This window comes from Muscardinus avellanarius (assembly GCF_963383645.1).
Source record: "Muscardinus avellanarius genome assembly, chromosome: 1".
In the NCBI taxonomy this organism is placed as follows: domain Eukaryota; kingdom Metazoa; phylum Chordata; class Mammalia; order Rodentia; family Gliridae; genus Muscardinus; species Muscardinus avellanarius.
In genome coordinates, this window is record NC_137786.1 from 88,976,528 (window position 1) to 89,120,706 (window position 144,179).

The window sequence follows — 144,179 nt, forward strand, 5'->3', positions numbered from 1 at the left end:
GGCTATTTAAATAGGAAGAGTTTTAAAAAGGTAAAAAGAAACCTAAGAATGTTTGCCATTTGTTACAAAAGAGAGCTGACACTAATTTATCCACTGTCATCAGGTTTTTTAGCCATTGCAAACATTTTTTTTTTTATCAGCAAACATTTAAAAATGTTAAGCAGTGCAGAAAGAATATACACAAAAAGCTGTGTGCATGGTACTGGAGATTAAGTCCAGGGTCATGCTACTACTGAGCTAGCTGTATGGCCAGCTCTTCATTATTTGAGGCAAAATCTTGGTAAGTTATCCAGACTAGCCTCAATATGCAATCCTATTGCCTCAGCTTCTCCAATAGCTGAGGAAAAGCATTTTTAAGTAAAGTAAATTAGTTCTTCTTTGAAAACTTTGTTCAGTCACAAACAAATTTCACAACACTGTGTACTTTCAAGATGTATGAAGTCAAAGCTGACTGAGTAAACTGATTGTAGTGTTTTATTAGGGAGTCACCAGTTAAACTGAAACTAGACTTGAATAAACATGGACTTTTAGGGCTATGCATTGCCAGTATATCTAGCATTTTGTTAAACTCTTAAGGATTATTTGATCAATTAATATCTTAATATCAAATGAAACATTTAGTATAGTTTCATCTTGCAGAGAGTTAATTTTAATATCACCAGGGTAAAACTACATATAGATGACTTTGATGAGGAATGCTTTCATATTGTTTCACTTACATGATAGTTTGTTAACTCATTTTTATGGATTTTTTATTATGTGGAAGAATTTGAATGTCACTGAATCACATAAAATTGCTTACAGAGTTTAGTGTACATGTACTTTTTTTTTTTTTTTTGGTGGTACCAGGAATTGAAACCATGGGCATTCTACCTCTGAGCTACACCCCATGCCATATATTTTTTTATTATTATTATTCTTTATTTTGAAACAGGGCCTCACCAAGTAGCTGAGGCTATCTGCGAATGGTGATCCTTATGTCTTAGCCTCCCAACTACTTGGATTACAATCATGAGCCACCACATCCAGCTACATGTAGATTTTTGAGAGAAGATATCTTGTCTTACATGCAGATATTAGAGTTCCGAAGAGTTTTTAAATTCTTCAAGTTTAGGAGTTGCCGCCGGGTGTGGTGGCTCATGCTTATAATCCCAGCCTTCGGGAGGCGGAGACTGGAGGATGGTGGTTTTAGGATAGACCCAGCTACTTAGTGAGGCCCTCTGCAACTCAGTGAGACCTGTTTCAAAATAAAGAATTTAAAAAAAAAAATAGGGCAGGGGGTGTAGCTTGGAGGTTGAATGCCCCTGGGTTTCATCTCCAGACCCCCCCACACACAAAAAGTTGCTATTGAAGTGAAATTTTATTTCACTCTAATTTTGTTGATTTATATATGAGTTAAGAATGCAGAATAAAATTATTCTAAAAAAAACTATTTTCAAAGTGACTTTTTACAAATCGATTTAATTTTCAAACTAATACTCAATTGTCAGTAGTTTATAAACCCACATTACTGTTTATTTTTTCCTGATACTATGTGCTGAGGGATATAACTTTTAATTTAATTTTGTTATAATTTGAATGATTTTCTTTTAATTTGTTAGATATTTTTGGACTGCAGAATTCAGTGTGTAGAATTTAGTGTGTAGTCTTATCAAATTTTATGATATATTTTGTTGAGACTATACTCTTAATTTCTTATTTTACAGAAGAAAAATTTTAAACTATTTATCGTTATTTCTATTGATTTACAAGGATCATTAAAATTATCTTCACACAAAATTTTTAGTGTGTACTCCTCAAATTAATTTTTTCGTGGCATTTCAGATAAAGATTGCTGTATCAACTCAGGAAAGCCATAGCCTCACTGTCTTTGTATTTTAAACTGCAGGAGCAACTTTGATATCTGCAATGAAGCAATGATATTTGAGAACAAAGGAGCATTTGCCAGTCAACTGTCATCATATTTTCAAGTGTTTGTATAAGCAGAAACAAACTGCAGCTGACCTATGTGTCTTTTGAAGAATGCTTTCTTCTGAAACTCTTTATTTAGAAGCAGTTTTAATATAGGTCATTTAAGTTATATCTGTATCAAATGAAATAAAAATGAGTGAAGCCCCTATTTTCTTTGTTGGGCCAGAAGATACAGAAATAAATCCTGGAAATTATCGACATTTCTTCCACCATGCAGATGAAGACGAAGATGAGGAAGATGACTCTGTAAGTCCTTTGTTTCTTTCTTTGGTGAGAGACTAATATAGTATGTTTATTACACACTCTTGTGAATTAATAATTAAAAATCTTAAGACTTCATGTACAAGTTTGTCAGAGTGATGTTTTTCAATGGTGAATTGATGGAAAATCAAGAGATAACAGTAAATATGGTTAGGGTTCAGATTTCTAAATTGTTTAATGATGCTTATTTTAGTTTCTTTCAGTGATGTGTATAGTTTAATTCAGGGTTGGGCACAGAAAATGCCTAAGAGGGACAGAAATACAGGATATGAATTAAAAGGGTTTCTTGTATATAACATACATAACAAATTGAGATAAGTTAGAAGGAAATAATTTTGAAAGGTACTAAAGAAGGTTCTGAGGACTGACTTAAAATGTAGACTTATAATCTTTATTTTTCTATTAATATTGGAAAGAATTTTATTTTAAAAGAAAAACCTTTTACACTTGGGAGAATAATAAAAACATTACAAAAATAGCGATAACGTGACTTTTTAAACCTTTTTCGTAATGAAAACATTTTATAGTGGAATCTTAGGTCTCTGAAATGCCAACTGAACTGTCATTTATTTAAAACTTTATGTGCAGAGCATCTTCCCCATAACCTCCCCCTGAAAAAATGATTTTTAATCTTCTCTCTTGTTAATCAAAACTTTACCTGAAGTCTTACCTAGAAATTTTCTATTGAAAACATAAAAGTAGAGCTTCTCTGGCTCTAGTAGACTAGAAAGCACTACTGACTCAGTTTCTACTATCCTTACCCTTTTTCTTTAGTGTTCTGAAAGGTATGAACACCACTGGTAGATCAAGTCCAGTCTTCTTACATATAAGGACTTTTATTTCTTGTCTCTGTCTACAGCTAGAAATCCCCCATCCTTCCTACTTTTTATGTCTTAATATAAAATTTTTATATTTATTATAAATAATAAATATAAATTTATATTTATTATTCATGGCACAAACACATTTGCTGTTAAGTGTGCTTTATTCACAACTCCTTACTTGGGGATATCTGATGAGTCACGTTTCAGTCTTCAGAACAAACCCTGGTAACATTTCATGTCTTTTGCTCTTCCCACTTTCCTTTTTCTTTTTCCCATTGCAATATGATTACTTCTCCCTTAGAACTGTTGGTAACCTGACATATATACTTGTATTCCACATGTTACCATGTACTACTTTATTATTATTGTGTTCCATGTCTAACTCATAGTACTTGGAGACCAACTTTCTGTGTATCTAATCTTCAGACATAGTATAGTTTTTGGAATATTGATGTTAAATAAACTGAGCTGGCATTCATGATGCACAATTAGGAGTGTTCTGTTAAGAGTTCAAAAAAGCGAACTTCAGTTTTGTTAGACATTAAATCGAATAAAATGTTATAGTTTTGATATGAAGTATTCCCCAAAGACTTAAGTGTTGAAGGCTTGGTCCCCGTTGCAGCAATGTTCAGAAGTGGGGATTTGGGGAGTGATCTGCTTAAGAGGACTCTCTCTGACCGCATCAGTGGATTAATAATCCATTGAGGGATTCATAATTTGATGGCATCATTTGGGTGTGGTGGAAATGGTAGGAGATGGGACCTAGTTAGTGAAAAAGGTCACTGGGGTCGTGCCCCTTCTGGGTATATCCTGCCCTGGCCCTTTCTTTCTCTCTCTTTCCCTGATTCCAGGCTGCCATGAGGCCAGCAGCTTTCCTTTACCTGCCTTTCTGCTATGGTGTTTTTGCCTTACCTCAGGCCCAAAGCAGTAGAATCTGCCAGAAATGGAAATTGAAAGCCAAAGTAAATTTACTTCCTCTAAGATGTTTTGCTTAGGTGTTTTGTTCCAGCAATGAAAAGCTGATTTACAGAAAAGAACTCAGATCTGTTTTGAAAAAATATTTTTGTACTTCGTAGGTTTTGCCTACTAGAAAAATTTGTCATTTTTCTTAAGAATGTAGGTTTATTTATTTATTCACATGTTTAATGTGAATGTTTCATATTCATCTTAATAAGCAAATATTTATTAAACAAATTTGTAATAGAATAAAGCAGCATATTAATTTTTTTTAACTAAAAGAGTATGAAATGTTAAGTTGAATGCTTTTGTTATTCTGAGAAATCTACCTTACAAATGTTGTAATGAACTATAGCCAGGCTTTTGATCAGGAAAAAAAATGAATAGGAAACATAAAAATGGATAATCAGAGGAAATAGAGTTCCCAGGAACACAGTTTATTATGTGCTTTCTCTTTCCTTTCTTTCTTTCTTTCTTTCTTTCTTTCTTTCTTTCTTTCTTTCTTTCTTTCTTTCTTGTAGTGGGGATTGAACCTAAAGGCATTTGTTCAGCTAAACCTTTATCCCTATTTTACTTTATTTTTATTATTATGAAACAGGGTCTCACTAAGTTGCTGAGGCTAGCTGCAAACCTGCAATCCTTTCATCTGATCTTCCCAAAGGTGTGCACAGCCACACCTGGCTATTTATGTGTTTGATTTATAATAAACTCCAATACTGACTTGAAATTAAATTTCATGATTAAAAGAGTCAATGTGAAAGTATAGTTCTATGCATAAAGAAGAACAATTTAAGTCTGATGCTATCCCTTTTTATTTTTAGCTTATAGTTGGAGAAAATTTAGTAAGCCACTTTTAAGTACAAGTATAATGTCACATGATATGTATAAAATCATGGAAAAGAGAAAATAATTATAAAATGTGGCATAGCTTTATATAGTTAATAAAACTCTTAAGCACCCAAATGCAAAACCCAAGAATAAAACTTGAGTTATGAATCCATGAACATATTATTTTTTATATATTCTGCCTTTTGAATTTGGATAGAATCATGGTCATTGAGCCATGATTCAGTCTAAAACTGGTATATGACTAGCAACACCATCAATGAGGAATATTGAGTATGCAGATTTGAGTGAGTCGAAAGTTCTTGCCATCTCTGTTGCCAGTGTTGCTTTCTTTAAAATTTCCTTCCAAGTTGTCATTGATGACTGACTCATATTCAGGCTCAATCTACAAAAATAGCTGAATACTGTATAGGCAAAAAAATAAATAAAATATTTATCTCATTACAGTTGCCTTCTCTGCTATCAGAAGGGTAAACAAACACTAGAGGCTATTAGAGAAGGGATATTTGTTTAAGTTGTAAATTTGACTGAAAATAATAACAATATTCTGAAAATTTTTGTTTTTGTTTAATTTTCAAATGCCTTTGTAGAAAACTATAAGGTATTTATTATAGCACTGATAGAATTTATTAAAAAGCTTTTGTTACTGTGTTACTTTTATTGATTCATCACAATACTTTTATGGTTTCCTTAAATGACTCATCTGCTTCTAAATAAAATTAAGATAATTGTGTTTTATGTTCATACTAAGGTAACCTGATTCTTTATTTTGTTTCTGTTTCAGCCACCAGAAAGGCAGATTGTGGTTGGAATATGTTCCATGGCAAAGAAATCCAAATCCAAGCCAATGAAAGAAATTCTGGAGAGGATTTCCTTATTTAAATATATCACTGTGGTAGTATTTGAAGAGGAAGTTATTTTGAATGAACCAGTAGAAAACTGGCCTTTATGCGATTGCCTTATTTCTTTCCATTCTAAAGGTATTAAAGAGGTTGGGGACTTAAGTTTAGTGTCATTTTGTATATGTAAGTTTACATGGAACTTTTTCACTATTCTGTAAGTAGGGTTTTTCCCCCTCCACATCATACTTTAATAGCCTGATTTTTAATGTAGCATAGCATATTATTGTATAAATTTACCAAACATTTAACTAATATCTCAATACTTAAAAGGTTGCCAGTTCTCACTATTAAAAATAAGGTTTTGATCACTTCTTTGAATTCTATTTTTGTATTTTTGTATGTTTGTTTTTTAGTTTTGTGGGATAAATTCTTGAATTATTAAATATTTTAAATGCCATTTTTTTGCCATATAGAAAAGTATAGAAAATTATCTCATATATATGAGAAAATTATCCCTCATATATATATGCTACTTTATTTCTTAAGAACTTAACATTTAAATTTTTAGATCTTGCTTTTATTAATCAAATATAAATTAAGCTAAAATATTACTTTATAGTAATTTTTCCTAGTCAAAATTATTGTTAAGCATATACCTGAAAATTTCTAAGCTAAAAATCTATAAATTAAGTGAATTTCTAAGAACTATAATTTAAAATATGTGCTCTTAGTTATAAATGTGTACCTATTTAATCATCACTTGTTGCCAAAATATATTATCCTGAGCTGTGTTAAAGTCTCACTTCAATACAAAGAAAATGCATCTTCACAGGGTAAATTGATATTATTTCATAGAGAGCCATAGCCCTGGTCTTTGTTTACTGAGGCCTCTCATTTCAGAGAACTTCAAAATTTGCTTACCCTCTGGATAAGATATTCTTCCTGTAAAAACTATTTCCCCCGGAAACTAGGTGTTATATGTGAGCTCATATGTCTTATGCCATTTCTTGATAAGAAAAAAGTTCCTCTTTAACAACAACATAAGCAGGGAACTGACTGTAGGTATTTTCTGTTGCTGAATTCTTTTGGGAGGCTTTAAGTTGTAGACATTGAGATATTTTTGTAATTGATGAATTCTGAGAGGCTTTATACGACTTGAAAAATGTGTGATTTTTGCAGAACTTATTCTTGGTGTAGACTACCTGTATTCAAAATTCAAAAATTAAGGAGATTTAGAAATAATACTTGTTTAAATATAGCTTTTTGTTGGTTCTTTTAAATTTAAGTATGATTGCTAACTTTTAATAATAACAGGTAGCATTTACTGAGTACTTACTTCGCCAAGTACTGTGTTAAGTAGTTTACATACACTTTAATTTCTCAAGAATACTACTAGATAAGACTGAAACAATGCTCATTTTTAACTGGGATCATAGGTTTAGAGATGTGTTCAAGATTACATAGCTAGTAAAAGATGAAGCGAGGATCTTACCACTGGTTTATGCTCTTAACCCCTATGATATAGGGCTCGTCTGTCTGTCTGTCTGTATGTATGTATGTATGTATGTATGTATGTATGTATGTCTCTTTTTGTTTGGGGGTTTCTCAGGCTGGTCCTGAGGTCCTGGGCTCAAGGGATCCTCCCATCTTAGTCTCCAAAGTACTGTAACCATGCCAGGCTGTACTACCTCTCAAGAATACGTATTGATAGATGAAATTGGTGACGTTAGTGTCAATATGAAGAGTAAAATTAATCATTAAAACTCTTTATTTTTTAATGCTTTTTTTTTTTACCATATCTACCATTTGGTTCATTTTAATCATAATTGATAATTTTACCAAAGTCTAGAGTTTGGGAGAATTAGTTTCCGATTTTCTAACATTGATCTAGCAATAGCATGACTCTGCTTATATATTTTAAAATTTGAGCATATGTTTTGTATGTGAATTAATTTCTCCTTTTGATGCTATTTTTAAAGGTACATAAGTTATTTGAATAACAGCTAATTTATGTGTATAGGCATCAAAATATCAAGTGAAAAGGAGTTGTATATGCCTATTTTTAAAATTCCTAGGTAACTTTCGTATACTTATGTCATTTACATACAGATTTCTCTTGTATAGGAGGTCCTTTTATCTTCGATCAGGTGACATTGAATAGTCAGGCATTGACTAATATGTCAGTGCTTTAATTTGGGTATAAAACCACTGACTTGATGTGCTTTATCAGTGACATTAACTAGGAAAAAATGAAATATAATAGTATAAGTTAAAGCCTATTTATATGTTATTCTGTACCTTTTATAGAAAGCAGTTATCTGCATAATGTAATTATTTTATGGGAGATGACATCAATTCAAGTTGATAAAGTTATAGATGTCAACTTATCTTGAGATTGTATAGAATATGTTAATGATATGTGTTCTTAGGATTTCCACTGGACAAAGCAGTTGCCTATGCAAAACTCAGGAATCCATTTGTAATCAATGACTTGAATATGCAGTATCTCATACAAGATAGGTGAGTGGTTAAGTTGGCTAAATTAAGGAAGGAAAATTAACATTTATTTAGTACCTACTATAGGCTGACATGGCATTAGGTGTTTTTACATACATTAACTATTGCATCCTTAAAATAATACTTATAAATAGGTGTTTATTAACAAATTTTCCAGGTGAGGAAACTTGAGAATCAAGGTCATCAATTAATTTCCCTAGAGTCACAAGTATTTTTTCAAATAGTGAGACAAGAACTTAAGCCACATTTTACTTCCAAAGCCTACTAAATTATGGAAAATTGTGAAAAATGTTTGTCTATTAAGTCACTGATAATGAAATTAGGAACCTAATCATTATAAACTTTTAAGTGAAATTATAAAATAGAATATATTTATATATTTCATTTAATTACTGTTTTGTTCTGATAACTACTCTTATAATTTCACTAGCATTGTTGGTGTTTTTTGTTTTTTTTTTATTCTTCCAGAGAGTAGCATTATTTATATCCAAAATTTTAAATATTTTATTCCGGGCTTCGTGGTACATGCTTATAATCCTAGTACTTGGGAGCCTGAGACAGGAAGATCACAGGTTTGTGGTCAGCCTCAGCTATTTAGTGAGGTCATCCACAAATTTGTGAGACTTTATTTAAAAATAAAAATAAAACAGTAGGGCTGAGGATGTAGCTCAGAGATATAGTGCCCCTGGGTTCAATTCCTAGTGCCACAAAAAAAACTTAGGTTTGAATAATAACGAAAGTTTATGTTCTTTTTTTTTTTTTCTTTTGGAAACAGAGTCTCACTAAGTTACAGAGGGCCTCACTAAGAAGCTGAGGCTGTCCACAAACCGCAATCCTCTGGTCTCAGCCTTCTGAATGCTAGGATTACAAGCGTGCACCACCATGCCTGGCTAATAATGAATATTTATATATAATATATAAAATGTACCCTTTAAGAAGTTTGAAAATGAAAGCATAAAGAAAGCTATTTATTCCTATCACTTTAGCATATTTTATATACAAAAGATATATATGTATATACACACACACATACATACACACTGTTTTTTATGTGTGTGGTACTGGGGTTTGAAATCAGGAGCATTCTACCTCTGAGCCACACCCCAGCACTATTTTATTTTTTATTTTGAAATAGGATCTCATTAACTTATGAAGAAGGTCTTCACTGAGTTGCTGAGGCTGACCTTCATCTGTGTTTCTCCTATCTCAGCCTCCCAAGTAAATACACCGACATTTTACAAAGATGGAATTATGTTAAGCATAAAGTTCTTACTGGTCAGGTTATATTCTATTATTGTGATATGTCAATAAAGTTGATATATCACATTTTTAACCATTTTTATACATTCACATTCTTGTTTTAAATATTAGTACCGCAAAAAAAATTAGTATTTTTTAACTTTTTTTTTTTTTTGGTACTGAGGATTAAACCCAGGAGCATTCTGCCACTGAGCTACACCCCCAGCCTTATTTCTTATTCTTTATTTTGAAACAAGGTCTCACTGTGTTACAGGGGGCCTCACTAAGTAGCTAAGGCTGGCACAAACTTGTGATCCCCCTGTTTCAACCTCTCAAGTACTAGGATTACAAGCGTGTAACACCATGCCCAGCTAAATATAGGTATTTTTGACAAGCTATATAAGTATTATGCATGAATTTTTATTCTCATTGCTGAATATTTTCATAGGAAATATTTTTTCAAAATTTAAATGACATGCTCATTTAAGAGAATAAAAAGTCTTGATATACATGTCTTTTAATAGTAGAGGCTAATAATATGGTTCTAGAACAGTACGTATATTTATTGCAAAATAGAGCAGTAAAACAATAAGGATATGTTTTTTTTTTTTCTTTAGGAGAGAGGTATATAGTATTCTTCAAGCAGAAGGTATCTTACTTCCTCGTTACGCAATTTTGAACCGTGATCCAAATAATCCCAAAGGTAAGAGATTTTAAACAAGTTGCCTTTGCTACTTGACATACTTTGCCACGTTTTTTTTTTTTTTCACCATAATTAAGGAGTGTAATTCATAGTATTGTATTTGCTGTTTTTTCCTTAATGATTTAAACAAATAAGCATGTATTATATTAAATTAAAATGTGACACTGAATTAAAAGGCTAATAATGTAGTCCTTTTGTCCTACTTTTCTTTGGTCTACATATGACAGAACTATCCTAAAAAGTAATTTTGAAATTACATAGTTAGCAAATTTGTATTGATTAGGGGAAAACAAGTAACTCATCTATGACTTAGAAACTTTGTGTTACAAGACACAACTAAATATCTTGTCTAGAAATTTTGAAATAATACTAATAATATTTTAAAGCACTTCCTTTTTTGTGGTAATCTAAATCATAGCATGTAAGTCTTAGATAGCTTAAAGGTCAGGATAAATTTTTACCCTAATAGTTAATATTTTGGTAACAATATTTCAGAAAATTTCAAAACTTATTTTACCTAAAATCAAATTCTATAAGAAACAAATATATCATATTTTATCTGAAACAGGAAACTTGTCATTTGTGTAGAGATGAAAAATTAACTTCCTAATTTGATTGTTTACTCTGCATATGGGTTACTTTTCTAATTTAAATAATTTCATGTATTGTCATAAGCGTAGTACGAATGATCCTATACATTTTCCTGAAGATAACAGTGTCAGTCTGGAGTTCCTTCTCAATCTATCTTGATGGCATCACTTTATTTCTGAGTTCTGTGCATGATAATATAAAATGGCAAGTCCATAAAATTGAGTAGTTATGGTTCTTAGTGCCATTTAATATCATGAATGGTGGCATATGCTATTTGCATAAATATCTATTAATTAAAATCAAATACATGATCAAAGTTTAATTTTCTTTGTGATCTTTCTTGTGGTAAAAAAATGTCTTCAGTAATAGTAAGGATTCTAAAGGAATCACTTTTAATGACATTGTGTACATATGTGAAAATACCAATGTCGATCTCATTATCTTATATGGAGAAGGGGGAAATGGGGAGGGAGCTGAGGGAAAGCCAACCAAGTGCTTTGTGCATGTGTGTCATTATCACTGTGAACTACATTGTGATGTGAGACTCTAATGCACCAATGAAAGTGTATAATAAAAGGAACTATTCATCTTTAATAAAACACTTAAAATCATAGTAATCTTGTCCAATAGTAGACCATGATGTTAAATAAAAACTGATGAAATCCTTCAGTTCATAATGTTAACTCTACTTCTGTACAGATTCTGTTCTAAGTATCTGCTTCTATAATCCATTTATTTATTTATTTATTTTTGCAGTACTGGGGGTTGAACCCAGGGGCATTCTACCTCTGAGCTATACCCCCAGCCCTATTTTTTTATTCTTTATTTTTGAAACAGGGTCTCATTGAGTTGTTAAGAGCCTCATTAAGTAGCTGAGGCTGTCTGCAAACCATGATCCTCCAGTCTCAGCCTCCCAAATGCTGGGATTATAAGTGTGCACCACCACGCCCAGCTAATCCTTTTATATTATTCCACTGCATTCAAGAATCTCATATCATACTATCTCAAGGCCTTTGTTAATATCTGGTCCCAGTATTACAGAATGATTTTTTTCTATAGCACAAACCATTATTACAAAAGAAACTTGCAAAGTAATACAGTTTTTCTAACTACTAGAACCAATTAACAAGAACAGAGCACTGTAAGCCAGGAGTGGTGGCTCCATGCCTGTAATTTCAGTACTTGGGAGGTTGAGACAGGAGGATCACAGTTTCAAGGGTAGCCTCAGCAATTTAACAAGGTCCTCAGCAATTTAGTGAAAGCCTGTTTCAAATGTATATATTAAGTAGTACTGAATGTATAGCTTAGAGATAGAGCACCTCTGGCTTCAATCTCCAGTACCACAGTGGGGAAAAAAGAGAGGAAGAGGGAGAGGGGGAGGGGGAGAAAAGAGAGGGAGAGGGGGAGGCGGGGAGGAGAGAGAGAGAGAGAGAGAGAGAGAGAGAGAGAGAGAGACAGAGAGACAGAGAGACAGAGAGAGAGAGAGAGAGACAGAGAGAGAGAGAGAGAGAAAGAGAACTTATTTCTAATCTATCTTACTTGGGACTATTATGTTGAAATGTGATTTCTTCCATTTCAAAAGCACTAGTAGCTAATGTAGATGAGCAAGAAGAAATGTCCTGATGGTGAAGATTGCTATGCTATGACATTAATCTTTGGAGGATTGAAAAGAATAGGAGTGTAATTCTATCTGCAAATAAGAATCACAAGAGGTTGTTTAGAAAATATCTATGCTAGACCTCAACCCCTGAAATTCTGTATCTTTTTTTGCAAAACCTTCTCAGGGTGGGGGATGATAACATATGTTATAGTTGAGAATACTGGTTGAAAAAAATTTTCTTCCTAAATGTCATTAAAGCAAGCAAGATAAATCCACTTTTGCTGGTAAGGCTTAACCGTAGTTTTACAGGATGTTAGAACACTACATTCCATTGCTTTTTAATTTAAAACAATGGTTTCTAAGTAATATAGTGCAATGTGTAATTTTTCTTGCTATTTCTTTGGTTATAGAATGCAATCTGATTGAAGGGGAAGATCATGTAGAAGTAAATGGGGAAGTTTTCCAAAAGCCATTTGTAGAAAAGCCGGTTAGTGCAGAAGATCACAATGTTTACATTTATTATCCAACGTCTGCTGGAGGTGGAAGTCAAAGACTCTTTAGAAAGGTAAACCTCTGTAACCTTTGTATGAATAATGTTCTTCATTGTTCTATAAATTTTAGTAAGAGGAAATGTGTTTTTAAAAAGCATATAATAATTTCATAAACCTATTATTAGATATTTTAAAAATGTATAAGCTAGAAATAAATCCATAAAACATATCATACTCTTAAAAATGCCAAGAGTCATTGTAGTTATTTAATGTTTTTAAGCAAAATTGCTGGGCATGGCGGCACATGCTTGTAATCCTAGCATTTGGGAGGCAGAGACAGGAAGATTGCAGTTCGCTGACAGCCTCAGCATGAGGCCCTTTGCAACTCAATGAGACCCTGTTTCAAAATAAAATAATTTTTAAAAAATGGGGCTGGGGGTGTAGCTCAGAGGTAGAATGCCCCTGGGTTCCATCTCCAGTACAAAAAAAAAAAAAAATCTTGCCTACTGAATACCAAGAGTTACTTGATTGTTTTTTTTTTAACCTTTCATTTGTATTTCTGTCAAACTAGAAATTCATTTAAAGATAAGCAGACTTTGAGAAAAATAGCCCAGAAAAAGAGTGCTTTGAAAATGTAATACTAATAGCTTTTATGTACATGAATATGTATTTTATTGATAAATACAAATCACATGTGAAATATATTACAAAGATTGGAAAGATTAAAAATATAAACAGTCATAGAAGTGCAAATTAGGAATGAGATAGCATTTTACTTTTTTTTTTTTTTTTTTTTGCGGATCTGGGGATGGAAACCTAGGAGCATTTGACCTCCAAGCTATACCCCTGTCCTATTTTTTTATTCTTTATTTTGAAACAGGGTCTCACCAAGTTGCAGAGGGTCTCGCTAAGTAGCTGAGGCTGTCCACACACTGCGTTACTCTGGTCTCAGCCTCCCAAATCTGGGATTACAAGCGAGCGCCACCATGCCCAGCGAGATACCATTTTAATATACATTATTGTGGGAAGTATTCAATAATCGAATAAAACCAAATATGAGCAGCAATGTAGAATAGCCAAAACTCTTAGATATTAATGGTGAGACTCTAAAATTGATAAAATAGCTTCTAAAAGATTTTGTCAGTATCTGCAAAGTGAGCGTATGTCACCTAGCCATGTCTTAGAAGCACGGTTGCATACATATGTATGGCATGATAAGAATTATAAGGATGTTTAAAGCATCGTTGTTGTAATAACCAAAGCTTTCAAAATAACCTAAACAGACATTAATAGGATAATAGATTAATTCTGGTTTATTTATACAGTAGAAAATTCTGTAGTACTACAAACGAACAAACTTGAGTGACATGTAGCAAAATGGATCAGTCTTAGAAACCTAACTCTTTATATTCATTATATTTTATGCTCTTTAACTTACGTATGAGTTACAGACAATAGAGAATAACATAGTGCCAAATACATAAAAATAATGTTAAATATTCATTTTAACCAATTTGAAAATTTTTAAGATGGGAACTAGCTGGTAAACAAAGATATTTATCAAAATGAGTAAAATAATTTGGTTTATATTTGATGAACATCTTTTTATTTTATTTTCAGATTGGCAGTAGGAGTAGTGTATATTCCCCAGAAAGCAATGTACGAAAAACAGGCTCATATATATATGAGGAATTTATGCCCACTGATGGTACTGATGTCAAGGTAGGATTGATTAAAGGATATTTTATTTTATTTATTATTATTATTGTTGTTGTTGTTATTACTTGGTGGCACCAGGGATTGAACCTAGGGGCATTCTACCTCTGATCTAAACCCCCAGCCCTATAACTTTTTTTTTTATTCTTTATTTTGGAACAGGTTCTCACTAAGTCTTGGAGGGCCTCCCTAAGTAATTGAAGCTGGCTGTGTACCTGTGATCCACCTGTCTCAGCCTCCCAAGTACTATAATTAAAAGCATATGCCATCATGCCCAGCTTGATTAAAGTATATTTTAACTTCACATTTAGGGTGGTACTGTTTTTAAGGAAGGATGGTTGGCTTAGAGGTACTTTTTGAAATACTAGGGGGTTATGACTTGATTTTATCTTTGTAAATTGAAAATACCCTAATTTGAAAATGCATTTAATTCACATAGTCTATCAAAAATTATACTTTAGTAACACAGTATATTATACAGTATCAGTTGTTTACACTCAAGAGTTCTTGGCAGACTAGGAGCTCTGGCTCACTGCTCCTGCCTAGTGCTGGAGGTAGTATGATACTGCATATCACTCATTCAGGAAAAGATCAAACTCCAAAATCTGAAGTATGACTTCTACTTAATGTGTATCATTTTTGCAACATCATAAGTCAAGCAGAACAGTTCTATGTCAGAAACTGTAGATTTTAATTGTGTATTTTGAATTTACCAAAAATCTCAGAAGAAAACATAACTCCATAGCTCCATCTAACTTCTGTTCTGGATATGTTTCTTTTTGATTAAAGATTACTATTCTGTTTTTTACAGTGAATACCTTTGACAGTTGGAAGCCTATGGACCCTTAATATTCTTAAATGCTTAAAATAAAACACACGGAATTACTAGGGAGATAATTTTTATTCAACTATATGTGATTTTTAAGGGGCATTTATTTTTTAATATAATTAATGAATTAATTTATTTTTTGGTGGTACTGAGGGTGAAACCCAGGGGCTTTTCTACCTCCGGGCTATACTCCCAGATCTATTTTATTCTTTATTTGGAAACGGTCTCACTAAGTTGCTGAGAGCCTCACCAAGTAGCTGAGGCTGGCTTTGAACCTGTGCGATTCTCCTGTCTCAGCCTCCCAAGCATTGGGATTGCAAGCATGTGTCACCACGCCCGGCAGGGGTATTTAAATAATAAAATATCAGGAGTGAAAATCTAGTAGCAACATATTTCAAGCAGTGATAAGTGTAAATGATGTTTTGAGGTCTGTGACCATTGTAATTTGATATAAAAATCTTTCTGATTCAATTGGTAACTGAGTTCTTAATAAGTTTACCTTTAGCCACTCTTTCTCTGAGCACAGTATGTTTTTCTAAAGTATAAATTTGGTCATTAGTCTATCTTTAAAAATTCTCTTTTGAATTCTCATTATCACAGGATAATAACCAGAATCATGAGCCTGACATACAAATATTTCATAGTCTGTTCTCTGTCTTACAAATCTCATTTTTTGTGGTAAAAACTATACTAAGTAACTTTTCTTATATATGTCACTCTATTTGTACTTCTGTCTTTTCTATTCTTTACCTATGCTTAGAATGCCTTTCGTTCTCTTATCTGCATTCTGATTGATTTCCCTACCCTTTTAAGAGTCACTCTTCTACCACTTTTGGCAGTCTTTCCTTCCATAATATTTTATAGTTATTTCTGTCTCTCTTTGTTAAAATTGAAGTAATTTGAGGAGTATAATGCTCAGTTTAATAGCTTTCTAGAGAGAATTAAACCTTGCTTTATCAGTTTTTCCATATAAGTAATCATACTTTTTCTTATGTATTAAAAATTTTGGCATGTAAAATAGAAAAATATGTATTATGGTTATACTTATTTATTTTAACATTTGTGAAAGGTTTATACAGTGGGTCCAGATTATGCTCATGCTGAAGCTCGCAAATCTCCAGCACTTGATGGCAAGGTAGAACGAGATAGTGAAGGAAAGGAAGTAAGATACCCTGTTATTCTCAACGCACGAGAGAAATTAATTGCTTGGAAAGTCTGTCTTGCTTTTAAGGTAAGATGTTATAAGCCATTCAGATCCATGAAAAAAGAATTACCATTTTCTGTTTTAACTCAGAGATATTATTTGGACTTAAAATTAGAGAAGTAAATTAAAAAATAATTAGTATGTTGAATAATTTGTATACTTTTTAAGAGTTTCTTATAGTGCTAATATATTGTATTCCTCTACTGCCAGTATTTTTCTATATTATATAAAAGGAAATTATATCTTATTTCAAATATTAAAATTATAGAAAGTAGCCAGATATGGTATCTCATTCCTGTAATCCTAGTATTTGGGAGGCTGACACAGAAAGATTGCATGTTCAAGGCCAGCTGCAGCAAGTTAGTAGAGCCCTCAGCAACTTAGTGAGATACTATTTCAAAGTAAAAACTAGAAAATAGAGCTAGGGATGCAGCTCAAAGGTAGACTGTCCCTCGGCTCAATTTCTAGTACCAAACACAAAAAGAATAATTACAGAGAATAACTAAGCTAACCAGTATTTAGGGGCATTGCCTAATAATCTATTTGTAAAAATTGGTTATAGGTATTACTTTCACAGAACTGACAACATTTTTTTATCATTGAGTAAAAATTGTCCTCTGTGTTCTAGCCTTGGCAATCTATCCTCTGATCCAGTGTATATAAATATGTTCATGAGAATGATATAAATATATTTCTTAAATCTTTTTACATCCTAACACTTGACTGCTTCAATTAATCTATATTGTTAGCCTTTTATATAATTATTGCATATTCAAGATTTAAATAAAAATAGTACAACCCACATTTAATAAAAGATAAATTTTATCTGTGTGAATCTTACTTTGGGTCATAAATATGACTAGTATATATTACTGATTATTAAATAATAATTATTTTGTGTGTTAGCAATAGTTTGAAGTCTCCTTCATGGAAAGAATGTTAGCTAAGAGTAAGTTTTAATAAATTTCTATAGATTGTTTTATTATGCCAGAATTTAAAAAACTATGCCTTCAAATCATATCATGCTAATAATACATGATGATTTGAACATAAAAAGATAAGAAAGTTCATAAAACCTGAGCGAGAAGCTTATACCTTTTAGCAATTATGTTCTTCTAAATAAAACAAGTTTATTCTTGGTGTGCACAAATATGTGGTTGTTAGGAATTGAAAGATTTATAGGGAATTGAACATTTCTCTTAGCATATGTCTTTAAAACGGTTTTCCCTCTTATTGGGGAAAATTTAAAATGACCTAATTTCTGGTAGTTGTAAAATATATCAGAACCTATAAGTGTTTGGATTTTTAAAAAATTTAAATTTAGATTTAAAAGTAGAGGTTTTTTTGACAAATATACTCTTGACTTCTGTAGTTCTTTTATGCATTACTGCTCTATGCTTACTTCATAAGGAACTTGAATAAACATATGAATACATAATGTATCTTTAGATTATTCAAATTACAAGTAATTTCACTTCTTACTATGAAGTAAACCAATGTATGATAATATACTTTTAGACATTTATAAAATATATGTTCTAATAAGACTAGAAAATTGAGTCACAACAATTTAAATGAAAATTTAAAGTTTATAATTTATTTTAACTAGCAAACAGTTTGTGGCTTTGATTTGTTACGGGCCAATGGACAATCCTATGTCTGTGATGTCAATGGCTTCAGTTTTGTGAAAAATTCCATGAAGTATTATGATGATTGTGCAAAAATACTTGGGTAAGAAATTGTTAATTTATTTCTTTGTCTTTACCTTTACATACTAGTTATCCAGAACCCAGATAACTGGTGACATTAAATGATGAGGGATTTTTAAGCATTTAGAATAAAAATCTGTTCATAAAATGATACTTCCAAAGACTATGCCAGGCCCTCAGTATTTTAGGTTATCAAAGAGAGATTAGTTTATGACCAGTATAGATGAAGGCCTAAAGATTTTAACCTCAAAGGTTTAGAAATGCTATGACATGGTGAATATTAAACATTCTTCAACTTTTTGTAATATAATTATAACTGAAAAGTTTCATTGTCTCATTTAATGGTACAAAATTAATGTTTATAAAATAAGGAATTTGAGTAAAATAGAAATTTTGGGAATTCAGAATTTTTTTGCATGACAGGTCTTTCTACCATATGTTACTTGAAGGTAATCTCAAAAGATTATTAACTGAATGTAAAAATTTATTTCTTGTAGAAATGCAGTTTTTATGTTCTTTGTCCCATTTTCTTTATGTCTTTATTCAGAAGACTAGCATGTCAAAAACTATTTTAAGACATTTTGAAGTATATATGACCAAAACTGTAAGAAACTCAATACTTTAAAATATTTAGTAATTGAGCCGGGCGTGGTGGCTCACGCTTGTAATCCCCGCGCTTGGGAGGCTGCGACAGGAGGATCACACGGGTTCGAAGCCAGCCTCAGCTACTTAGTGAGGCTTTCAGCAACTTAGTGAGACCCTGTTTCCAAATAAAAAATATTAAAAAAAAAAAAAAAAAGGTCTTTGAGTATAGCCCGGAGGTAGAAAGCCTCTGGGTTCCACCCCCAGTACCACCAAGAAATTAAAATAAAATAAAATAAAATATTTAGTAATTGTAGCCACATTTTATAGTATGTTTAAAATATTTGTGAATTTGTCTTTAAAGTGAGATTGAGAGGAGATCACTAAATTTTAGTATGAAAAAGTGCTAAATTTGAGCAAAGTAAACCATGTAATTACTCACACATTTTCATTATTACCTATACTAGTAAGATACTGTAGTGATTTGTCAAAAATGAGCAGGATATAACTATGTGGATAGTAAACTGGTGGTTTACCAATCCAAGAAACAATCTTGGATTTCAGGATGTATGGAATGAGAAATTATGTAATTGCAGTGATTTATTTGAATTCATATTGATTTATTTTAAAATTAATGTAAATTAGTAAATTTCATATTTATTGTGTTTCATTAGTGTTATGATATGCCACTTTAGAACTTCTGATACTATTTTTCTTGATCAGAGATGATTCTTTGGGTTCCTTTTTATGTTATACAATTCTTAGGCAGTTTGACATTGTGTCATTAAATTTTATTTATTTTTTTATTAATTTTGGTTACTTATATTTTCCTAGAAAACTATTTTATTTAAATCTCTAAATGTGCTAGCATAAACTTACAAATAGTGTCACCTTGTAATTTTTTATCTTCCGTAAAATGGTTCTGTGCCTCCTTTGCCTTCCTAATAGTGTTTATTTTTATTTTTATTTTTTTTAGTTTTATTGGTGCATTGTAGTCATACATCATGCTGTAGTTCTGGGTGAGGAGGGAGAAGGAGTGGAGTGGAAACTGAGAGAGGGCTCAAGGAGTGCTGTGTTCCCATCCCTTCCCCCTCCCTCCCCACCTTCCCATGTAGGACACTGTAATTGGCATTGATAAATTTGTATATGTACATCATATCCATTAAAGTGTTTCTCCCTTCAAGTCTTCCTACCCCACTCCTACTGCCCTCACTCCACTAAGGTTTTTCCTTTTTTTATCTAGAGTCCCTTCTGTATCCAGTTTCTCCCTGGCTTCTGTATATGAGGGAAAACATCCAACTTTTCACTTTTTATGACTGACTTAGCATAATATTTTCTGGTTCCATTCCTTTCCCTGCAAATGACTTAATTTTGTTCTTCTTTACAACTGAGTAGAAATCTATTTTGTACATATTTCATAGTTTTGTAATCCTTTCATCTGTTGATGAACATCTTGGCTGGTTTCATAGTTTGGCAGTTGTGAATGGTGCAGCTATAAACATATAAACATGCATTACTCTGGTAGTTAGGTTTCCGTTCTTTTGGGTAGATACCCAGAAATATTATTGCTGGGTTATATGGTAGGTTCATTCCCATTCTTCCGAGGATCCTCCACACTGTTTTTCAAAGTGGTTACACTAATTTGCAATCCCTTCAACAATGTATTAGAGTTCCTACTTCTCCATATCCTTGCCAGCATTTATTAATTATTGTTGTTGTTGTTGTTGTTGTTGTTTGCGGTACTGGGGATGGAACCCAGGAACATTCTTTCTCTGAGCTATACCCCCACCCCAATTTTTTTCTTTATTTTGAAACAGGGTCTCACTGAGTTGCAGAGGGCCTTACTAAGTAGCCGAGAACCCCGATCCTCTGATCTCAGCCTCCTGGATGCTGGGATTACAAGTGTGTGCCACCATGCTCAGCTTTTTTTTGTTGTTTTTAGTGATTGCCATTCTAATTGGGATTAGGTGAAATCTCAGTTTTGATTTTTATCTCTCTGCTTTTTATCACTCTGATTTCTAATCATGTTGAACATTTTTTATATACTTATTGGTTATTTGTACTTCTTTTGTTAAGTGTCTCTTTAGTTCACTTAAGTTTAAATAGCTAATTTTTTCTTGCTTTTTGTTTTAAAGCAATATTGTAATGCGAGAGCTTGCACCACAATTTCATATCCCCTGGTCAATACCCTTAGAAGCTGAAGATATTCCAATCGTACCAACTACATCTGGAACTATGTAAGCTTGATTTATTTTCACTAAGAAATTCCTTGGTTTTCCCTGTCAGTTTGTTATCACAATAAAAAATTAACTTTCTGAATAATTACCAGTTCCATTACTATGCATGTTTTCATGTGATTTACTTTGAAGTTGAATCCCTTTTACAAGAGTCCACTTTTATTGTTACAAATGAAATTATGAAACATATTTCAATAATTACAGAAATATATAATAAAGTCATGACAATTAAAGTATTTCCAATAAGTACATTACTCAAAGCTTCCTAGTGGTCTATACAACTTTGGCTCATTTAAGTTATAGGTTGAGGTAAATTAATTAGACCAATATTTTCAAAGTGTTTTTTTTAACATTTTTTAACATTTTATTATGGAAAATTAATCATTGAAAAGTCAGATAAGTTCAATAAATGTTTCATATTCATAGCATAGATACTTACTAGTATTTGAAATATTCTTAGAAGTCCTGATTGGGAGAAAATATTTAATTAGTTTTTAAGCCAGCATTTTCCAAAGTAAATTAAAATAATTTTTTCAGATAATATTACTAATATCCTACAGGGCTTTGTTTAGGGCTCACAGCTTAGCAAACACTAAACTATACGTCTTTTTTTTTTTTTTTGTGTGTGTGTGTGTGTGTGTGTGTGTGTGTGTGTGTGGTACTAGAGATGGAAGTGAGGGGCATTCTACCTCTGAGCTACATCCCAGCCCTATTTTTTATATTTTTTATTTTGAAACAGGGTCTCACTGAGTTGCAAAGGGCCTCATTAAATAGCTGAGGATGTCCGCAAACCATGATCCTCCTGTCTCAGCCTCCCAAATGCTGGGATTATAGGTGTGCACACCCGGCTATATCTTTTAACTCTAGAATGCTTTGAACTATCTTCCAGTAATTTGAGTTATAATACCATTCTCATTTAGGAAAAATATAACAAATAAATAATATAGCAGCCATTAGGCAAAGTTTTATTTTGTTTTGACTTAATGAACTCAATCTATAATGACTTAATGCTACCAGGCAAATAATAAAGTTTAGGAATCAGAGTACATTTACTTTTATTCCAGATATAACATCATCATCTCTTGAAAAGAAGTATTATGTATCTTAATATCTCCCCCTTCTCTAGCTTTTTAAATTCTTTTGATTTACTAAAATTAAGACTAGATTGTTACAAGTATTTTTCTTCATTAGGAAGATCTTGAATGGTAAAGATGGCTTTAAATAAATGATTGGATGTTATATTAATATGAATTATACAGCACAATCTTTGTTAGAGAATTGAGAGCCTATCTTTTTCTTCATTTTAGGATGGAACTTAGATGTGTCATAGCTGTCATACGTCATGGGGATCGAACACCAAAACAAAAAATGAAAATGGAAGTGAGGCATCAAAAGTATGTGTCAAGAGGAATAATTTAACACTCATTATATAATTCTAAGGTTCTGATGAATATTAAACTTCTGATTAATACATAGAAAAACTTCTACTTACTATTTCTTGGCCATGAGAATTTAACCACTGAATGTATTCAAATTTATTTAAAATGATTGTATATTATGCATAGCCATGTTTATAGCAGCACAAATAACAGTAGCCAAACTTTGGGACCAGCCTAGATATTTGTCAACAGATGAATGGATAAAGAAAAGTGGTGGATATACACATGGGATTTTATTCAGCTGTAAGGAAGAAAAAATTATGTCACTTGCAACAAAAGGGATGGAATTAGAGAATATTATGCTAAGTGAGATTAGCCAGTGGCAGAAAGTCAAGCTTTATATGTTTTCATTCATATGTGGAAGCTAGAGAATAAACAGGAAGCAAAAGGGGCTCTAAACTCAGGAGAGAGACCAGTAGAATAGTGGCAGGAGATTGGGGAAGGGGAAAAGGAAAACTAAAACAATTTGTGGGAACCCCAGTACTTGAGTGGCTGAGACAGGAAGATTAAGGTTCTCGGCCAGCTTCAGCTAATTAGTGAAGCCCTCCACAATTTAGTGAGACCCTGTTTCAAAATAAAGAGTTAAAAATAGGGCTAGGAATGTAGCTTGGAAGTAGAATATCCCTGGGTTCAGTATCTGGCACCACACACACAAACAAAAAAAAAAGCAATTTGTGTCCTTAAATGAAGGTATCACTACCAATCTCACTAATATGTGCAGGGAGGAGAAAGCAGGATGTGACGCCAAGGGAAACAAAGTGCTGTGTGATGTATGTTTATATCACTTGGAGCTTGACTCTGATTATAATTCACCAATAAAAGTATCAACAAATAAAATAACTGTGCTAACACCTAAAAATTATTTTTGGTATTATGTGTAAATATCAGGATTGCCTAGATTTTCTTTACTTATGTAATCATTTTCTATTTAATTTTTGGTTTACCATCTTTTTGAATTGTTTTCTAAGGACCATTAACCTTTTATCCTCTAGAAGAAAATTAGTAGAAAGCTTCTCATTTCTGTTCAGTGTCTGATAAAATTTGAGTTACTGAGCCATTAAAAATATGTTGACAAGTACACGCTTGTATTCTCAGCATTTGGGAGGCTTTACAACTCAGTGAGACCTTGTTTCAAAATAAAAGAATTAAAAAATAGGGCTGGGGGTGTAGCTCAGAGGTAGAGCCCCTGGATTCCATCCCCAGTATCCCCCCCCCCACACACACACACATTTTATTTAATATGCATGCACAGACTTCAAAAAATATATTAGTATTTTGCTAATTGTTCAGTTTCCATCGTGAGAAAAGTTTTAAAAGTAATATGGTGACTGTTAGTTTGATAACTCTTAGGAAAGTACTAGTTTTATCAGTAAATGTATAGCAGCAAAAGCATAGCAGAATGAAGCACAACTATGCTCCCAGATAATTAGGAGCCCGAGGAAGGAAGATCAGTTGGAATTTGAGGCCATCCTGGGCAAAATAGCAAGACCCCCTTTTAGGAGCAGGGTGGGGAAGTAGAAGAGCAAGGTGGTATAGTAAAAGAAGCACAATACTTGAAATGGATAGAGTTTTGAGTTCTAGTCCCATATGTGTCACTTTGTATAAATATACTGTGGTAGTACTAAATATTGCAAATTATTAACAGTACTCTATGTTTTTTTTACAAGATTTTTTGATCTTTTTGAAAAGTGTGATGGATATAAATCAGGGAAGTTAAAACTCAAAAAGCCAAAACAATTACAGGCAAGTGTGTTTGCTTTCTTGTTAAATTTTACATTTGAATGGTGAAATTACATAAAAATTCAGTTCTTTATTAATTTATTTTATAGGAGGTGCTAGATATTGCAAGACAACTTCTTATGGAGCTAGGACAAAATAATGATTCTGAAATTGAAGAAAATAAACCAAAACTTGAGCAACTTAAGACTGTATTAGAGATGTGAGTATTTTTCTGAAGCTCTTATTTATAGTAACTACTTTTATTCTCATTTTTATATGTGTGACTTTCCATTTTAATTTCCTTCAGTTTACTCTTTTTACCATTGTAGCTCAGAAGAAATGAGTGAAAATCTAATGTGACAAAATCAGTTGTTAAATTTAAACTTAGTTTTGGTTATACTTTTTTTTTTTTTTTTTTTTGGCAGTACTCAGGATGGAACCCAGGGGCATTCTACCTCCAAGCGACATCCCCAGCCCTATTTTATTTTTTATTCTTTATTTTGAAACAGGGTCTCACTGAGTTGCAAAGGACCTCACTAAGTACCTGAGGCTGTCTTGAACCATGATCCTTCTGTCTCAGCCTCCCAAATGCTGGGATTACAAGCGTCCACCACCATACCCGGTCCCAGAATTATCTAACTTTTGTAAAACAACTTTTTTACATTTTTTTGTTTTCAGTGGGTTTAAAATATATATGTGACCGGGCATGGTGGTGCACGCTTGTAATCACCGCACTTGGGAGGCAGAGACAGGAGGACCGCGCAGGTTCGAAGCCAGCCGCGCACGCTGGCTTAGGAGACCCTGTTTCCAAATAAAAAAGTATAAAAAATAGGTCTGGATATTAGCCCAGAGGTAGAAGGGCTTCCAGGAACCCCAGTACCACCAAAAAAAAAAGAAAAAAAACCCTAAAATATATATGTGGTATATATTTTCTGCTAAGATATTTTGAAATATTCAACAAGATAATTATGAACAGAATGGGGCATTAATATGTGAAGATTAGTTTTTCTTCACATAATTTTAGTTTTAGAAAATCCCATTGATACTTTCTTAAAGTTTTATTTATTTATTGTGGTACTGGGGATGGAACCCACAGGCATTGTTTCTCTGAGCTACACTCCCAATCCTACTTTTTTTAGCCCTTATATTTTTTGAAATAGAGTCTCACTGAGTTGCAAAGGGCCTTGATAAGTAGCGGAGGCTTTCTGCAAACCGCAATCCTCCGGTCTCTGCCTCCCAAATGCTGGGATTTCGCATGTGCGCCACCACACCCAGATGTCTTTTTATGTTTTTGAAACAGGGTCTCACTAAGTTGCGAAGTGGCTCTCTAAGTAGCTGAGGCTGTCCGGGGAACCTCTGATCTCTGCCTCCGAAATGCTGAGATTACAAGCATGCACCACCACGCCCAGCTAATACTTTATAAATATTTAAATATTTCCCATTCTGCTTACCATTTTGTCTTTAAGGTATGGCCATTTTTCTGGAATAAATCGTAAGGTTCAATTGACCTATCTTCCTCATGGTTGTCCTAAAACATCTAGTGAAGAGGAAGGTATGCCTGTCTGTCTGTCTGTCTGTCTGTCTGTCTGTCTCTCTCTCTCTCTCTCTCTCTATATATATATATATATATATATATATATATATATATATATATATATAATTAAATGATTTTTAATATTAATATTAAAAACATAAATATATGTTTTTAATTATTTAAATTATTATCTCCCGGAACTAGAAATGGAACCCAGGGGCGTTTTACCTCTGAGTTACACCCCAAGCCCGATTTTTATTCTTTATTTTGAAACAGGGTCTCACTGAGTTGCAAAGAACCTCACTAAGTAGCTGAGGCTATCTGCGAACTGAAATCCTGGTGGCTTCAGTCTCCTGAATGATGGTATTACAAGGATACACCACCATGCCCAGCATGGATCATTTTCTACCATTAGTTTAGGGACTAACCAATAATTTAAAATGGTGGGGTTTTTTTTTATTAAAATGTAGTTTTGTTTATATAGATTCTAGTATTTAAATAAAAGATTTTATTTTTTTTAATCTTTAGTATGGTTAAACAAAAAATTCACTTAACATTTTGTATACACTGTATATATAGCGCACACACACACACACACACACACACACACCTTATATGTAGCCAGAAGGTAGCATTGTACAGTGTATTTAATAATTTTGTATGTGAGACAGAAGTGTCATTGTGGGTGTAGAATTTTCAAATTGTGTCATGTCATCATGTCAGCAATCAAAAAGTATGAGATACTGGATTTCAAATTAGAGATGTTCAACCTGTAATAATCAGTCTTGCCAGTCATACTGTCAAAGTTGGCAGTGTTTTTTTTTTTTTTTTTCTTAACTGATAATCAAGAATGCTATTGAGCCAGGTGTGGTGGCATGTGCCTATAATTCCTGTACTTAGGAACCTGAGACAAGAAGATCATAGGTTTGAGGCCAGCATGGGGTAATTTAGCAAGACCTTGTTTCAAAATAAAAATAATAATGAGTTATAGATATAGCTTAGTGATCAAATCCCCCTGAGTTCTATTTTTACCAACGCACACACATACAGAGTATATTTCGAACAAATTTTGGTCTGCTGATAGAAGTATAAATTGATACAACTTTTTGAAAAGTAATTTTGCAATCAAAAATATCAAAATATAGGGCTGGTGTGGTGGCACATGCCTGTAATACCAGTACTTGGGAGGCTGAGACAGGAGGATCACGGGTCATAGCCAGTGTGCAGTAGGCCAGTAATGGACAGGCAAAACTTAAGTACAGAAACTCATTAATTTATAGTACCTCTCCTGATAGCTAAGAAAAGTCTTTGATCTAGAATATAATGAGATTCTACAATTCTAAATATAATGAGCTACCATTGACCACAGTTCATTGTTTGCATAAATTTTGTGATTGCATAAAATTTGAACTAGAATAAATTTTAGGGTGTCATTTCACATCTTCCTAAAATTTATGTGAATCACTGATTCCCAGTCATAAAAATATGCATATCTTCTTTACTTCAGCTAACATATTTCATTGTATATTTATAGCCCTACCCAAGGCAGTTAAAATAAAGATAAGTTCTGGACCCAGAAGTTAAAGAGCATGTAATCTATCAGGATAGGATAGCACAACTAAATTAAATGCATTGAACAAATCTCTGTAAGAGTAGGGAACAGAGAAGCAAATCTTCTCTTCAGAAATTGGGATCCTTTCCTTAAGTGTGAAGGAGGTATGAAGGAGATTTAGAAATCTAGAAATTTAGTAAAATTTTCACAAAAGAGCAAAGTTACTTCTAATGGAGAAACAGCCTACAAAAATAGACACATTTAGGGGATTAAATAATTTGCATGTGAACCAATTCCACTGTAGAAAGAGAGCACAAAGAAAAGAATATTGAAACATTTGTATTGTTATTGTTGATTTGTGGTACTCAGGATTTAAACCAGGAATGTTGTACCTCCATATTATGCTCCCAGCTGTTTTATTTTTTTAATTTGAAACAGGATCACTAAGTTGCTGAATGCCTTGATAAGTTGCTAGGGCTGACCTCCAACCTGTGATCCTCCTGTTTCAGCCTCCCAAATACTGGGATTATGGGCATGCAATTGCCACACCTGGAAACATGTCTGTTTAAAGAAACAAACTTAGCATTTGTTTTATCCACTCGTGTATCTTAGACAGCCGAAGAGAAGAGCCATCCTTACTTTTGGTTTTAAAATGGGGAGGAGAATTAACCCCTGCAGGCAGAGTCCAGGCTGAAGAACTTGGAAGAGCATTCAGGTGTATGTATCCTGGAGGTCAAGGTAAATTTTGGAATTTCTTGAACTTGATTGAATGTATACATTTATTTTCAAATTACCTCTTACTTTGTGATGTTATTAAATATTTATAGAAATACAGTGAGATAAAAATATTGCTTAAGTGATTGGAGGATTTCTTTTCAGGAGATTATGCAGGATTTCCTGGTTGTGGTTTACTTCGACTGCATAGCACCTACCGTCATGACCTCAAAATCTATGCCTCTGATGAAGGTCGAGTTCAGATGACTGCAGCTGCCTTTGCAAAGGTATAAATAAGTGCTTTGAAATTTACTAAAATTTTCATCTCATATTGCATTTTAAAAGATTTTTTTCTATGGTAACATTTTAAAATTTGGAACTTTCAATTAATGCCATCAACTGACGATGATTATATTACTAACAAAGTTTATTTTTATATATAGTTTATACATTATGGCATTCCACATATAACAAAATTATTATGGTCCTTTCTGTTATTTTACATATTAATGTTTAAATGTTTGGTTTTGTTTAATATGTTTAGGGGCTTTTGGCTCTAGAAGGAGAGCTTACACCCATTCTTGTTCAGATGGTGAAAAGTGCAAATATGAATGGTCTTTTGGATAGTGATAGTGATTCTTTGAGCAGTTGTCAGCAACGTGTGAAAGCAAGACTTCACGAAATACTGCAGAAAGACAGAGATTTTACTGCTGAAGATTATGAAAAGGTGGGTCTTAGCAAACTCTTAGTACTAAAATATTACATGAAGAAATGTGCATGAAATAAAAATGTTGAAGTTATTGTTTTGTAAAGCATTTTCTCATGTAAAAAACAAGAAGAGAAAGAACATTGAAAGAATTCTGGCCCCATTTGTCCCTTCCTTTTCGATTCTAATACATTCTGATCTCCTAGGAATAAATACTATCCTGAGTTTTTATGTTCCTTTCTTATAGTCTTGTCATGTCTATAATATTTATTTGGATAACCATTACAGCTTCATTTTTTCTCTAAATTTGTTTTTTTATTTTGTTAATTTTTCATTGCTATAATTATTAATACATTTAATTGTACAAATCAAGGAGATTTGCAAGTATTCTACCACTGAACTACATCCCCAACCCTTTTATTTTAAACAGGGTCTTGCTAAGTTGCCCAGGCTAGCCTCAAACTTGTGATCCTCTTCTTTCAGGCTCTCAAGTCACTGGAATTACCGGCATGCACCACTCTGCCGGGCAAATATATTTATTTTGATTGACCTAAATTATACATACTTATTTTGTACATAATATTTTTAAATACATATACATTTTGGAGTGACTAAAATGAGTTGATTAACATATGTGTTACGTACATACTTGTGTTGCTGAGAACACATCAAACTATTCTTAAGCATTTTTGAGAATAAAAACATTTCTATTAACTATAATCACCAACTTGGACGGTAGATTTCTTCTATGAGGTAGTCTCTTCAAATCTCTTGTCCTTATTTTTACTTGTTTGTGCATGTTGAGTGATGGAAGTTCTTTCTGTATTTTGGTGAATTAACTTTAAAACCATAATAAATTATATCTTGGGTATACTCACCAGAAAAATAAAAATTGAATAGTCTGAGAATATCAAGAATGAAGAACATAGGGAGCAATCTTGGCCTTTATTTTTTTATTTAACTTAACACTTTTATTTCCAGTATCAGGCTCATAAAATTAGCTAGGTAGTGTTTCCTATTTGGGAAGAGTGGTTTGTAAATAAACCACTTTTCATTAACTTTTGGTAAAATTTATTGGTAAACACTTTGGAAAATTCTGTGAGAGTTTCCTTTGTGGGAAAGTTTGCAAATATGATACCAAGAATAGTTTAGTACTTCTCATTTATATCTATATCTGTATTATATTCTTCTAGAAGTTTTTTTATAATATCATCCAAGCTCTTTGCTGTGTGTACAGAATCTGTAGAGGTGTCTCTTTTTGTTTTGTAACAGTATACTTTTTTTTTTCCCCTTGGTCAGTTTCTGTATAGTAGATCATTTTTACTCTTTCACGAACCATTAGTTAGACATGTTGGTTCTCTGAATTCGGCACTCATTTTCCTTTTGGTTAATTTATGTTATATAATATTTTAATCCCTTCTACGTCTTAAGTTTATTTTACTGTGTTTGTGAAGAGGTATTGGTTATTGAACTTAGGGATATTCTACTTTCGATCTGTACCCCCAACATTTTTTGTTTTTCTTTTCTCTGGAGGTTGTTGCTAGAGAGTTACTGTGTTCCTTTGGAGGCATAATGTTATTTTGCAATTTTATATTTCTTGTGCCTATGTGTTGTCTTTCCCTGTTTTATCAAGTAGTTCTTGAAGTGAAAGACTTTCTCTTGAGGATGCCTTGGGGTTGCAATTTGTACACTACACTGGTTTTTGTTTGTAGTTGGGTACATACTATTGTATTGACTCCATCTAGTATCTTCAGTTATAGTTGATTAATTTAGGTATTGTTCTTGGGGCCATTGGGGAATGAGCACTCACAGAATGCACAGGGTAAGGACATTACAGAATCATGAGCAAGTGTGGTGCTGTGCACCTGGCTGCGAGTGCCCACGGCGTGACCATTAGAGTGGACACCACACATGGCAACATAGTGTGCATGACATTGGGAGGGAGGATCCCATTCTATCGCCATGGGTCCTGAATAGCGGCAGCTCCTCTAACAGATCAGCAGGAATAGCAGAGTGTGTGCAAGTCATTCAGAGGCAGAGCATTCTTGCAGATGGGAAGATATGCCCCAAACTGGACTCGAGGTCTATGGGAGCTATAGGATTCCATTGCAGCAAAAGCCTCAGTTGTCAGTAGGAGCTGAGGAGAGACTTCATTTACCTTTTCCCAGTCAAAGAAGGGATTTCCAGATTTCATAATAGTTCAGATTGTGGCAAGGCAGTGGTCGATACAAGGCACTTTATTTCCGTCTTTACAGGGCCATCATAAGTTTCCCTGTTCCACAGTTTCTCCATCTCATCCATATTACATTCCAGTGCTCACCCCCAAATATAAACAGCCAAATAGTAGCTGTTTAGTCTTTGCCTTTGTCCTTCTTTGTGAGACCATGCATCATGTGCTCCAGTCAGCTATTTTGAAAGAAATCTACTTTTTTTTTTTTTTTAATTTTAGCTTTGGTTTTAGGATCATTTTTCTTATGGATAAAAAAAACAATAGCTGAGCGTTGTGGTGCTTGTAATCCCTACGCTTGGGAGGCGGAGGCAGGAGGATCGCGCAGGTTCGAAGCCAGCCTCACTGGCTTAAGAGACCCTGTTTCCAAATAAAAATATAAAATAGAGCCGGGCATGGTGGCGCACGCTTGTAATCCCCACACTTGGGAGGCGAAGGCAGGAAGATCGCGCCGCTCTGGCTTAAGAGACCCTGTTTCCAAATAAAAATAATATAAAATAGGTCTGGGGGTGCAGCATGGAAAGTAGAAGGGTTTCCAGGAACCCCAGTACCACCAAAAAAAAAAAAAAAAATGCAATAATTCTGTTGGGATGAGTCTGCTGGTTTGTGAACTCCCAGGATTTTTGTTCTTGTTTCTTTGAAGATATTTTTTTTTAACCTTGCTCTAGTTAAACATTCTCATTGTATATAGAATTATAGGATGTCACTTAATTTTCTTAATTTTCCTTCAGTGCATTGAAGATTGGTTTCATCATTTCTAGAATATCAAATTTCTCTTAAGAAGTTAGCTGATAGTCTTACTGTTATGCCTTAGACGATAACCTTTCTTTTTAATAACTCCTAGATTCTTTTAAATTTTATTATCTTTGCTTTGTAGCAGTTTTCTGTTGTGTATCTAGATATAGCTTACTCTTTTATTCGATTGCTGTTCCAGGTTCTGTCCCCGGCCCTTTCATATGCTAGGCAACCTTGGAGGTATATCCCTAGCCCCTGTTCAGTACTTTTTAAATGCATTTGGCCTTGTTAGTGTGTTTTGACATCTATCATCAGTTTAGGGGAGCTTTTGAAATGATATGTCTGTTACCTTCCTTTGAGTCTCCAAATGTATGTTGATTGGAGCCTATCACTATGTCTTCTCATATCTGTTCTTTGGATTTTTTCACCCTTGTGTTTCTATGCTTTATTCTTAATATAATATTGTTGTATTTTAGTTTTCTAAGCCTATCTTTGGCTATCTTTAATATGTTTTAAATTCAACCACTAGGATTTTCTGTCCCACAGTACTTTTTCTTTTTCTGTAATGGAGATGGACCAGAGGCATTTTACCTCTGAGCCACACCCATAGCCATATTTTATATTTTAGTTTAAAATAGGGTCTCACTAAGTTGCTGAGGCTGTCCTCAAACCTGTGATCCTCCTATCAGCCTCCCAAAAACTAGGATTACAGGTATGCACAACCTTATCTGGCTCTGTCCCATGATTTCTATTGTTTTTTTTTTTTAATAATTTACAGATTGTTGATGATTTTCAATGTTTTTTATCTTCTTGAATATAGGAAGTCTTAGTTTTTAATATAAATGTGTCTTTTGAAATTTATTATTTTAAGTCTGGCATCTGAGTTTCTGATAGTGTTGTCTATTCTGCTGATGGACATTCATGAAATATTATTTTGTATGTGTGCTTAAATACCATAACTACAGATTTATATTTATATAAGTGAGTTAATTTCCAGATCATTTTATCTTCTTTTGGTGTTTTTATTTGTTGCTATTATGTCTATGGAAATAGGAGTCTGGGATTAACTTATACCAGTTTTAGAAACAGATCCCACTGGACCAGACAGTTGAGTTTGACATGGCTTGCAGTTTGTTGGTCAGTTCATTTGCTTCTGATTCACCCTCACTTTTTTAAGCCCTAAAAGGATTTACTAAAGTTTCACTGTTAGCAAAACCTGGATGCCATTTTTATCCCCTTAGCCCAGTAAGGTTAATAGAGTTCTACTGAACTTCTCTTTAAATCAAGAATGCAAAAGCATTCTTTAATGCCAGGCTCACTTTCTGGATCACTGATTATTGAGTTCTGCTTTCGTAATTTATTGTGATCTTGTTATCTCTCAGATGCCTTATGTAAGGCAAAACTGGAGAAGTTCTTTGCCCAGGATCTTTATTTACCTTTAACAGTTAGATTGGTCCAAACTACCTTGTCCAGAAGTGGAATTCTAGTTTGTATTATTTATTTTTGTAGAAACTTACTTCATGTGGTTAAATGACTTTCTAGGCTAAGTGCTAAAGTGCTAGAGCAATGTTACTTACCATCTACGGCTTTTGTTGAATCATAAAAATTCATTACAATGACATAATAACACAGTGGTGAAGAGTTCCAAAGCCACCATCATACTGAATGGGGAAGAGCTGAAAGAATTCCCTTTAAAATTAGGAACTGGACAAAGATTCCCACTATCATTATTTCTATTCTATATAGTACTTGAAATTCTAGCTAGAACCATAAGGCAAGAAAAGGAAACAAATTGGGAAATTGAGGTCAGCCAGTATCAGAAAGTCAAGGGTCAAGTAATGATTTCTCTCATAAGTGAAAGCTAGAGAGAAAATAGGAAACAAAGAGACATTAAGTAATTGAGGACAGAGGCCAATAGAATAGTGGCAGGGGATGGGGAGAAAGAGATAAAAAAATGGAAAAGGAAGAACTATGAAAGGAACAATTCAAGTTATGCTATGCCCATGTAGGAAAGTATTGCTACCAATCTCACTATGAGGAATAGGATGAGAAGTTAGCAGGGTAAGACCTGAAAGGAAACACACCAAGCCTTGTGTGCATGTTTGTTTAAGTGACTTTGAACCTAAATATGATATATTATCACAATGCACTAATAAAAGCATTATAAAAAAGAAAATCATAAACTTAAAAAAAATCAACTCTATAACTGGACTACCTGTGTGTGAATCCTGTTTCTTCATATGCTAGTCACTTGATTTTTTTTGAGCAAGTTGCTTAATTCCAGTTAAATGCCTCATCTTGAAAAAGGTGATAGTAAGACTCTTTGTGTAGCTACATGTATAGCAAATGGTTAAAGTCTTATTTGCACATATTATGCAAAACAGAAAATTCTCATCAAATACTTAAGTTTTCTGCTAAGTTCTCTGTTGAGTAATTTGATGATAGAAAAGGGTTAATATTTTTATAATGTTAAATTCTGAGTCTTTTACTTGTTTGTCATTTTAATCTATAGAATGGAATTCTTTTCTAGCTACTAAATTTTTTTATATATTTTTCTTTCATATGACTAGACATAACCAAATATAAAAATATATACTTTATTCATTTGTAGCTTACTCCATCTGGAAGCATTTCTCTTATCAAATCAATGCATTTAATTAAAAATCCTGTGAAGACCTGTGACAAAGTATATTCTTTGATTCAAAGTTTGACTTCTCAAATCAGACATCGAATGGAAGATCCCAAATCATCAGGTAAATGTTTTTCTTAGTACATAAAACAAGTAAAAGCTGCTGTCCAGTTACTATAAATATTTTGAAATAAACTTTTCTATCTTCTTATTTTAAGAATTCAAGCCCCTTAGGCATGGTGGCCTGTGTCTATAATCTCAGTACTTGAGAGGCTAATATAGAAGGGTTGTGGGTTCAAGGCCTGCCTCAGCAACTTAGCAAGACTCTGCTTCAAAATATAAATTAAATAATTAATTAATTAATTAATTAATGAGTAGTCCTGGGGTGTAGCTTCAAAGTAAAAGGCCCCTGGTTTCAAACCCCAGTTCTGATAGTGGGGAGGTAGAGAAAACAAACTCCTCTTTTGAGATCTAAATATAGTATAAGTTACATATAATAAGCGTAGAAGCTAATATATTCTAGCAAAGGAATAATAGCCAAGTTAATGGTTGCTTCTATCCATGGTACCATGAAAAGAACAATGAAACATTCTCATTTGATTAATCATTTAGCCCTAACAGAACTTTAGCAGCAAATAGATAGCATATGAAGTAGAAGCAGACATGATGTGGGACCTGGCTATGAAGCCAGCTTGGATAACAATTAGACAACTTTGACATCCTAGATTCCTTACTCGTAAAAGTGGATCATTTGATCTGTTTTTAACTTCTAAGATTCTTTTCCCATGAAGAATGTCTATTTTGTTAATTCTTTGAATCTAGTAAAAATAACAATATTTAAAATTCAAAATTGAAAATGTATTAGCCGGAAAGAGTTTTGTCACAACTGTTGTTCTTTTTTTGTATTATTATTATTAAAGCCTGTAATATATGGAAAAGGTCTTTTATAAGCCAAGTTTCTAACCCAAGTATTTATACCAAGTTCTGAAAGTCTAAAGAATGTTTGCTGATGGCATATGCCTAAAATGATATTTCTTACCTTCTTATAGTCTTATATTTTTCATTTCCAAATTCTTTAATTTTCTATATTTTTAAGCTTCTCAACTTAAAATATACTAATATACTAAAAATGATATGTTGTTTTAGATATACAGCTATACCATAGTGAAACATTGGAGCTTATGTTACGTAGATGGTCCAAGTTGGAGAAAGACTTTAAAACAAAAAATGGAAGATATGATATTAGTAAGATCCCTGACATATACGACTGTATAAAGTATGATGTCCAGCATAATGGTTCCTTGAAATTAGAAAATACAATGGAGTTGTACAGGCTTTCAAAGGCATTAGCAGATATTGTTATTCCTCAGGTAAGTAATTCTTAAAAATCGATTTTCTTATACTGTTGTATAAATAGATACTTTAAAAAATGCCTGCCAATTCTTCTGTCTCAACCTCCCAAGTACTGGGACTATAAGTGTGTATCACCACACTTTGCTCATAATGAAACTTTAGAAATAAAATTAAATTGAATACCAAAGATTGGTATGGTTAACCAGGATTTGAGATGTCATTTATTTCTCTTAAAATAATTATTCAATCTCAGCTCTTCTCAGTCTCTATTACAGAAATTCTGTTTGTTGCAATTATATTAATTTTTAAAACAGTCTTAGAATTTTTTTGAGGACAACTCTAAATTTTCTTGAATCCTTTATTATTGAAATCTTGGAATTCTTAAGACAAAAATTGTTAAATTTCTAGGAATCAGTCCTAGTTTTGGTAAATTTGCCACTTTATATATACATATAGTTAGGCATGGGAATTGAACCCCAGAGTGTTCTACTTCTGAGCTGCACCCCCAGCCTTATTTTATTTTTTGTTCTTAAACAGGGTCCTCATTAAGTTTATCAGCCTCAAACCTGAACATCTCCTGTCTCAGCCTCTCAAGTACTGGGGTTATAGGCATGTGCCATTGTACCTGGAATAATTCACCACTTTAAAAGCAGAGGTCTTTTTAACATGTTTTCCTGGAGTTCTGAGTTTATAAGTTCAGGAGAGGAAAATTTGGGCATATCTTCCTAATTTTTTTGGTTTGATAGTCCTTAGTGTAGCAGAAAGAATTTCTTTTTTTAAAATAGGATCTTACATGCAATTCAGTAAGTAGTTTCTTGCTTTTGTTACCTTACCCTTCACAGATCCAGAAACCATAACCAAATTCAAGCATTTTCAGCCACTGAAAATATAACTAAAAATTATAAGCATATTATAGCAGTAATTATTATAAAATATAATTTATAATGGAAAAAATGTGAAATTTTACATATGTATTTTTCAGGAAAAGAAAGACTGCTTTAAACTTTGAGACTTGCTGACTCAGTGAAATATAAAAGTTTTTAACTGTTGAGAAAAAACTAATGTATATTAATGAATATCACTATTCAAAAATGTATATACATTCTGGTATACTTCAAAACATTTATCTTGAAAAGCAATTTCTACTCTTAAACCGAATCAGTTCTTATATCTATGCGATATAAATTTTATAATCTCAGTCATTTCTAGGCTTACATATGACAAATATGATCTATTTCTTAATAGTTTGGGGTGTGTGTGTGTGTGTGTGTGTGTGTGTGTGTGTGTATGTGTGTTTCTAGGGGGGGGACCCAGGGGCTTTTCTACCATTGGACTATGCTCCCAGACCTATTTTATACTTTATTCAGAAATAGGGTCTCACTGAGTTGCTGAGAGCCTCACTAAGTAGGCTGGCTTCGAACCCATGTGATCCTGCTGTCTCAGTCTCCCATGCTGGGATTACAAGCGTGTGTCACCATGCCTGGCTACTTTTAGTTATTCTTATAGTTAATATAATTATGGGAGGTATTTATGTTGTAGTAGATTTAATGTTCCACTTTTTAATCAGTTCAAAACTTCAGAAAAAATTTAAATAAAATATTGCAGTATTTCTCTCACAAAGAGAACTGATTATCAGATGAGGCCATTTAAAGACTTTCTGTGATGCAATTATGTCTTATATGGCAAGTTCTATTATTTGTTTTGCTTTATATACTTTCTAGTTTTATAAGGAAATCTTTTCTCTTCAAAATGGTGACATTTTTGCTCATCTGCCACCATTCTTTATAACCAAATAATTTTTAGATATTCAATGTTTTATAATATTCTCACAGGCCTCTTAAATTTATACATATGTAATTTTTCTCAAGTATGTATGTATATGTTATTGACAAAAATGGAATTAGAAAAAGTAGTCTTTTACAAGTTGACTTTTTCTGTTAGCATCTAGAACTTTTCATATCAATAAAGTTATATAAAATTTATTTCTAATGGCTCTATAGCATGAATATAAATTATTTAACCAGAGTTCTATATTTGGAAGCCTAGAGTCTTTTCATATTTTTACTCTCTGTATACATCCTTCCATGTACTTAAGACATTCTGGAGCTTTAGAACTTTTTAGCCAGTTTTTATCCAGACCAGCTATATGTGAAAATACTTCTTCATACTTTCTAAGGCAAAAGTAAAAAAAAATTTCTTGGTGATTTTTAATTCCAACATTTTTTTTGTTTATATATGGTTCCACAGTTGCAATATGTATTCTTATATACCTGTTATACAATAATTTATTTTGACAAGATTATTGACTAAATTTAGGAAAATAAGCTTTAAGATAAATGATCCCAAGAAGTTCAGTTCTCATAGGTACAACATCTATGATCAGTCATAATTTTCTTTATTAGGCAGTTTTGAGATCTGTTTTCTGTACAGATCCTTTGCTGTCTTAATCTTTTTGGAGGTACCTGTTAACCAGGAAATAACTTTTAAGCTGAGATATGCCAGGACAGAGAGAAGGAATGTGTGCTTCTCTTCAAATTCTTCTTCTTTTACCCCTACTTTTTGCCCTATTTCTTTCTCTCCCTTTTCTATCCACACACAAAACGGATTTTTTTTTTTTGCTAATATAAGGTTATTTTCTAATCTGCCACTTTGACTTGTAATTTTCTTTGAAATTACTGTATAGTTACTATGTTTCCTTGACACTTCACATTTTATTAATTTCTTATAATTCTAACTAGCCCGTAGTGATTGTGGACATCATAAATATGACTCGCTGCATCTTTGCTTACTCTTAGCCAAAACTTTATTAATATTGGCCAAAGCCTTTTGAAGAATATGTTAGCCTTATTAATCTTTGACATACAGAAAAACAAAATTTCATTCCCTCCTCCAAATCTGGGGAACAAACCAAGGGCTTCACACATGCTAGGCAAGCACTCTGCCACTGAGCCATATTCTCAGCTCAAAAGAATCTCATGATTTCACTTTCTATTTTTTATTAATTTTTTACTGGTGCATTGTATTTATACATCATAATGTGGTAAAAAAAAAATCTTGTGTAGGCATAAATGTACACATCACCCAACCAACCCCCACGCAGTCCCCACCTCACTCCCTCCTTAGCCCTCCCTCCCATGCTTGGTTTAGTGGTTGACTTTGATATGAATAAGTATATCATGCACTTTAAAGCTTTTCCCTCTCCCCACGTCCCATCCCCACAGTTAGGTTGTCTTATTTGCTCCTCTATAGGATCTCTTTTTTCACCTAGAGTTCCTCCTATGACCCCATTCACCCTAGCTTTCACATATTAGGGAAAGCATCCGATTCCTTACTTTTTGTGACTGACTAATCTCACTTAGCATAATCTCCTCAAGATCCATCCATTTCCCTGAAAATGCCACAATTGTATTTTTTTGTTATGGCTGAGTAAACTTCCATTGTGCACATATCCCACAGTTTTGTAATCCATCCATCTGTTGATGAACATCTTGGCTGGTTCCACAGTTTGGCTATGATGAATTGTGCAGCTATGAACATAGATACACATGCATTAATTTGGTAGTTTGGTTTCCTTTCTTTTGGGTAGATACCCAGAAGTGGTATTGCTGATTGAATGGTAGGTTTGTTCCCATTCTTCTGAGGATTCTCCATACTGTTTTCCAGAGTGGTTGCACAAATTTGCAATCCCACCAACAATGTTTTAGAGTTCTCTCTTCTCCACATCCTTGCCAGCATTTGTTATTGTTCGTGTTTTGAATGATTGCCATTCTAGTTGGAGTTAGGTGAAATCTCAGGGTAGTTTTGATTTGCATCTCTCTAATTGCCAGTGATGTTGAGCAGATTTTATGCATTTATTGGCCATTTGAATTTCTTCTTTCGTGAAGTGTCTATTTAGTTCACTTGCCCATTTTTTGATTGGATGATTTATTTTTTTAGTGTTGACTTTCTTGAGTTCTCTATATATTCTAGATATTAGTCCTCTATCAGAGGGGTAGATGGCAAAAATCTCCCATTCTGTTATCTCTCGATTGAGGTTCTTGACAGTTTCCTTTGCTGAAAAGAAGCTCTTCAATTTCATGCAATCCCATGCATTGATTCGCCTTTTGGTTTGTTGTGCCTTTAGGGTCTTGTTGAGAAAGTTTTCATCTGTGCCTATGTGTTGCAGTGTTGGACCTATGCCCTCTTCGAGGAGCCTGGTCTAATTTCCAAGTCTTTGATCCATCTTGAATTGACTCCTGTGCAGTGTGAGAAAGTGGGATTAATTTCCAATTTTCTGCATATGGTTAACCAGTTTTGCCAACACCATTTGTTGAACAAGCTCTCTTTTTTCCAGTGTATGTTTTTGGCCCCTTTGTCAAAAATCAATTGGCTGAAAGTGTGTGGACTTGTTTCTAGGTCTTCTATTCTGCTCCATTGGTCTATGCATCTGTTTTTGTGCCAATACCATGCTGTTTTTATTACAGTGGCTTTGTAGCCATTGTAATAAATGGCTAAATAAATAAATAAATTTATTACAATGGCTAGTATTTTGTTTAGCAGTTTTGCATCCAAATTCATCAAAGATATAGGCCTGTAGTTCTCCTTCCTTGAACTGTCTTTGTTTGGTTTTGTTATTTATGTGATGTTGGCTTCATAGAATGTATTTTCTATGGAGAATTACAGGGTTTTTTTCTGTTTCACAAAATAGATTGACTAGTATTGGTATTAGCTGTTCTATAAAGGTTTTATGGAATTCACTTGGGAAACCATCTGGTCCTGGGCTTTTCTTTGATGATAGGCTCTTTATTGCTATCAATCTCTTTAATTGCTATTGGTTGGTTTAAGTGTTCTGTATCTTCTTGACTCAGCTTAGGAAGGTTGTATATATCTAGAAAGTTGTCAATTTCTTCCAGGTTTTCCATTTTGTAGGAGTATACTTTTTCAAAGTAGTTTCTGATAATCCTCTGGATTTCTACACTGTCAGGAGTCATATCTCCTTTTTCATCTCTTCATAATTTGGGTTGATTCTCTTTTTTTTTTTAGTTAGGTTGGCTAGTGGTTTGTCGATCTTGTTAATTTTTTGGAGAAACCAGCTTTTGGTTTTGTTGATTTTCTATATTGTTTTTTAATTCTCTACTTCGTTAATTTCTGCTCTGATTTTAATTATTTCCTGTCTTCTACTGGGGTTAGATTGTTCCTGTTTTTCAAGGGCTTTGAGGTGTGTTAGTTCTACACAGCTAGGGCTGGGCTGTTCTGACTTCTCCCTGTTCCCCACAATTGGAATGTCTGTGGTGTTCCCGGCAATCCTGCTCATTGGGGTTAGAGTTAAGCATAAGATTCCCCCTACACTTGCCACTGGTCTGAGCCTGAGTCAGTCTGGGCGTCTGTTATGATCAACAGCAGATCCCACTCCCAACTTCTCTGAGTTCTTCTCAAATTTACCAGGACTTCACTTACTGTTCTCTGGATCTCTCGGGGGTATGGTTATCTCCGCTGCCACCACTCCTTCCCTGAGTTGTATCGCAAGGTCTCAGACCAAGGGAGTTTGTCGCAGCTGCACTAAACTCTGAAGTTGCTGGTTTGGGGCTTTCCTTCAGGGAACTGCAATAAGGGTGTAGCAATTTCTGCCACCTCTATTCCTGCATTGCCTTGAATCACAAGAACTCAGACCCAGAGAGTCTATCAAAGCTGGTTGAGTCCCTGCGGGTACAATGCTGGGATTTCTCCTGTAGGAGCCACCATTTCACTTACAATTGCATTGGAGCCCCGCTGGTGCTTTTGCTGCAGCCTTCATTGGCGTGGTTAACTCACCAGCTTGCAGGCGATGTGGCGTCTCTGCCACACCCTCCTCAGTAAGGCTGGCATATTTCCCTTCTGGTTTGAGCTGCGCTCTGAATCCCTGAAGAGAGTGATGGGCTCAGCTGCTGAAAATTTTAGCTTGTTTTTGTGCTGAAAGAACTACTGAATTATATCCGCCTGGACTGCTTCTGGTCGCTTCAGCTCTTTATGCTCCCTGGAGTCTGATTATGTGAGTCAGTCACAGTGGCCTTGGCGGGGTGGTCCCTGCTGCGGTGGGCCGCTTATTTTTCTACTTCTCAGATTATTCTAGTCTTCCTTTTTTCTCTCATGTATTTACAGCTTTTATTTCTCTACTGATAGTAGTTTCTGACTCGGTAGGGCGTTATTTTTGCCACTATGGAGATTGAGTGTCAGCAGTGTTGATAGAAGCTGCTTTACTCAGTCGCCATCTTCCTCTGGATCTCACTTTCTATTTTTTTTTCATGTTTATTGCCTACTTATTTTTGCTTTAGTTTTTTCTGGCTTCAGTCCCTTTTTCTCTAGGTTATTTTTAAGTTTAAGCTTTGTAATTAAGTTGAATACTAATAATGATTACATTCATCCTTCTCTCTTAAAAGTTACTTGTTTTTTTAATTCAATCACAAAATCCTCCCAATTATACTTAATAGTTTGAAAGTAGTATATTTAGGTGGGTATGGTGTCACATGCCAAAAATCCCAATACTTGGGAGGCTGAGACAAATGAATTGCAGGTTTGAAGCTAGCCTTAATCCTCAGCATAGTGTATCAAGATAAAAAATAAAACCTAGCTGAGAGGTAGAGACTTTGGGTTCAATCCTCAGTACCCTAAAAAAAGTGTATTTATAGTTGTAATAAATGCAAACTAGGAGTTGTTTAATGTTCAGAAAGACTTGATAAAACATTGTGTCTCACTAAAATTCCTTAATTGAGCAATGCATTTATCAGAGCTCTTTGTTATTATACCCGTTTCTTACTATGTATTTTCTACTCAGGAATATGGTATAACTAAAGCTGAAAAACTGGAGATCGCCAAAGGCTACTGTACTCCTTTAGTTAGAAAAATTCGCTCAGACCTACAGAGGACACAAGATGATGACACTGTAAATAAACTGCATCCTGTGTAAGAGAATGTACTACCATTTAAATTTATAGGCATTTACTTTTGCATATTTCAGATCTGTATTACATTTTGATGTTCTTATGTAGAAATCAGGACTGTATAACTTGTTTTATTGTGGAAATAGGATTGCCTAGGCATTCCTATTAACTTCCAACCAAGACCCTTTTTGATGTCACTTTGGAGAACACCTGAGGTGAATAGGGAAAAGGGGATGTGTGTCATTCTTCACGGGGTCATCAGTGTGTACCCCATTCTGAGCATTAACCTCTGTGAGCATCTCTAGGTCTTTTGACTTCTGTCATTGCTACCAGAAAATCCACAATGACCTATTTATAGTTAACTTGACTAATATTAAGTTTGCTCTTCTTTGACTAATCTCAGAGGACCTAGTTAAATTACCACTAACTTGATGTTGAACAAATATCGAAATAGCTCCTCCTTATGGTTGGATGGATGATAAATTTGCTTATGGATTTTTACTTCTAGTAAGATTAAATTTAATTTTACAAAATAACTTTGACACTTAGTTTTGACTATATGGCTATATTTTAGTATTGTTTGCTTTTAACTTTAGGTATTCCAGAGGTGTTTTGTCTCCTGAACGTCATGTCCGTACCAGATTATATTTTACCAGTGAAAGCCATGTACATTCTTTACTATCTATTCTTCGCTATGGTGCCTTATGCAATGTAAGTGGAAAAGTTATTTAAATCTAACTAACAAATATGTTTTCTTGAATTTGTAATTAAATGACTAACTGCTACTTTTTCTGTGAAATTTTATTAATTCACTAATAGTTATTTTTTCATTCATAATTTTTCAGAGTTTTACTATATACCAAGTACTTTGTTAGATTCTAGGAATAAAGACATATTCTTTTTCTTCAAACCTGCAATTCTCCCATCTCAGTCTCTCAACTACTAAGATTACAGGAATGTACCATGAGCCCTAACAAGATTGTTTAATTTTACTTTGTATATGTTCTTTTGAAGAAAGTTATCACCGGAGTTTCTACTACTACTACTAAGAGACTTTTAAAATAATTTATTTAAACAAGCCTAAGAAAACTTTTGAGACATTTATTTATTTACTTTTGCGGATATTTTTGGACTTACAATATTAATAATTATTCTATATTCTCAACATTTAATAGTGAGGATCGTATTTCTTTTTTGTGGCACTGAAGATTAAACCCAGGGGCATTCTACCTCCAAGCTACACTACCTATTTTTTATTCTTTATTTTGAAATGGGGTCTTACTTAAGTTGCGGAGTACCTCACAAGTTGCTGAGGATGGCCAAGAACCTGTGATCCTCCAGTCAAAGCCTCTCAAGTACTGGGATTAAAAGACTTTTAAATGGAATCCCTTCCATTGACATTATGTGCATATGTGAAAATACCAATGCCAGTCTAAATATCCTATATGGTGAAGGGGTAGAGTGGGGAGGGAGCAGAGAGAATGCCCACCAAGTGCTGTGTGATTTGTATGTCACTACCACTCTGAACTACATTTTGATGTGACACTAATGGACCAATGAAAGTATAAAAATAGATGTAATGAAGTTATTTTGAAAGATAGTGTACTTTATAAAGTGTTCACTTTATGTATGGTATCACTTGGTATTAAACAAGCTATGATAATGACAGTAAAGTGACTTATAAAAATATTGTATGAGAAAATACTTAGTATATACCTTTTGTTCAGGAGTCAAAGGATGAACAGTGGAAAAGAGCTATGGATTATTTAAATGTTGTCAATGAACTCAATTACATGACTCAGATTGTTATCATGCTTTATGAGGATCCTAACAAGGTAAAAAGCTCTTGTTCTGTGTGTGTTACCAAAGGTAAATAAAGAGTTTGAAATTCCTCACTGTAAAAATGTTCCTTTACATTTTTTAGGATCTTTCTTCAGAGGAGCGCTTTCATGTTGAGTTACACTTTAGTCCAGGAGCCAAAGGTTGTGAAGAAGATAAAAATTTGCCCTCAGGCTATGGATATAGACCCGCTTCCAGAGAGGTAGTGAAGATCCAACTCTCTCAGGGCTTACTATAGTTCTAGATTTTTAGGAGATTTCTGTAAGAATTATCTGTTATTTAAATAATTTTTATCTCAGCTACTAAGTAGAAAAATGACTAAGGCTTTTTAAAATAATTTGGGTTAAAAAACCAAATCATTAGAATGCTTTAGAATTTTACCTTTTATTTGGATTGCTTTGATTTTACGCCTAGTATTTAGAAGAAAGAAGTATAACTTTTGTCTTTTATTGTTATTGTTTCACTTGAGGATTATTTAATGCCAAATGTACTGCACACTTGGCATGAGTTCTTTCTTTCTCTCTCTTCTTCGGACATGGTATTTCCTTTGTACATCTCTTATAGTTTATTAATCTTGACTTTAGTTATGTTCCCTTTTTTTGTGTGTGCAGTATTGGGGACTGAACCTAGTAGCATTCTGCCACTGAGCTGTACTCCCAGCCCTATTGTGTGTTATTTGTTTTTTGTTGTTGTTGTTTTGAAACAGGGTCTCAGTAAGTTGCAGCGGGCCTCCCTAATTTGCTGAGGCTGGCTGTGAACCTGTGATCCTCTTGGCTTGCCAAGTTGTAGGATTGCAAGCATGCATCACCATGACTGGCTTCTTTAGTTATTTTTTCAATCTGCTGTTAAACCCTATCTCAGTCAATATTCTCACTGCTCTGTTTGTGTGTGTGTGTGTGTGTGTGTGTGTGTGTGTGTGTGTGTGTGTGTGTGTCTGTTTGTCTGTCTATGTCTGTCTGTCTGTCTCTCTCTCTCTCTCTCTCTCTCTCTCTCTCTCTGTGTGTGTGTGTGTGTGTATCAACATCAAAGTCCTAATTATTGTAGTTCTATAATAAGTATCAATTTATGGCATGAAAGTGCTCAAACTTTATTTTTTCTTCAAGATTACCTTGAATATTTTTAGCTTCTTGCATTTCTATATAAAATGTCTTATTCCAAAAAGAATTTTTTGGCATTTTGATTAGGATTACATTGACTGCAAAATAATTTTGAGAGAAAAGATACTTTGCAGTTTTGTGTCTTCTAGTACAAAGACTTTTTCTGAATTTGCTCAGCTATACCTGTATATCTTTGGAGCAAAATAATTAATAAGTCACTTATTCTTTGTCAGATTAATTCATAGATTATTTTTATGCTCTCATAAATTACTTGTTTTATTTTCTGTTACTGTCATATTAAATTTTTACTTATTGTTGCACTAACATTTTATAAATAGCAAGCTTGCTATATGCTCTTATTCACTCTTAATAACTTACCTAACCTACAGAGTAATTTAGATTTTCTATGTCTATGATCATATGACCTACTAATGGTAATGGATGTATAGTAAAACAAATAGATTTGGTGGTGGTGGGCATTCTTATCTCTCACAGTTTTATTATTAACTGTGCTGATTGTTTCAAATTTTAGATATTTCTTATCAGGTTAAAGATTTCCACTACATTTTATGTAGCTCTCAGTCTGATGAAGGTATTTATATACTTTTTTTTTTGTTGTTGTTGTTTTGTTTTTGCCACTGCTACTTCTCCATTCTTATTGCTTTAAAATATGTGTTTTAAGCCAGGTGTGGTGGCACAGCCTTCAATTTTAGTATTTGGGTGCCTGAGATAGGAGGATCGCATGTTCAAGGACAACCTTGGCAAATAGCAAAACTCTTATAAACCTACTTGCCCTGTTTCAAAACAAAAATAAAAAGGGCTTTGTATGTACTTCAGAGGTAGAATGCCCCTGGATTGAATCCCCAGTACCACACATACACTCAAAAATGTGTTTCACTCTATGACTCTGAGCCATTTTTTTATAAATTGATATTTTGTCTAAAACATTTTGTCTATTTCCTCTAATGTGAGATTCTTATAATCTCGGACTGTATCTTATTTATCTTGTCCTAATAGAGTTCCTGGCACATGATACACACTCATAAAATATTTAATAGGTCATAGATCAATTATTTTTCATGCATTCATCACATTTTTTGGAAGTATTTTACAACTTAAGTGTTCTAAAATTTATAAATTCAAATGCTCTTTTAGTTGCTGGTTGGGTAGATGACATTTCTACATAAAATTAATTTCTACTTTTTCTTATAGTAATTTATTATTATTTATTAGAGCATTTGGTAAAAATTTATAAACATTAGGCTTTGTATATTTATATTGTCCTTTTACAGTTTAACTTCTCCATAGAATATCTGTATTCTTGATATTAGAAACTTGATTATCTCTTTCAGAGTATTCAGCATAAGAAGCCATAATTCAGTTAGTATTAGTTCATTTGAGAAAACGTTTGTGTACTTTAAGTAACTACTTCAATTGGGAGGTGAATTTGTTTATCAGAAAAAAATATTTTTATCTGAAATCTAAATTTTAAGTATGCTGTATTCTTTGCTCACAGAATGAAGGCAGGAAGTCTTTTAAAATCGATAATGATGATGAACCACATACTTCCAAAAGAGACGAGGTTGATCGAGCTGTGATATTGTTTAAACCAATGGTTTCAGAGCCAATTCATATACACAGGAAGTCTCCACTTCCACGATCCAGGAAAGTGGCTACAAATGAAGTATGTATATGTGTCAGAGCATGTTTTGCATAAAGTAAACTATATGTTAATAAAACTGAAAAGAAAATACAGCTTTTATTATGGAGCTTGGGAAGTTGGCAAATTTTTGTCAACTTTATTTTTCAAAGAAAATTACAAAAGATAGAAGCAATTAGAAAAATATAAAGAATAGCTTTAGAATTTATATGGTTGCCATAATAAAATTACATACAAATATGAAAATAAGGCCATTCTAAGAACTTGATAAACATTTTTTTTATCTTGCCACATTGGATTTTCTTTTAATAACTTTTTAAAAGACTAATTAAATACATCAGAAATATTTTGTTAAACTAGACAGGAATTACCAGAGATACTAAATAACTATTAAAATTACATTTGAAAGTATAGTTGAGCAGTTAGAATGAGGCTCGAGTAAATTTTGAACACTTATATACATTTTTTACTTTAACCTTCATTTTGAATTATGTTTTCTGTAGGATGATTCTTCCAGCACTGATTGAGGTCATTGCATATAAATATTTTATAAATGTTCTAATAAAAATATAAATCAACACATGAAATTTGAGATAGGAAGAACCATAAACTTTTAAGTTAGAGACATTTTTGTTAATATTTACATATATCAAATCTGAAGAATGTAGTATAACATCTAGCAGCTGAGAATTTAAACAAGGGCTAGGCATGATGGCACACACTTTTAATCCCAGTACTTGGAGGTCAAGACAGGAGGATTGCAGATTTGGCAATTTAGGGAGGCCCTCTTGCAATTTTGAGAAACCCTGTTTTCAAAATAAAAAATAAAATAGGGATGGGGGTGTAGCTCAGATATACAGAGACCCTGGGTTTAATCCCTAGTACCCCCCCCAAAAAAAAGAACTTAAACAACAAAAAAGAATTGTTCTCATTTCTACATGTCCGTATTGCACAAACATAAGTATTTCATGATTTCTCAAATTTCAGATAACTTGACAGTTATGCATAAAAAAACCTATTAGTAAAATAAATTGCTGTATCTTTATAATGGAAATTATATTTTAAGTTTCCCCAGAACATGACATTTTAAGTTAGTTATAAAAGAATGAAGTTTTTGTGAGAGGATAGTTAACAATTATAGAACTTGGGATTATTTGTTCTATTTTAGCCCAATTGAAAAAATGAGAAATCTAATTATGTTCAGATGTACTTAATTTCAGAAAATTGGTAAATGACCTATATTAATATAACCTAAGACATCATTTGTGCAAGGACAGTGATTTTGACGTGTTATGGAACAATTTGCAATTAATCAGATTGTTCAGAATTATATCATTAAACCTCTTTGTCCTCCCAAAACCCTATGTAACCCCAGTACAACAAAATGTGGCTCTTCAATTTTGCAATTCCTATATATTTGTAAAGCCTTATGAGTTAACAAAGCCAGTGATTTTTGTGGCTTTGTTAACTCTCAAAACTCTCAGAAATCACTGGCTTTGTTAACTCTCAAAACACAAAACGCATTTATAAACCTTTTTATCATGAATACTTTTTACTTTCAAGAGATTATTTCTATGTTATGCTAAACTTTTACTTTCATAAGGTAAACTGTTCAAGTAAAATCTTGAAGACTTTTTCCAGCTTCCACCATCTTCATGGATATCAGAAGTTTGTACTTCCAAGTACTTCCAAAAGACACAGAGAACAAGACTATCCTCTTCATTTTGTGCAAGTAGATTTTACTCTGTCCTCACTGTCTGAAACCTGAGCATGCAAACATGTAAAATGAGAATGTTTGCTGCATATTTTTCCTACTTAATTCTATAGATAACTTTCTCCAGAGAGTAAGCAAATAGATAGCTTAAAAATCTAAATGAAGACAATCTGCCTCCATCTTGTGATCTCATTTTTTTTTTTTAATGTCTAGCAGAGACAGACACTTCTAAGTTAAAAACATTTAAATCTCTTTAACATTTGCTTTGAATAATCTTTTTGTGCTTTGGGTTGAAAGGTTCACCCAAAATAGCAATATTCAATATTCTATTGAATATCCAAAATTAAGCAGAATACTTTTGTATTTAAATAGTTGCTTAATAGAAACATTAAAATCTTTTCAGTTTTTAGAGAGAAGGGACAACTATTATGCAGTATAATTATTTTGTGTCTTAAGATATTAAGATATTTCTTTAATTGTTATCACAAAGTTAAATTTGTATGTTATTTCTATCAAATTCGAAAGTATTTAAATATTTGGCTCCCAAAAGAGTGTTTAGTTTTTTTTTTTTTTTAATGGATAATCAAATACGAACAAACTGTATTTTTTTTTCTTTCTGATCATTTGGCTCTGTTGTATCTAACTGTGCATGCTCTGCTTTTTTTTTCTTTTTCTTTTTGCCCCCTTTCTCACTTCCAGGAAGAGAGCCCCCTGAGTGTGTCTAGCCCAGAGGGTACTGGTACCTGGCTGCATTATACCAGTGGTGTGGGTACTGGGCGTCGAAGACGCAGATCAGGGGAACAAATCACTTCTTCCCCTGTGTCCCCCAAATCATTGGCTTTCACATCCAGTATTTTTGGCTCATGGCAACAGGTTTTTAAACTTTACTTCATTAAACATTTTTTCTTCCCTGCATTCAGAGCAACAAACAGCTATCTGAGGACATCTAATCCCTTGTATTAATTTACATCAGAGTAAATCCTTCTGTTCTTGATTTTTAGTTTATTTTAAAAAGAATTTATACCTGATAATATTAAGGGAATGAAACTACTTACATTGCATATGTTGAGCATTTTTACTGGAAATGTTTTACTTATCCAGGATTTAGAAAAATAGCCAAATTTTATTCTCCTGAAACTTACGCTTGCTAATAAAAATCAAATAAAGAGAAAGAAATCTTTCTTTAACTAGTTGTTTTTTTAAAAAAATTTATAAACAAAATTGTGCAATTTGATGGTAAGAAAACTTTTGCTCCATAATTGAAAAATTTGATTCTATTTAAAATTTGCTGAGAATGTAAACTTTTTAAGAAATATCAAAAATCATGTGGCCCAGTGTTAATTAGCAGAATAAATCTATTCCTTTCTCTGGAATTATCTAATTAAGGGATAAATATAATGTTTTTTTCCTTTGAGCTATTTAATAATTTAAGATAAGACAGGACAAGTGTATGTATACCCATCAACAATATTCAAAATAAAATGACTTCAGAAGGACTTTCTGTGATGACATTTGGAAACTTTAAATACTTTGGTTTTTGTTACATTGGAAGGTCTGCTGTCACACATGACTTTTATAATAATTTTAGCAATTTCCGTTTGGAAATATAATGTACTTAATTATAGGAAAAGGGATTATGGTATCCATTAAGGCTGTAAATATTTAAAGGTTACTCTGATAAAGTCCATGCATGGATCAGTAATTGTATGGTGACCTTAACAGTCTGTCTGTCTTTTCTTTTGTTTGTGATTGTTTTTCCCTCTTCAAATACAGGAGCTGTTTAAGAGTGGGCATTTGGCTTCTTTTAAGGGAGAGTGAAATTTTATCAATCTGTTGATTGTTTCTTTTCATCTGTCTTGTTTCATACATGAATGAATGCCTGCTTCGCACCACTTCATTGCAAGGACTTCATATGAAATGGACTCCTTTCAGAAGGGGATCTTGCATGATATTTCATGTTTTATGTACTTGTACTAATACTTATCATACAGCTTATTAACCTTTGTCTGTCTGGAACAGGCTACATATGAAGTATGGACTTTTTCATTTGTTTTACTGTTTTATTCCACTTTTTTTTCTTTCTTTATGCAGGTTGTATCTGAAAATGCTAACTACCTTCGAACACCGAGAACTCTTGTGGAACAGAAGCAGAACCCTACCGTAGGTATGTGGTGGAAAGGAAATTATATACCATGCCCTTCTTAAACTCACTATTATGTACACATGTAAAACTCTTCAGTAATACAAACATGACCAAATGCTATGCTTTAGTTTTTAGTTAATGTGTACTAATAAAGGAATATTGAGTTGTACAACTCAAAACACATGGTAAAGCCTTGATACTCTATGATGTAGCATTTAATTTTGTTGTGTCACACTTTCAGTGTCCGCTATGGTAACCACTTAGTCCACTTGCCACTGCTAGTTTTTAATCTTATGCTTAATTTATGAAGGAAACATTTTTCCCCAGTGATAAAAATGAAAAAAAAAAAGCCATTGCATGCAAAAAGAACCTTCTGTTTATCTGATTTAAAAGATTTTTTTAAAGATTTTTTTTTTAAGTGGGAAGTGTTTTAAACCCTGTCAGGGTGTATTAATTTTTCTTTTGAGAAACTCTTAAGGAAAACCGAAGCCAAGCTAATGCACAATGGCAGTTTATTCTTTATTGGGCTATAGAACATAATTGTTTCTTTTCAAACAATCAGAGCAACATTGGAAAACACCTTTTCAAAAATGATTGGTTTTAAGCTCATGATGGATAAACTATATGGAGTAATGACATGATTTTCTGAAAATATTTGTCTAAATAGGCTTAATAAAAGCATAGATTTCATCATAAAACATGTATGTACTAAAATCTTTGTACTAAATTTATGAACAGTCTTGATACCTATATACTTGAGGATCTTTTCTTTAGTTAATTGCATATAGGTTATATTGATAGCATTTAATATTTCCACAGAAACTTTGCAGTTTTTACCAAACTGTTATAGTATGTTTGAGAGAAATGTATTTTATCTTTCCCCAGTGATGAACTATTGCTTGGGTGTAAAAACTATTGCTACAAGTTAAGCATTGAGTGTTTTATTTGCTGATATGTGTTTCATTGGGGGCCTTATTAGTTAAGATCTTAAATCATTTGTTAAATATGAGAAACCTAAAATAAATTAGGCCTGAATGACTAAAAAGGAGTTATTTTTCCTGGTCACACAAGTAGATAAGCATTGATGTACTTTATTTTATAAGATATTTTGACATTACTTAATTTGGGAGAATGGAAAAAGTTTCCTAATTTATAAGCATATATGCAAAAATATTGATTTAACTTAATTTGTGTTAGGAGAAGTTCTTTTTATATAGCCTGTTCTTGCAGATTGACTATTAGAATCCTTGTTCAAAATTAGTTTTTATAGTAGTATTTTTAATACTTTTAGGATGTATATGTCTAATTTTTGCATGGACTATTATTTTCCCTCAAAGATAGCACTTCATCCAGTATTAAATTACCCCATTTGTGATATGGTAAATGATGGTCTTTAGAAACATTGTATTAAAATTTACATCACTAGAAAATTACAAGTATATTGTGAGCCTATTCAAGGCACTGACAAAGGCTGCCTATGTTTTGGTAAGAGCCATGTTAATTGCATGCTGCATGAATTCCCAATGTGAATGGAAGAACACCCGTTGTTGTATGTATTTTCTCTAACTCCCATCAGGGTCTCACTGTGCGGGCCTGTTTAGCACCTCGGTGCTCGGGGGTTCTTCAAGCGCACCTAACCTACAGGATTATGCTCGTACTCATCGTAAAAAGCTGACCTCTTCTGGCTGCATAGATGGTATGTGCACACATGCACACACAGATTCATACCTACACCCATGCACACACCCATGAGCAGTATTTCTCGCAAGCAAGCTTAAGGCACTGACTGATTCAAGTGGAATCCTAGCACCCTTTACCTAAGTGACTGCCAGTGCCCTGTTAGTCACTGCTTGGATCCATGTTTCATCAAACAATTAATCATAGTTAGACTTATGGTAGTTATACAGTAAGTTTTCTGAAATGGAAAATTTAGAACTGTGTCATCTGTATCCTTTTAAATAATTGAGAGTTCATCATATAAAGAATAAATTTTCTTTGGTCTTTTAACTTCTTGTTCATTGTTAACCCTTTATTTAGTGAATAGACTGTTAATTAGAGGAAAATATATTGGTAATATTTTATACAAATAAATAGAATGAGTCCCAGCAGAAGGAGATTCTCTCACTGTTGCTAATATACCTTAGGTTTTGATATTTTGATATTCAAAATACCTTTGAGGCTCACGGAAGCTCCTTTTGCTAAGGGGAGCATTTTGGGCTTTTTCAGGAGCAGCATTATTTAAAACTTTTACTCATATGTTCACAAATTTACTTTAGTCAGTAAAACATGGATTTACTAGAATTGCCAGCTCATTCTGCTTTTCTTTCTTTTGTATATTTCATTAAATGTTTGCTTTATCATCAAGCCAGTTTACTGCTTTTAACCAGTATTTGGCTTATTACCTTCTTTCATTGTCCCTTCTGCATGTCACCTTAGTCTAACCTCCTCCTATATTTGTTTTTCCCTTCTTTTTTTTAAGTGTTCCTTTGGTAGCTGTTACGAATTTCAGGTACCTGTTTTTCTCTTTCTCAGACGCCACACGCGGTTCTGCTGTTAAAAGGTTTTCTATCTCATTTGCTCGACACCCAACCAATGGTACGTTTTGCTTTTATTTTAAAAGATACTCCCCTGCTTCATCCCTTTTTAATTTTTCTTTTATTTCAAAATGTGGGATACACAGTATCATTTCTTTCTCCATCCTTAATTTCAATTGGCATACAATTCCAATTTATTATTCACCCAAATTATTGATACTGTCTAACTCCCTTTTTCAGCCATAATTCACAAAATAATTTAACATTACTCGTCAAACTTTTAAATGACCACAATGATGATGAGTTTTAATCCTAAATTAACATCTGCAAATTCTTTCTAATTTTACATGTGATCAGTTTACACAAATTTTTAAATTATAATTAGTAATTTAAAATTCCTCCATCTATTCTTAATTCTTAATAATTTTAATTTTTTCCCTAATTCCTCTTCTGGTCACATGGTTGTTTTATTGAGATATTTAACAAAAATACAGAATGACCCATGCCTCTTGAGAAGTGTCTTTGAAAGGTTCTTGGGAACCAGGTGATGTGGATTTCACCATGTAACATCGTTTATCCCTGGCTCTTTGTCTAAAGCAAAACTGGACTTGTTCTGAACCACTCTGAAAACTTTATCTAAGCACTTTGTCCTTGTGTGGCAGTATAGTTTGCTGTTATCAAGCAACCAGTTTCTTTGGGTGCCACTACTTTTCCTTAAAACCAGGGTATTCCTGAAGGAAGAAGACTTAAGTTAAAGTCTAAAAGCCCAGTTCAGTTAATTTCATTTTTTTGAGGCTGAATAGGAAAGTGTTTCATAGCCATTATTTATAAACTGAATTTTTACAGTATTAAAGCTTTTCTTACATAAAGCTTGAACTTGGGAGCCAGAGGGAGTATTTGTTGATCATTTTTAAATGCTTCAGGACCAAAGCATTTTTAAAAATAACTCTTAGGTTTTTACTTTTATTTGGAATGTTAGTACTTTTGTTCCTGAAAATTTTTTTATTTTATTTTTAACTGCAAGTAAGTCTTTGAAAAACAACCTTTTATGAAGCCTAAAGATTCAGCACAAGTTTTATGGTCATTCTCCTTTTGGATCGGATCCTTTCACAACATACATCTAGATAACAGTGCACTAATCCTTTTTTGAAGGTGGAGTAAGAAGATTTCATCCTCAATTAGTGAAAATTTAGCCCTAAAGCTTAATGTACTTTCCCTCCATTGTAGCTGTTTAAATGCTACTCTTTGAAGAAAAAAGATCCTTATTTCATACAGCTGCAGCTTCTAAAGATACCACATGCATAAAAACATCTTAGAAGAAAACCAGAAGTCTCAAGAAAAAGAGAAGTCACAAAATTCCAAGAAGAAATATGGCAGGTTTAAGCCTATCTATAGTTTTTTTTTTTTTTTAATGAATTCATGTGTTTAAAGCCAGGATTGCAAGTTTTACCTAGGAGAACTCTGTGTCTAACTAAAGATAAAAAATATTTTTATTAAATTTAGCAGAAAATAGAGTAACTTGATATTCCTTTGGTTTAGGCTTTTTTTTTAAAAAAAAGTTACTTTTTTATATATTATACAACTTAATGTGTATTAAATGCATTCTTTCAGTTCTAGAAATAGTTCCTTTGAATTTGCTAGATTTTTTTATTTTTTTATTGCTGTGTGTCTTATCTGTCCTATGAATTGTCATTTGGTTCTTCACTTTTTATTTCCCTACTTTTATGTTATTTCCATCTTTAACACATATCATGGACTTACCCCGCCTTCATCTTTAGTTCAAGAACATGGTGAAACAAGTATCTTCTGACAGTGCTTTACCTTATTTTCTGGGCCTCTGTGCAGAACACCTACACCTTTATAGGTCCGTTTCCTCTGTGGAATTTATAGGCTCCAGTGGTATGTTTTTATAGCTTCTAAACATGTCAGCAGGGGAATTTTTAAATTGCTGTGCTAACCCTTTCATTATGTATTAAATAAAAAGTTTACTAAAGATAAAATGGGGGAAAATATAGTCCCGAGCAACTTGCTTATATTGTCATTTGCCTGTTATAAGATCTATCAGGCAAATGAAAGAAAATAATTATTATGACTTATACACATCCTAAGGAAAGGAGAAAAACATGTAATTCAAAAAGGAATATATGCTTATTTGCATGAATCTTGTACTTTGAAAAAGAAAATAACAGTTGTACAAGACTAATTTCTTTAATGTTTAACGTAGGTATTTTAGCTGCTGTTATAATAGGTTTTTATGTTTTTTTGTTTTTGGTTTGTTGTTTTTGGGGGGATTTTTTTGGTGGTACTGGGGATGGAACCCTTTTACCTCCAGGTTACACTCTCAGACCTATTTTATATTTTATTTGGAAACAGGGTCTCTTAAACCAGCAAGGCTGGCTTCAAACCTGCATGATCCTCCTGTCTCCGCCTCTCAAGCATTGGGATTACAAGGGTGCACCACCACGCCCGGCTTAGTTTTTTAAATTATGTGTAAAGATATTATGTCATGCTTTGGTTTCTATCTAAAAGTGAAATATGTAAGTTTTCAAAGTCCTTTGGTATTTTCATAGGAAAATTAGATTTTCTTTTAATCAAGTTTTCCTATTCCAACTTGGAATTCCAGTGGTTCTTGGGTCAATATTTCCTCCCCAAATTTAAGTAATCAAATGGCATTTAGTTTTATTTTTGTTGTTGTTGTTGTTGTTGTTGGTTTTTGTTTGTGTGTGTGTGTGTGTGTGTGTGTGTGTGTGTGTGTGTGATACTAAGGGTTGAACCCAGTGCTGTTCTACCCCTGAGCTATACACCAACCCCTTTTTATTTTTTTATTTTGAAACATGGTCTTTCTAAGTCACTGTGCACTGGCCTTTCTTACTCTTCTAGTGTTGGGATTATAAGTATGTGTCATCATGCCCAGCTTTCATCCTGTTTTAAAATGATCACATGCCTGCTGAGGCAAAGTCTACTGTGATCTGAATCTAATTCTTACTTTTCAACTAATGATATTGGGCTATATGTAAACTTAATTCCTGAAAGTATTTCTTTGGAGAGAAATAATTTGAAATTTTGGAAGAACAGATGCAGAAAGACCTGTATTTATTTATTTATTTATTTATCTATTTATTTATTTCGGGTTTGGGGATGGAACCCAGGGGTATTTGACCCTTGAGCTATACCCTCTGCCTTATTTTTTATTTTTGAAATAGGGTCTCAGTAAGTTGCAGAGAGCCTCACTTAGTAGCTGAGGCTTTCCACGTACCGCGATCCTCCATTCTCAGCCTCCAGAATGCTGGGATTACAAGCGTGAGCCACCACGCCCGGCTAAGACTTGTTATTTTAAAGGGGTTCTTTTTTTTTTTTTTTTTTTTTGTCTTTTTGGAACTGGGGATCAAACCCAGGCGCTTTTGCCACTGAGTTACATCCTGGCACGACTTGTTATTGTAAACATATATGAAAGCAATTTTAAAAGCCATTCAATTGAATAAAATTTAAATAAATAATTTTTTACAGAAACTGAATAACCTGTATCCTGTTTGTTTAAAAACAATAAACTATGTATTTAAGTGCTCTTCTTTCTATAATGATATCTTCCATAACTGCATGTTGTTGTATTTCTCTGCCATTGTTAAATATAAACATACTTGTATTTTGTTGCTTTTCATTTGACCTAACTTTATTCAACTAATGAATTCAATAATAGAATTATTGGTGTTGACTCAATAAAGGTAGGTAAAATATGTTTCAGAATTTTAATTCTAGCACAAGTGAGTGAATGGTGTTTTAGGATAACACTAAAGTGTTGCTGCCCTTCACATTCCTAGGAAAATGTTTAAAATGACTCTTTACAAGTAACTACATAACTGTTTTTTGTCAAGAAATTACTTCAGCATCTAGCATCAGGGACACATTGTGGCATCAGCTTATCTATTGAATAGACTTGAATTTAAAAGACAAAAACTAAAAGATTATATTTTGTCCCTTTTGCCCACTTAGGTTTTCTTCTTAAATATTCTTTGGTTTTATTCATGTAGAAGAAATTTTGTGCATGTTTTACTGTACTATGTGATTACATTTAAAATGAAATTGTTGTCACATCTTACTTCAACTGCGTATTGCATAGCATCTGGTGTCATGACTTGAGAGATCTTGTGTGTTTGCATGTGATATATTGAGAAGACTTAAATTTTCTAGTTCTAAGAAATGACCATCTTCCTTTTTAATTATTTCTATTTAAAATATCTAACTTTACTTTCATTTTTGTTCTTTTCTCTTGCAGGCTTTGAATTGTATTCCATGGTTCCATCTATTTGTCCTCTAGAAACTCTTCACAATGCCCTATCTTTAAAGCAGGTGGATGAATTTCTTGCTTCTATTGCTTCTCCATCAAATGAAGTTCCACGGAAGACCACTGAAAATTGTAGGAAAATTTACCTTAATAATTATTATCTAATTGTCGGATAATAAATGTTACCTGAGTATAACAAGAATTATAAAAATATAAATAATGAATAGAATTTTAGGAGAGAAAGGGTGTAAGGGACATTATTAGTATTCTTTTGTGCAGTGTGACACTTTGCTTGATTTCTTCCAAAAATATTTTTCTTACAAAAAGGAAAAGAAAATTTTTAAGACCCAATATTAGAAATCAACAGCATAGTATAGTCATAATTATTTTGTTATTTAAATTAGTATTTGCCTGAAATCTTACATTTTTGTTATTTCTTAACAAATTTTTTAAATAATTTTTAAAATGATCAGCCCACATTAATCCATACATGCACATTTCCTCATTCCTTCACTAATTTTGGGAAGTAGTCTGAAAGAGCTCTTAATTAAATGGAGCAATTAATGAAGACAGTATATTTTCAAACTCTGTTCCCCAGTAAATATTCTCAAAGGGTTAATTCACGTGTATTATCAAAAGAGATTCGTGGCTAAGTTTTAGAAATTGTATATTGCATCCCACCTCTCTTTGGAAAAGTGTAGTAACATTAGTATTTCAGTCAGCATTCTCACCACTGTGATATAGACACTTGACATGCAACACTTAGAGGAAGAAGGGTTTTATTTACTTATAGATCTGGAAGGGTTCAAAGTTCATAGACTATTTTGGGACAGGCTGCATACATATTATTGGGTCAGCTGCACTGTAATTCTTCTGGGAGCAGAGAGAGCAAAGGGAAGGAGCAAAGGACATATATATTTACTAAGGCCTCACCCCTAGGAGCCCACCTTGAAGCACGGCTGCCTTTAGAGCCTGATGTCTCAGGGACATTTTATATTCAAACCATAACAATTAGCTTATGACCTAGTAGAATAGACAGTGGTACAGCTGGATCGTTTGTTGGATCCATTCGCAGTTTTCTGAGGAATCTCCACATTGATCTTCATAGGTGCTATATATTCATCAGTGCAGAAGAGTTCTTATTTCCCCATATCCTCATCAGTACTTTCTGTTGTTTGACTTCTTGATGATTGCCATTCTGACTGGGGTTAGATGGAATCTCAGTGTAGTTTTGATTTGCATCTTCCTGATTGCTAAAGATGTTGAACATTTTTTCATGTTTATTGGCCATTGTATTTCTTGTTTTGTGAAGTGACTAGTTCAATTGCCCATTCATTGATTGGCTTATTTTTTTAATGTTGATTCTTTTAAATACTTTGTATATTTAAGATATTTGTTCTCTCTCAGGGAGTCACTGGCAAAGACCTTCTACCATTCTGTATGCCCTTGCTTTAGATTCTTGATCATTTACTTTGATGAACAGAAACTTTTAGTTTAATGTAATCCCACATAGATGCTGTTTGCTAAATTTACTCCACAAAACATGCCTTGTCTATCTTTAATATGCATATTCTTATAGTCATTACATTATATCACAAAACTTTTCTCTAATTTTAATTGGTAGGGAATTATTAAATTGTAATTTTTTTTTTATTCCAGCCTCTTCTGCCTCACGTTCCAGCCCAGTAATGAGAAGAAAAATATCTTTAAATACATATACACCTGCAAAAATCCTCCCAACACCACCAGCTACCTTAAAAAATACTAAAGCAAGCAGCAAACCAGGTTAGATATGTGTCTGTGAGTTTATGGATTCTATACAGCAATTGGAGATGTGATAATAGTTTATTTTTAAAATGTGAAATCTATTTTCAGTAAGATCAGTGTACTTTCTAGAGCTTTCTAGAATATTAATCCCAAGAGTTAAAATCTATAATTATAGTGTATTTACAAACATTACTTTTTAGCTTTGTTTTTTTCCCATCTCTTTTTTGTCCCTGTTAATTGTTTCCTCCTCCTACATCTTTTTATAAAATATATTTTATACTCACTTTTCCCCAAATTAATTTTGGGCTTTGTTTTGTTTTTCTATTTAACATAAGATGTCATTTTATGTGAGGATCTTTTCTTGTTGCCTAAACTATTTTAGTCTATCCATTCTCAGTCTGATGACATGACTACCAGATTCAGTTATCTTTTATCAGCATTTTTCTGTTTTTAACTTGGCACATTTGGTTGTCACATTGATCCTCTCTCAAATGCCTTTTACTCTGACTTTCAAGGTATTATTCTATCTTGGTGTTCTTTCCTTTGCTCTGATTTCTCTACTTTTATTTTATGCTTCTTCTTTCGACTCTCCTATTCCAAAGAGGGGTGTTCTAACCCTGTTTATTCTTGTTTTTACACAATATCTTTTTTCCTCAGAGAATTCTATATAGCTCCACTTTTTTATTATAATTTCTTTGGAGATGTCTGTTTTATGGTATGTAGATGAACCGGGTTGCTGAGAAAGAGGCAGCAGGCAAGATGCGGAGGGCTATAGCTCACTCAGGCTTGTAGCAAAACTCCAATTCTCATCATAGTTTTTATTCTTACATAGAACAATTAACATAAACAATGAAACATAAGCCAAGAAATAATCAGCTCACACTGGGGATATCCTTAAACTCTTTGGTTACATTTCTAAGTAACTAAACAGAGCATTAGAACTTTGCCTTTCACATGCTTCTCAAGCAGGTATTTGCTCCTATCTGTCTTTGAGGAGGTTCTGCCTGTACTCAGAGTTAAACGTTTGCAGCTCTTTCTGACTTGACCTGAGTACAAGTCACGCCAGCCCTCTAGGCAGAACATTCTCAAGGAAGCTGGGGGTGTAGCTTGGAGGTCGAATGCCCCAGAGTTCCATCCCCAGACCCGCAAAAAAAAAAAAAAATCTTCCTTCCCATTCTTCAACACCCAATCCAAACCCCTCTATTTATAAAGTATTTATATAACTATTAAAACAAGAATCTCAGTGATACTCTATATTATTAATTTTTTCTGTTATATCTAATTATAGGTCAGACAATGAAATTAACAGGCCTTATAAGTTAGGATCAGTATCTTTAATAGATATGAATCTTGAACATTCTGCCTAATCAGAATATGGAGCCCATAATATTTAAACTGATAGATATTACTATCTTGGTGTTCTTTCCATTTCTCTGATTTTCTACTTATATTTTATTATAATTCTTTATAATTTACATATAATTATTATATTTAAACACCTTAAACATAACGATTGGTGCATTCCACGCATGACACAAAGCTAACATTTGAATACTTATTTTTATTATACATGTTATACCATTTTTATATCCATTACAGATGAAGAAGCAGAAGAAAGGTTTTGACTTGTCCCAGCCCACATAACTGGTAGTCAGTAGACCTAGGATTTAAAAGTTCTTTGAATTACAGTACATTAAAGTTAAAATGGTGACTATATATATATATATATATATATATATATATATATATATATATATATATTTGACTTTTCAAATGTAAAGCCAACTTTGTATTTCTGAAATGAACCCTATTTGGTCATGGTAAATGATGCACACACATGTACCCCAAAACTACCACAAAAATGAACCTGGGTTCAGTTTACTTTTGAAGACTTTTATATCTGCATTTAGAATATAGTGATCTGTAGTTTTCATATTTTGTAATGTCCTTTCAGGTTTTGGTATCAGGATAATGCTAGCTTCATAAAATGATTTGAGAAGTTGAATTTCATAAAATTCTTATTTCTTCCTTAAATGTTTAAATGAATTAGATTTTAATTTCATTTTTATGGCATTTTTAGTAATTTGCATTTTTCATGGAACTTATTCATTTTTGTCTAAGTTGTTAACTTTGTTCATTTTTATGATCCTTTTCCTGAATATAGTAATAATCTCTGTTCATGTTACTGGTAACTTGTTCTCTATTTTTTTAACATTCTTATGAGAAATTTGCCAATTTTCTTGGCCTTTTCAAAGGTCCAACTTTATCTTACTATTTTTCTGTTTATTTTATACTTAGTTCAATTCGCTCTTTATTTTCTTCCTTCTAGTCACTTTGGGTTTATTTTTATCTTCTTTTTCTATTAGAGGTGATTGTGTTAGATATTTCTTCCCTTGTTAGGTAAAAATTCAAAGCTGGGCAGGGGACAGTCTAAACTCAACACTGTAGCTGTTGCTTGACACTTACTCTTGTTCATACTATAGACTGATCACAGTTCATACACAGAATTACAGTCTCTCCCTTTCTAGAATTTCTTACCTTACCTTGCTTTCTATCCCCTATAGGTCCCCCTAATACTTGTCTCTGGTGCTTCATGCTAGTAAAACTGGATTTTTTGTTGGAGTTTCAACAGTTCTGCATGATACAGATTTTGAAGCCTGTTCTCTGGCTAATAACTACAAAAGGGATGGCAGGACTCAATCCATGTTACTCCCTTCTTACAATTGTTGATTCTTCTGTAGCTGCCTAATTTTGTTCACTTTTCATTAGGTAGTTTTGTTGTTATTTATATTTTGTGCAGAGTATATACTTATTTGGAGAAATATTAATCTGAATAGTAAAAGTGTAACTCCACCTAGAATAGTTTGTTGATAATACATTAGGCCTTGACATTGATCTAAATATGAAAAAATGATTTCCAGGTTATGAATGATTCTAGTTTTCTAACCTTCTAGTTTTATTTTATTTTCATTTCTTTGTGGTACTGGGGGTTGAATTCAGGGGTGTTCTACCTCTGCTACACTCCTAGTTTTTTTTATTTTTTGTTTGGAAACAGGATTTCACTAAGTTGCTGAGGCTGGCCTCAAACCAACAGAACTTCCTGTCTCAGCTTCCCAAGTCCTGGGATTACAGGTGTGTGAAATCATGCCTGGCCACCTTCTAGCTCTATAATAGTAATGAGATTAAAGATATAGGAAGGAATGTGTATGTATAAGGGAAATTAACAATTCAGTTTTAAGCATGCTAAATCTGTGTTTTCTATCAGATTCTATAAAGAGAGTTCCAGTAGGCAATTGATATATATCTTGGGCAAGGAGAAAGGCCTGGGCTACAATTATAAATTTGAAAAGTCATTAACACAATGGGTTGTACTTAAAATAATGGAAGTGAGTTGGTTTCCCAGGGAAAATATAGAGTGAACTGAGAAATTTACTTTGTGAGCAGAGCCCATTGACATTACCTTTCAATATTTATGTTGAATTAAAAAGTAGAAGGTTGCCAGATGAGGTGGCACAGATCTATAAACCTAGTACTCAGGAGTCTGAAGCAGGAGGATAAAAGGTTTGAGGCCCAGCATGAGTAACTTAGTGAGACCCTGCTGTTTTGTTTCTCTTAAACAAAAAAATTTAAAAAGAGAAGGTCTGGGGGTATAGCTCAGTGATAAAGCACCCCTGTTTTCAATCCCTAGTACCGCAAAAGAAGTATAGTAAAATGCTGTATTAATGTTCATAATGTTTTTCTTTACATCACAGTTAATAAGACCTATTCTGTTGCTCAGCAGAACTATTTGAACTTTGGTTGCTGTGTAAATCTAAGCAATTGTTATTCTTTTTGTGTATAGCTACCAGTGGACCATCTAGTGCAGGTGTTCCCAATACCTCATCTCGGAAAAAGAATATAAGTAGCAAAACAGAACTTCATGAACTCAAAAAAAACATTGGGAAAAAGAAATGAAGTCTTCTTAGCAGAAACTGGACCTTTTTATACTTAAAAAAATCACTTGTTAAGTAGAAAGAAAATGTAATAAACTTTGAGAACTGTCAAAGCAGGTAATTTATGTTTGTTCTTATACATCTCTGTGTTTGTTTAGAAATACTTTTGAATCTAGAGTATTCTTTGTTTATTTTCAGGTGAGGAACTTTTGTCATGATCTAGAAATGTTTAAAATAATGTTGATTAGCATTCTGTGAGTAGCAAAATTTGTGATAAAAGTCTGAGATTGTTAATATGGTGTTTACTCATGTGCCTGTGGTAAAGGAAAAACACACATACACACACAAACACACACACACACACACACACACACACACACCACCACCACCACCACCACCACCACCACCACCACCACCACCACCACCCCCAACTGGCCTGTACCAAAGTGCAGAGTCTAATGATGCAGCCTCTCTCTATATTGGTGTTTTCATGGGATTGCATCTTAGTTATTAAGAAACCATTAGCTTAGGTTGGAGTTTGACAGGCAGGATTTACACATTGGGGACTTTTTAAAAGAGTATATTTCCAAAGAGATTTCACTAACCATTTACATTGGAAAAATGTTCTTAATTGTTACAGTGACATATATGCTGCAATATTTAATAACTGGACTTTTGACATGAGTTATTTTTTCAGTATGTGCTTTGAATCTTTTTAATTGCGTGTTATTTAAGATATTACATACACAGCTGGGAGAAATACATCTTTATGCACATAAATTTTTATATTAATTTGTAGAAAATATTTTCTTTTATATATTTCCTTACTGTAAGAGGTGCTTAGTTCATCAAGAAAATTTTGCCTTACGTATTGGCAAGAAAGCACCTATAGAGTTTCTTTTTAAGAGGTGTAACTGATAAGTTTATAAATGTTACTGTTCTTTTCAGAGTTCTAGATCAAAAGAACTCAGTCCAAAAATGGAAATTTTCAATGTTAAACTGAATTCAAGTAAGTTGATAGGCATTATGTATAGTATCTGTTTTTACCATTTCCATTCTTATGTCCAATGTGTCAGTTGATGTCACTGAGCAAACATAAAGATTGAGCATTTGGAGTAAATGCTGTTTACAGATATTAGATGTTAAAGGGAAATTGAGATGATTGTGTTTTAATTTCATCTATGGTCTGAAAAAAAATTATTGTTCTTGGTGCTTTTTTCCCCTGATGCACAAATAATTGTGAGCCATTTTAAGTGACTTAAACTATAAACCCAACAGTGCAACCTAAGAATTCCCTGCATTGCAAGTTACAAAACCTAAATTGCTAAAGCTTTAGCTTAAAGCTTATGTTTAGAAGAGTTATTAGATTCTCTCATTGTATGAATACAATTATAACTTTCAGAAGATTCTAACCTTAAGTCATCGTATATGAACTGACTTTTAGAAAATAAGCATATTACATGTTGTTTCAAAAGGTAAATTAGATGCAAAAGTCATGAATATATACAATTAAATAAGTTCATATACTTCACATGAATGTAAATGTATTATATGGAGATATGTCTCATAAACAGTTGAATGTACCTAAGTTTTCTGTGTGCGAAAATGTAGTTAATGTGCTCACTATGGGTATATGGAAACTTTTATTTTTTAAGTGGAACTGAATTAAAATACTTCCTTCCAGAGTCAGAGTGATTCAAATGGTAAATTAATTTTTAGTTCTATTCTTTATATCTTTCTTTTTAGTTTTCAAAGTAGGGAGAATGAAGAAAACTTTTAATATTAAATAATATTTTAGTATTAAATAAAATTTATTATTGGTTATACACATAGCAGTATATTTCCAAAATAGAAATTATGCTATAACCTACCTTTTCCATTCTTATACTAGAACTGTGACCTCACTGTAGTGACCAAACTCTGTAGTATTGCTGTGTAGACAGAGATCTTAGAACAATTATTTTAAAGAGTCTACTATATCAGACCAAGAAAGTATAGCTATCACTATTTAATGGAAGTTTAATTGAAAGATCTGATTCTAACTTGACTCTGTTCTCAAAAGATTTGGGCTTCTTGGATTTTAAATATTAAAAACATGTTTATTCTTGTAGTTCAATGTTTCAACCAGTAGAAGAGGTGAAAAAAAAAAAAGCAAGCTTGAGGAATTGTCCAACTAAGAAGTTATTCTTTGTACTTTCTTTCTTTTTTTTTTTTTTTTTTTTTTGGCAGTACTAGGGATGGAACCAAGGGGCATTCTACCTCCGAGCTACACCCCCAGCTCTATTTTTTATTCTTTATTTTGAAACAGGATCTCACTGAGTTGCAAAGGGCCTCACTAAGTAGCTGAGGCTATCCTCCAACCGTGATCCTCCTGTCTCAGCCTCCCAAATGCTGGAATTACAAGGGTGTGCCACCACACCCAGTTATTTTTTATTCTTCATTTTGAAGCAGGGTCTCACTAAGTCACAGAGAGTTTCACTAAGTAGCCAAGGCTGGCCAGGAACCTCGATCTTCCCATCTCGGCCTCCCAAGTACTGGGATTACAAGCGTGCACCACCATGCTGGGCTTTTTTGTACTTTATTATTCAATCTCTTCACCCTCATCAACCTTCCCTGTGACCTCAGACCTAACCTTGCCCTTAAAGTGCAGGGCTGGAAGATTCTGTTTCCCTGTTTTTAATTAGTTCCATAGTTTCTTCTTTACTCACAAATTTTAGGTGATAATACAACAATCTTGAGGTAAAAGGAAAGGCTGAGTATCTTACATCATGTTTCCTCTGAGTAGAAAATAGAGGCAGAAGGGAAGCAGCAAAGTAACAGAAACGTGACAGTAGGTGTGCTCAGTATAGACATATACATAGAGCAGGTGGCCAGTGGGTTGAAACTGAGAAGAGATTATTCAAGTAATACCCACTTAAGACCCATTTACCAAGGATAAAGTGTCTTGCTGAGGATCATCCAGAGGTGTCTCCAGACTTTGCTGACTCAGGCCTGTATGTCTACTATTACCTAGTTCCCTGCCAGTTTGAACTAGGATTTCACTTTTTTGTTCTATGTTCATACTTCGGTAGAAAGTTAATCAGTCTCCTTGCATGCTTATCAGATTTTGTTTTACATATGATGCTTATTAACTTAATATTTTTTTTGCATTGTAACCTTCACCCCCCCCCATTGAATGGTCTGTGCTTAGTCATTTAAGTGGTCATAAATTAAGATTATGACCTATGCTTTATTTTGGCATGAATTTGCCTGAAATCCATTTTATTATTTGTGTCACTCTTAGATGTTTTGTTTGTTTTTGTTTTTGTTTTTTTGGTGGTACTGGGGTTCCTGGAAGCCCTTCTACCTGTGGGCTACACTGCCAGACCTATTTTTACATTTTTATTTGGAAACGGGGTCTCCTAAGCCAGCGCGCGTGGCTGGCTTCGAACCTGCGCGATCCTCCTGTCTCTGCCTCCCAAGCGCGGGGATTACAAGCGTGCGCCACCACACCCGGCTTAGATGTTTTGTTTTAATATACAATAAGGTTTCCTTTGTAATTCCATTTTAAAGGCCCTCTTATGTAATAGATTACAGTAGTTTCTTTATATTCATTTATATGTAATATATTTTTACTTTGGAGTATACTTTTCATTTTTATTGCCTTTGAATTTTTTCTCTTTCCATAGCTATATTTTTATTACAAGTAAGGAAACTATTGAAACTGGCTTAAACCATAAAATATATTGTTATACATTTCTGAAGGTCCAAAGGTGGGAGTTGGCCCATAATAATGTCTTCAAGCTCCTAGGTTGTCTCCTTTCCTCTGGTATTGTATAAACTTTACCCCAGAGCTGTGGCCCTCAAGTTTATATAATGGCTGTTAGTGGCAGTCAGGGCCACATATTTCCTTGTTCTGAACAAAAATTGAGGACACGCTTTCCCCAACCATGGAATACTAAGCCATATGCTTCAGTATGATTAGGACAGTTTAGTTGGTCAACTGTAAACCCCTCAAAAAAAAGCATTCAAGAATGCTTCCATGGGCAGGATACAGTGGTATACACTTATAACCCCAGGACTTGGGCTGAGACAAGAGAATCGCAGGTTCAAGGATAGCCTTAGCAACTTTAGTGAAAGCAACTTAGTGAGACCTATTTAAAAAAAAAAAAAAAAGAATATCCCTAGGTTCAATCCCCAGTAAACACACACACACACACACACACACACACACACACACACACACACACACATATTGTTATTGACCCTGGTTATCAGGCAATCAGGTCAGTTCCCCCAAAGCCTCAACACTGTTGACATTTTATAATGAACCAGATAATTTATCATGAGATTCTCATTTGAAGATACTTACCAGCATCTCTTTACCAAACTGAGATGTTGAGGGAGTTACTTAAGACAGTGAGTAACAAGTATTTATTCACTTACTGTGATGATATTCTGAGCAATAGACCAAAAAGGAAGGCACCATCAGCTCCTCTTGTCACATTTTTTCCTGCTGTGTGTTCACATGGGGCACAAGTCAACCAAATGATGTGGTAGACAGAATTGACTCATTGGTGAGGAGCAATGAACAAAAGTTCCTACCATTTTATGACCATCTGGTGTGTGAGTAGTAGGGCCTGCTAACTAGGAAGCCTCAGAATGAAGATGCCTGGGCTAGGGGTACAGGAAGCTGTGGCCTAGCCAGGCATGACCAGCTCAGGGGATCCTGAGTCCTTAACTACAGATTTGCTCAGAGACTAGTGTGCACTGTCTGTGCTCTAAATCTCCTGTTAGAAGGGCAGCCTTCCCTTGGTCAGACAAAGCCTTTGTTACTACCTGTGGCTGCCTGGAAGATCACACATAGGACTTGGGACTAGAGCTATCTCTACACCCTAGCCTCTACACTGTATGCTAGTAGCACGCCCTAAACTGTCAATCAAAAATGTCTCCACACAATTCAGGCAGGACTTGTATGACTGAGATAGGAGGTTTGCTGGTTCAAGGACAGGGGCAACTTAGCAAGACCTGCTTCAAAATAAAATAGGGCTAAGGTTGGGCGTGGTGGCGCACATTTGTAATTCAAGCATTTGGGAGGCTGAGACAGGAGGATCTTGGTTTGAGGACAGCCTTAGCTGTTACTTAGTGTGGCCCTTTGAAACTCAGTGAGACCCTGTTTCAAAATGAAGAATAAAAAATACGTCTGGGGATATAGCTGGAAGATAGAATGCCCCTAGTTTCTATCCCCAATTCTCAAATAATAATAATAATTAATAATAATAATAATAATAATGCTAGGGGTGTATTTCAGTGGCAGAATGCCCTTGGATTCAATCCTCAGTAACACACACACACATACACACACACACACACACACACACACACACACACACACACACACACGTGCGTGTGTATACATAGTCTCAACACATTGCCCAATTTCCCCTAGTTAAGATATATTGCAGCCAGGCATGGTGGCGCACGCTTGTAATCCCAGCATTTGGGAGGCTGAGACCGGAGGATTTTGGTTCGCGGACAGCCTCAGCTACTTAGTGAGGCCCTCTGCAACTTAGTGAGACCCTGTTTCAAAATAAAGAATAAAAAATAGGGCAGGGCCGGACATCGTGGCACACACTTGTAATCCCCGTGTTTGGGAGGTGGAGACAGAAGGATTGCGCTGGTTTGAAGCCAGCCTTGCTGACTTAAGAGACCCTGTTTCCAAATAAAAAAATATATATATATAAATAGGTCTGGGAGTGTAACCTGGCAGTAGAAGGGTTTCCAGGAACCCAGTACCACCCAAAAAAAAAAAAAAAAAAACAGGGCAGGGGGTGTAGCTCGGAGGTCAAATGCCCCTGGGTTCCATTCATAGACCCACCAAAAAAAAAAAAAAGATATTGTCCGAAAGCACATGATCATGGAGAAGAAAGGAATATATAACTAGAAACAGTGTTCTCATTAGAAGAGCAAGAGAATTGATAATGGATAAGTCATCAATGATGTGCACTATTGACTGCATTTTAATTCTGTATAGTTTGTTCCTTCTGCTAGTGGCTTTCCTCTTAGCTGTAATTTTGAATTATGTATTTAATTGTTGACTCCCTGCTATAAGCAATGTCCAGTTGATATACTTCAGCTTTTCCTCTATGGCACAGTTTTATTTTACTGTTATTACCTTTTTGTGTTTATACCTACAAATATTTATATACCTTTATTACATTTTATTGTTTGTTTTTATTTTGTGATACTGGAAGTCAAACTCAGGGTATTGCACATGCAAGGCAAACACTCTACCACTTAGCTACACCCCCAAACTAGTGCTTACAATTCAGGATGCTATATTTTGAACTCCCAGTGAATCAAGATAGCAGTCATATGCCTTATCTCTTCTTTTATTAGTTTACCTGCTCTGTATTTCTCGCACTGTGGCCTTATTTCTGGGGTTACCTTTTTCTTTTCCATTTCTCCTCTGACTTGCATTATTTGTGCTGCATTTCCTTTTTGTTGTTTGGACATAGTGTTGCTGACTGCTCTTCATTTCCTTAATTTCTTTGAGGTATGACAATATGTGTGGTCATGTTTTTCACACACTCAGTGGATTCATTTTTTTGTTGAGTGGTTTTTATCTGCTATTATTTCTCCTTTTCTTGGGGTGTTTTTGTTCATTTAGTGGTAACTTGCCTTTCAGTGAGGTAAGTTCTTCAAGCTCACTTATTGGATCTGAATGCCTGCGACGAGGTAGGGTAGTATTTGGAGATGGCACAGTCTTCCTGGGCTTCAGCAAAGGTCTTTAGGACAAGATTGTGTGCCTGAGAGCTCTTGTAGCCTTATATTCTTTCCCTAAACAGCAAAGAAGGGCAGCTCCAAGCCTACTCACCTGTGCATCTTCTTTCTTCCCCTCTTCTCACCTGCAGGCTGCTTCTTATAAATGTAGCATGTCTTTAGAGGCATCATGATAGTATTTAGGTCAACAACCCACCAAATATATGGTGGTACTCTCATAAGATAATGGAGCTGAAAAATTCCTGTGGCATAGTGAAAGAGCACAGGCATTTCTCACATATTTGTAATGGTGCCAGTATAAGCAAACCTGCTGAACTGCCAGTCATATAAACACATAGCAGTACAATTATGTAGAGCTACTAAATCGTGATAATGGTAATAAGTGGTAGTAAGCTTATGTGCTTACTATACTATCTTGTGCATGTGTGTGTGTGTGTGTGTGTGTGTGTGTGTGTGTGTATGTGTGTGTTTTACTGGGATTTAACCCAAAGGAATTCCACCTCTGAGCTATACCCACAGACCTGTATTATTTTTTTTATTTTGAAACAGAGTCTCACTAAGTTCCAAAGGTCCTTACTGATTAGCTGAGGCTGGCTATGAACCTGCAATCCTCCCCAGTCCTGTGGACCTGTCTCAACCTTCCAAGTACAGGGATTACAGTTGTGCACAACCATACCAAGCTTATACTATAATTTTTATTGTATTTTAGAGTATATTACTTATTCTTAAAAAAATTGTTGCAAAAAATGTGCCATTTTATCCTGGTAGCAGCCTCCTCCCTTTCATATTTATTGTGTCTCACTTCTTTGAAACAGGGTCTCGCTAAGGCCTCAAACCTGTCTTAGATTCCATACTGAGCCAAATACTGTGATTACAGGTGTGCTACCATTATGCCCGACTTACTGTATCTCTTAAATGCATTAGGAGGCCACACCCAGGGATTGACCTATACTATCTAGGCTTGTGGAATTACACTTTATGATATTTGCACAGTGACAAAATCACCTAATGAAGCATTTCTCAGTGCTGTGTGACTGTATTTCCTCATTTGACTTTGCTTTTCTTGCAACTCTCTAGTACCAAATGGTGTCCAGGAAATCTCCTTCTGTTGGCCCTCATCCATTTCCATTGTTTCAGACAAGGAACTGATTTCCCCCCTCAGATTATGCCCTGTATTTTGGAGACATTTGTCTAATCACTTTGAGCCCTACAGCTGCAAACTTCTCCAGTCATCTTTCTGTTGGACCTATGCTGTACTGGGCAGCTCTGACTCATATATTGTGATGGAGGTTACCATACCTCCTAGTCCTGCTGATTTTAGTATCAGTTTCATAATTGGAGATCATTAAAAGTTATTTATATACTTTCAAACTGGGCATCACCTTTTGTTACTACCATTTGAAAAGAAAAAGGAAGAGGAAGAACAGAAGGAGAAGCCTGGGCCTCTCTCACTGCTAGTTGCCGTTATTGTTTTTAATGGAATCCACGGTAGTTCTGTACACAGTTACTGTTTTCAGAAGCGCATAAAATGATACTTGGTAATTTGTAAAAAAAAAAAAAATCTGAGGCATTATTTGTACAATTTTGTTGTAAGACTGTTTTATATAATCCAAATATCAATCAAGCCTCTGTCTTCAGTGGTATTTCAGCATTTTTACAGCAAAAGATGTTCTCGATAGATCCCAGTACTCTTTTATGGATGCTTGGTGTTGCCAAGGGAACAGTCTGCCTGGTAACAATCTGACAGATCTCCCACCCTGAAAAATCAAGGTTTTTCTAGCATCTTCTCCTGTTAAAAAAAAATTTTTTTTTTCAATATAAGATAATCCAGTCCTTCTCAAGGTAGTGTTTTCAGAAGCATAATTAAAATAAAATCAGGCAATTGCTCTCACCTACCCATCTCATACTGTGTGTAGTAAGAATGATACTATTGCATAATTCTGCAGGATAATGGCTGTACGATGTAGATACCCATTAGAGAGCACTTTAAAGATGTAACTCAATGAGTAAAGCAGGCCATATACATATGTAATAAATAATTATATATAATATAATAAAGTATTAGATATAATGTATGATATATAGTAGATATATAAAACTATATATAATATATATAATATATAATTTTTTTTGGTGGTACTGGGATTCCTGGCAGCCCTTCTACCTCAGGACTACACTCCCAGACCTATTATTTTATATTTTTATTTGGAAACAGGGTCTTTGAAGTCAGCGTGACTGGCTTCGAAATGCGTGATCCTCCTGTCTCCGCCTCCCAAGCGTGGGGATTACAAACATGCGCCACCACGCCCGGTTATAATATATAATTTTTATACCATGCATGCTGCTTTTGGAGTGCTTGATATATGGAAGAATAATTTTTAAAGAAAAAACAAATATGTCTTTTGAAAGTATTTTTGCTACTTTCAAAAACCATAAACTTTTAAAATCTACTCTAAGTCAGTGCTAAAATTAGGAGAGTGGGTGGGTGGGTGGGCAGATGGATGGATGGATGGAGATGGCAAGAAAAATGAGGAAAGAGTGAGAGAAGAGTGGGAATGAATAACAACACACATTTCACTGTCATGTTATCAAAAAGCATTGTTTCTGGTATGAGGAAAGAGATTGGTAGCCAAATAATTAAAGACTGTCTTTTTCACTCTACACAAGAATGCTACTTTTTTTAAATGCCCATACTCAAAATTCATGACAATTAAATGAGACTTGGGTGTCTCAAGTCTATATCACAATTCTGTATGACTGATTCTTCACTAATCATCCAGAAACTTTTTTGAAAGTCCCATTACCGTACTTGCCTGTCAGTGAGTTAGATGGAAAAGCCACACAATAGTGTTGCTATTGAAAAAGAAAAAAAAAAGTCAGCTTCACCTGCTGGAAAAGCAATTACTGTAAAGGGTAAAAATTGAAATATTCAAAATTCAAGGAAAATGAGTCATTTCAAAAGTCCTCTAAGAATGATAAACATCTAGCTTAGAATCATGTGACTGAAATCCTACCATGTACTCCTTCCACATGCTGATAAGAAAACAGTACTATTTCCCATAATTTTACAATCCATTCATATGTTGATGGAGACCTAGGTTGGTTCCATATTTTGGCTGTTACAAATTGTGCTGCTATGAACATGGGTATGCATGTTATTCCACTTCTCTAATTTCAACCCCTTTGGAAAGATTGCTAAGAGGGGGGTAAAGGGGAGAGCACTAAGTACTGTGTGAATGTATGCCATTTTTAATATGAGCCATATAAAATAAATATGGCTGACCAAAAAATCAGTACTAAATAGACTAAGTCAATGTTTGGTAAGAAATTGTATGCATCTAACATATACCCATTGAATTGCTTGATTATAATGATTTTCTCTATTTTTTCAAAGCTGCTTCAGGACAGCATAGTGGTCTGCTCTAAGAGGTAGAATAAGGACCTGGGAAAGGAGTTAATCTCAGCCCTGTCACCGTGTATCTGAGGGACCTTAGACTGCTTCATGTTTTGGTGGCCTCTGTTTCCTTTCCCATCAGCCACAGAGTGTGCTTGAGGTCCCATCATCTCCAATTTATATAACTTGCTTTTACTTCCTGTCTTCTCTAGAATTTTAGACCCTTTTGTATTCCATCACAACCTTCCTTTTCCATCATAGTCACCTGGTGGTTTTTGAGCATCAGTAGAGACTATGACTAAAAGTTAATCATACTGATTCCCATTATAACTTTCTCCTGCTCCTTGGATGCTCCTTCGAAGAATTTACTTGGTAAATTAACACAGTTAATGCCATAATATTTATAATAATAACTTGGAAAATTATCAGCATGGTACAATTTATTTAAATCATACTGCCTCTTTATTACGGAGAATATATTTAGTTCTAGATATTAGTTGGTATTATGAGTGCAAATTTTTTTCCTATTGAGCTGGGTGTGGTGGTGCACGCTTGTAATCCCAGCATTTGGGAGGCTGGAGACCTGAGGATCGCAGTTTGCAGACAGCCACAACTACTTAGTGAGGCCCTCTGCACCTCAGTGAGATCCTGTTTCAAAATAAAGAATAAGAGCCGGGCATGGTGGCACACGCTTGTAATCCCAGCATTCGGGAGGCTGAGACCGGAGGATCGTGGTTTGCGTACAGCCTCAGCTACTTAGTGAGGCCCTCTGCAACTCAGTGAGACCCGGTTTCAAAATAAAGAATAAAAAATAGGGCAGGGGTGTAGCTCGAAGGTCAAATGCTCCTGGGTTCCATCCCCAGACCTGCAAAAAATTTAAAAAGAAAACAACAACAACAACAACAAAAAAAACAAAATAAAGAATAAAAAATTTGGTAGGGGGTGTAGCTCAGAGGTCAAATGCCTCTGGGTTCCATCCCTGGACCCGCCCCCCCCAAAAAAAATATATATATATTCCTATTAACCTAAATAAAATGAAATATAGTTATGGAAATGTTTCTTTTGTAAGAAAAAAATTATATACTGCTTTTAGTTATAAATAGTCCTATAGGTTTTAAAAGCAGATGACTGTAAGCAGAAATCTGATTGTACATATAGTTTGTTTTGTTCTTTGTTTGGTTGGTGAACTGACATAAAATTAACCTGAAAAATAACCCTCTGGATTTTGACCTATCTCTTACAGCAGTCTACAATGCTGTGATTCCAAGGATATTCATTCGTTGTCATTTTCCATCCTTATTCTCACCAGTTCTGCAACCAGAATAGGCCTGATATTTATCTTCTCTTAACAGCTGACTGTAAATCAACATGACACTATACACACATATATGCACACATATATGTGCACACAAACACATGAAACTAACGTGACCATAGGGATCAGATGACATCATGGAATATGAGAGGAATTTGTTCAAATTAATTCACCTACTTGCTAGACCTAGTGTCTGAAGGGTAGCCCCTTTTAAAATGCCAATGTCCTGGGAAGGTATACCTTATGAATCTGGACATTAACCCATAACTGGTCAGATGCTTTTCTCATAGGCCCCTAAGAACAGGCTTTCCCTCACGAAATATGTACTGAATAACAATTATAAACCAGTTACTCTGCTGAGCCATGATAATATAAACATGAAAACTCCTCCTTCCCTTTATCAAGGAATGTGCTGTTTCATAGGTCACAGTTGCTCAAAAGCACTTTGCTCCATGGCAAAATGTTCTATGTAATTAACTCTTCCCGTTCCACTTGAAATTGAAGATAAACTACTTGTTTTGGAAATATTTATAGCAGCTCAAAAGCAAAACATTTTCAAAAGTTTCAGGAGTCAAGCTCGAAATCTCTCTGCAGAATTGAAGGATACTTATCTCTTATCTCAACTCCTAATGTTTTAGGAATATTTTTTTGGGCGGATCTATGAATCATAGCTAAGGAAGATCAACAAGGGTTTGTTTAGGTTACAGCTTGCTGGAAGTGGGCACCACCTATAAAGTGGGGAGTAGGGAAGGATAAGCACTGTACATAAGCCAGGGCTATGAAATCACATGCCTGCTCACTATTTTGATAAGCCCCATAGGTCCACACAAGGGGGATGGGGGCGGAAAAGAGGGAAATTCTCTAATGTACATGATGTACATTCACAAACATATCAAAATCAATCACTAAGCCAAAACATGGGAAGAAAGGAATGGGGAAGGACTAAATGAGTTATGTGTGCATGTATGCCTCTACCATTTTTTACCCCATTAAGATGTATGACTACTGTGCACCAATAAAAAAAAAATTAAAAAATAAAAGAAAATGCCAAAACATACCATGGGCACACTTACAAACGTGGTTAAACACCTGACTCCAACAAGAGAAAACCACACTCAATAGAATCTCAACTCACACCCAAAAAAAGACTTGTAAATCTTATAATGTTTATGCTATAAAATATTTTGTAAATTATAAATGATTTATAAAGTGTCATCAAGCCAGTTTTATAAAGTAAAAAAAGAGTCATCCCTTTTTCCATTAACCTACTAAAACTTTCCATTTTTCCAGGATATCTTTCAGTTATCGACTTGAGGCATCTTCATGTAGTTGTGAATATTGTGCCATGAATGTACAATTTCATCTTCTCTAGGTTCTTCACATGATATTGGATGACATTTTCCATGTTACAAAGTATTTATAATCTTCATAATTGTTTCCTTAAAATGTCAGCGTTTTATTTAAAAGTTTTTTATATTTTTATTATATACACATAATCTAGAAGATCAAATATTACTAAATATATATCAAAAGAACTTCAGATGCAAAATCCTTTTAGGCTTTTAAAAAATATCCATTATTGTTCACAATAGTCACCCTACTGTGCAATAGAATACCAGAACTTGTTCCTTCTATCTAATTTTGTACCTATTGAACAACCTTTCGCCTTAAAGAAAGGTTTCAGTAGATACGTTTACCTTGATTTGAACATTACACAATGTATACATGTATGGATATGATACCCAATGGATATGTATCACTTTAAGCTAACATTTGTTAAAGAATTTTATTTTTGTTGCACTTCTTAAAATTTCATTGCTGGAGCTGAGACAGGAGGATCATGGTTTACAGCCAGCCTCAGCTACTTAGGGAGGCCCTTTGCAACTCAGTGAGACCCTGTTTTAAAATATTAAATAAAAAATAGGGCTGGGCGTGGTGGCGCACACTTGTAATCCCTGCACTTGGGAGGTGGAGACAGGAGGATCACGCAGGTTCAAAGCCAGCCTCGCTGGCTTAAGAGACCCTGTTTCCAAATAAAAAAATATATAAAATATGTCTGGGAGTGTAACCTGGAGGTAGAAGGGTTCCATCCCCAGTACCACCAAATAAATACATACATACATACATACATACATACATACATACATACATAATAAATAATAGGGCTGGGGGTGTAGCTCGGAAGTAGAATGTTTCTGGGTTCCAGCCCCAGTATCACACACACAAACAATTATTGGTACATTGTAATTATACATCATAGGTTCAGAGTGATAAAGACATGCATGCACACAGCACCCCTGTGTTTACCTCCGGGCCCCACCCCATCTTTTCCCCTTCCCCGTAGATAATATTAACATTAATATAGATATTTCACATATGAAGAAAATATTTTCTCAATTGTTTTCATCATCAGATATGTACATTTTCATGTTTATAGCACCAGAATTCACAATAGCCAAACTATGGAACCAGCCTAGGTGTCCATTAACAGATAAATGGATTACAGAATTATGGGATATATACACAGTAGAATTTTACCCAGCCATAAAAAGGACTCAATTATGGCATTTCAGGAAAATGGATAGAACTTGAGAATATTATGCTAAATGAGAAAAGTCAGTCACAGAAAGTGAAGGACCATATGTTTTCAGTCATATGGGGAAGCTAGAGAGAAACTGGAAAGTAATGAAGACTTTAGATAAGGGAGGGGAATCACTAGTAGACTAGTGGAAGGGGATTTGGGGAGGGAGGGAGGATGGTGAAAGGGGAAACATAGTAACACTTTTTAAAAAATTATCGGTGCATTGCAGTTGTATATTATGTATGTCAATAGATGAGCAGATAAAATGTGGTATACACGCAATGGAATTTTACTCAGCTATAAAGAAGAACAAAATTATGTCAGTTGCCTGAAAATATAGTATATTATGCTAAGTAAGATCAGTCTCTGAAAGTCAAAGATTGTATGTTTTCTTTCTTATGTGAAAGCATAATTTTTATGTGTCAATTTTAAAATAGCTTCAGTTTCCTACTCCTTTTCCCTTGACCTCAGTCCATACCACCTTCCCAAGTCCTCTAACTTTTCTTCAGATATACATCTCAATATTTCTGCGTAATAAACTGAGATGTTTATGTTTTGAGACATCATTTTTATATTATCTAATGACTTCTTGTTATGGTAAGTGAAAATTTAGCTTTTCAAACTCTAATTTCTTTCCTTCCCTTCCTCTAATATTATATTATGAAATTATTAGTCAGTGATTTATAGAATAGCTATATAAATATTTTTACTGCTAAGCCAAGTAGTTTATTAGCATTTCTTTTATAGTATTCATTTCTGCCTAGAATTATTTCATTGGTTTTCATTCAGTGTGTATATTTTAAATTCTTTAGATTATTTAATGAATATGAAAAACAGACTTCAATGTTATTTTCAACGTGTTAGATAACCAATTAGTTGTTTTATTCCCTTAATATTTTTTTCTCTTGCCTGTCAGTAGAATGTCTTTAGAAGCTGGGACTGTAAAACAAAGAAATACTCAGAAATCAACCTAATACTCAGAAATCAAACTAATGTCATCTTACTGTTCCTAAGAGTTGTGCAGTCCTGCCAATCAGAAAGAATTTGAAATGAACAAGAGTCAAAAGATTCATAAATTTCAATCAGGCAGGAGACCTTCTTTCTTTCTTATTTTCTTTCTTTCTCCTTTTTGTTTTTCTTTTATTTTTCTATTTTAATACTAGGGATTGATCCCAGGAGCACTCTATCACTGAGGTATATCCCTAGTCCTTTTTTTAATTTTTTATTTTGAAATGGGGTCTCACTAAGTTTCTGAGGGTGTCTCATTATGTGGCTGAGGCTGCCCAGGAACCTGCTATCCTCTTTTCCCAGCCTACCAAGTACTGGTATTACAAAAGCGCGCCGTGCTAGCTGGAAACATTTATACTTTAAAAAAAAAGAAGCCCAGTATGGTGGTGCATGCTTGTAATCCTAGTACTTGGGAGACTGAGACAGGAGAATGACAGCTTCACAGCCAGCCTAAGCAACTTAGTGAGGTCCTTAGCAACTTAGTGAAACCCCTTTAATTTTGTAGGTCTGGGGGTAGAACCCAGGGCCATTCCACCTCCAAGCTACACTCTCTACCCTATTTTGTATTCTTTATTTTGAAACAGGATCTCACTAAATTGCAGAGTGCCTCACTAAGTAGCTGAGGCTGTCTACGAACCATGATCCTTCAGCCTCAGCTTCCTGAATGCTGGGATTATAAGCGTGCGCCACCACACCCAGAATAGTGAAACCCTTTTTCAAAATAAAAAAATAAAATTGGGCTGGGAGTATTGCTTGGAGATAGAATGCCCCTGGATTCAATCCTAGTAACACAAACACACACACACACACACACACACACACACACACACACACACACACCATAGAACTACAAAATCCAGTAAGTTATTTAGCCAATTGGAAAAATCTTGTGAGTAGACAGAAAAATTGAGTAGCATAAATTTTGAATCTAAGTGACTCTGACTGCACAACAACCTCCTCCTTTCAGTCATAGTGATTCATACAGCAACTATAAACAGTGCTGTCAGTCCCATCAGTGTTTAAGTCATGAGTCCAGTCCTTGCCCAGGCCTAGGTCTCTGCACATTAGAAAACTTTGAGCAAACTGAGAGGGTGGTCACAAAAATGACCTGGAACACCAACTTCAAATTCTGATTTTGAATAACATATTTTTTGCATTATGAAAAAGAGTAGGTTATCTTTTAAAAGATTCAGGATAAATAAGAGGAATATTTAAGAAAATAAAACTAAACAGTTTGTTGAGGGTTTTTGCAGCAAGGAATCACTGCATTTTTTGCATACTATGTAATAGTATTTGAAAAGAGTTGGCCAATTTTAGTTAACAGATCGAGTTAGGCATCTGAAGGTTGAACAGGGCTTTTTACACTTAATTAGAACTTAGCAATTGATATCATACTAAAATGAGTTCTCTTACAAACAGCCTTTTGTAACCCACATACATGGTAACTATACTTTCTGGAATCTTGCCAACTTTTAGAAAATGACATTAAACTGCAGGAACAGGAAGGTAGGTTTCCTTGACTCATTGTTCTACCTGTATTTCCCAAACAGCACAGAACCTATTCCTACCTTTTCCATTCCTGTTTTCAGTTTGAAGCGACTAATACATGATAAAATATATTTGGATTGAAACCTGCACAACTTTTGATTCATGCTTTGTTCTTCCAAGGTTAAAGATCTGCCATTATGAATTTCCTTGAAATTCTTTATTAGAAAAAAAGAAAAAAATAAATCCATATTAGAAGGAGAAGCACACGTGATATATCATGGAGTCGATGGGGGTAGTCATTAGCATATCAGGAAGCAATATAAAATTATCAGAACATCATGCATTTTACCTAAAACTAAATACATTGTTAAAAATGTATGCCTTCTGCCGGGTTTGGTGGTGCACGCATGTAATCCCCACGCTTGGGAGGCAGAGACAGGAGGACAGCACAAGTTCGAAGCCAGCTGTGCTGGCTTAAGAGACCCTGTTTCCAAATAAAAATATTAAAAAGAAATAGGTCTGGGAGTGTAGCCCGGAGATAGAAGGGCTTCCAGGAACCCCAGTACCACCAAGAAAGAAAGAAAGAAAGAAAGAAAGAAAGAAAGAAAGAAAGAAAGAAAGAAAGAAAGAAAGAAAGAAAGAAAGAAAGAAAGAAAGAGAAAGAAAGAAAGAAAGAAAGAAAGAAAGAAAAGAAAGGAGAGAAAGAAGGAAGGAAGGAAGGAAGGAAGGAAGGAAGGAAGGAAGGAAGGAAAGAAAGAGAGAAAGAAAGAAAGTATGCCTTCTTATTGTTCACATGTTGAGATAGCTATGGTCTCAGGAATTCAAGTGCAGCCTTTCATTTGTGTGAAGACATACAGTTTCCAGCTTCCTCAGCACTTACATGTAGCTCTACAAAGAGCCCTCGGAGGTTAGTGAAGCATGCAGTCTTATTCTCACCTGACATACAAGGAAGCTGGTACCTGGAGAGTTTGCCAGGGGAATCTCAACCGATCAATGGCAAGGCTGGAAAGGAATTCTCGTGCCCATGCCTGCACATTTCTATCACAGAATCATCTCTCAGCGATTAGCTCTCTCCAGTTTATTACTCATGTTTACCTTCCTAACCTTGCTGAATGGCTGTCCTCAGACGATAGCATTTGGCGTGTGTAATTCATGATGCAAATGTGAGAAAATGTATTTTCCGAATAAATATACTTTAGTTATGACACAGAAATCCATCTGTCTTATCCTCTGCTGCCCTGTGACCCTGAGGACTCACCTCCTCTAAGCTCATTGCCTCATGGAAAATTTGGTAACAACACACACTTCCCATTTTGCCAGGTTTTTTTTTTTTTTCTTTTGTGATGTGTGTGATGTGTGGGGGGGGGAGAGAAAGAGAGAGAGAGAGGATATATATATATATATGTATATATATATATATATATGTATGTATATATATATATGTATATATATATATATACATATATATATATATATATATGAGAGAGAGAGGAGAAAAGCAAGAAGCAAGATAAATATGAAAGAGTGCTTACAAAGTACAGCACCAAGGCAAAAATATTCTTCAATACCACAGTATAAATGAAAAGATGTCCTTTATGCTAATTTGGGGAAGAAAGTGAAAACCCCATCTATGAAATTTCAGCCTTGGCTGTTGTTAGGAAGTATTTGTAATAATGATACAACTTGACCTTTAGTAAAATGTTCCACTCTTAGCTGGGCATAGTGGCACAGGTTTGTAATCCCCGCACTTGGGAGGTGAAGACAGGAGGATTGTGCAGTTTCGAAGCCAGCCTCGCTGGCTTAAGAGACCCCGTTTCCAAATAAAAATATAAAATAGGTCTGGGAGTGTAGCCCGGAGGTAGAAGGGTTTCCAGGAACTCCAGTACCACACACACAAAAAAAGTTTCCACTCTTAAAGCAATCCGAGGGTGGCAATTTACAACAGGCTAGGTGTCTCCTTCTGGAGTACAAACGCACCTAGAGCAAAGGGAAATACCAAGACTTTACGGATGAATGTTAACGGAACAAATTATAATCATAAATCCAAGTTCACTGTAATTTAGTAGTTTGTAAATTGCTGTCACACATTTTTCCTGGAAACTAGGTTTGCAGATTTTCTTACCAATTCAAACCTGGGTAGGGGGCATAATGGGGTTTGAGCCCTGTGGCACTGTACCACTGAGCTACATCTCCAGCCCTTTTTGTTTTTATTTTGAGACAGTCTTGCTAAATTACCCAAGCTGGCCTTGAACTTTCAATCCTCCTGCCTCAACCTCCCAAGTCCTTTGGATTACTGGCAGGCACCACTGTGTGTGGCAAGAAGCCTGCCTTCCTTCCCTCCCTCCCTCTTTCCTGTCACTTTCTCTTTCTTTTTTTCTTTTTTATTTTTCCTTTTTTTTTTTTTTTTTGGTACTGGGGATTAAGCCAAGGGGTGTCCTACCTCTGAGCTATACCCTCAGCCCTATTTTATTATTTTTTTTATTTTGAACAGGATCTCACTAAGAGAGGGCCTCCCCAAGCTGCTGAGGATGGCCTGGAATCTGCTATTCCCCTGTCTCTGCCTCCTAAATACTGAGATTACAGGCATGTGCCACTACATCTGGCTAAGAATTTCTTTTTTCTATTATTGTTGTTGTTATTATTATTATTATTATTATTATTATTATTATTTTGATTCTGGGTATTGAACCCAGAGTCATTCTACCTTGGGGCTACACCCCCAGCCTTATTTTATTATTATTTTTTTTAATTTTGAAACAGGGTTTCACTAAGTTGCAGAGGGCCTCAGGAAGTAGCTGAGGCTGGGTGCGAACCTGTGATCTTCCTATCTCAGCTGCCCAAGTAATAAGATTACTAGCATGTGCCACTACACTCAGCTCTGGCTAAGCATTTCTTGAAAGAGAAGTAATTTAACAAATTATGTGTGTGTGTCTGCATGCATGCATTTGTGGTAGATCAGGTACCAAATATATAGAGGAAAATTGAATTATTCAAAATTGTTTTTGAATTTTTTATATTTTATTTCATTTTTATGTGGAACATATTGTAAATGGTGTACATTTAGATTGTGCTTTGTTCCCTCGTTCCCTCTCCCCCACTTGTTTCCCTTCCCCTCTCCTAATAATGAGTATCCAGGTTAACCATGCTATATTCATACTTTTACACATATTCGAATATAACTCCTCCACTAATCAACCTCAGCTTTCTTCCTCTCCTATCCTTTTATTCTAGCTTTGCTGATATTTGCCTTCCATTATCTGGAGTCCCTCTGGTATTACCACTACTCCCTAGCTTGGGCATATTAGAGAAAACATATGTCCTTTTTGCTTGACTAATCTCACTTAACATAATGTTCTCCAGTTCCTTCCATCTTCTTGCAAATGTTATTATTTTATTCTTCTTTATAGCTGAGTAGAATTCCATTTTGTGTATTTCCCATAATTTTGCAATCTATTCATCTGTTGATGGAGACCTAGACTGGTTTGATATTTTGACTGTTACAAACTGTGCTGCTATGAACATGGGTATGCATGTGTTACTGTAGTTCTCTGATTTCAAGCCCTTTGGAAAGATACCCAGGAGTGGTATAGCTGGATCATATGGTGGATCTATTCCCAGTTTTTAAAGGAAATTCCACACTGATCTACATAGATGCTGAACTAGTTTGCACTCCCACCAACAGTGTAAAAGAGTTCCTCTTTCTCCAAATCCTCACCAGCATTTGTTGTTGTTTGATTTCTTTATGCTTGCCACTCTGGGGTTAGATGGAATCTCAGCATAGTTTTGATTTGCATCTCCCTGATGGCTAGTGATGTTGAACATCTTTTCATGTATCTACTGGCCATTTGTATCTCTTCTTTTGTGAAGTGTTTATCCAGTTCAGTTGCCCATTTCTTGATTGGGTTATTTGTTTTGCTAGCGTGGAATCTTTTGAGCTCTTTGTATATTCTGGATATGTAGCCTTTCTCTTTAGGTTCTTGACGGTTTCTTTTGATGAGAAGAAACTTTTTAGTTTGATGCCATCCCACTTATTAATTCTTGCTTTAATTTCCTGCACTTTGGAAGTCTTGTTGAGAAAGTTACTGCCTGTATCTATATGTTGGAGTGTTGATCCTATGCCCTCCTCTAATAACTTCATAGTCTCTGGTCTGATTTCTAAGTCTTTGATCCATCTCGAGTTGATTTCTGTGCATGGTGAGAAGTAAGGATTCAGTTCCAACTTTCTACAAATGGATAGCCAGTTCTCCCAGCACCATTTGTTGAAAAGGCTGTCTTTTCTCCAGCATATGAGTTTGGCCCCTTTGTCAAAGATTAACTATAGATGTGTAGGTTTATTTCTGCATCTTTTATTCTGTTCCACTAGTCAGTATGCCTGTTGTGCCAAAACCATGCTGTTTCTACTACTATTGCTCTATAGTATAATTTGAAGTCCGAGATTGTGATGTGTCCTGTGTGGTGCTTGTTGCCGAGAATTGCTTTGGCTATTCTGGGTCTTTTCTTTCTCCATACAAAATCCATAACTGATTTTTCCAGGTCTATGAGGAATGTTGTTGGTATTTTAACGGGAATTGCATTGAATCTATAGATCACTTTTGTCAGAATGGCCATTTTGATGATATTTATTTATTTATTTATTTATTTATTTATTTATTTATTTTGGTGGTACTGGGGTTCCTGGAAGCCCTTCTACCTCTGGGCTACACTCCCAGACCTATTTTATACTTTTTAAAAAATTTTTGGAAACAGGGTCTCTTAAGCCAGCGGGGCTGGCTTCGAACCACCTCGATCCTCTTGTCCCAGCCTCCCAAGCACATGGATTAGAAGCGTGCACCACCACACCCGGCCTTGATGATATTTATTCTGCCTATCCATGTGCAAGGGAGATCTTTCCATCTTCTAAGGTCTTCAATTCCTTTCTTTAATTTTTGTAGTTTTCTCTGTAGAGGTCTTTTACATCTTTGGTTAGGTTTATTCCTAGGTATTTTATTGGTTTAGAGGTTATAGTAAATGGAATAGTTTTCTTTATTTCTTTCATTGTAGATTCGTTGTTGGCATAAAGAAAAGCAACTGATTTCTTTAGGTTGATTTGGTATCCTGCAACTTTTCTGAATTGGTTAATCAGCTCCAGAAGTCTTTTGGTTGAGTTCAATGGGTCTTCTAGATAAAGAATTATATCATCTGCAAATAAGGATAGTTTTAATTCCTCGCTTCCTATTTGAATTCCTTTGATTTCCTTCTCTTATCTTATTGCTGTGGCAAGAGTCTCAAGGACTATATTGATAAGGAGTGGTGATAGTGGGCATCCTTGTCTTGTTCCTGACTTTACAGGGAATGCTTGAAGTTTTTCCGCATTCAATATGATGTTGGCTTTGGGTTTATTGTATATTGCCTAAATGATGTTGAAATAGGTTCCTTCTATTTCAATTTTCTGCAGTGTTTTTAACATAAATGAGTGTTGGATTTTGTCGAATGCTTTTTCAGCATCTATTGATATGATCATGTAGTTTTTGTTCTTAATTCTATTTATGCAGTGAATAACATGAATTGATTTGCATATGATGAACCAGCCTTGCTTTTCTGGGATTAAACCAACTCGGTCATGGTATGCAATTCTCTTGATATGGTTTTGAATGCATAGAGCTAGTATTTTGTTTAGGATTTTTGCATCTATGTTTATTAAGGATATTGGTCTGTAATTTTCCTTTCTTGAGGTATTGTTATTTGGTTTGGGGATTAATGTGATACTGGCCTCATAGAAGGAATTAGGGAGAATTCCATCTCTTTCAATTTCCCAGAACAAGTTGTAAAGTATTGGTATTAGTTCTTTACTGAAAGTTTTGTAGAATTCAGCTGGAAACCCATCAGGGCCTGGAGTTTTCTTTGATGGCAGAATTTTGATTACTGTTTATATTTCTTTGTTTGCTATTGGTTGGTTTAGGCTTGCTATGTCCTTTTGGTTCAGTTTAGGTAGGTTATATGTGTTTAGAAATTTATCAGTTTCTTCTATGTTTTCCAGTCTGTTGGAGTATAAATTCTCAAAATAGTTTCTGATAACCCTTTGAATTTCCCCATTGTCTGTGGTGATGTCTCCTTTTTCATTTCTGATTTTAATAATTTCAGTTGATTCTCTCTTTCTTTTGCTTAGGTTGGCCAGCGGTTTGTCAATCCTATTAATCTTTTCAAAGAACCAGCTTTTTGTTTTGTTGATTCTTTGAATTGTTTTTTGTTGTTGTTGTTGTTGTTGTTGTTGTTGTTCTCTATTTCATTTATTTCTGCTCTGATTTTAATAATTTCTTGCCTTCTGCTGGCTTTGTGATGAGACTGTTGCAGTCTTTCTAGGTCCTTGAATTGTGTCATTAGGTTGTTTGCTTGGCAACTTTCTGTTCTTATGTGGGCACTCAATGCTCTGAACTTTCCTCTTAACACTGCCTTCAAAGTGTACCATAGATTTTGGTAAGTTTTTTTCTCGATTTTCATTTAATTCTAGAAATTTATTTCTCCCCTAATTTCCGATCGTATCCACTCATTATTCAATAATGTATCATTCAATCTCCATGTATTTGAATAGTTTCTTTTGGGTTTCCTATTGTTGATTTCTACTTTCATTCCATTATGGTCTAAAACTATGCAGGGAATTATATTAAATCTTTTGAATTTTCTGGTGCTTGCTTTGTATCCCAGGATGTGATCTACTTTGGAGAAGATTCCATGGGCTGCTGAGAAGAATGTGTATTCTGTTTGTTCCTGGTTGAAATATTCTGTATATGTCTATTAGGTCCATTTGGTTTATTTTTTTCATTAGTTCTGAAGAGTCTTTACTCATCTTTTGCCTTGAAGGTCTATCAAGTTGTGTGAGAGGTATACTGAAGTTTCCCCCTATTACTGTATTTGGGTCTATTTGAGATCTGATGTCCAGGAGGGCTTGTTTTACAAATGTGGCTGGGCCCACATTCAGGGCATAAACCTTTACTATCATTATATCTTATTGGTGGATTATTCCTTTTAATAAAAAAACATGCCCTTCTTTATCTCTTCTGATGTGTTTTAGCTTAAAGTCTGTTTTGTTGGATATCAGTGTTACTACTCCTGCCTGTTTTTTATCTCCATTGGCATGATATATCATTTTTCATCCTTTCACTTTCAATCTGTGAATGTCTTTTGCTGTAAGGTGAGTTTCTTGCAAACCGCATATATTTGGATTATGTTTTTTAATTCACATTTTCAGTCTGTGTCTTTTGATTGGTGAGTTAAGTCCTTTTATGTTCAGTGTTATTATTGAAATATGGTGTTTGTTTCCTGTCATTTTGTGCTCTATCTTCTGTTGGATATAATATTATTTCTTTTTTACTTAGATGCCCTGCTGACCAATTTCATCTCTTCTTTGGTTCTGGAGTCTGCTTCTTTTTTCTTCTTTATGGTTTATTTCTTTAAGTATTTTCTCTAGTGTTGGCTTAGAATTCATGAATTTTTTGAAGTTCTGCTTATTTTGGAACACTTTTGTTTCTCCGTCAGTTTTGAATAATAGTTTTGCTGGATATAGCAGTTTTGGTTAGAAGTTGTTTTCTTCCAGGGTCTGGATCACATCATAACAGTCTCTCCTGGCATTCATGACTTGAGTTGGATAGTCTGGGGTGATTTTTATTGTTTGCTTCGATATGTCACCCATCCTTTTGTTCTCACTTCTTTTAAGATTCTTTCCTTGGCCTCTATGTTGATCATTTTGATTATGGCGTGGGGACATTCTTCTTTGATCTTGTCTTAATGGTGTTCTGTATGTCCCTAAACTGAAGATCCAAGTCTCTTTCCATGTTTGGATAATTCTCTGAAATTATTTCTCTAAAGAGATTACGGATGCCCTTGGTCTGTACCTCTATTCCTTCTCCAATGCTTTTTATCCGTAAGTTAGGATGCTTCATATTGTCCCATAGTTGTTGGATGTTTAGGTTTTGTTGCTGTAATGACTTCTGTATATGCTGTTGACTGTGTTTTCAGTTTTTAATGAACTGTCTTCTAACAGTGATATTCTACTTTCCATTTCCTCTAATCTCCCAGAATTTATTTCTATTGCTGTTTTCATTTCATTTATTGACTCTTTTATTTCATTCTAGACCTCTTTCTGATTCTTTCTTAGTGTTTCTATTTCCTCTTTTATTTCTTGTAGAATTGTTATAAAGCCTTTCATCATATTGTAGATCAAGATTCGGAACTCCCCTTTTTGCATTCTTGTAGGTCAGTATTCGTGATTTTTGTTGTCTCTTCATTATTCCTGGTTCTCATATTTTCAAGGTTCTCAGGCCTCTTTTTCTGATGTTTTCTAAGCATTTGTGGGTATTATGTCTAATCCAATCTTAGTATTAGGAATTCAGAGGTGTCAGCAGGTTAGCAGTACTTTTTCCAATGGTGAGGGTTGGGTGATGGGGGAGGAGCCGGGGTGATGGGTACAGGAGTCAGGTAAGGTAGAGGATATGTTTAGGTTGAGTAAGAATTTAAGTATAGTAAGTATACTTGTATATCTTGTTGAGAATATCTTAAGTATATCTTGTTGAGAATGAGAGAGGGTTGGATAGTAGGACTCTTATAGTTAGTTGGGTATTTAAGTATGGCTATATGAAATAACTTGAATATTAAAGAAGGAGATACAGTATGGGAACAAGTTTTGAGAGAAGAGAGTAGATAGGCTAGAGTGGGGAAGTTTGTAAGAGGGATGGGGGAAGGAGCAAACAAACACAAAGTAACAAAACAATTTACAAAAGCTATTATATAATCAAAGACAAAAATAACAACCAAATGAGGAAAAAGAAAACAAGAGTAAGAAAGAAGAAAAAAAGACAAAAATAAAATAAAAAGATCTAGAGACTGTGTGAGACCAGAAAACAAAGCAAACAATCAAACATAAAAAATATCCCAAATACAAGGAAAAGAAAAAAGAGGGGAAAAAAACAGTCCTACTAGTTTATGAATATGGGGTTGGGTCCATATAATATCTGAATGTCTGATTGCTGTGGTAGCTTTCAGGGTATAATCCAATGTCTCTTAATTTGCTCTATACCCTATAGTCAGCTTCTTTACCCACTCTCTGGGTGTTTGGACCCCTCTCTCACCTTTGACAGCTTTGGGTTTAGGTGTCAGGGCATCTGGTGTCACTGTTAATAAAGTCTGTACAAGTCCTGGGTTCTGTGTATTTCCAGCCTTTAGTCCATGCCCCTACACTCTCCATCCTGGACTCAGGCCTGTGCATACCTATCCTCAGTGGTGGAGAGTATCCAAAGTAGTCTTGGAGCCACCCCCTGTGGCCCTGTTGCAGGTATTGTGTCTTGAGGACATTTCCTATATCTCTGGAAATTCTAACTGGGCTAGCCCATTGGGTCCCAAGGTGCACACTTGACGCAGTGTTGCCACAAGGTCCTGGGGCACACACAGTTACCGCCAAGTCCCAGGGCACACACTGGGCGCACACTAGTTACACACATTAACTGCAGGGTCCCAGGGCCCACTCTGGGTATATAATGTTACCGCTGGTCCCGCAGTGCACTCTAGGCACACACGGTTACTGCCAGGTCCCGTGCATACACTAGGTGCATACTAGGCACACAGGGTTACAACAGGGTCCCAGGGCCTACCCTGGGTGCACACGGTTAGTGCTGGGTCCAGAGGCACATGCTGGGTGCACATGGCTATCGCCGGTGGGATGCGGGCTGGGCGCAGACAGCTAGTGCCCAGTCTCGTGGCTCATGGTGGGCACACATGGGTAGCGCTGGTTCCCGGGGCACAGACGGGGTGCACAAGAATAGCACTGGGTCCTGGGCTTGGGCAGGGCACACAAGGATAGCACTGGAACTGGGGTGCAGGCCAGGTGCTTTAGGCTAGCGCTGGGTCTAGGGGCATGAGTGGGGTGCACACAGCTAGTGCTGGTCCTGGGGCCCTGGGGCACAGGCAGGGTGCACAAGGATAGTGCTGGTTCGCAGGGCACAGGCCGGGCATATTCAGCTAGCACTGGACATGGGGCACAGGCCAGACCCCATGTCTCTGGGCACCATCTGGGTGCTCACAGCTAGCGCCTTCACAGCTAGCGCCTTCACAGCTAGCGGGCACAGGTGGGGTGCACATGAATGGCACTGGGTCCTGGACTCGGGCAGGGCACGCAAGGATAGTGCTGGGTCTCAGGGTGCAAGTCAGGCACACAAAGCTAGCTCTGGGTCTCCGGGTGCTGGCCAGGCACATACGGCTAGTGGTGGTCCTGGGGTGCATGCTAAGTCCAGCAGCATCTCTGGATGCACTCAGATACCTGGCTGCCTTGATCCAGGTGTCTGGAGGACTCACTGTGCCACTGTGGTCCCGCCTTTGGTGAACACACAGGCTTCTGGCTCGGGCACCGCTTGCTGCTTAAGATGTTGGAGCTCTATGTCCATTTCAAACTCTTGGGTTATTTTGCCACATTGGAGTCAGTCAGGTCCAGGGATTGCGGTTTGGGCCTGCAACCTGTGTTCTGTTTTTGATATTTAAGTAGAGTTATTCATGGAAGATTCATGGAGTTAAGAATACAATATAGTGGCCAACGTGGAGTAAGCATATAAAATACCTGACCAAGGGCTGGTTATATAGCTTAGTGATAGTGCATTTGTGGAGCATTTGTGGAGACCTTGGGGTCAATCCTCAGCACTACAAAAATGAAAGACTTGACTAAAAGGTGGTATAATAGAAGTTCTGGGGTTTGCTTTTTTTTTTCACTTTAGTGCATAGGAGGGGAGTAGCATCTGCCAAATTAACATTCATCTGTGTAAGGGATGGTATTTGTGGTTGTCCAAAAATCTCAGTGCTTTCATTGTACGAAAGAAGATATATATGATCCTTCTACTCATTCTGCCAGGCTTTTGGAATTCTTTTCCTGTATAGTTCTGAGATAAATAATTTGGATTGATAAAAGTAGATGAATGAAAATGAATAGAAAAGAGATTATTCCTCTATCCAATTACAAGATAACTTACTTTCAAATATACTTGAAGGCCCTCTAGTTTATTTATTTATTTAGTTAGTTTAGTACTGGAAATTGAAACCAGAGACATTCTATATCTGAGCTCTACTCCCAGACCAATTTTTCTATTCTTTATTTTGAAGCAAGGTCTCACTAAGTTGTGGAGGCCCTCCACAAGTTGCTGAGGCTGTCTCCTGTCTCAGCCTCCCAAGTACTGGAGTTACAAGCATGTACCACCATGCACAGCTGCTTTATATTATTATTGACATGCGTGTGTCTTTGAAGAAAATCTTACATGGACATTGGTCAAGTCACTAAGTGATGATATTGAGATGTCCCTTAATCATAAAGCAAGTGTTTCAAAAGATCTTTCTGTAGCAGAATATCGCAGTGCCATGCTGCTCGTGAAGTAGAAAAGTAGGCTTAATTTATTTAATTTTCTTACAATTTCTCGTGGTTCATTAAACTGACTTGGGAAATGAATTTCTATCCAATGCTTTTTTGATAGTAGATTTTATTACATGTCTCAGATAAAAGTTTATAAATGGCTTTTACCTTTGTGGTAATGATAGTGTACTAAGTCCTTATGACTTAGGACTGAAAAACAAAACTATACACTTCTTTCAAGACTATTTTCTGACTTTAGTCTTTGCTAAATTCTTATCTGAGATACTGCCTCCCCGTATATGTCAGTAGCACCTAAGGTTTTTGGAATGGTCCTCTGGGGTTAGTAGCAATTACCAGGGACAAATAATTCAATGATCAATTAAATCTGAGAATAGGACTAAATTAAACAAAGTTAAAAAGCCCTCATTAATGGAAGAGCTCTCACCTCACAGTCTTTAAAACTAATAATATATGCTTCTTCCACTGGGGAATTTAATGGATAGGATTCCCCTCAAGCTAGTTTGACCATGAAATCCTTTTCTCATAAAGTCATCTCTTGGGGAAGATAGATAATTTAGAAATTGAGATTAGCATAAACATTAGGAAAGCCTTTAAAGTGCCTTTTAAAGGACTCTGGATTAGATTCAAATAGCTTTCCAGACTAGGCTCTGCTACTTATTACCTATGTTCCTGGACATGTTACAAACACCTTGTTGAGACTCAATTTCCTCAGCTGTAAAGTGAGAATACTTCAAACTACATTATTAAGACTGAAAAAAATCTAAAAACCCAACTCTGCAAAGGTGCCCTATAAATTTCAAGGTATTTTAATTTTAAACATATAAACCATTATGATAATAATGGAATGCCACATTATGAGCTGGCCTCACTAAAAGTGTTTTCCTACTCATTTCTCTAAAGTGTGCTGACACTAGATTAATCATCTGCAGTAACCAGGTTTCCTAATGTCATAAAGGAAGTGTCCCCTTCTAAACCCTTCAGATAGTGAAGGATTAAGTTTAGGAGATATAACTATAAAGTTATTACCTATAAAGGAAATGCTTCCAAATGGCTCACTCGTTATACCACAATATGGCATGTGAATTCTTGCACACTACTTGTTGAACTTGAGATGACAAATAGTGAAGAATCAGGTTTTGCCGGGCGTGGTGGCGCACGCTTGTAATCCCCGCGCTTGGGAGGCAGAGACAGGAGGATCACGCAGGTTCGAAGCCAGCCGCGCGTGCTGGTTTAGGAGACCCTGTTTCCAAAAAAAAATGTAAGAATAGGTCTGGGAGTGTAGCCCAAAGATAGAAGGGCTTCCAGGAACCCCAGTACCACCAAAAAAAAAAAAAAAAAAAATCAGGTTTTTTTTAGTTAGTGAAGGGCCAGACTATCATTTTTCCCACTTGGATTAGCAATAAACTTAAGAAATGAGGAACAACATTTGTGAGTAAATAACAAACGGTTTGGAGTTTCACTTTGCTTCTAGCATGAGTTAGATGGCTAACAGAGATTGTTAAAATCCCTTTAAGATCAAAAGACACAGGTTGTAAAATAAGGTCTTCATCCTATTTGTGCTTCTGTGACAGAATACCTGAGATGCACAATATATAAAAACAGAAATTGTTTCTCTCATACTTCTGGAGGCCAGCAGGTACAAGATCAAAGTTATATCCCTGTCTCTCTTCTTACAAGTCAACACCTCAAATACCGAGTGCCCTGGAGGGGAAGAATATTGCATCCCTGTGTGGCAGAAGAGCAAGAAAATACACACCCACAGGCCCTTTTTATGGTGGTACCAACTCATTCATGAAGGTGGAGCCCCATCACCTAAACACCTCCCATGAGGCCCTACCTCCCAACACTGCTGTTTTGCAGGTCAGTTGCTAAGGGGCCAAAGCATTCAAACCACAGCAGAGTTAAGGAAACAAGGTCTTAAGACGCTTCACATTACTTAATTTACAAAATATGATTATTGTGAGCTGAATTGTATCCTCCTCCCAAGTCCTAACCCCTAGGACCTCAGAATTTGTATTTTGGGGTAGTATTATTAAATAAAATGAGGTCATATAGGTGGCCCTCATAAGCTGAAGGGGTGGCCTTTTGAGGTCACAGCAAGGAGGCCAACTGTAAGGCCAGGGGAGAGGTTGCAGGAGAGACCAACCCTGCTGACACTTTAACCTTGGACTTCTACCCTCCAGGACCGTGAGAAAATAAATTTCTGCCATTTAAGCAATCCAGTCTGGTATTTTGGTCATGGAAGGCCTACAAAACTAATATAACATATCATTAAATATTTAATTCTGAGCTTTTAAAGTTTACTCTCTCTGGAAATACATAACTGGAACTAGAGCATTATCAAGCATTCGGGCAAAGAAAAATAAATATGAATAACTCTTCCATCCACTTGTATGACTCATGTCTTAACTGCATTTACCTTCTTGTATAGCATTATTATCTGATAAAAAATTTCTATGGCTTATTCAAAAGTAGATTCTGAAATCAAAGTCTGGAATTCTCCTACATTAGAGAAACAGTAGTACAATATAATAGTATGAAGTAAGGTTTGGTACTACATGGCCTGGGATAACATCCTAGTCCTGGTACTGTATAAGTTAGGAATACCAACAGCACCTATTCTGGTTGGTTGCTATGAGGAGTGAAAGAGTTAATGTAGGATATAACGGTGAGAAAACCATGATTACTGCCATAAAGGCCTGTGAGACTGAGACATTGAACTTGCAATTCATATATTAAACACCAGATGGCAGTTTAGCTCTCCATGGACATTAGCCTCTTAGACCGGTGGATGAGCTACCACAAATATCTGAGATGCAGGGTAACTAAATTCCAGCAGATTTCTAAGAAAATAAGATGAACTAAAAACCTCTATGCAAATAATTTTATGCCAAGTCACAGAAACATGTAAAATAAATGCTTAAATTAAAACACGTTTGATTATAGTTCTTGCCTTCTGTCACTAATTATACAAACCCTTGCTCGCCGGTTAATTGGCTGAATACCATGGGGAAGTTACTTATTATAACTCTTTTTTTTCCCCTGAGGAATGTTACATGCATTTTACAAAATTTTATTAAGCTCCTGCTACATTTCAGTATTTATTCTAGATATTGGGGGTATTGTACTTTCAAAAAGGACAGGAATCATTCCTTGCAATTATGAAGCCTATATTCTGGTAACAAGAATCCGGAGAATAACTGGGGAAACTCTATCCTTTAAAGTTAGACAAAGGTTGTAAACCTGGATGTTAAAGTGACATTCTCTACCTCAATTTTCTCTAAATACTCAAGAATATCTTTACATTTTGTAGCAAGGTCTTTGATAGACCGCGGATACAGTACTTTGCAAATGTGGTTACCAACAACTGCCAAGTTTATCTCAGTGCATACCTCAAGCATATGAGAGCATCCTGGGTTAAAAGAAAGGGTGTTTTGTTTTGTTTTACAGAGAATTTATTTAGAGAAAATCGTTGGAGGCCAGGGTATGCCTACCACATCGGAGGGTGGGTAATGTTCTTACTTGTGTAAATGCAAAAGAGACCAGCCAAGAATCCTGGGAGGACTGAACTGGAGTCGCACAGGGTTCTGCTTCGGAAGCTGCTTAAGCCTGAGGCGGCAGAACCTGAGAAGGTTCTAAGTGCACCGTGCCAGGCAGGAAGCAGAGTGCACTCACTTCTGCTTCCAACTGGCTAACAGTGCTGCATTTTTCGTGAACCAGACGTGACACTGAAAATGACAGAAATCCCTATTCGGAAGGATAATGTGATACCCACAAAGGGGATGAACCCCCAGGTCCGTCCTGCACAGAACGTGCAGGGGCCAGTGACACACAGTCGGGGGGGGGGGGGGCTGCGCCAGCCTCACAGTCCTGAGCCCACAGCAGAATCCCTGAGGGGCTCCGCTAGAGAGAATCTGCCCAGAGGTCATCACCCAGCCTGGGACTTGCTTCTCCTCCTACACCTGCTGCAGCTCCACTCCTGAAGTAAGCCGTTCTCAGAATGCAAGAGGAAAGGGAACTGCCCCATCCCTCAGTCCCCAGGAAGGCCTCCAGCCCAATGCAGTGCTGCTCTGGTGCATGGAAGGAGCACTAACTCAGAAGAGAGTTTGGAATATTATTATGCTGTACTGAACATTGCATTTTATTTTCATTTTAAAATTTTTTGGCACTGGGGATTGAAGTCAAAAGCCGTTACCTTTGAGCTACATACCTAGTCCTTTTAACTTTATTTATTTATTTATTTATTTATTTATTTATTATTTATCTATCTATTTTGAAACAGGGTCTCAATAAGTTGTTGAGGTTCTCACTAATCTGCTGAGGCTGGCCTCCAACCTGCAACCTTCCTGTCTCAGCCTCCCAAGTACTGGGATTACAAGGAAACATTACCATGCCAGGCTTGCATTGAACATTTTGACCACTAAAATGAGAATATTCCGTGTGTGTGTGTGTGTGTGTGTGTGTGTGTGTGTGTGTGTGTGTTGTACTGGGGGGTGGAACTCAAAGGCTTTTCTACCTCTGGGCTATACTCCCAGACCTATTTTTTATATTTTATTTGGAAACAAGGTCTCACTAAGTTTGGTGAGAGCCTCACTAAGTAGCTGAGGCTGGCTTCGAACCTGTGTAATCCTCCTGTCTCAGCCTCCAAGAGCTGGAATTACAAGCATGAGCCACTACGCCCGGCTAAAATGAGAATATTCTTGTGCCTAAAAGAGATTAGGAGGATTTGAGTTATTACTAAGATTTTTTTTAAAATTGTTATGAGGTCCACCAGATATTTCATCTAGGGATAGAAACTACCTAGTCCCCCTGGTAAAGTCAAAATAAACTTAACATATAGAAAACAATTAACATAGTATACATTTCTGTTTTCACCATTGTCCTTATCAGCTCTTGCAGTCTGCTGGTGATGAATCATATAGCTCTTATCCGGGAGACTGAAAGAAGGTCCTCAAGGATGTCGAAATAGTGTATTAGCCAGGCGAGGTGGCGCATGCTTGTAATCCCAGCGCTTGGGAGACTGAGACAGGAAGATTGCAGCTTCAAAGCCAGTCTCAGCTACTTAGTGAGGACCTCTGCAGCTTAGTGAGACCCTGCTTCAAAATAAAAAAATAAAAAAATAGGGCTGGGGGTGTAGCTCAGAGGTAGGATGCCCCTGGGTTCTATCACCAGTACCGCAAACAAACAAAAACAACAACGAAAAGACCCAGTGTGCTCTGCAGAGTGGACCCAGCCTGCTACATAGCTCCTCTGCATCACCCACTCCTGAGTGGCCTGGCCCTCTAGGTTACAAAGGGAGAGGGGAGTTCAGTACCTGAATGTCTGACTCAAAATTCCCAGTTCTCAGCTAGTGCTGAGAAGGGGAGTCTGTCAGTCAAGACTGTCTTTGGGGTTAAGGAAACAAAGTCGGATTGCTCACCCAGAGCAGCTCTGGGCCTTGCTGGGCCCACAGTCGGTACCCAGAGCATGAGAACACACGTGGCCACCTGCCACAGGGTGAGGGGAATTGAACTAGGTGGTGATTAAACAATTCTGGTCATCAAAGTGAAAGCGGGGTGATTTGAATGGTGCCTCCAAACGCTTCCAGGTGCTGATGGTATTATATAGAGAACTAAAGGTTTTTTTAGGTCAAATGCACTCTGCAAATGTTGCCAGCTTTGTTCTCCCCGCTGGGGTATGCATGTTAGCATATGTAGTATCTTCAAAGTTGCAAATTTACTTTGGCTAAATCTTGCACATTTACCGACATTCTAAGAGGTCAGAACACTTTTTCCTTCTGCCCACTTGTTATCATCTCTTTGGCAAGTGTTCCTTGAAACAACATTCCAGAAAAGGTAAGATTCAGGCATTGTCAGCAGAAAGGCCCTGGACAAAGGAGAACCACATCACTACTGCAGGGTGGGGATCATCCCAGGCGCCATCCTGTAAGGAAGACAGCGGGACTGCAGGGCGCAGTGTGCGTGCGGAGAGGCAGCTTCTGATGGGGTGATGTCAGACAGGATTGACAAGGGACCAGAGACCACCGTAGCTGGGAGACTGCAAGTTGGCAACCCAGTGGAAGAATACAGTGTTTGCAATGCCATGTAAGACAAGCTACAAAAATAGTATTTTATGTTGCAATAGATGACAAAATACTGCAGGGAGATGGAAGTGCTTCAGTCTATAACTTAGTAGGAAATTTTATCAGTTTAATGAAGACTTTAGCACTCACTATGTGTCAAGCACTGTTGGGAGCACATCGTAGCAGGGAGGTACTATTATCCCCCGGCCCCTTTCCACAGATGAGGAACTAATACACAAAGATGCATATTAACTTTATCGTAAGCCTGGATTCAAGTCCGTGTTATCTGACTCCAGTGTCTCAATCTATGCTCTGTGCTGCCCTTGCAAATCCAGAAAGTAGAACACAAGAACCTGCCGGGCAGGGCAACCTGCATCATTTAACAGTTTAGGCTTCAATCGCAGGTCTGAGGAAAAACTCCCCTTTCAGGTCCTCTGACATGGAGAAAGCTTTCCCCCTTAAACAAAACTGAAGACATTAGTTCTTGTTCTTGTGACTTTTTGACATGGCCTTTTCTGTTCCCAAGGTGAAACTAAAATTGATGTAAAGGACAACATTCCAGGTAAAACACTGCAGTGATAAAACGTGACCTCAGCAATGTCGCTGAAGGAACAGACATACATTTTTTATGAAAAATGTCAGGCAGAGGGTCTTGATGTCACTTCATATGCCACTGGCTCAGTTAGCTCTGAGAAGAGGGAGATACAGAAAAGACTCTATTTTTCTTTTTTAAAAATGACCATATTTTGGTGTAAAAGTAATCCATATACACTCAGATAATTTCGAATAACATCATAAAATTATAAGAAAATAATCATGTATAATTCCACTACACAAAGACGTCTACATAGATAAATTTACTTACATTCTTTTTGCTGTGTTGACTATATGTATATGTGCACTTAACATAATCAAAGGCATTCTAAATATATTTTGCATCTTATATGTTTTACAAACATCTAAATTAACTATGTCCCCCGATTCTGTGTATGACTATGATTGTTCTGACGTCTGTCATGTTGTTTGGGAGCTTTAACTGTTCAGTGTTGGTGCCACTTCTTTGCTTTCTATCTTTCGACATAAGGAATATGCTTCTTTTGGCTTTTACCTTCTGCAATGATTTGTATGGTTGTCAATCCCTCGCTGTACTTACCCATGAACAAATAGGTCTCTAATTATACAAATCAATAGTGAAACTGACTTTTTTTGACTCAGCCCACTTCAAGAGTTAAGTTTTTTATGTTTCTCTTTCCTCATACTTATTCTCTTCCACTTCTTGGTCATTGCTAATGTCATTTGGGGTTTATGAGGATTGAACTCAGGGCCATTCTACTTTCAAGCTACACTCACAGTCCTTGTTTTTATTTTGAAACAAAGTCTTTCTAAGTTGCTGTAGTTCTTGCTAAGTTGCTAGGGCTAGCTTGGAACCTGTGATACTCCTGTCTCAGTTTCCCAAGTACTGGGATTACAGACATGTGCCACCACACCAGAATTTATTATTTGAAACAAAGTCTGACTCAGTTACTCAGGCTGGCCTCAAACCTGCAGTCCTCCTCCCATTCTTCTAGGTTCTAGGATTACAGGCAAATGCCACCATTCTGGGATCACCCCCAGCTCTTTTTATTCATTTTGAAATGGGCAGGGTCTTGTGAGGTTGCTCAGGGTCTCTTTACGTTGTTAAGTCGGGCCTCAAACCAACGATCCTTTTGTTTCAGAGTCCTAAGTACTGGAATCACAGACTTGTGCCATTACATCCAACTTCCCTGAGCCTTTTGACGATATTAAGAATCATCTTTGGCTGCTCCACCTAGGAGGCAATGTTGATGAAGAGAGAGTGTCTGCATGATTTAAAAAATGTATCATCTCACATTGCTTATTAATTGCAAGGGAGATTAGTGAAAATCAGTAATTCTAGAATGAGAAAATTGGGCAACACTTTGAACTAGGGATTAAAATTATCATCATAAATTAGAGACAGAGGTGTCTCCAGACGTGACACCTTGAGGAAGACAAAACACCATCTCGACCTTACCATGCAGAAACATCAGACAGAAAAATTAATAAGAGGGAAAAGAAAGAAAAGAAATTCAGCAAGGACATAGAAGACTTGAAAAACACCATCAAACAACTTAACCAGTACGTATAGGACACTCCACCCAACAAGAGCAAATCCTCATTCTTTCTACTCTGCACAGTAACATTTACCATCGTAGACTATATTATGGGGCAGATGACATGTTCTCTGGTCACAGTGAATTTAAAAATCAAAACCAGAAAGATCTCTGGAAAAATTATCAAGGGTTTGCCAACTAAAATAACAAACTTTTAAAACCCACAAGTTAAAAAAGAAATCAAAAGGGAAATTAGGAAGTATTTTGAACAGAATGGACATAAAAATACAACATATCTATTCTGTAGGATGTAGCTCAAAGCTGTGCTTACAGGAAAAGGTCTATATGAGAAAAGAAAAAAGCCCCAAACATGACCTCAACTTCTGCTTTAGGTGAGTGGGAAACAATACCAAGTTAAACCCAAAATAACAAGCAAAAAGGAAATGACAACGTTCAGAGCCAACCTTCATGAAACAGAAAACAACGGAGAAAATTAATGAAGCCAAAATCTGGTTGAGATCAATGCAGCTGATAAACCTTATATGTATTAGTCAGAAAAAAGAATTAAACCCAAACTACAAATATCAGAAAGGGAAAAGAAGGTATATATTTTGCTATTCTACAGATATTAAAAGAATAATTAATAAAAGTACTTATTATGAACAGCTTGATGAAAGTAAATTTAACAACTTAGAAGTGAAAAAATTCCCTGAAAAACACAGACTACCAATGATTACTCATAAAGAAACAGATAACCTAAGTAGTACTGAATCCATGAAAGAAAATTAATTTCTAGTCAAAAAATATTTCTACAGAGAAATCTTTAGGCCCAAACCTTCAGACTTTACTGATAAATTTCACCAAAAATTTAAAAGAAATAATATCAATTCTAATAAACTCTTCTAGAAATACAAGAAAATAAAAAGGTGATATAACAAAAGGCAACCAGAGATCAATACTCTTCATGAAAATAGATACAAAATTTAAGCACAATTTAAGCAAATGAAGACAATATGTAAAAAGACTATATCATAAGCAAATGAAGTTTATTTTAGATTGTAAGGCTGATTGAAAATCAGTGTAAGTCATTATAATCATAAAGGATAAAAATGTAATCTTCTCAATTGATGCAGGGAGAAAAAGCCTTTGACAAAATTCAAAGTTTTCTTATAATAAAACCTCTTAAAAACTGAAATTAGGAGCTGGGTGTGGTGGTGCATACTTGTAATCTCAGCACTTAGGAGGCTAAGACAGGAGGACCACAGGTTCACAGCCAGCCTCAGCTACTTAGGCCCTCTGCAACTTAGTGAGACCCAAAATAAAATAAAATAAAATAAAATAAAAATAGGGCCAGGAGCATATCCCAGAGGTAGAATGTCCCTGGGTTCAGTCTCCAGTACTACACACACACACACACACACACACACACACACACACACACAAAATAGAAAAGAAGTTTCTCAATCTAGTAAAGTTAATATTGTATTAATTGGTAGAAGTCTCAGTATTTTCCCCCTAGCATTAGGAACTAATTAAATATGTCCATTTTACCATTTCTAGTCAACATCATGCTAGAAGTTCTAACTTGTGCAATAGAGCAAGAAAAAATAAAAAGTACCCATATTGGGAAAAAAAGTAAAATTATTTATTCATAAGCAAACTGATATTTTATGTAGAAAGTTGTAAGCAATCAAAAAATTTCTAAAGTTCATTAATGAAAATATTATTACTTTTGACTATGTGTACACATGTGAATATACTATTATCAATCTGAGTACCTGGTTTTGGGAGGAAGGGAAATGGGGAGGCTGGGGGCGCCAAGTACTGTGTGCATGTATGTCACTGTCAACATGAATTACATTATGATGTGAAACTATAATGCACCAGTATGTTTCTTTTTTTTTTTTTTTTTTTTGGTACTGGGGTTCCTGGAAGCCCTTCTACCTCCGGGCTACACTCCCAGACCTATTTTTACATTTTAATTTGGAAACAGGGTCTCCTAAGCCAGCGCGCACGGCTGGCTCCGAACCTGCGCGATCCTCCTGTCTCTGCCTCCCAAGTGCAGGGATTACAAGCGTGTGCCACCACGCCCGGCGAGCATAAAAAGTTTCTAAAACTCAAAGTAAGTTTGGCAAGCTCCAGGATACTATAGTTTGATTTTTTTAAAAAGTCAGTTGCATTTGTATAAACTATCAGAAACAGAAATTACAATTGAAAAATACAATTCACAGTAAGGCAAAACATATTAAATATTTAGGGATAAATCTTATAGAAGATGCTCAAGATTTATTCCCTAAAAACTATAAAACAACACTGAGAAATTAAAGAAGAGCTAAATATTTTGTGAGACTGAGAAAGCAAGTTATAAAGTGTTGGTCTCAAATGGGAAAGAAAGGACCAGTATAAAAGAAGAGCTAAATAAATAGGGAGATAGAGATCAGACCATGCTCATGATTTGGAAGACTCTATTATTGAGATATTAATTTTACCCCAAATGTTTTGTGGCTTTGATGCAATTCCCATAAAAATCACAGGATATTTTTTTTTTTTTAGAAATAAGATGGTTCCAAAATTTAAATTCAACTCTGCTTAGAATGAATATAATTAAAAGTACTGATGATACTATGTATTGGCAAAGATGTGGAAACACTGGAAACCTCAAACTGCTGGCAGGATGTAAAATGTTAAAACCACTTTGGAAATGATTTTAACAGCTTCTTTAAAGAGTAAACATGTGCTTATCATCTGACTCAGTCATTCCACTCTTATGTACCACCAAAATTAAATGAAAGCATACACACCCAAGCTATTGGACATAAATGTACTGTTTTTATTTGTAATATCCATAAACAGGTGAGTAGACAAGCAAACTGTAACATATCCATACCATGTAATACTGTTCAGCATTAAAATGAAACCAACTGTAGCTATGTGAATACAAGGATGAGTCTCCATGTCACTGAGTGTAAGAGGCAGGGCAAGAAGGAATGCATGCTGTATCCTCCCACTTAAATGACATTTAGAATATAAAAACAAATTTAATAACAGAAAGCAGATTGTTGGTTGCCTGCTTCGGGGTCTGGGCTGTTGGTGGTTCAGAGAAGCGTGGGGAGGTGAGAGAGAGTACATTTAGAAAGGGGCAGGAGGCAACTTGTGGAGTTGACTGATATCTTTATTATCACAATTGGGGTCTTGGCCTTGGGAATGTGTACATATGGTAATACTAATCCTGTCGTATGTTTAAAAATTAGTGTAGGTTTCCTCAACATGCCTGTAAAATTAATCACATTTGACACTATCTGGAGTATTTTGTACAGATACTGTTTTTAGCTCTTTATATATGTAAGATACATTTAAAACATTTAGCACTGTGCCTGGGCACTTAGTCTGCTTTCTGCTGCTCTAACAGAATACCTGAGATTAGATAATTAATAAAGGAAAGAAGCTTATTTTTGGCTCCTGGTTCTGAAGGCTGGGAAGTCCAAAGGCATGGCACCAGTGAGGGCCTCATGCTCAGGCACCTGATGGCAGGTGGTTACCTCTGGAAGAGGCAGACACCAGGGGCAGCCTCGCTTTATATGAATCCTTTTCTTTGAGAATGTACCACTGCTGAGACAAAGGCTCTCGCTTAACAATCTCATCACCTCTCTGAGACCCCACATCCCAACGCGCCACAATGGCAACCCAGTTTCAGCATGAGTTTATGGAAGGAAAAACCATATTCAAACACTCAATAAGTGTTAGTCAAAAATAAAACTGGCCGGGCGTGGTAGTGCACGCTTGTAATCCCTGCGCTTGGGAGGCTGAGACAGGAGAATCACACGGTTTTGAAGCCAGCCTCAGCTACTTAGTGAGGCTCTCAGCAACTTAGTGAGACCCTGTTTCCAAATAAAATATAAAATAGGTCTGGGAACTGGTGTATATAAATTTGTTTTATGAAAATACTTGTAATAGAGTAAAAATTTAATCTCTAAGCATGTTTAGAATTTCAGTTTCCCTTTGTAATAGATTTGGCCCAAACAGTCAAACAAAAAGAGGCAAAGAAAAAGGTTTTCCTGTTCCATGAACTCCAGTGATAAAAACAACAAGAATAACAGCCACAATCACATTTCTCTCTGGATTCATATACAAATATATGTCTGCAAATTCAGACATATTACATACAGGCACATTATATACAGACTTATGACAGAAATTTATATAACCATTTAAAATAATTTGATCAGTTTTAGAAATCTATTCATTGGTATTTAGTAAACAGATTCCACAAAGTCAGTTAATTAACAAGGTGCTGAAACAGTCCATGTTCGATAAATATCTTTTATATGAATTGATGGACAATAATGTTTCTAAAATTACTTACATATTCATGCAAAAGCCTTTTAATAAAAATAAGCTCTGCCGGGTATGGTGACACACGCTTATAATCCCAGCATTTGGTAGGCTGAGACAGGAGGATCACAGTTGGCGGACAGCCCCAGCTACTTAGCAAGGCCCTTCGCAACTCAGTAAGACCCTGTTTCAAAAATAAAAAAGACTAAGAAATAGGGCTGGGGGTGTAACTCGTAGTTACAATGTTCCTGGGTTCCATCTCCAGTAATGCAAAAAAAAAAAAAAGTTCCAGTCTTTATTTTTGTTTTGTTTTTGTTTTTTGCGGTACTGGAAATTGAACACAGGAGCATTCTACATCTGAACTACACCCCCAGCCCTATTTTTTTCTTTTTTTGAAATTTGGTCTGTCTCACTAATTTTCAGAGGGCCTTACTAAATAACTGAGGTTGGCTGTGAACTTGTGGACCTCCTGTCTCAGCCTCCAAAGTACTGGACTTACAGGCATGTACCACCCACCTAGCCAAGCTCCGATCTTTAAAAAATAATATTATTTTGGTTCTATAGACCTAAAAGTTGCTACTATTTATAAAATGGCACTCTTTGTATTGTTTCTAATTAATGATGCTAAATAAAATATTGTTTCCAAAATTATTTTGGCATTGAAGTTAGCATTATTTGTGAAATACTTATTAGAGACCACTAAAAATGGTTAGTCATTCGATGGTTTAATATCAGAAAATAAAATAACATTCTATCTCTTCTTTTATATTTTTATAATTTGCATGTCTTCATGCTTTTGTTATTTACAAATTCTGGTTTATCAAAAGACAGCTCATGGTAACATTAATATTTATTTTTTATAGTAGAGTTAAAATGAAAGTAAAAATTAGAAGAAAGAGGCATGAGAAAGAGGAGGTAGAATGCTGATTTTCGGTATTTAATTGTAAAAGGTCATAAAGTACGCAGTTTTTAAAGGCACTGTCTAGCCTTGAGCTTACATTTAAGTGGTCCAGCAATCATTCGACACTCATTAAACTTGGAAAGGCATCAGGATGAATAATTTTTAAATCTCCTAGAAAATGAGTAAGAAAAATAAATCAAAGTTGAAAATCCTTGGTAAACATATTTAGAAGGAATGTGCGCGAAGTAAGTGTGTTATGATCCTTACTATATAAAGAAATGACCTGGCTTAGACAACAGGAAGCTCAAGTCGATAACTGACTAAAAATTTTGTTTTTTCTCATATTTTGGCCCTCCAGTTAAAAATAAGTTTAAAGTAAGAATAATAATGATCATGATAATGTTTATCACTACTACACATTAGAGTGCTAGTCTCTCTCTCTCTCTCTCTCTCTCTCTCTCTCTCTCTTACACACACACACACACACACACACACACACACACACACCAGCAAAGTCTTAGATCTGAGTGCCTAAGTACTGGGATTTCCTTGCTACCAACATTCTTATACCATATCTTAAAATATACGCACCAGATTTTCTTTTTAAATTGCCTACCAAATGTGTTTCCTTTCCCTCCATTCCTCCCTCCCTCCCTCCTCCCTGCCTATCATCAACAGGTCTTGAGCACTTATTATGCACTAACACTGAATGATGTTGGGGATAAAAGGAGTGGAAAAGCCAGTAATCTCAGTACTTGGGAGTCTGAGATGAGATAGGAAGATAAATTAAAATAGGTCTGGGCATATAGCTCAGAACTCCCTGGGTTTATTCCCCAGTAATACACTGAAGGAAAGGAAGGAGGGAGGGAGGAAGGAAATGGACAGGGCTGTGATCTCTTACCCATGCTTTCCATAAGGCCTGGAGCCTGGAGCACGAGGGAGCATCTAACTGCTCAGTGCCTGACTGCCTGTACTGAGTATCCTGAGTGCTGGGAGATTTGAGGGAGCAAAGACCTGGACCATAAAGCTATTGATTGTGTGTTACCAGGATGCGAGAACACAGAAAATGACTAGTCCAGGATTTCTAGCAATGGAAAAGCAAGAACAAGAAATGTGACTGCAGAGAGGTGATAAAAGTATAAAGTTTACGGCCGGGCGTGGTGGCACACGCTTGTAATCCCTGCGCTTAGGAGGCTGAGACAGGAGGATGGCACAGGTTCGAAGGCAACCTCAGCTACTTAGTGAGGCTTACTGAGCAACTTAGTGAGACCCTGTTTCCAAATAAAATATAAAATAGGTCTGGGAGTATAGCCCGGAGGTAGAAAGCCTCTGGGTTCCACCCCAAGTACCACCACAAAAAAAAAAAAAAAAAAAAAATCTGTAAAGTTTAAAAGAAAAAAGAAAGATGGCCAACAACCATTCAGGAAGGCAGGGGTATTTCTTTCTCTCTCTCTCTCTCTCTCTCTCTCTCTCTCTCTCTCTCTCTCTCTCTCTCTCTCCCCTTTCTCTCTTCTTTCTTTTGTTCTTTCATTCGTACTAGAAATTGGACCCAGGGGAAGTCTACTTCCAAGCTATGCTCCCAATCAGTTTGTTATTTTTACTTTTTGAACAGGGTCTTACTATGTTGTTCAAGGCCTCACTAAGTTACTGAGGCTGACCTTGATTACACAGTCCTCCTGTCTCAACCTCCCAAGTACTGGAATTACAGGCATGTGCAGCTCATCTGTCTACTCGGTGTAATTTGAAGAACCAGCGCTTACTGTGGGACCCTAAGATGACTTAGCACTGAGGCTCAATGGTTTTTGCTTGCCTGGGAACTACGAGAGGGTTAGCAAACACAGCCTCTCAGAGTAGGTTATGTGACTGAGGTGCAAGTGAACCCAGGAGTCATGGCTGATGAATCATTAGGATGGGCTTAAGTTTCAAAAATAACATAATAGTGCAAAATCACAAAACCTTATAAGAAAGTCATAGTACTGTTTGCTAATGGTACTTACCATGATAATTTATGGATTAAACTTGCTAACTTGTGGTGAGTGGGAGTACCACATCCTTAAAAGGCTTTAGCTGCCAGATGTTAACAGAGGTTGATACAGCCAGGCAGCTTCTTCTACCTTGAAGGAGTAAAAACAAGGAGTTGGGAGAAGCTTAGGCCTCTTGTCTTTGGCATTGTCCAGGAACGGGCCACCAAGAAGATCTTGATTATCTGCTTAAAGTTTTATGCAAATCCCAAGTAAGCAGCATTCTAATGTCACATTGAGTTCTCTACCAGGAAGAACTATTTTCCCTGACAATAGATTAAATGTTTTTTCTCCTCCGAATTCATTTTATGTGAATCTGGGTAGTGAGTTTTCCCAAGAAATGGGTGACTTGATGATTTTAGTTGGACAAACAAAATGTAGCATTGGATAAGAGAGAAAAGGAATTGTGAAGTACTTTTTGAGTATTAGTTTCTCTTAATTATATACCCCTCAACACTTCAAGACTTTGTCATGTACAACTGCAGGAAAATTCCATCTTGTAGTAAGATTGTCTTTTACAGGAATCGTGAGACCGAGATTAGTGAACATTGAGATTCATACATTATGTCCCTGTGAGTCTTCTAGTTATGAATTCTGCTAAACACTTAGGTAGAATGTTCTGCTAAAATACAAATGTCTTTTTGAGAAATCTAAGACGTGCTAATCACCTTGTGGTATACATTTACATATATGTAAATGCACTATTATTTAAATGAGTATTTTAAAGTTCTATGCTTTGACCTTTCCTTGGATTAAATTGTAGTTTGAATTATTTTATTGCAGGCGAATTTTGCATTGACAAAGGCAGAATACTTTGGAAAGGGAACCCTAAAGTTAATATATGTCACTGTGGGGATTTCAAAAACAGCAACTGGAAACTTACATGATTTATCTTAAACATTTCTCCTCCTACACCATTTTAGAAACGCACTTAACACATGGCAATTAAAGCAATATGGAAATACAGAAACATCAATAAAATGTCACATATATCCATAAGTTTGGCTCGATATCCATGAGTTTGATGTATGCGAAACTCTAGGTCTCTCTGTGCCATCCTCAATTAAGGTGGATGCAAATTTAGATACAGCATATTACCACTGTTAATCTACTGGTTTAACAAGCAGTAGCCTGTTAAAATGGACTCAGATTGATTTGCTGTCTTATTTAGTTAGATATTTTGCAGCTGACAATTCTGACTTTGGTGATTAAGCATCCACGGAAAGAGAAGAGAGGCGGATATGGGAACTGCTCTGTTTTCACTAAGGGTGGCTTTGTGTCCTGAGTGGAGATGTGTTGGTCTGGCAAGTGGCAGCCAGCTCCACGCCACAGACTCCACTCTTTCTCCACAGGATTTGTGAAGAGGAAAGTTCATTTCCCATCTATTTCTGAAGCTTTGGTTTGGCCACGCCTCTTCTCACTGCATCCCTTCCTGTGCCTCAGTTCCTCTGTAGGTTCTGTCTTCCACTCCTGTTTGTCCTCTGCGGTATGGCTGCTCAGATGAACTCCGGGCTGCTGGGAAGCGAAAGGTTTGCACTTTCCTAAACAGCTGTGCAGCTGACTCCCCCAGCACGGAGTCAAGGTTGCTGAAGGTGTAAAACAATTTTCCCTCATGAGTTTGGAAGAATGAAAGAAAATGAATTACAACGAAAGGAGGAAAACCTTAAAATTGTGTCCTAAATATGTTTCCCTAGTACAAAAAAAAGAAGAAGGATAAAGAGGAAGAAGAGCCATTTAAAACCCTCTAGGGCCGGGCGTGGTGGCGCACGCTTGTAATCCCCGCACTTGGGAGGCAGAAACAGGAGGATCGCGCAGGTTCGAAGCCAGCGGCGCTGGTTTAAGAGACTCTGTTTCCAAAAATAAAATAGGTCTGGGAGTGTAGCCCGGAGGTAGAAGGGCTTCCAGGAACCCCAGTACCACCAAAAATTTAAAAAAAAATAAAAAAATAAAAAAATAAAACCCTCTAGAGGCCGGGCGTGGTGGCGCACACTTGTAATCCCTGCGCTTGGGAGGCGGAGACAGGAGGATCACGCAGGTTTGAAGCCAGCCGCGCTTGCTTAAGAGACCCTGTTTCCAAATAAAAAAATATATATAAAATAGGTCTGGGAGTGTAGCCCAGAGGTAGAAGGGCTTCCAGGAACCCCAGGACCACCAAACAAACAAACAACAACAACAAAAACCCTCTAGGGAAGGTCACATATAGGGGTGCCCCATTTCTATGTCTCTGGCCGTCTCTTGCCTTGCCTCTAATGTTCATGCTTGACTTAGTAGTAAAACTAACTTGTCCTGCCATAGTTTCTATTCCCTATCTCCAAAAGTACAGTCCTTAAAATGAAGCAATGTCCAACCATACTGTCTGTTTGTCTGTATGTCTGTTTTAATCTCTAAGATATTCAGTCTGGAACAACGTCAAGGGGACTTATGGCAGAATAGTCCAGGGGGATTTGGCATTTCAAATGTGGAGTATCCTAAGATTTAAGGTGAAGCCAATCTTTGCATCTTTCCTAGGAGTAACTAGTGTATAAAGCACAGGGATGCTGGGTGTGATGGCTCACCCCTGTAAGCCCAAGACTTGAGGGGTTGAGACAGAATATCACAGATTCTGCGGGGCGTTGTGGTGCACGCATCCTGGAGGTTGGGACTGGAGGATCGGGGTTTGCAGAAAGCCTCAGCTACTTAGTGAGGCCTTCTGCAACTTAGTGAGACCCTGTTTCAAAATAAAGAGTAAAAAATAGGGCAGGAGGTGTAGATTGGAGGTTGAATGCCCCTGGCTTCCATTCCCAGAGGAAAAGAAGAAGAAGAAGAAGAAGAAGAAGAAGAAGAAGAAGAAGAAGAAGAAGAAGAAGAAGAAGAAGAGGAGGAGGAGGAGGAGGAGGAGGAGGAGGAGGAGGAGGAGGAGGAGGAGGAGGAGGAGGAGGAGGAGGAAGATCACAGATTCTAGACCAGCCTCAGCAAATGAGCAAGACTCTCAGTAATTTAGGGAAATCCCACTTTAAAATAAAAAATAAAATAGGGCTGAAGGTGTAGCAGGGAGGTAAAATACTCTTGGGTTCAATCTCCAGTACCACCATAAAAAGAATTCACAAACACACACACACACACACACACACACACACACACACTAATGAGGTAAACAGAAATCTCAGAGCAGAAGAGTCTAAATTCACACAACATACCATGCAATGCAGTCTGGAAAGACGAAGTAGGCTTCACACTGTTGTGCTGGCCACATCAGCTCTCTCTAGCTCACCTCCATGGGCTGGCACCCTTGTCTTCTGGGTTATATGCCCACAAAATCGTTTCCACCTTTAGTTTTCTTGGCAAGCTTTTGTTTTCTGCAACTAAAGTTTTTCCTGGAGTAATTTTAGCTCTTCTTGAGCCACTGCTGTTGTAGATACTGCACAGATGTTATGTTCATACTGAAAGTAACCTAGAAAGATATAATCATTTTGGTTTTATAGATAAGGAAACAGTGTTAGACCATTAGAACAAGGTGACACCGCTAGAAAGCTTGGACTGTATGTTTTCAAAGTCCATGTTATCTCTAGAGATTTTATCACATTGTAGCTTGTAATTTAATGGCATAATATGTCAAGGCTACTCTAGCTGACCCAAGTGTACAACTAGTTTGCATAGTAGGAATTTTTTTTTCCACTAAAAAAGTTTTAGTAGAAATTTTTTTTTTTTTACTTTTTTTGGGGAGGAAGGTGAAAAGAATAAGTACACAGAAGCAGATATTCTTGATTTAAAATGCTAGGTATTTTGACATGCTTAGAAAAAACAAGAAGAAGTTGGAATACTGTAGTCGATTAATGATTAAAAGAGTAAAATAAACCACTTCCTATAATTTCTTACTAGAAAGTTTGTAAATTAACCAAGCCTCTTAGCAACAGGAAAGCCTTGAGCTTTGATTGGCTGAAATATTTTAAATTGATATTAAAATTTTTATTTGTTTGAGCAGACATCCATTTTACATAATCTGAACTCAAGACACACAAAAGAATATATAGTAAAATCTTTGCCTCCTTCCCCTCTTCCTCAGTCATCCCCTCCCTAAGGAGAACGAATATTTTCCACTCATTGGATATGATTCTAGAGTTATGTTCTAAATATGAATATGTGTTGCTTTGATCCTCCTTCAGTTCAGCTTTAAAAATATTTTTATTGTGAGATAAATTTACAAACATGCAGTTATAGAAAATAACAGAGATCCCTGATATGCTTTACACAGTTTTGTCCAATGGTAATTCATAATATAACCTATAAAATATTATAGTATATTATCAAAACTATAGTATATTATCAAAACTAAAGTACAATAACACAGAATATTGACCTTGATACAGCCAGGATTTGCATATTTACATTCAACACAAGATGCCGCATGCTGTCTTTGGATAGCTACATCCCCATTCGTTTCTTTAACCCCTGGCAATGAGTGAACTCTTCTCCATTAGTATAAATTTATCATTTGAAGACTGTTGCAAAAATTAAATAATATAATTCATTATCTCTTAAGGTTGGACTTTTTCTCTCAGCATAATTCACTGCAAATTCATCTAGTTTGTTGTATGTATAATTAATTTGTTCCTTTTTAATTGCTGACCAGTGTATTCCATGGCATACATGTACTATGGTTTAGCTGTTCACACAGTGAGGACATTTGCTTATTTCTAGTTTTTTTGTTTTATTTTGATTTTTTTGTTTGGTTTGGTTTTTTGTTTGGGTGGTGGTGGTGGTACTGAGGATGAGACATTCTACCTGTGAGCTATACCTGCAACCACATTTCATTTTTTATTTTACAATAAAGTCTTACTAAGTTGCTGAGGGCCTTGCTAAATTGCTGAGGCTGGCCTTGAACCTACCATCCTCCTTCCTCAGGCCTCCAAACACTGAGATGACAGGTATGCGCCACTATACCTGGATCTAGCTTGGGGTCTTTAAGAATAAATCTAGCCGGGCGTGGTGGCGCACGCTTGTAATCCCCGCGCTTGGGAGGCAGAGACAGGAGGATCGCGCAGGTTCGAAGCCAGCCGCATGCACTGGCTTAGGAGACCCTGTTTCCAAATAAAAAATGTAAAAATAGGTCTGGGAGTGTAGCCCAGAGGTAGAAGGGCTTCCAGGAACCCCAGTACCGCCAAAAAATAAAAAAAATATATAAAAAAGAATAAATCTAAATATTCTAAACATTCATGTACAAATTGTTCAGTAAATGCACATTGTTATTGTCGTTGGGAAAATGTTCAGGAATATCATTCATTTGGTGTTGTCACTGTTTTTTATTTTTGCCATTATAATAATTGAGTAGTGATATCTTGCGGTTTTGCCTTGCATTCTCTTTTCTTTTTTAAAAATTTCTTTTGGTGGTACTGGGGTTCCTGGAAGCCCTTCTACCTCTGGGCTACACTCCCAGACCTATTTTATACTTTTTTTAAATTTGGAAACAGGGTCTCTTAAGCCAGCGTGGCTGGCTTTGAACCTGCACGATCCTCCTGTCTCCACCTCCCAAGCGCGGGGATTACAAGCGTGCGCCACCACGCAGGGCTTATTTTTTATTTTGAAATAGTGTTGAGCCAAGTTGCTGAGGCTGGCTGTAAACTTGCAATTTTCCTGTCTCAGCCTCAAAGCACTTAACTTTTTTTTTTTTTTGGTCAAATATATATTGTCGTTGGTGACATATCTCCTTGGATCTTTAGCACATTTTCTAATTGGATTATTTGCTCTTTTATTGTTGAATGTTATGACATTTATTAAAAATCCACATACTAGTTATTTGTTACATATATTGTCTGCAAGTATTTTCTGCTACTCTGTGGCTTGTCTTTTCAATGTATTGACAGGGTCTTGGTAGAACAAGGATTTTTAATGTTAATGAAGTAAAGTTTATCAATTTTCTCTTTACTCATGTTTTCCATATGATTCCTAAGAATATTTGTCTAACCCTAAGTTTCAAAAGCTTTATACTTTTTTTAAAAAAGTTATAAATTTACATTTGATATTTGTCTGTGATTAATTTGAGTTTAATTTTTGTAGAGTGTGTGATGAAACTTTCTTAGCCTCTAGATGTCTAGGTGCTCCAGAACTATTTGTTAAAATGCCTATCTTTCGGCCAGGCGTGGTGGCGCACGCTTGTAATCCCAGCACTTGGGAGGCGGAGACAGGAGGATCGCACAGTTTCAAAGCCAGCCGCGCTGGCTTAAGAGACCCTGTTTCCAAATTTTAAAAAAAAGTATAAAATAGGTCTGGGAGTGTAGCCCGGAGGTAGAAGGGCTTCCAGGAACCCCAGTACCACACACAAAAAAAGTCTATCTTTCTTCCATTCTATTCTCTGGAACCTATGTAAAAAAATCATTTTGTCATATTTGAGTAAGTATATCTAGTCATGAGTCTAATACCATGCAGTCCTAATTATGATGGTTATGAAATAGGGTAGAATTGGTCTTTCCTACTGTTTTTTGTCAAGGTTGTTGTTGTGCTGATGGAGATTATGCCTTTCTACATACATTATGGAGCTGATGAGGCTTCCAATTTATTAGCATGGTATCTTTCTCAATTTATTTAGATTTTTATTTTATTTCTTTCATCAGTATTTTATCATTTATTTACACTTAATTATTTATCTTGGAAATTTTGGATTATGTTGTGTTTGTATTTTATTGTCCACACATTCATTACTAGTATATGATTAGATCATGATTTATTTATCTTTCGTCTGGAAATTTGCTGAACTCACTTCTTATTTTGCATTTTTTTTGTTCTTTTTAAAAGATTCCTTGGGGTTTTTACATACATAATCATGTCATCTGCAAATTGGGGTAATTTTATTTCTTCCATTTAATATTTATCTGTTTGATTTTACTTTTCTTGCTTGAAAGTATTGAATAGACCTTCCAATAATAATATGTTGATTAAAAGTGAGAAGAAAAAATGTTGTCTTTTCCCCAATCTAAGGGGAAAACACTTGCTATTTTGCCATCAGTATCATGTTTGCTATAGCTTTTTTTTAGATTTTTAAACTTAAATTGAGAAACTTTTTATTTCTATTTTTCTATAATATTTTATCATGAATGGTATTGCATTATGGGAAATGTTCTTCTGTATTAATTGGTAAGATCGTATTATTTTCTTCTTTAGTTTGTTTATGAAGGTAAGTAACAATAATTAATTTTTGAATATTGAACAAGTTTTACATCCCTGGATTAAACCCTATTGGCCATTGTGGCTATTTCTTTTTTATGTATTGCTGAATTATATTTGCTAATATTCTTTTGAAGAGTTATATATCTATATTTATGAAGGATGCTGGCCTGTAATTTTTCTGCTTTTTTTTGGTTTAATATCAAGTAATATCAACCTTGTAAAATTAATTGGGAGTATTAATGCTTCTGGAAAAGATTGTACAGAATTTATGTTAATTCTTCTTTAAACATAAGGGATATTCTCCAATGAAATCATCTTGGTCCAGATATGTCTCTTTTGAAAGCTTTTAAATTATGAATTTAATTTCCTGAAGAGTTATAGGGCTATTCATGGTATCTACTTCATATTGAGTGAATTGTAGAAGTTTACATTTTTCAAGAAATTGGTTCATTTTATCTAAATTGTCAAGTCTCTGAGTGTAGAGTTTTCTTAGCATTTTATTCTTATCCTCTGATGTCTTCAGGGTCTGTAGTCAAATCCTCTAACATACTATAACATACTTGGTCATTTGGGTCTTCTTTATTGATCCTTTCAAAGAAGCAGCATTCTGTTTCCTTCATTTTTCTCTTTTATTTTTCTGTTCTCAATTTCATTGATTTCCGGTCATCTTTTTTTCCCCTTGGAATAGGCACCTAGATTATTGACCTGGGACTATCTCTTTCTCTAATGTACTTATCTAGTGCTACAAATTTCTCTCTCAGTACTGCCTTACTATCTCTCACAAATGTTTACATATTGTATTTTAATTTCCATCCAGTTAAATAATTTTTTATTCTCCTTTGAAACTTCCTCTTTTACCCATGGGTTATTTAGAACTGAGTTGTTTTATTTCCAAGTATTGGGATTTTCTGTTATCTTTCTGCTTACTTCTACCTTGATTGCATTGTATTTGAAGGATATGCTCTCTCTATTCTCAATTTTTTTTTGGTATTTGAAGTATGTTTTATGAGCTGGGATGCTATATATATATATATATGTGTGTGTGTGTGTGTGTGTGTGTGTGTGTGTAATTTGAGCTGGGCTCAGATGATCCTCTTGCCTCTGGATAAATATATATATATTCGCCGGGCGTGGTGGTGCACGCTGGTAATCCCCACGCTTGGGAGGCAGAGACAGGAGGATCGCGCAGGTTTGAAGCCAGCCGCGCGCGCGCTGGCTTAGGAGACCCTGTTTCCAAATAAAAAATGTAAAAATAGGTCTGGGAGTGTAGCCCGGAGGTAGAAGGGCTTCCAGGTACCCCAGTACCACCACCAAAAAAAAAAAAAAAAAAAAATATATATATATATATATATATATATATATATATATATATTTATATTTACATATATATTCAAATAAATATAATATATTCAAATGTATATATACACACATATATGTGTGAATATATATTATATATATAATATATATATTATATATATAATATATCATATACATTGCGGTACTAGGGATGGAACCCAGGGGCAGTCTACCTCTAATTTTTTTTTTTTTGCGGGTCTGGGGATGGAACCCAGGGGGCATTCGACCTCAAAGCTACACCCCCTGCCCTATTTTTTATTCTTTTTAATTTGAAGCAGGGTCTCAGTAAGTTGCAGAGTGCCTCACTAAGTAGCTGAGGCTGTCTGCAAACCGCGATCCTCTGGTCTCAGCCTCCCAAATGCTGAGATTACAAACGTGTGCCACCATGCCCATGATTTTCTTTTCATGTGCAGAAGCTTTTTAGTTTCATGCCACTCCACTTGTTAATTCTTGTATTAATTTCCTGACCTTTGGGGGCCTTGTTGAGAAAAGTTTCTACCTGTGTGTATATGTTAGAATATTGGACTTATGCTCTCCTCTAGTAGCTTACAGTCACTGGTCTAACTTCTAGGTCTTTGATCCATCTCACGTTGACTCTTGTGCAGGGTGAGAGGTAAGGAGCCTGTTCTGTTTTTCTACAAGTGGATTGCCAGATTTCCCAGCACCATTTGTTGAAAAGGATGTCTTTTTCTCAGTGTATGTTCTGGCGTCTTTGTTGAAAATCAGTTGGCTGTAAGTGTGTGAATTTGATTCTGTATCTTCTATTCTGTACAATTGGTCTATGTGTCTGTTTTTGTGCCGATACCATGCTATTTTCATTACTATAGCTCTGTAGTATAATTTGAAGTCAAGAATTGTGATGCCTTCTGCATGGTTCTTTATTGCTGATAATTACTTTGGCTATTCTGGGTCTTTTGTTTCTTCATATGATTTATGACTGATTGTCCTAGGTCTACTAAGAATAACATTGGTATTTTGAAACCAAACCAGAAAAAAATGCTCATGATGGAAAAAAAAATGAGAGCAGGATAGCCTCCCTTTAAATAGATCTATGAACAAACAGATCTGTGAAATATATAAGCAAGGTAGTGTTCACTTTATCAAAAGATGTTGTTAAATAGAACTTCTTATGACTTTAAAAATGCAATTTAGCTGGGCGCGGTGGTGCATGCTTGTAATCCCAGCGCTTAGGAGGCAGAGACAAGAGGATCACGCAGGTTTGAAGCCAGCCTCAGCTACTGAGTGAAGCTCTCAGCAACTTAGTGGGACCCTGTTTCCAAAAAAAGTATAAAATAGGTCTAGAAGTATAGGCCAGAGGTAGAAAAGTCCCTGGGTTCCACCCCCAGTACCACAAAAAAAAAAAAGCAATTTAAAATGTAATTTAGACAATGTTTTTATAAACATGTTTGTGACATTAAATAAAAAGACTTGTAATTTTTGTAATTTATATAAATTGCATCTAACATACATTAATTAAATAGTAGGTCCAGGCATCCACCTGCCCATGTTCAAATCAGCTCCACCACTCACCAGCTTGGACCTTGGGCAAACTGCTTTTCTTCTCTAAGTATCAATGCTCTCATGTCTTGTATATGAATTATGAGTCATCATGTACTGCTGTGATGATTTAATTAGACTGTTATGAAGCATGCTGCACAGGTATGTTTTCTAAAGATCACTGTTTATTTGCCACCATCTTTGCAGCACAGTTGGTCACAAAGACACATTTTCGACTAGAGATATATACTGTGTTTTTCATTTCTTGGTTTTCATAAATGTAACCACTGAGGATTGTACAAAAAAAAAGTTGCTGAGGATCTTACTAAGTTTCTGAAGCTAGCCTCGAATCTGTGATCCTTTGTCCCCGCCTTCCAAGTACAGGCATGTGTTACCACCCCTGTTCTCATCTCTTAATTTCAGATGAAGGAACTGAGGCCAGCAGAGTAAAGCTTCATTCAGTAAAATTCAGGTGGTAGTTTGAGTATCTGTTATAGGCAATCTAGGTATTGTGAGAGATACATATAAACAAAATGCAAAAATGCTTCTTAAGAAGCTTATAATTTAGTGACCAGCCTGAGGTCCCACAGCCAACAGCTGTCGAGCTGAAACCAACGAGTGTTTTCTGTGTGATGTTTACTTTTTCTCATTTATTTCTCTTCCCTTCTCTCCTCTATTTACCCGTTATCTTTTTATGATAAAATTACAAGTTAAGTAGACTTTTCTATGCAAATTATGGAACTTAATTATACTTTGTTTTTTATGAAAGAATATTCCTGAAATTGTCAGATTTTATTTCTCTGACCTCCTTTCCTCCTGTGTATACAGGACAGACCCTTTGACTCTTACCCAGGAAATGCTTGTAAACTGGCTTTTGGAGGTGGGTCCCCAAGCGAGAAAAGTTTGCCAATTTCCATGGTGTGAGTATACCCTCCACGGAGGATTCCACGATACCAATGATTTAAGAACCCACTTGCAAGATTCCAGAAAAGTGTGCAATCAGTTTTCATGAGCCAGGTAGAAGTTGGCACCTCAGGCTTAAATGTAGGATCTTGCTCCCCTTCTCTCAGTTAAAATAAGCTCAACTTTCCTGAGCACCTATTTATTATATGTCAGTCTTTGGGCTTCCTGTGAGGGTTAGACCTGGTCCCTGTGACAGGAAATATGCAGTCTTCTGGGAGTTCAGTCTATTTTAGTACTGTGTGGAAGTGTTAGGGTGAGAAAAAGACAAACACTGATAGGAATCAGGATGTTCTTCCCAGAGGTGGTGGCATCTCCTCTGAAAGCCAAAGAATGAGTAGGGATGAGTCAGACTGAGAGGAAGGAACAAAGATTGCTCTTTGACCAGGGAACAATTGTGTGCAGCTCAAATGATGAACAAGAGGGGTGGGAATATGAAATTATTGTGGTCTAGCAGGAACCGAAGAGCAGCCCACATCCCTCCCGTGAGCCCCCAGGCCACATTGCCAGCCTCTTGACCTATGCTTCCATGCAGACATGTTGCAGCCCCCCAAACCCAATGACTTCCAAAGTGATCTCTGTCCATCTTCCTTCTCCTCTGTCTTGTTCTTAGCTCTCACTGTCTCTTACTTCTCTGGCTGGATAACATTTTGAGATATTAATGTAAGATCCTCTTCATCTTGTACTTATCCTTCTGTTTGTTGCCTCGGGAGACATGTGTGGCAGGGCACAAAGGAGTTGCCTACAGAATAGTTCTTCTTTCCACCTTTTATTGCCAAGAGCTTATGCCCTAGAGAGGGGACGGAATTTGCAGGAAAAGAGTGTTTATAAAACCAGAAGGAAGAGGAATGCCTAGGAAGAGATCGTCCTGGATCTGGAAGGGGCGGGCCAAGGTCAACAAGTCCCATGAGACCCTGACTATGAACGACTGATGATGTGTGCGGCTCAGCAGGACCTTGGGTGTTTCTCCGGCCTCAAGTAGTGGGGAACAGCAAAGAGCAGAAAGCAGGGACCAGATATGTAGGGCAGGACCATTCTATCCATGAACATGGCGTGCATGGACAAAAGAAACCTCTGGTGGACAGATGAGTGTAAACCAAAGGACCCCTCCCTACCCTGTCCCTACCATCCATCTGTGGTGGGAAATGGCACATGCTATTGGAACTTTGACTATCTAACTAAGGGAGTGGGGGGAAAACCCAAAGAAAGACTAAAGCCTTGAAAGTGAAATCACATGATATGCAGAACCTCAGCAGGTCCCCAGTCTTTCCCTTATTTTTGGTGTTTCGATGGGTGGACACCTGCAGCCTGTTTACCAGCTCTTAGAGCAGGTGCATTCAGGTTTGGCCATTCAAAGATGCTGGCAGGGGGTGAGAGGGCATGAGAACAACATCTCTGGTACATTTTCCCATTTGCCTGCCATAGCCATTTCTGTAGCAGTGGCTTCTCCTCTGTGGTGGCGCTCCCACTCTTCTGACCCTGCTGCCTGGGCCCTGGGCTCCAGCAACACTGCCTCCTCTCTATTTCTCCAGCTAGGGGCTGTGGTTGCTAATTTCTGGGTAACTTCTTCACTATCCCTGTTCAGCTTCTGAGATCTTCTATCACCGTGTTATTTAGTGATTTCTGTTTGTTATATGTAAAGTGGTTACTATTTTGCTGATTAAACCCTGCCTGAAACAAGTCAGTTTCTAGAAATGAGAACACGGTATTTTTTTTACACCTACCTTGGTAGTTTCTGTTTTATATCTAGTTCACCTATCCAGCTGGATGTTTGCTAGCAATGTATAATCCTTCCAAGACAATAGGCATTTTAAAGTATTTGTGTGTGTGTGTGTGTGTGTGTGTGTGTGTGTGTGAGAGAGAGAGAGAGAGAGAGAGAGAGAGAGAGAGAGAGAGTTAGTTACTGGGGTCCAACCTAGGGACATTCTACCACCGAGCTACATTTCCAGTCCTATTTTATTCTTTATTTTGAAACAGGGTCTCACTAATTTTCAGAGGGCCTCACTAAATTGCTGAGGCTGGCTGTGAATCTGCTCTCCTGTACTGGGATTACAAGTGTGCACCATCATGCCTGTTAAGATTTTTTTTTTTTTTTTTTAATGGGATGCCTTGAGGCAGAGGGAGAAAACTATACAAGGGGAAGTTGAGGTGGAACATCTGAGCCCCCAGGTTCAGACCTTTCAGATCACAAGTTCAATTCTACCTTTTGTGTGGGGAATTGGGGGGGGGATGAGGTGCTGGGGAATGAACCCAGGGGCAGTCTACCTCTGAGTTATACCTCCAACCCTATTTTATATTTATTTATTTATTTATTCATTCATTCATTTGTGAAACTGAACCCAGGGGCATTCTACCTCTGAGCTACACCTCCAGCCTCCCAAATACTGGGATTACAAGCTTGTGCCACCACATATAGCTTATTTTTAATTTTAAAACAAGGACTTACTAGGTTGTTGAGAGTCTCCCTAGGTTGCTGAAGCTGGTCTCTACCTGTGATCCTCCTGTCTTAGCCTCTCAAGTACTGGAATTACAGGCTGAACATAATCCTTTTTAAGTATTCCATTTTTTCTTTGTAGGACACAAACATCTCTGGAAAGTGCTTCTGCCTTACCTCTACCCCTCAGAACCCTCAGACATAGCCTTGTAGCTGCAGTGCCCAGGTGGTCCTTGGGGATACAGACACCTCCCTGATGGGGTCACACATAAAGCTATGGTCAGCCGTCACTGCCTGGTGAGTTGGTTTACTAGGTAGTCTTTTTGAATCCCAAGAACTAGCCCAGGGTTAAACAGGGTGAAGAGCAAGGGTTGGGCTGGGAGCCTGGAGCGCCACCCAGAAAGGGAGGTGATTTGAAGACAATAGTCTTTTCTAGAGGACTAGCCCTGAGCCTAATAAAGGAGGTGGCAAGACAGAACTTTATTGCTTTTTGCCAAGGAACATGGTCAAACTTTCAGAACAAAGGGCAAGCACAAGGCATTCTTCCTACAAGCTTATATGATTCCAGACTGGACAAAATGAAATTGTTTCTGAAAATAAAATATACACTGTTTCAGAGATGGTTTCATGAGAATGAACACCAGAACAATATACTATTATGTAGAATAGATTAAAATCCAAAATAACTTTCAGTATGTTCTCCTAAGGTACTGAAGTGAAAAAAAAACAGAAGAAAAATAAAAGTCAATTTATTCATTTATTTAATACACAATATGTTGTGTGCTAGGTTCTCTATTTGAGAACTTATATACATATCTATGCTGGGAAAAATGTAACTGATGTTTTCCAAAATTGTTTTGATAGGATTCACAAAAGCTTCCTCTTATATCTACCAGTCCCATACTTATTTGGGGGCCCTAAGAAGCAGCAGTATAAAATGTCCTCTAGTTGAAGAGCCTCCAGGCGTCATCTAAACTAGGAGTTAAACTAGGCATGATTATTAACCTTTATATTATCAGAGCCATATATAGATTCTGGGACAATTTTAAATAGAAAATTAAGTTTGCATTAACCTGCGCCAAAATTGTTTTTCTATTCAGATAGAGCATTACTATTTTTTTTTAATACAACAAACTCTCCTGGTTTGGCACCAAGACTGGTACCTTATTTTACAACACTTATAAATTCTTGGGTAGACTGCCTGAATTCACACCTAGCGCATCCTCTTGTTACATATGTAACCTTCAAGTAATTACTTAAACTTACTGCATCTTTAACATGTGGATTAGAATCATTGAAAGGTGTAAATTTAGAAATGCATGTAAAAAGCCCAGGCCCATAGAGGGATCTAAATAAACGCCATTAAGTTACTTACCATCCTTGAGCTAAACCAGTTTGGCAGAGAAAATGTATATGAATTAAAAAAATAAAGACAATCTTGACCAAGAAAATAATTTCTTACAAGAATAAAAAAAAGATCAAGCCCGAAGATTCAAAGAGAGCTAATCCAATCAAAATCGGAACGTGAATTACCCCCCAAACACACACAGACACACAAACATTCCCTGGGTATTTAATAGTTTTTAAACACTGACACCATAATTAGTAACTTCCTGGGTCTCTAGCCTTCTCGACTTCTGCTGGTGCCCAAGCCTTTAAGCAAAGTCTCGCAAATGACAGACAGAAGCAGCCCAGTGGCGGGCTTGGGCTGCTGGGCCTGGGGTTGAGCCCCTTTGGTTGCAGGCTGGCAGGGTCTGCGGGGCGGCCGCGCCCTCCCTCCCTCCTTCTCCCCCTCCCCCCGCCCTCCTTCCCCTCCCCCTTCCCCTCCCCCCGCCCTCCCTCCGCCCTCCCTCCCTCGCGCTGGGGGCGGGCTCGGCGCTGACGGCGGCGCCTCCGCAGCCGCAGGGAGGCGGCGGGAAGGCGGCGGCGGAGGCGGGGACTGCGCGGGCGGCAGCTGGCGCCGCGGCGGAGCCGAGCGGCCGGTGCTCGGCGGCGGCCTCTGCCCGCACCTCGGCGCCGCAGCCCGCAGTGTCCCGCGGCCCGGAGCGCGGCCGGGCGGGCGCAGGCGGCGGCGCTCGGCTCGGGTAGGTCGCGGCGGCGGCTCGGGCGGCGGCCTTTGTGCCGCAGGGAAGGGGGTGGTGCTGGCGAGGGAGGGCGGGGGTCGCCCGGCCCGCAACCGGCGCCCCCGCCCACCCGCGCCGGAGCTCCGTGGGGCCGGGGCCGGAGTCCGCACGACCGGCAGGGGTGGGGCCGGCGGTCGGAGAGTGCGGGTGTGAGCGCGCGTGCGGGTGTGAGCGAGTGTGCGGGTGTGAGCTGCGGGGCGTGTGAGTGTGCGGATGTGAGCGAGTGTGCGGATGTGAGCGAGTGTGCGGGGTGTGGGCGAGCGTGCGGGTGTGAGCGAGTGTGCGGGGTGTGGGCGAGCGTGCGGGTGTGAGCGAGTGTGCGGGGTGTGGGCGAGCGTGCGGGCGGGTGTGAGCGAGTTGCGGGTGTGGACGGGCTCGGGCCCTGGCTGCAGCTGTCGGCCGGATCGCGGCCCCGGCTCCGCCCGCCTCGGCCTCCGCCCGCGCCCGCGCCCTACCGCCCGGGGGTGCCCGCTGGGCGCCGCGCCCCACCTGTCGCGGGGCCTTGGGGCGGTGGGGAGCGTAGGCGAGGGGGCGGGAGGCGCCGCGGGAGACCGTGAGCAGCCGCCCCATTGTGCAGCCGCCCAGCCCCGGCGGTGGACTCTGCAGAGAGGAGAAGGCGAGGGAACCGCGGCCCTGTCCTTTCCCCTTGCAAGTGTTCCGCATCCCTGGGGCTCCCGCTGCGCTCCACCCAGGGACGCCGGGCAGGTTAGCGATTTGGCTGGAGCCAGGATGAGTGTGTGTGTGTGTGTGTGTGTGTGTGTGTGTGTGTGTGTGTGTGTGTGAGAGAGAGAGAGAGAGAGAGAGAGAGTGTGTGTGTGTGTGTGTGTGTGTTGTGTGTCTGTGTGTGGTGCACAGGTAACACTGGAGCTGGGAACTTTTTACTCACTGGAAGAGGAAGAATGGAGGAGGAATGTCTTACCGTGAGCTTGCCACTCCTAGCCCAAGAAACAGTTCTTGCACAACGTTCCTGACGTCACTGAATCCTTCCTTTTACGTTGTTCTCAAAAAGCCACCCTACAATTTTGGGTTGTTAGAGGCTTGCTTTATTTTTTATTTTATTTTTTCCCTTCACGTGGAGCAGGATGGGCAGTGGGAGAGGGAAAGACCCCCCCCCCCAATCTCAAAGTTTATTTCTCAATCATTTCACAACATAGTATTGGTTATTATTGAAGATGCTTTGGACCTTTATTAATCCGAAGCCACGGTGTATGCTTGTATGCTTATGTTTAATGAATGTTCTCACAGATTTCGATGTTGTTTTTTTTTATTATGTAACTATGTGCATTATAAGCCTTTAAATGAACAGGGGGAAATAGAAGAGTTAATGAACACTAGACCTCTCAGTTTGATTGAAACTGGTGTATAGAATTGTTTCTGATTGTGGTACTGAGGATTGAACCCAGGGGCAGTCTACCTCTGAACTACACCCTAGCTTTATTTTATTTTTTAGTTTGAAATAGTTATCTCACATGGCTTCAAACCTGCTATCTCCCTGTCTCAATCTCCCAAATATTGGGATATAGAATTATTTATTTTTACAAAAGTTTTGGCTTATTTAATTGTAAATGAGACTGTTAGCACCAAATATTTCATGATAGAAAATGTACTTACTGACTGCATAATGGTGAATTGGCTTATTTTCTGTGTATTTTTGTATACTTTGGAAGCTTCCTTAATATTGTATTAGAATATTTGGTGTAGTAAAACCAACAAAACTGTGTATAGATCGTTGCAAAATTTTTTTGCTGATTTGTAGTCTGAGTTGGGGGTCAGGCATTTTTCTGCAGAGAGAAGTTTGGTTTTTGTCATCAGGCTGTTAAAATGAGTGCCTGGGTTTTAAGATTTTATTTACAAGGTAAGTCATTTCCACCATGGACACCTGTCCCTTCATAGAGGCAGTCTTCTCTAAAGACCAGGTATAAACACAGTTCCAGTGACTGTCAGACATGTGTGTAGTGAAACACATTATATATTTCTTTTCTAAAAGGAGAAGGATGACTTCACATGATGAGAAATATTAGTAACCTGAGTTTCTTTTTTACTAGTAGAAATGGAAAGAAAATGAATGCCTTACTTTTAAGGGGGTTTCTATTAAAAGAACTGATACTAAAAAGAGAAACACATTTTTGTCTTACCATGTTGGTGAGGTGAACGGTTAGTTCTTAAAGTCAAGGATGATTTTAGAAAATCATACCCTACCTAACTCTTCTTTAGAACCTTCCTTGAGATAGTCTTTACAAATTGCAAATGGTAAAGTAAGATTATTTGAAAGTTACCCCTAAAATGAGCAGGGAGGTACATCTAATCATTGTTTTTTTTTTGTTTTTTTGTTTGTTTTGTTTTGTTTTTTCATTGTGTGTCCTACTTTGGTAGTTAAGTCATTTTATTTTTTCCTAATCTTTTATTACTTGGAATGTTTTAGTTCATCTCTCTTTTACCTGTTTGTAGTTTTTTTTTCTTTTTTTTCATACTGGGGATTGAACCCAGAGGCAGCACCCTCCGTACTTTTTTTGTTTTGATTTTTGATTTTTTTTTTGTTTCTTTGCTTGGTTGCAGAAAGACTAAGTTTCTGAGGCTGTCCTTAAAACCCTTGATCTTCCTTTCTCAGCCTCCCAAGTACTGGGATTAAAGACCTTGTGCCACCACACCTGGCTGTTTATAGTCATTGACAGTAGTGATTATAAACTTTTCACTATTCTGATAGAATTTTAAAATTTTCTGTTATTAAGTATTTTTCCAATAAATAGGTCTCTCCTTAAATAGTTACCCAGAAAAATGCTTCTTCATTCTATTTTAAATACAGTGTTTTGGGGAGCAAGAATTAAAACCTACAACATTTGCTCTACTACTTTATTTACCTAAGATGTACCTTGCTTTTCACAGTGAGATTTTTAATGGTTAGTTGGATTTATTTGCCAAAATTCAGAAGGGGTATGTGCTGGCATTTATATTTATAACCTTATGAGCTGCAAGTGATAAGTTTTGCTAATATTTTTCTTGTTATTTTGCTAGTGGATCTGTGTCTGAGATTCAAGTGTGTGTGTGTGTGTGTGTGTGTGTGTGTGTGTGTGTGTGTGTTTAGGAATTTTGTAGGGATCTGAATATTTTCATGTAGAATTGTCCTTTAGGAAAACCACTCCCTTTTCTAGGTTCCTGGTGTCACAATGTCACAAGTTTACTGTTTCATTCATATGTATGTATGTATGTATGTATGTATGTTAGACTCATGTAATTCCATGTCTGTGTGTGTTCCTCTCTGGTCTGTCTTAGACTTTTTATATTTACCTCAGTGCCTGGATAGTGCTACAACATTAGATAAGACTCAAGAGATACTGCTGAATCCGTGACTAAATGAACAATTGAATCACTGAATGAAAACACCCATAAAAGTGTTCCTCAGATCTGGATACAAAGCTCCTGTATACAGGCAGAAGGATGTTTCTTCCTTTAAAAAAAAAAAAAATTACCTTCCAGTATTATGTTTTACGTTTGAATGAGACAACAATATAATTGTGATATGGGGACACTTTTGAGAGTTAAAGGGGGTACTGTGAATAATTATGCCAGGTTATTTGTGAACTGAGACATGTGGTCACCCTACTTTGGAAGGACTTCCTTTTCTAACTGTGATAATGTCTGTCTTCTTACATAGAAGTCCGCCACACTTGCTAGTTACTGTTTGCAGACTTTTCTCTTTGTAGACACTTCAATTGCTGTTAGTGGTTGGTGTTTTTTGCTTAGTCACCAATGGTTCCTGTCCAGATTCCTGCAGGCAGCTTTGTGTCTGTTTCATTTTTCTTGTTTTCATTTTTTACAGGATAATGTCTGTGGCATGTTTGTTTCAACTTCTCTTAGCTGGAAATGTTGTATCCTATAGTCTTGCTATACTTATTACAGTTTGTATTTCTCTGTAGCCTTTAGTGTGTTTCTATGTAGCCTTTAATCCAAGAATTTTCCTGGGGCCTTTGGCTGTGAGGAAGAAATCCTGTGATATTTCCCAAGCCTTCATATTAGGATGAAGCCATGCTCAATTGCAAGTGTTAAAGATGTCTGTCTGTCCTTTCTCTTTCTCCCCCCCTCCTTTCTTTCTTTTGAGGGAGGTAGATAGGGATTAAATCTAGGGACATTCTACTGAGTTATACTGCCAGCCTTTCAATTTTTATTTTTATTTTGAAACACTCTCACTAAGTTACTGAGGCTGGCTTGAACCTGAGATACTAATCCTCCTGTCTCTGCCTCCCAAGTCTTGAGATTATAAGGTGTGCATCCCCACACCCAGCTGAGATGTATACATTTTTAAAATAGTCTAAAATGAGTGTTTTTATTTGTAAGGTACACATTTTGGGGACTTATATATAGTTATTTGCTATTTATGGGAGATGGGGAGAAAATCTGTAGTATGATTTTGCATAGAGTTCTCTATATAAAGAACATATATTTTCATCCTGCTTTCTTGCTTCACACTTCTTATTTTTTCTTTTTCCTCTTTTTCACCATCTACAATAATCATCACTATCATCTTCTTGTGCATAGAAAGCACTTGGGGATTGTACCTGGAGAGTTAAGCAGTGTCAGAAGTCAGTAAGACTTGAGATGCAGCTTGGTGCCTGCACCTTGGTTTCACGTTGTCTTGCTCCCTTGGATTCTGTTTGTGTTTTATTTTTGACTTGGCACTGGCAGAACGGGGATAATCAGTTACTACACCTTGTTTACTATGAATTACCCACCATTTCCTAGACTTCCACATCAGCTCCAGCACAGAATTTGAATAATTACTTTAAACCTTCCCCTGCTCTCTTACATTGATTTCTTACATGTGTTTTTGAGAGAAAAATAATATTTTTAAGCATAAATATTTTCCCAGCGCATTTAAAAGCTTGAGAAGAAGAATATATATCACCAAATACATGAGATTATATCAAAGTATAAATGAGATTGAAGGTTTCTAAAACTATCTTTATGTAAAATTAAAGACATTCAGATTTTTCCTAATTTTCAATCTAAATTTGTAAAAGTCTAAATGAAATCTGTCTCACTTTGTGGTAGATGCTGTCCTGAAAAATAAAGTGAAAATGCATATCTACATTTGGCATCCAACTCTATAACCAGCAAGTACTGGTTGAGACATTTTTTTTGTCCTGCTTTATAATTTATTTAAAAAATGTCATGGAAGCTTTTAGAAGAAAGAGCCAATGACTTAGAAGGATTTTATATAAGACCCTTATCATGTACCTTAAAACCCTAGTGTTCTTCAAGTTGGAAATAACTATAAAATAAAAACTATCTCCCTAATCATTCAACAAATGAGATTAATAAAGCTCTTAGATAAAGTCCCTCCCCAAACACTTAACATAGGATTCTATTTACAGAAATTAACAAAAACACATTTTCAGGAACATGATTATTCTGTAGAACACTGCTTTTCAGTGACCAGAGGCTATATGAACTTTAAGTCAAGTAAGTGGGCTTGGGAGCCATACCATTGGGGTTCAGTGTCCTTCACTGACCCCCAAGTTCAGTGATTTGTTTGAATACTTTAAAAATGGGGATAATAGCTGACATAGCAGCACATACCTGTAATTCCAGTGACTCAGGAGGCTGAGGCAGGAGGATTGAAAATTAGAGAGCAGCCTTGGCCATTTAGTGAGACACTGTCCCAAAATAAAATAAAATAAAATAAAATAAATGGACTTGCTGTGTAGCTCATTGGTAGAGTGCCCCAGGGTCTCATCCTTAATACTGCAGTATATAGATAAGTAAATAAAGTGGGAATAATAATATTTTCCTCATGGAGTATATAGATTAAATAACATAAGCAACATATGGTTTTGGGCATATAGAAGACGAAAAAAGAATTAGTCTCTTTTTACTATCATTTCTCATTAAATATCCATTGACTTAAGATATTTCTGTGACCTTTATAATAATAGTATTGAGGAAACTCTGAGTGTTGCAGTTTGGATTTAAAATATCCCCCAAATCTCTTGTGTTGGCAATGTAGCCAGATTTGGAGGTGGGTGGGATATGGCTGAAGGGGGTGGGCCCCTGGGGGCAGAGCCTTGGGCCCTGGCTGTCTCTGACCTCCATCCCCTCCTCTCTCTGCTCCTGCCATAAGCTGTGGGGAGCTTTTGCTCATCACCCTGCCCTAATGCCCTGCCTCTGAGCCTTCTGCCCATGAGCTGGCCGACCACGGATTGACCTCTGCAACCTTTAAAACCTCTGAAATTGTGAGCTTTATGGGAGCCTTTCTAAGTTGTGTTGGTCAGGTATTTCAGTCACAGCCATTAAAAAAAATTTTTTTTGACTAAAATTACATGATTTAAAAAAATCACCATTAGGTTTAAAAACAACTTTGTTATATTACTATTCACTTTATGTTAAAACTGGAGGTTTCACTGGTGAGTTAGGACCAAATCTTAATTATTACATTTCCTGGTTATCCAAAGGAATTCCAAAGGCTGATAAATGTGGTAGAGAGTTTCTTGGAATGGTGGTTTTGTTGTATGAGCTCCTTCCAGTTTCTCAAGCTAAGGAGGCAAATATATATATATGTGGAATCCAGTGAATTATTCGTTTCCTTTGGCTAAAACTCTTGCGTGTTGCTTAGAAAAAGAACAAGGTAACAGACTCCTTGCCTTTCTCTTGCTTTTTGTCTTCAGGTTAAGAACAGGTTGTACAGGACTGGCGCCACTCTCTCAGGCTCTGTGCATCTGTGTTGGTGACTTTGAGCCCCACCCCCCCCTTGCCCTCAAAGTTGAACACAACAACAGAATACTCAACCACCCAAGAAATCATTACAGGTAGAAAGGAGCTTTGGGAAATTTTCTTGGTCTTAACAAATTAACTTAATTAACTGGGGAGGTAGGAGAAAAAGATAGATTCTCTTACACATTAATTCCCTGGTTAGGAGGGAGAAGGCGCAGAGGAAGGGGGCGGCTATAACAAAGTGTTTTTCTGTCTCTTAAAACATGTTTTTCAAGCATCTTCCAGTCATTTGCCTCACAGCAGTCTTAGGAAGAAATTTTATTGTTGCTATATCTGGCTAAAATGAGTAGACACCAAAAATTAATTGCATAATAATAACATCACACATCCGTAAAGGGCTTTGCAGCATGCGAAACACGTTCACCTACCTCATCTCCTTTGGTCCACATCGCCAGTGTATTAGGGAGGAAGGATGGTGTCATTGGCCTCATTTGAAAGATTGCTGTTTATGCAAGGTCAGGATGGAAGAGCTCTTTGTAAGGCCAGAGCAAAGACTATTACTTTTTAACCTTAGCTCTGGTGTTCTTTCTTTCTTTAGAATACTGTCGAGCACAGGACTGGGATGGTAAAACTGGCACTTGAGGCCCTGAATTTTCTTGTCTCTTTATTTTGCTTAGTTTGGTACTCTTAGTCTCTAGGTAGAGTTTAAGCAGTTGAATACAGGGGAACAAGCATGAAAAGATGTTTAGCCGAGTAAACTCGAAAATTCTTTATAATTGAGTTAATTAATTATTGTATTCTATATCGTCTGTACCTGGTATTAGCACCTCCTGCTAGCTTCATCCTGTTTTTCAGTTTGAATGCATATAATTGCTTTATAATTTGTGTTACTTGTTAATACAGGTTTATTTTTGTATTTCGTGTTTAGTAGCTGGAGTAGAACATAAAAATTATTATGCCTGTGCTCCCTTGGGACTCTTTGGAAATTGTACAGTGATATCTTCTGGGATTTAGTCTGGTAAGTTATTTTTTGCTTTTTCTGTTTATTAACCAGTTGTATGAAGATAATGTAATGTGCATTAGGATCGCATTAACAAATGGGTGAATGTGAAATGTTAGTGTATTATTTTAAATATGTATGTATATATATGTACTACAATTACAAAATTTTAATGGTTAGAACTAGAGTTACATTTTCAGTATGCTAACATTATTAGAAATGTTTTATTTTTTGAATACATTTTCTTTTTAAAAATTACTATAAAAATTTCTTATAATCCTGAATGTTATATCAGGACATAAAATAATTTATTGAGTTAATTTGGGGAAAATGTTAGTCAAAGTTTTAATCTGCAAACATTGGGTGAAACAATTTACGAAGTTCTAGTTATATGTCACCACAGGTAAAGAATAGCTAACAAGTGGCTGAAAGGAAAATCATTTTTACTTAGTCCCTCTGTGATTCACTGCCAGTGTGAGGCTCCTTTTTATCACTGCGTGGATTTAAACTATTACAAGTATTCAATGCTGTTGTCTTTGTTTAGTTGTCCTTTTTTTTTGCAATGTGTCATCTGTGTGTCTGTGCTGACATGATTGTCTGTGTGGTGCCAAGTCTTTGAAAGGGAGAATAAAGCCAGGCATGGTGGTGCACACTTGTAATCTCCGTGCTTGGGAGGCAGAGACAGGAGGATCGTGCAGGTTTGAAGCCAGCCTCTGCTGGTTAAGAGACCCTTTTTCCAAATAAAATATAAAATAGGTCTGGGAGTGTAGGCCAAAGGTAAAAGGCCCCCGGGGTTCCATCTCCAGTACCACCAAAGGAGAGAGGGAGAGAGAGAGAGAGAGGGAGAGGGAGAGGGAGAGGGAGAGGGAGAGGGAGAGGGAGAATGAGAATAAATAATAATGATCTTTTTAGCTCATCGGAATGTTCACAACTGTATTACTGTGATTCTATGGTTCCTAGAGCTGTATTCAAAGTAATTTGTATTAAAGGATTTTAATGACCATTCAAAAAATTTTAATCGGGACAATATTTCTCATTTTAATGAGACTTCACATCATAATGTAGTTATGTTCTTGCTTTGACATACCATTCATTCTACTTGGCCACTCTCTATCTAGGTCCTTACTTTAAATTCCTTTGGTTGTTATCCTTGGTAAAAGCTGATTTATCCTAAATGATTTCTAAATTCACAAACAGTAGCAGAATGATTTAAAGGAATGAGGAGGTGAAACAAATGCTAGTATTGTTAAGTAGATGTAGCATATCAAGTTTATAAAAGTGCCTTTTAAAATATTAAAACCAAAACCAAAAACAGAAACGAATGGGCGTGGTGGTACAACCCTGTAATCCCAGCATTTTGGAGACTGAGACAGGAGGATCACAGTTCGCGGACAGCCTCAGCTACTTAGTGAGGTCCTTTGCAACTCAGTGAGACCCTGCTTCAAAAAACAAACAATAAAAAAATAAAGCTGGGGGGGGGGTGTCTTAGAGAGGCAGAATGCTCTGGGTTCCATCCCCAGTACCGCAAAAATAATAAAATATTGAAAAAAATGGAAACACTACTAAAATTTTCAGCTTTAAGGAAATAAACAAGAAGCTTAAAAACCATTAGTACAAAGTGCTTTTAGAGAATTTTAAATACAAAATAATGTGACTGGTTCACTAACTCATCCATCTGAAATAAAGCATAAAACTAAGAACAATGGGTAGAAACTACAGAAATATATTTATGTGGGTATGGCTATCCATCTCTCTCTCTCTTATATGTGTATATTTGTTACATTTGAGTGTATATGTTATACTAAGTAAAATGGCATTCTAGCAGACCTATAAAAAGTAATGAGTCAACTTAGGAAACAGCAAGTTTCCTTTCTTGGAAGTTGATCACACACATAGTAGAAAATCATTACGATTCCTTCTGACTTCAGGATTATACAGCCCCCAAAAATTATAAAGCCTGGAGGCCCATCCAAAACTTGGAAATGTGACAAAGACTTTTTCCATTTTTATGTCAGGTTTATTGAAGTAAAACTGACATACAGTAAAATTCACTCACAACGTGTGGTTGGTTTGCTGTATTCTGACAAAGGCATCCAGTTATGTAATGACCACCATAATAACTAAACACAGTATTTTCATCAACACTCAAATCCCCTCGTGCTCTTTTGTTGCCGTTTTCTCCTTGTACCCCAGCTCTTGGCAGTCATTGATTGTTGGTGTTTGTCCGTTTCAGAATGTCCTTTTCAGATGGAAAAGCATTTTCCACCTGCTGCTTTTACTGTGTGCTCCTAGTTTGCACCTCTTCATAGCTGAGTGGTATTCCATCGTATGGATGGACCACTGTTTGCTCCCCTGTTTCACAAAGATAGATAATTGAGTTGCTTTCTATTTATGAATGAAGCTGTTACAAATAATCATGTTCAGGTCTTTGCTTGGATATATATTTTCATTTTTCTTAGGTAAATACCTAGTAATAGGATAGCTTGTTTGTTTAATAAGCATTTACTTAACTCTAGGAGCAACTGCCAAACTGTTTTCTAAATTAACTGTAACCCACAAAGACTAAATGTCTAATATACCAAAGTGTATGTGGATGAAGTAGCTCAAATTTCATTCAGCTCAGATTTTTTAAATTTTATATCCAATTTTAATGAGGTTGTTTAGATATTTTCAGCCCACAATGGATTAGAAACAGTAAATTGAAAGACCAAAGGGATATGTTGTTAAGTAAGCAAGCAAAAATTATGCCTATTAATATGACTAAATAAACAGCAGACACTTTAATCTGTTTAATTTCAGATTTAAAAAGATAGAAACTTAAGGCTGGGGTTGTAACACAGTGTTTAGAGCCTTGCCTAGCATCTGCCAGGCCCTGGGATCAATCCCCAGTATAGAAAAAAGAAAAAGAAAAAAGGAAAAAAACCCAAGAACTGAGAGGAGTGAAATTCTTCTGTTTGATAAGTTCTCTGCCAAGGTCCCCAACCTAAATGCATATTAGAATCACCTGGAGCTCCACACCCCAGTTCAGTTAAATCACAAATTTGGGATAGAGTAAATAGCACTATTTTTTGAAGCCCTTTGAGATGTTTCACTGTATAGACAGGTTTGGGAGCCACATGCTGGCATCACAGCATGATGAGGTCACAGGAGCCAGGACCTGGGTTGTGGCCATGGCCAGGAGTGAACTCATGGCTCCAGGTCAGCCCTGTCTTCTTGGATTGGAGCCATCACTAGACCAAGATTAGTCAGACGAGAAACCCCATTTCCCAAGGAACAACTATTTTAAATGGCTCATTTCAGGTAGTTCTTTTTTTGTTTTGTTTTAACCTATTTTATTTCCATATTGAAAAGACTGGAAGAATTCTACCCCTGCCCTAGATTTCCCCCCCACTTTTCTGTTGCCACTGCTGCCCCCCCTTCCCTTCTCTTGATGTCTGTTTCATTTCAGATACTTCTTGAAAAGGATTCTGTTAACATGATCACCTTTTTGTTTTATACATTTAGGATGGGTATGTTCATATGGTATAGCTATATGTTGCTAAATGCAGTTAAAGCAATATGAAGCAGTATTATGAATATTAGGGCTAATTTTTTAATAAGCCTGATTAAAAAAAAAGCCAGAATGCAATGCTTCTCTAAAAGAATCTTTGTATAGCACTTATGAAACATATCAAGTATTTTCAGAGCTGGACTAAGGCATCTGGGTTACATATTCGAGTATTCCTCTTTGTGCCATGTACTGGACTCCCGCGTGGCCTCTGGGAGGGCAGATTCCGTGCAGGTTGTGGTCTCTGTGCAGAGGTTCTCCGTGAAAGCTCTGCTTTGAGCCTGTTTGCTTTACCTGCATCCAGAACCTTCCTGCTAGGCAGTGCGTGTTATACCCAATACTTTTAAAATGCACACTGTGTATTTTTATAGTATATAGAAATTTTATTTTTTATTTTTTGAGGAAAAAATATATATTTATTTTTAAAAATATATACATTTTAAAAAAATGTATATTTATTTATAAAAAGGATCTGTGTATAAGTGAAAATAATATCAGAAATTTGAATTCCACCCATCTCCCTTCATGACATAATTTTCTTTTCCTTTATGGCTGAGTAAAATTTCATTGTGCCAGGCGTGGTGGTGCACGCTTGTAATCCCAGCATTTGGGAGGCTGGGACCAGAGGATTGTAGTTCATGGCTACTAAGTGAGGCTCTCTGCAAATCAGTGAGAACCTGTTTCAAAATAAAGAATAAAAAATAGGGTAGTAAGTATAGATGGGAGGTTGAATGCCCCTGGGTTCCATCCCCAGACCCGCCCCCCCCCCAAAAAAAAATTATTGTATGTCTATACATTTTCTTTATCCATTCACCTGTTGACAGACCTTAGGTGTCATTTAAAAATGATATTTGCTTTTAGTATTTGTTTAAGAAAACTCAGTTTTAAAAGCACTACTCAACTACTACAAGTTGGCCTTTCTAATCTTAATTTTGTTCTACAGAAAATTTGATGCTTGTCTTGGCTACAGAAATTTTGATGCTTCTGTTCCTATGCCATTAAAACTTCTTTCAATTTCCTGTTTCAAGACCTTACTTCAGCTTTAAATTCCATATAAAAAGCATGAGTGGAAGCCAGAAGGCATCTTGGGCCTCTAGTTTTCAGTGGTCTGGAATGTAGACGTCAGCACTGGACCTGATTTACTGTTGACTGGTTCAGTAGAAGTGGTGCTTGTATGTCCCTGCAGGAATATCTTGGTAGTATGCTTTTTATTTATTTTGATTTTTTTGTACTGGGGATTGAACCTAGGGGTATTCTATCTTTAAACCATACTCCTCGCTTCTATTTTATTTTGATTTTTTTTTTTTTTTTTTTTTTTTTTTGGTGGTACTGGGGATGGAACCCAGGGTACCTCTACCTCTGGGCTACACTCCCAGACCTATTTTGTATTTTATTTGGAGACAGGGTCTCTTAAGCCAGCTGAGGCTGGCTTTAAACCTGTGCGATCCTCCTGTCTCAGCCTCCCAAGCTCGGGGATTACAAGCCTGCACCAGCACGCCCGGCTTTATTTTGAGTTTTGAAATAGTGTCTCACTAAGTTGCCTGAGGGTCTTGCTAAATTTCTGAGGCTGGCCTTGAACCTGAGATCCTCCTGTCTCAGCTTCCCAAGTACTGGGATTACAGGTGTGCACCACCATGGCTGGCTGTCAGTATGCTTCTTGAATACAGGTTTATTTTAGCATATGAAACAAAATGCTGAGTTATTAAGGGGCTTACTAAAACAGCAAGACCATATGTAGTGTTTTGATGGTAAAAACACGAGCAATTTGCTGCTAAACATAGGCTATCTCCAGTAGCAGTCATTGTGGATGAATTTCCTAATGAATTCTTTTAATAAAAAATTTAAAGGCTGGAGGTATGTGAAAAGTCCTTGGCCATGTACGCTGGATTCAACCCCCATTATGCATACGTGCACATACAAGTTTTTAAAATAAATTTTGATGCGGAAAATACTAGAATCCGCATATCAAGATGCCGCTCTGCACCTGGGTGTACATCTGAAATTCTAGCTACTGGGAGTGGGATGGGGAGGAGGTCAGCTGACATTAAGACTGTTCAGCCTGTAGTGAATTTTTCTTTTTTAGTAGAATTCTGGTATTAGAAGTCATCCCTTCTTTAGGTGGGGAAGTCCTTAAGCAAATTCTGAGAAAATTGATTCTATAACTTTCTCAGGGTTTTGCCTCAGTATTTAAGCCAAGTCGAGAAATTCTGAAGAATTTGGTAACAAAATATTCCCTTTCAGGCACGTTGAAGAATGGGGTACACTGCTTAGCGTTCTCTCCAATTAAACATGAAATATTTGCCAATTAGTCTTCGCCTTTCCGAAACCCAGTCTCCATGTAGCTTTTTTTGTTCACATCCTTTAGAAGGGTGATATCTATAAATACAAAGACTCCTTCAAAAAATGTAAGCCATTTGTGAAAATCCTGGTTTGAGCCTTCCTGTTCCTACATGAATAATAAGACCTGAAGATGCTCTTGTCCTTGTGCCTATGCGCCACAAAAGTACTGATGTTTGGTAGCTAAAAAGTACAAGCAGCTTTTTAGCTGTCAGAAGCTTGTCAGAAGCTCAGCAGGTAACTGCTGTATATGTAATATTTAAAATAAGCATTTCATGTTCCCTTGCAATGAGAATCTCACTCTGAATTTTTACCTAGCTGGGCATGGTGCTACACACTTATAGTCTCAGTACTTGGGAGGCTGAGATAATAGGAGGAATGCAGGTTTGTGCCCAGCTCAGCTACTTAGTGAGGCTCTCCACAACTTAGTGAGATCTTGTTTCAAAATAAAGAATAAAAAATTAGGGCTGGGGTGTAGCTCAGAGGTAGGAGAATCCTGAGTTCCCAGTACCACCAAAAAAAAAAAAAAAAAAAAAAAAGATAAAAGAAAATAAATTTTACCGAATGTGTGGACCTCTTTTCTCATTATCCTTAGTTGCTAGGTTACATTTTTATGATAGAGGATATTAGATTTCTGTAACTTTCTGTTGTAGTGTATGTTGTCTGCCTCAGTAAAATATGGTAGGCTTCTTCTACCAATTCTTCTACCAACTTCTGCGTGGTTGAAATTTTCAGAGCATTAAAGCATTATTTCTTCTACTTAAGGACCCAAGTTAAATCATTGTTTTCCAGGTAGATGCCCCAAAATATGTTTAGGTAGCTTTGCTTGAGGCAGATGATTTTTTAGTGGTGATATTCATTGTTAGAAACTTAACTGATTGTAGTTATTCATCTAATATTAGTGTGTATTTCATTCTCATCAAAATTTATCCTTATAAGCCGGGCGTGGTGGCGCACGCTTGTAATCCCCGTGTTTGGGAGGCAGAGACAGGAGGATTGCACAGGTTTGAAGCCAGCCACGCGCGCTGGGTTAGGAGACCCTGTTTCCAAATAAAATGTAAAAATAGGTCTGGGAGTGTAGCCTGAAGGTAGAAGGGCTTCCAGGAACCCCAGTACCACTATATATATATATATATATATATATATATATATATATATATATATATATATATATATATATATCCTTATATATTTCTTCATCTACTTTCTTCACTTTTATAATATTCAAGATACTTATTTGCTACCTAATATATCATTTATTCCTGTTTCTGTAAACCATTGTATCCTGCCATTGTATTTTCCACCGGGAGAGATTCTAAGAATTCTGACTCTTTGCCTTGGCACAGCAGGACTGACTTAGTGCCAGGTTGAGGGGGGGAGGGCTTGATGATTTTGTTGATCATAGAAGCCTGTGTCCATTCTTCATTGTTGCAACTTTATACACAGCTAATTTGCTTAGCCATTTTTTCCTCTCTTTTAGGCAACAGAGATGAATTTCAACCTTGATATAAATTATTGCCTCATTTTGTATGTACAGGATCTGAATTTATGGGTCTTAAAGTTTCTAGAACTGGGGTAGGGCTCACTGAATGCTTTGTGAATGTATGCCTTTATCACTCTGAACGTCAGTATGACAGGATTACAGTGCAATAATAAAAAAAAGTTTCTAATATACCAAATGAGAATGAAGTGGTTAGGGGTGTCATGAATGATATATTTGGAAGAGGCTTAGACCAGGGTCTAAGTCTCATGGACTGCTTGCATTCCCGTCTTGTAGCTGTCCTTGGGTATGGTGCTTGTAGTTTTCACATGTGTGCCTGCCATATCCTCCCTGGCCCTGTTTATTTTTGCCTCACTGACCATCCTGTCCTTCTTCAGAATGAAGTATCAGGGAAACAGTTCCTGCTTGTAACTGCAAGTCAGGTTATGTAGGTTGGAGGCTTTGGATCTGCTCTCTTGTGCTCTTTTGGGGCTTTAGAATTAGTGAGAAAAGACGGATTGATTTATCTTTGGGCTTAGGATACTTATCATAAAAAAATTTGGTGAGCCAGGCATGGTGGTGCACAGTTGTAATCCCAGTCCTTGGGAGGCTGAGACAGGAGGATTGCAGGTTCACAGTCAGCTTCAGCAACTTAGTGAGTTTCTCTGCAACCTAGCAAGACCCTGTTTCAAAATAAAGGATAAAAAAATAGTGCTGGGGGTGTAGCTCAGAGGTAGAATGCCACTAGCTTCAATCCTCAGTACCCCCCCACACACAAATTGGTGATGTTACATATGGCCCTCTAAAGTTCATTGCTAGAAAATTTTTGATGCATATCAAAGTAGTTGGTAGTCATTCTTCAGATCTTACTGAAGACTTGCACAATGGAGTATAAGTTTATTTTTACATTCATAAAGTACTATAAGGCTAATTGCTTTAAATCTAGGAAGGGTTGAGAGACTAGGATTATTTTGGATAAATAGACACTGGAAATAGTCCAAGGTTTTGAGTAAATAGTCATCCCTGTATTGATCCCTCTGACATTTGCTTTATTTCAGGAATCGTTATGAAATGTTTGTTTTCAGTTGTGCTGTAGATGGGGACCACAGTAAGGACAGGTTGATATCTGGTAACTTTACAACCTTCAACTGAAGGAAATTTTAGCATGCACGAAGGAAGATGGTTCTGGATTTTTTGTCTTTAGTTTCCTGAACTTTTGGATGTTAAATGAACACAAAACTTTAGTAAATGCTTCAATTAGAAAATAGCTATTTGTTTTATAAAGGGATTCATAAGAATTATTTACTATAGTAGTCTTCTTTAGTAAGAATCTTCATCTTAAACTCAGTTATTCAATACTTTGATTAGCGTTCTGAGATACTTAAAGCTTTGTAATTGCTGCAGGTGGGTGTTGCACACCTGTGATCCCAGCTGCTTGGAGAGGCTGAGGCAGGAGGATTTCTAGTTTGAGGTCAGCTTGGGCAATTTAGTGAGACCCTGTCTCAAAATCAAAAATAATAAAAGCTGGGGGTGTGGATGAGTGGTAGACTGTCCCTTTGTTCAATCCTCAGTATTGCAATAAAAAACTGTGTAAGCTACTTCCAATTGAAGATAAAGTCGAAGTAAAATTTCTCAGAAGTGACATTGTTGCTGTTTTTCTTAGTGTCTGTTTTTCCAAATTTGTAGGAACCTAGTCATTATTTATGGTCCTTCTTAGTGGAGTTTTTCAAACTATGTAATGTCATAATTATAATGAGCAATATTACTTATTATGAATCATTTCACTATTTATTAAACTATTCAAAAGAGATGTCTTCGGTATTAAAAACAAATCATGGTGTTTTTAACTAAATAGTTATAGATGATGACATTGAATATTTTATATGTTTTTAACATTATGTGTGGCATGACATACAATTTAGTTTAGGACTAACTTTTAAACTAGGATATGATTTTCTTTAAATAATTTATAGTATATGGAAGGGAGAAAATTTACAAGGTTTGGGATAACTTTCTCCAAGGACTACTCCATACACTAAAACTATTATTTTTTGGTTTAAATTGCAACTCTTACAAAAAATCAATCAGTTTCATCAGTTGTATTATATGCCTTTTCAGCACAGTGAAACAGAACTGTAGGTGTCATGTACTAGCCCTTATTCTAAATTAAATGAGAGGAAAATGTAATACATGAGTTGGAAATATTTTGAGAAATCATGTGAAACTTTGCTTGCTTTTATTTACCTAATGTTGAGATCTGTATTCAATTTACTTAATATTATGTCAAGAGATAAATTTTATGGGGTCAAATGGAGTGCTGTACTTAAATATTATTGTTTTCTGTTTGCCTTTTTATCTGAACCTCTTCATAGTACTTCAGACTTGCATTTAACCTGAGTTCTTGTAGGCAGTAGTGGTCATTTTATGCCCACTGTGAGCTGTTTGAAAGACATGGGCAAGACCTATCTTTGTACACAAGCTGTTTTCCAGGCAGTGTTACTACCTGTGCCCTGACTTCTCAGAGCATCCGGCTTGGCCCAGGGTTCTGTGCATTCTGCTCTTCTAACCTGAGTCTGTTTATTTTTAGGAGTGTGCAGATTGGTGCCTAAAATGGAAGTAGATATCAATGGGGAGACCAGAAGTACCCTGAGCACCCTGCCCTTGCCTGTGGCTGAGGTGAGCTCCCCAGGAAAGGCGGAGGCGGAGAAGCCCCGCTGCTCCAGCACACCCTGCTCACCCATGCGTCGAACTGTGTCAGGCTACCAGATTCTTCACATGGACTCTAACTATTTGGTTGGCTTCACAACTGGTGAGGAACTCCTGAAGTTGGCCCAGAAGTGCACAGGAGGTGAAGACAGCAAGGGGGAAGCCATGCCTTCCTTGCGCTCCAAACAGCTGGATGCGGGACTTGCACGTTCCTCTCGTTTGTATAAAACCAGAAGTAGGTACTACCAGCCCTATGAGATTCCAGCGGTCAACGGCAGGAGGCGAAGGCGGATGCCCAGCTCAGGAGACAAGTGCACTAAGACCTTACCTTATGAACCTTACAAAGCCCTCCATGGGCCCCTGCCTCTTTGTCTTCTTAAAGGTAAGAGGGCTCACTCCAAATCTCTGGACTACCTCAATCTAGATAAAATGAGCATCAAGGAGCCAGCTGACACAGAAGTGCTACAGTACCAGCTTCAACACCTAACCCTGCGAGGGGACCGTGTGTTTGCTAGGAATAACACATGAGAGACTCGTGCAGTCCAACTCACTTTAGGTCAGCCTACACGTGGCTAGAGAATATCCACGGCTGTATTCTGTACATGACTCTTCACATTATAGATGGTTATATCAGCTAAGTGTTCCTGGAATAGAAAAAAATGTTTGGATCAAATTTTGGAAACAGGAATGAAACCACAGGTACTTGGGGGGTGGGTATCATTCTAGAGCACGCAACTACAAAGAAAACAGAATGTTGACCGTTAGTTTGTATAGCTCTTTAGCTAGGAAAAAAGGCTTTGGTACAATAATTTCATCTTTATGATTCTGACACTCAAATTGGGAATGTTATCTGCTTGGTTGTTGCTGACTTGGTATGATTCGTTAGAAATTTATATCTTAAGTACACAAGTACTCCTTGAATCTCTGTATTTTACTATAAAATATATGTAATGATTTGTTTAATGAAATTTAGAACTTGAACATTGCTGAATTGGACCACTTTTTATTTTTAAATATTGAGTTTAAATATTTTATAACTGGTTTTGCACTGAAAAATATTAACATTTCAGATTAAAAGAATAATGTTTCTTCACTTGCCTCAATAATATTATTGAGCAATGAATTTTTTATTTCCGCATGGAAAGTTATTGATCTTTATGGCTGTAAAATATTTCTTTATAGCATTATTAAAGTGTGTCTTAATAAAATTAAATTTGGGATACAAAGTATTTATTTTACAATGGGCGGGGGGGGAAGCTTTTCCAGAAAGTTTCCGATATGAAGTTTTCATAAGTTGAAAGAGTTTCTTTAGTGCTTATTTTCTAATTTAAAATTCATGTGGAACTTTAAAATGGAAAGGATTCTTTTAATTGTGGATTATAGGCATAATACTGTTTGCATCTGAATTTTCTGTAAGTGAATGGAACTCTAATAGAGGATCTCATGATTTCTACTATTGAATGCTTAAACTAGGTATGAAGTGATACTATTCAGCATGGCATTGGGTCATCCCAGTTTTAGTTCTGTGCAACACAGCACTCATTGAAATTCCACTTTCTAGGATTAGTGTAGGAGCCTAAAGTGCTTCTACAGTTTTAATGGGTTAATCCTGGATTACTTAATTTATGTCAATTGCACTGGTTTAATTTGTTGCTAAAGAAATAATGCCCTGGCTTTAGTAACAAATACAGCTCAACTATTCTTGAGTATATTTTGGAGAAAAAAAAAATGTGACTTACCTTTTGTAAACATTTCTATTTCTTTTCTTCTTCCTCTTTTTTTTCTTTTGACTTTTAAAGGTGCAATTTATTACTGATGTGGCATTTCTGGCAACATAAAACAGCATCCTTTGTTTTACTCTGAGGGCTATGAGGTTTCTTAGGTATTAGCAGTCTTGCTTATTAGAACACCTTTTAATTAATGAGTGGTCATTCCTGGCACATTTGCAATTTTTCTTTAACCAGAATGAATGGCAAAATTTATTTGGAGCAGAGTAAATATTAGAAAATCCTAAGAACTCTTAATCAATGTTTATTATACTTTAACTAAGGCAAACCATGTGCAAGAGTCTTGGGGAAGTTGGCCCAAATCTCACTGAGTTGATCAGATTTCTTGGTGGGCTGAAGATTTTCGGCTGTTGTATATTTTAAAGTAAATTGCACCTTTGTAACATATTGTATTGATGAATGATCACTAAGGTTAACTATATCTATACAGTCATTAGTTTGACAAGAAATAGAATCCTGTCAGATGCCAAAGAGTTGGGATTTTTACGTTTAATGATTAAACACCATTATTTATTGATGATTTACCCTGTGGAACTGTATTATTTCTAACTGAAATAAAAGGGTGATGTAAACACATATTGTTATGTGGTGCTTTAAACTAGATCCACCATCAACATGCTGGTTATGGTTTAAGAGTTCCACCCAAGCACTTATTTTAAGACCTTATCTTTGTTAAACAAAAACTCAAACCTTTTCCTTTTGATGCTCATGGGTGTTTGAAGGTAAAGCAAGTATTTATACAAAGCAGTGCTATGTATTCAGTCTGTTAGGAAACACAGCTGTATTTCTGTGAAATCTGCTCCCGCCCATATATATATGGCTTCTGATTTTACTTAAAGAGAGGTGAAGCTCTGTGTTGAAAATGAATATATATTTATTTCATTTATATGAATATGTATATTTCTGTGACTATGTATGTATCCCATATATAATATACACACACACACATATATATGTATATATATACATATACTCACATACATACATACACACACACACACACATATATATATATACACACACACACACACATATATATATATATATATATATATATATTTATTTATATTTCTGATTTTACTTAAGGACAGGTGAAGCCCTGTGGTGAAAATGAAAGGGTTAAATGCTGCTGTTTCCTGATGAATAAAGATAGATCATTTTAAGTCTGGTTTCCTAGAAAGAAAGTTTCAAAATCCTAAGTCTAATGCATTTATAGAGCCTCTTCATGAGTTCAGCCTTCCTTTCTCTGTACTTGGTGGAATTATGTACCTATGCTGGGTAGTATTTTATTTAAAATAAAAGGGGGGGGGGAGAGGCTAGATTTCTTTTAGTTGAAGAAAAAAAAAGTCTTCTAACATCGTTTCTATTTTTAAAAAATTCAATTTAGTATTCCATACTAAATAGGGTATACTTTGGGCCAGAATAGACTTGATGGTGTTATCCTACAATACTTACTGCTCTTAAACAATGCAGCACTCTATCACCTTACTTTATTTTAAAAGATGCCATGTGTTAGAGGCTCAGGTAGCAATAGACTTCAGGGCCCCCCTTGGGGGTTTTATGCTCTGTTGACTCCATTTGGCTGCAGATGTAGGCCTGCTCCAGTCCATCATCATGGAAGGAAAGACTGTACGTGTAAACCCATGAAGCCTCCTCAACCTCTGTGCTCTTATTCAGCTAAACTCTTGCTGTTCAAGGTCCACCAAGTCTGCCCATCTTTTGTGTCCTGTAACATCCATCTGTGGGTCACCCTGTCTTTTTCCTTCTTTTAGATTTTCTTACGTGATTTCAGGAATTGGATTTAGGAAGCTTTTAGATGATGCCGAATTAACTTTTAAAAGCAAATTGGCCTTCACCAAGGAAGAAATCTTTCTTGCAGTCTTGAGAAAAGCAGCCTATTTTTACTGATTTTTTTTTTTTCACCCTGACATACTTTTATCTTGAAAAAGCTTCTGTTCCATTATAACCATTGAGCTTTTTTGGAAGAAAACTTTTAAATGACCGTGGCCTAAGTGGTTTGTTCTCAGTCAGAGAAAGTAGGTGGCAAGGCTGTCGCAGTTTATAAAGGGTATTAATGACCCTAGAAGAGTTGGGGTGGACAGGGAGCAAGATGTGCATTACTGTAACACAGAGTGCAGCAAGTGTTAAGTAAAATTGCCTTT

General features: G+C 36.2%; 2 protein-coding genes across 13 annotated transcripts; both read left to right on the forward strand.

The window, feature by feature from the left end:
• Window positions 1–2,103: 2,103 nt before the first annotated feature.
• On the forward strand, window positions 2,104–63,613 carry PPIP5K2 (diphosphoinositol pentakisphosphate kinase 2; the record flags this gene model as incomplete). Of its 12 annotated transcripts, none has more annotated exons than XM_080694725.1 (31): window positions 2,104–2,217; window positions 5,644–5,839; window positions 8,131–8,221; window positions 10,075–10,160; window positions 12,762–12,916; window positions 14,463–14,564; window positions 16,457–16,618; window positions 18,201–18,322; window positions 21,018–21,119; window positions 22,427–22,513; window positions 24,226–24,301; window positions 24,388–24,497; window positions 25,744–25,829; window positions 27,976–28,101; window positions 28,243–28,364; window positions 28,622–28,804; window positions 34,357–34,498; window positions 35,521–35,744; window positions 42,518–42,645; window positions 43,220–43,334; window positions 44,351–44,458; window positions 44,548–44,664; window positions 47,076–47,243; window positions 48,823–48,945; window positions 49,633–49,806; window positions 51,025–51,097; window positions 52,653–52,772; window positions 53,609–53,671; window positions 57,884–58,024; window positions 59,552–59,677; window positions 63,501–63,613. In XM_080694725.1, the coding sequence occupies 31 exons, from the start codon at window positions 2,104–2,106 to the stop codon at window positions 63,611–63,613; spliced, it is 3,855 nt and encodes a 1,284-aa protein (XP_080550851.1). The 12 variants fall into 12 exon arrangements, with proteins under 12 accessions (XP_080550851.1, XP_080550855.1, XP_080550856.1 ...); XM_080694729.1 differs by lacking the exon at window positions 48,823–48,945 and adding an exon at window positions 55,456–55,509; XM_080694730.1 differs by lacking the exon at window positions 48,823–48,945.
• Window positions 63,614–140,113: 76,500 nt separating this feature from the next.
• Window positions 140,114–140,758, forward strand: MACIR (macrophage immunometabolism regulator; the record flags this gene model as incomplete). Its single annotated transcript, XM_080701594.1, has 1 exon — window positions 140,114–140,758. Exon 1 carries the CDS (start codon window positions 140,135–140,137, stop codon window positions 140,756–140,758), a length of 624 nt encoding a protein of 207 aa, XP_080557720.1. The 5' UTR covers window positions 140,114–140,134.
• Between the last annotated feature and the right edge of the window lie 3,421 nt (window positions 140,759–144,179).